The following is a 106,007-nucleotide window of genomic DNA, read 5'->3' as shown; positions in this document are numbered from 1 at the left end:
AGTCATCTAGCTTTATGTCCTGTCAATTTGAAACTTATTAGAACTATAAATGCTTTTGGCAGGAAACTCAAATAATAACCTTTTAGAACAATATGTGAAAAAGACAAACAATCAACAAAACTCTATTGATAATTTGAACAATCTAATTAGTTTGTTTAGAAACTTGACATAGAAGTTCATCTGTACAAACGCCATTGTTTCCTTTGTCTTTTATATTAGTGCATTCATTCTGATTCTAAATTGAAATCGTAAGAATTAGACACATATAGATATATGATTAATTCATCATGTATAATTTGAAAGAGGAAAATGAAACAGTTGGTAAACAAAAATTAAGACTATCATTCTTTCCCCCTCTGTTAGCCAAAATTAATTTTCATTTATCCTCCTGGTAGTTTAAATAAGTCTAAATTTAACACACAGTTTCAACGAAGTTGTTCATTAAATACAGGATGGGAAAACAATAATTCATTTCATCGTACTTTGAACGATTAGAATCTTTAAAAGCTCTCATTAAGGTCCAATCAATTAAACTTCCCGCTAAAATTGGTCCAAAACTGACCCAAAAATAATCCATTCCCACACAGACAAAATTGAAATTCCCCAAACACAATGCACAATTTCACAATCCACAACACAAAAATTTCAATCAACACTCATCCGTCAACAATCAAACATTGAATCCCCGACCATCCATACTAATCGCAGTCACACAATCAAATTCAAAACTCAATGAACCTGATTCACAAGCTGTTGAGGTTGAAGGAGAGGGTCAGTAAGGGAGGGAGCTCGAGAACTCGAACTCTGCGGCAAGGCGTTCCGATTCTTTTTACCGAAGGTCGACTGCCGGAGCGAAGTAGAGCGATCAAATGACACAGGAAAATCGTGTGGATGTATATGGAAAAACGTCGTTGCTGCCTCCGAAAGCATGCTCTGAAGTCAGCGAGTCTCCGGTCTTCTCTCTCCATGAAGAGCGCATTTGAGACAATCAGTTGCTGGAAATGGAAAGGGGGGGTCTGGGAAGGTGTTAGCCGGGTTGTGGGTTTTGCATGGAAGGATGAAAGAAGTCGCATTGGAAGGGTTTCACGTGGGTTGTGGGTGAGTGGAAGTCTTAGAATGAAGAGAAAAAGAAAATTTGGGGGGGGGGGGGGATTGCTGGTGGGGATTGGTTTTATTTTTTATTTTTTAAAAAAAGTAAAACCGACATTAAAGATCCGTTTTTTTTAAAAAAAAACCGACATTATACATCCAGCTTTACTTTTTCCAACTGACAATAAAGCCCAAAATTCTTGTAGTGTGATCTATAATTCAAATTATATAAGAGAGATATATTTGAATAAGATTCAAATATTAAATTTATATGAATTGGATTCATAAAGAGATGTCATATAAATATGTTAATTAACTCCATATTAAATATGATTTAATATAATTATTTAATTGATTAAGAAATAAAGGAGATTGGAGGTTAGCATAAATATATGATATTTATGACAAATAATTAAATGTATATTAAATGGGATTTAATATATGGTTATTTAATTAATGTGCACATTAATTAAATAAGAGTTATTCAATTAATTAACACTAAGGATATAAAGGGAAATTCTTGGAAAAGTAGTCAATTCTCCATATAAATATATCCTTATAGCCCAATTTGGGCAATTTTTTTTTTTTTGGTGGCATCCTTCTTCATTGGAGGAGTTCGAGATCGTTGATAATGGTGGAAGAGGAAAGCTAGAGGAACCAACTGAGGTTTGATTTCTTCTCTTCTTCCTTTTTTTTAGCATGCTCATAGTTTTATTTGAATGTTTATCCTACAAATGCATATTTTATTTTATTGTTTATGTGTCCCATAAAAATGAATGTCTAAATGCGAGACGTTCACATGCTTCCACGGGAATTTGATTCCTTCATAACCAAAATACATACTATGTAGTAATTAAATAACTAGCCTGATGACATACCATCAAACATGGAAGAGTATGAAAGTGAATCTGTCGATTCACGAAATTATAGCATGCAAATGAAGTTGTCGACTCACGCATGTCTAATGGCCTGAAAACGCACCATCAAAACATGAAATTAGGCTTATCGGTCCCCTGGAATACAATATGTATCGAGGTGAGATGGTAGATCACCCTTACTGATATAATTATGCATCACATACATAAATTTCATAAGTGATCCTATAACGCGATTCGTAACACATCATAGCAATTCAATCATACTCATAATACTCATAACTTTCATGCCAAAAGAAGTATCCATCTATTCCAAGTCATGCTTATAGAGTCCATTAAATAACTAGATAATTCTAAACTGGGGCACTTGGCATAAAGACACTGATAATAGTACCACTTACTTTAAGGCTTAAGCTCAAATAACAAGCAAAATAATCCCCTTCTTGACTTAGGAATCTTGGATCAAGGTCCCTAATGCAAAACACAACATTCAATTTCAACTTTTGATGCCAATTCCAAAACAAACAAAATTCATTCCAACGATCTCCAAATAACTTACCAAAATCTTACTAAATAAGTGCTGGACAGCTTGCTAGAATGCCTCAAAACTTCAACTTCAGTCTCCTAGATTAAAACTAAATCTATATGGATTCCAACGTATATGATTACCAAACCCAACTTAACATTAATCTTCCAAACTTTAAATTGCAATTATCTCCCAACAACTTAAATCCATTCAAAATTATAAATCCTAACAAGTATCGTTGGAAAATAAATTCTAAGATCTAATTTACCCCCAAAATTCAAATATTCTCAATCATAAATCTAAAATTAAAATCAAACAAACTCAAAATAATTCAATAATCTAAATTTTGGACTGGAAAAAAAATTCAAAATTAAAGGACTTAAGATCCAATAGTTTAAGAAAATTAATTTGAATTTAACTAGAATTCGGGATATTACAAGTCTTATACAAACTCTTTGTATGTAATACCCTACTCACATGTCTCCACATGAATGATCGGGATCATATCATTTGTAGCAATTGTAACAACTACAAAATAGGTCGTATTCGTAGTGTCACCAAGATAAGATACCTAGTCTTATCCATCTACACAAATTGTTTAGGTTGTCACTTAGACATAATCCACCTGTATGTCTCTACATACGTGTTTAAGTTACAATTGATACCCTTGGATCTTAATTTATTTGTTTTTGTGGGTCAATGCAATTAAATGCCGAATACAACACATATTATTTTATTAGATAAATAAATTATTTGTACAAATACAATTACAAACTACAAGACCACAAGATTTAGGATATCAACCCCAACATACAACTCTATGACCATGATATCATTAATCCTTCTGAGCATAGTTCATGAGATGTGTGCATCTTGGAAACAATGTTTGATGTTGTGGGAGAATCGAACTTTTCGTATTGTGGTTGATGGTTCAAATTTCATGCAAATTGAGTCTAATAGGTCATTGAATTTTCAACTTTGCGTAAAATTAGGTCCATGATTTGGTGACACTTTTTAAAATTAGCAGATATATTATAACTACAAACAAAGCTGAAATTTAAGGTATAATTAGGTATATAATTCATCTTCATATCTATTAAAAGTTGGAAAATATATTAACATTTTTAGGGAAGTATGTGATGCAAAATTGAAAGTTTAAAAAAATATTAGATAATTTGTGAATATCATATACTAGATAGACATGAACTTAAAACATCGTAAACAAAAACTTGTCATCTAGACTCTGTTTGATAACCATTTTTTCTTTTTGGAGATTTTCAAAAGTAGAAAAATTAGAGAAACTATTTACATAGAATAGCAAAGTTTAATCATTTCAGACTTCTATCAGTTCCTATCACTGATTGATACAAATAAACTTCTATCAACCTCTATCAATGATAGACTTCTATCAGTTTCTATCACTGATAGATACTGATAGAAGTCTATTTGTGTTTATTGTTATTTTTTTTTACTATTTCTGTAAATAATTTGATATTTTTTCGATTTGTGAAATTTTTCTTTTTTTTGTTTTTGTTTTTAGTTTTTGAAAGTTTGGTAAAAAGTAGTTATTAAAGCAATAATTTAGAGGCGAAATGAATATTTATAGGCTTAATTTTTAAAAATTAAAAAATATAAAATAAATGATTATCAAACAAACTTTAAAATCATAATTTGTCTGAGATACATTATATATGTTGTCTATGGAGTGACAGAGGAGCTTGGGAAGTTATTCAACGGTAACACCAGTGTTTGTTAATCTTTTTTTTCAAAAATACTTTTCTTCTAATGTTGGTTAATTAACAAATGTACATAGAAAAATCCATTCAATCAAACATAATTCTATCGATTTCTTTGTTTTATCATCTATCTTTTAGAAATATTTTAAAAAATAAAGTCATGTTTTAAAAACTAGAAAAATGTAGATCCGTTTGATACTCATTTCGTTTTTTCGTTTTTGGTTTTTTGAAAATTAAGTCCATTTACTATTTATTTCTTACAACGATTTGCATATTTCTTAAGCACAATAGTTGGAATTCTTAACCAAATTCCAAAAACTAAAACAAATTTTTAAAAACTACTTTTTTTAATTTTAAAAAATTGGCTTGGTTTTTTAAACCATTGGTAGAAAGTAGATAACAAAAGGTGAAACTAGTAGAAGTAGTGTCTATAAGCTTTAATTTTTAAGAATTAAAAATTAAAAAACAAAATGGCTACCAAGTGGGGAATAGTTTAAAAATTACTTTTGTTTTTATAATTTAGTTAAGAAATCGAATATTTAGTTAGGAAAGATGAAAACCATGATAACATGTTATCCTAAGCAAAATTTTAAAAAATAATAAACAAAAATCATAAAACCAAATAGTTATTAAACAAGATTTAAGTCAATGAAATAAATTTAGTAATATTTTTTTTATATAAAAACTAAAATGAGTATAACTCAATTGGCATAAAACTATTAATTCGAAGTAAGAAATTCAATTCCTCCAAAAAGGAAAATCTAACGGATAATAAAAATATCTTTAAAAAAATCAACTAATAATAGAAGACTAAGACCAAATTTAAGATTTATTAAAAGTATAAAAACTACCCTAATACATTTAAAAATTTATAGATTGAAATTGAAAAAATGCTAAAGCATAGGATTAAAAGGTATATATATATGTATATTTGTTTAGGGACCGAATGTAATTTAAACTATTTTTTATAATACAAAAGTTCAACTTAATTTCACAATCGTAAGATTGCATGCGACAAAAAGTAAGAAAAGAAAAAAAAATAATGGAAAATTATTTTGTGAAAAAAAAAAAAACATCATCAATGTTAAGAAAACAAAATTCGCACACAACCGACAGGACATGACAGAAGGGTTTTAAAGCAAAACCCTAATATTGAAAGGGGAACAATTGCAAAATATGTAAAATTCCAATTCCATCTCCATTTTTTGTTGCCCGAACCCGGCTGGGCTGGCAATCAGTCATCCTACGCGCGCTTTTTACAGCCCACACTTCGAAGCAAGCGAGCAAGCGAGTAAAGGCTGCGGCAGTCACATAGCCAACCAAAGTGAACTCCGAAACGGCGGAACAAACTCGAAGGCTTTGCTCGGCGCTCGACGATGGCGAATATCGTTGATCAGGATCAACAATGGCTTATCAATTGCTTGTCCGCCACTCTCGACCCCAACCAAGAGGTTCGCTCATTTGCAGAAGCCTCGCTAAATCAGGCATCTCTTCAACCAGGTTCTTGCTTTTGAGTATAATACTCAACTCACTGTTCCTCCTATTGATTCTCTTTTGCTTTTTTCTCCATTGTCGTGTATCTTCCTATATCGAATCGTTTTCCCATATCATCCGAACAGTAGACGAATCACATTTCCACCTCGTTGGCGTAGGTCTATAATTATGTTAGGCAGGATATGTGTATGATATCATATATACGTCTCTAGAACAGTTTAAGGTTTTTTTGGTTCATTTTTATCTTCACCATCTGATCAACTTATTCTACTACTTGGACTTGGTTGTGATTCTTTGCTCATCTTGAAGGTTTTGGGGTTGCATTATCCAAAGTTACTGCCAACAGGGAGCTTCCTGTAGGATTGCGCCAGATATCCTTTGTTGTCATTGCTATTAAGATTCTTCGTTTTTCTGTGTTATTTGCTTCTGGTTTCCTTCTGTGCTCGAAGTTGCTGTTTTAAACACTGCCCTTTGCTCATCTTTAATGTTTTTGGGTTGCATTATTCCACGATTTTTGAGTTGGACTTTAACGCATGTACCTAGCTGCAGTCCTTCTAAAGCAGTTCATCAAGAAACACTGGCAAGAGGGTGATGAATCATTTGAACATCCTGCGGTTTCTAATGACGAGAAGGTATCTGTTTTACACCGTGGCTGCAATTTATAGTTTTCCCACGTCTTCATTTCTTTTTTGTCTGGCCTCATCCAACGCCACTACTTGGATACATCCTTTCAATAATTAAATTCTACATTTCTAATTCAATGTTTTTCTTTTCAGGCAGTCATTCGCAAGCTTCTATTATTAACATTGGATGATTCACATAGAAAAATTTGTACAGCAATTAGTATGGCTGTGGCTTCAATTGCAATATATGATTGGCCGGAGGAATGGCCCGAGCTATTGCCTTACCTCTTAGATTTGATGAATAATCGAATTAATATGAATGGTGGTATGATGTTATGTTTCTGATACTTAATTTCCACTGTAACCTCGTTTTTCCATTTCTTTTGGATTTATATTGATTTATTTTTTCTATCGATTTGATTGAGCGCTCTGAGCAATTTTTATTTTTTGAGATGACAAATTATAAATAATTCATCATCTTGCTCAACACAAATGGTCCAATAGTCAAAGATTATTCTTTGGATTTATATTAGATCATTTGGCAGACCTCAGATCTGTAGTCTTCATTGGATTTATATTGGGGAATTTGGCTTTGGATTGATATTGAATCATTTGGCAGATCTTTGGATATTTATTGGGTCTTTGTTACATGTAGTCTTCATTGAATAAATTTTTGCGTCATATTAAATTTTGTAGTGCATGGTGGTCTAAGGTGCTTGGCTCTACTCTCTGGGGAATTGGACTGTGAAATGATTCCAAGACTAGTACCTGCTCTGTTCCCACACTTGCTTTCAATTGTTTCATCCCCAGAGGTATAAGTGCATTTTCTGAAAAATGAAAATTGCTTTTTTGTGATTACCTTTCACTACTGAGAAAGTTCAACCGTCTCTTAATAGTTTTTTATTTGAATATGGGTTTATGCCTTTTCATATGCCTTAGTCTTTGTGTTAAGCATGAAATTGTGTTTGGATTGATAGAAATTTTTGACAAATTCTTAATGGCATTAAAATAATGATGCTTTGAAATGTAATTGTACGAACGTTCAGGGGGAAATAAAAGCACTGAACTTTTCCTATAATTGCATGAACATGATTGCTTTTATATTTTGTTTCTTTGAAGATGTTGCGCCATTTGGAACTATGCTTTTTTTATTTGGATTTTCTTCTAATCCTTAGCTACAAGGCATCATATCATTGAAAATGTGAATTTGATTTCTTTAACCCTTTTGATTATTGCGATTTTATATTTTATTTCTTAGAAGATGTCGCGCCATTTGGAACTATGATTTTTTTATTTGGATTTTCTTCTAATCCTTAGCTACAAGGCATCATATCATTGAAAATGTGAATTTGATTTCTTCAACCCTTTTGATTATTGCATACTTCATTACTCCTTGGACATTATTTTTAAAATGTTGAGTACTGCAACTTAAAGTTATCTTTTAATGTGAAATTTATTGAAATAGGGCAATCATTTCATATGATGCTCTTACCCGAATATGGACTTCTTGTGCAGATGTATGACAAGTATTTGCGGACGAAGGCCCTGTCAGTTGTTTACTCTTGTATATCCATGTTAGGGGCGATGAGTGGTGTGTATAAGGTACCTTTTGGAAACTTGACTGGTAGAATTGTTTATCAAGATTGTTTGCGAGTGAGCTCATTTCTTTTTATACCCTACTAGGAAGAAACCAGTGCATTGGTAATACCCATGCTAAAACCATGGATGGAACAGTTCTCTATTATATTAGGTCATCCTGTACAATCTGAAGATCCTGATGACTGGAGCATTAGAATGGAGGTTATTTCTTGCCTTTGTTTGTTATATGTCTGCTCTTGGTCAATTGGTGTACAATTAAGTTGTGATTCTTGCAATTGTTTTTTGATTATTAGGTCTTAAAGTGCATGAACCAGTTCTTTCAGAATTTTCCTAGTTTTGCAGAAAATGATGTTACAAGTACGACAGCGTCCTTTTCTACTTCCAGGTCAAATGACTTTTTCAGTTTTCTTGACAGACCTGTTTTTCTAACATATCCTTTACATGGTTGTAGTTATTTTGCAATCAGTGTGGCAGACGTTTGTGTCATCACTCCAAGTATATGTACGATCATCCATTGAAGGTGTAGAAGATCCATATGAAGGAAGCTATGATTCAGATGGGGCTGACAAAAGTCTCGATTCTTTTGTCATCCAGGTTAATTACTAATGATACTTGTAAATTGAATTTGTGCGAGAAACAGTAGATACTTTCAGCTACAACTACAAGAGTGCTTTTGAAGTTCTGTTTTCCTCCCTCGTTTTTTTTTTCACATTTTTAATTTAATAATGGGGCTTAGTGACTTATATGGTAATTGCTATTGAGGGAGAGTGGTGCTTTTTAAATGAAACACTTTTCACTATAAGTACTTTTGGAGAAGGCTCTCTAAAGCACCTCAAATGCTTTTTAAGGCCATTTAGAGTTTTCATTATTACTTTTGACTTTGTAATCGAATAGCATAGAAAATTTAAAAATTACTTTAAATTGGCTTAAAATGCATTTAACCATTCTGAACGCCATGCCAAACTCACTCGTAAGCTTGAAAACAAATTTTTGGTTGGGGAATCAATTGGTTAAGAGTATTGAATTGTACCATTCTTCTCACTGTCAAGAGATTGTTTTTCATGAGGGGTGGTTTTTCATTTTAAAGTCTAAACTCATCTGTGTGATGCCTATAAAAATGTGCATGTGTGATTACTCTATGAAAAATTTCAAACCTGGTTTGGTTTGCAATCTATACCACAACCCCCCCCCCCCCCCCCCCCCCCCCAAAAAAAAAAAAAAAGGAAATAAATAAAAAGAAATCTCTAGAAAGAATACACAAAAAATGCTCTTGACAGTGAAGAATCCAAAATTCTTTTAGTTCCCCCCCCCTTTTTTCCCCTTCATTCGTCTTCACATGTATGTTTACGTTCTCTTGGTGCAAATCTATTTATCTTATAACCAAAAGGTTTTTTTTCATGTCTCTTGGATTTTCAGTTGTTCGAATTTCTTTTAACAATAGTTGGAAGTTCAAAACTGGTGAAGGTGCGCCAAATTATTTAATGCATCTAATTGCTTTACATGGAAACCTTCTTTGTCTTCACTTGGTCTAGTTTTGCAGGTTGTGAAGAACAATCTAGGGGAGTTGGTATATTACACAATTGCTTTCCTACAAATTACGGAGCAACAGGTTTTCTTCTACTTTTGCATTGTATTTCTCGGGCAGATAGGGACTGAGTTGAAATTAAATATTGGTATAGATCAATAGTACATCAATGTATTTCTAATTTTGAAATATTGTTATTCTTTTACATTTTGTAATGTATTCTATATGTTGAAAAAACTAATTCCAGATGTATATAAAAATTATATTCTGGGTCATACTTGTTAAAAATTTGAAGTGCTTATCCTAAGTTTGTTGCATATAAATTCTCGATCATAATTTTTTTGGGGTTCTCATTGTTTCACTTTTAACTTGCAAAGCTTGCGACCAAAAGGTCTATGGTTCAAATCTCTCTACCCCTCTTGTACTTAAAAAAAAAAAAAAAGGAAAAAAACTTGGAAAGCTGAACTAAAACATTCTATATATGTGCTTTTGTGGTTTGGGCCCTTTTCTTGTTTGGTTGTTTCCATTTCTTTCGTTTTTTTTTCCTTGATGAAAAATTTCAGTCCTCAATATATGCATGATTTATGCTTAGCATTGAATTTTTATTCTGATGTTTGAAGTCGACAAGATCCAAAATGAGGTACCAAGTGTTTTTTCTGGGGTAAAATGGAATCCTAGTATTAAGGTATATGCTCCTTTTCAAATCTGATTATAAAAGAAAACAGATAATATAACAGGTACTTCTTGTACAACCGTGTCCTTGAGTTTTAAGGATGAGAACAACTTCTTCAACACTGTAGGCCCCTTATTAGGAACTCTCTTTTATTTTCAAGTTATGTGTTTTCCTAGATATAAATATTCTATATACATGCATCTTTTAGTATGGCCTTGTAGACATCCAACTCTGCATGAATTCAGCCTGAACCTTTTCTCATAGAAGTTATTTTTTGTGACTCAGTCTAAACAATACGTGAGGATTTTCATGTTGTTATTATTAAGATTATTATTATTTGATCAGTTCAACAAGTTGTGGGTGTTGGAGATATTTAAACCTCTGAACTATTGGCTAATAGTGTATGCCTATATCAGTTGACCTATGCTTAGGTTGGCATTTTTCATGTTGTTCTTGCTCAACACTTTTAATTTAAAGCTATCTTCATCTAATTACTTTTTACTAGATTCATATGTGGTCAATGGATTCCAATCAATTTGTTGCAGACGAGGATGATGGCATCTTTAGCTGTCGTGTTTCAGGTATGCTTATATTTTTCTTATTGTTCTTGATTTATTGTTAAGTGACTTGATTGAATTTTCCAGCACAAAAAATTTGAATTTTTTATAGTGCAAAAGGAAAGGATTTGAATTTCATATAATTTAAGAATGTTCAAATTATAAGTTGGATCTGATCTAATATATTGCAAATGTATCAATCAAAGTGTTGACTTCATCTTGATGAGAATAGCCCTAATGTTGAAAGCCACATTGGATTTCCGTCCCTTCTAAGGATTAAATTTTGAATGGATTAATACCTTTCTTGCCTAAATAAAACAAATATTTAATAAGAATTGGTAGTTGGAACAATTAACATAATGTAAGAGGGTAAGCCTATAAACCAAGTTACCCTCTCAAATATCCCCACGTATTATATGTCCCTTTACAAAATGCCTGTCACGATAGCAATCAACATTGAGAAATATTACCGGAATTTTCTCTGGAAAGGTGGCACTACACAACAGGGGTCGCATTTTGTTAGATGGGACAAACCAACCAAGCCTCAAGCATAGGGTGGCATTGGGTTACAGAATCTGGTGGATAAAAATAGCGCTCTTCTTGCCAAGTGGATTTGGCAATATTACCAAGAGGATGGCATTTTTTGGAGACAGGTCATCGAAAACGCCAAACATAGGGTGACTCCTTATCCATCTTGGCCTAACATTAACCATCCGGGACACATTAAAGGGCCTGGGCATACTATATTTTTGCACATGAACCCCATTAAAGATAGAGTATCTATCAAAGTTGGCAATGGGATTAATACATCTTTTTGGTGTGATAATTGGCTCAAGAATCCATTCCTCTAGGATGCATACCCACGACTTTACTCTCTATCCAAACAAAAAAATTCCTCCATACGTGATCTACTTTACATGAGACACGGGTGGACCTTATGTTTTATGAAGAATCTCGAGGACGATGAGTCTGATGACTGGATTGACCTTATGGATTGCCTTAATGGTTTCTAGATCTCCACATCAAAGGACACATGGGTGTGGCAACTTGACACCAATGGTGCCTTCTCCACAAAATGCCCCTCCACAGACTTAGGATCAAATTTGCTCACTACTGCCCACCCTTTCCATGGTTTGATTTGGGATGACTTTTACCCCAAAAAGGTCAAATTTTTCCTTTAGGAAATTAGCCTTAACGCCATCAATACATGTGACAAAATCCAAAGAAAATTTCCACATAAGGCACTCTCTCCACATTGTTGCATCATTTGCAAATCAGATTATGAGTCATCTAGCTACCTTCTTATCAACTGTCAATACGCCGACAGATTTTGGATGGAGATATTATCCTCTTTTGACTGGCATACCGCTCTCCCCAATGACATAATCAATCTCCTCTTATATGCTCTCGATGGCCATCCATTCATTAAAGAGAAAAGAATCACATGGATGCACTTGGTTCGTGCCTTTTTATGGATTACATGGAAGGAGAGGAACAACCGCATATTCAACGACAAGGGAAGCTCTTTTGATAGTTTTTTTTTAAAATCAATGTATATCATGCTATGACTGGGTGCAAATGCACATCTTTCTACATATCATACAATCTATCTTCACTATTAACCAATTGGAGGAATCTTTTGTAGCTCCGTTTGGTTTGGCTTCAGCCTTTTTTGTAAATCTAATACATCAATGAAATTTATTTCTTGACCAAAAAAAAAAAAAATGGAAAAGAAGAGGGCAAAGTGAAACTAATCTAGTGTGGCCTATACTTCAGTTTGGACTTTCTTGTGGGTTACTCTGACTTAAATTTTTGGGAGATCTCTCACTTTTTGTACTTGCTTTGTAGGATCAAATGTCCAACCCTAAATTAGAAAATTCAATTATTTAGTAGGATTATGTTTCCTATTTGTATTTTTTTTTCTTTCATAAGTTCTCATATATTCTAAAAACAACATATGCATTTCTTCCAGGTGCACTGTTACTCGAAGAAATTGTTGGTAATTGTGGTCTAGATGGAATCAATGCCATCATCGATGCTGCCAAAAATCGCTTCAGTGAGTCACAAAGAGAAAAAGCTTCTGGTTCTTCAGTTTGGTGGAGAGTGAGTAATTTTTTTAAAAGTAATTTATATGTGTGTGTATAAATACATGCCACTGATATCGTCCACATGCAAGCGAAGTGTTGAAAGGTTTTATGAAAATACGATTTGGTTTTCATCATTTTCCCTATCAGCGATGTTAGGTATCCCTGTAATGAATTTTTGGTCTCAATAAGTTTCAGAGCTAGAAAAGTGATTTGTTGCTGAATTTGGTTTATTCCTTATTTTTCATGACTCTAATTGGATTTGGGTTTCTTTCTAAATTGTTGAGTTTTGGTTTGTTCCTTCTGTAATTGGTTCTTTTTTGTCTCTCTTAAGAGCGCCGGTTACTATACATACTCCTAAAGGGAGAATTTTGATGGTAGCTTATATGTTATATGCAACCTTGTTTGTAACTCATAACTTTAATGAAAAGCTGTGATTCATTTACACCAAAAAAAATCAGATTTAGATATTTTGCCAGTTATCAGCATGGCCTTTGTTTAAGTGAACTCTACTTCATACCAGTCTGCACTTTTTTCTTCTGAATGCTAAATTTACCAGTAGTAGGAATATGACATTTTCATGCATCTTAACGACTTCGACTCAGCAATGCTTTTGTTACTCTTTAGAATCTCCTTTATGTATTGTGCTCCAAATGCCTGTTCAAGTGTTTGGCATTTTCCAACAATGAACATACGTTTTTGTCCTTTTTATACAGGCATATTCATTTTCTCTATCCATTATGCTTTCTCATGGAATGAATAATCTTGCTCCTTATAATAAAAGAGTATTTATTGTTTCCTTATACTTTTGCTTGATTTATGGACAGATGAGGGAGGCTATTCTATTTGCTTTAGCATCTTTGGCAGAACAGTTAATTGAAGTAGAGGTTAGAACAATCATAAACGATTTTATTGTGCAGTTCCTGCGTTAGTCATTTTATATAAATACTTTTTAAATTTTATTTTAATTCATGAAATATATATGTGTGTGTATATATATTTGATAAGGAACACTCATATATATTTCATCAAAAGGTGGAAGAACAACTAAGGGCAAGGGGTTGAGAAGACCCCTCCCCAAGGAACTAATGAAGGAGAGCCTTCCAATTGTTAGATATCATCAAAAGACTATAATTACAAAAAAGATTGGTATAGTTAGTACACCGCCAAGAGGCCGTATGTTGAACAAGAGCCCAAAAGGAACCAAAAGAAGCATACTTATCTTAAAAAATGCGACTATTTCTTTCATTCCATAAACACATCAAGAGAGACCGTGTTGCATATCTCCAAAGAAATTTCCCTTTTCCACCAAAGGCGTGGCTATCCAAGCCTTCAAGCAACCAATTCTCAATTTTGTAGGGGAGGCAACCCACCAAACCAAAAGTACTGATCAAAAGGGACCAGCCCTTAGTTTCAAACTCACAATGAAGGAAAAGATGGTCCAAGCTCTCCTCACTTTTCAAACAAAGGCAGAAGATGGAGGGGGACAAGTAGATTTTTGAGCTTTTTCTGGAGTTTGTCATGAGTATTTAGGCTTCTATAAACGAGAGACCGAAGGAAGAATTTAACTTTTTTGGAAATTTTAAGCTTCCAAATGAGCTTCACCAAAGGTAAGGTGAAGGAGGGGGACCTCTTAACAATGTTGAGAAAAGTGGCTTTGCTTGTGATATTCCCAGAGGCATCAATCTTCCACCTAATAGAATCATGACAATCCTGAAGAGCCCAAGAATTAAGAGTTTGAAGAATAGCGATCATTTCGCCAACCTCCCTATAAAAAAAATGTCTTCTAAGGTCCAAATCCCAAGCTTGTCTAGTGTCACACCAGCAGTCTGCAATCACAGCATCTTTTTCTAAAGAAATAGAGAAGATGTCAGGAAACTTTTGAGCAAGAGGCTGGGGATCACACCACTTTTCCAACCAAAATCTTATCATTTTACCATCACCCACCACAAACTCAGCAAAGTTAAAAAAACTGCTCTTTATGATTTAAAATGTCAGCCCATAATCGACCACCTATCTAGGAATTAATTTCCTACGAGTTTCTTGGACACCCAAATGTTATAGGGTCAGGCGGGTTGTCCCGTGATATTCATATAAAATGTCTGGCCTATAATCTTGAATTTCTGCCCTTCTTAGGCGGTTTTGAAGTCCAACCAAACTCCACGATGCCATAAATAGCGCCTATTATACGTCTCCAAAGAGCGTTTTTCTCGTGACAAAACCTCCACAACCATTTCATGAGGAGGGCAGTATTCTTTTGGCAGAGGGAGCCAATCCCAAGGCCCCCGTAGATGGTAGGAAGAGAGACCCAATTCCATTTTTACAAGATGGGAAGCTGATTTGGAAGATCCACCACCCCAAACAAAGTCTAATAATCTTCTCCAAATGGTTGATGGTGCTGACAGGGGCTTGCAAATGGGAAAAGAAATAGCACAGGAGGTTATTGAGGACGGACTGAGCCAAGGTCAACCTGCCTCCTTTAGAGAGGGATATACCCCTCCATTTGTCCACCTTCAATTTGAACTTCTCCTCAATAGAGTTCCAAACTTCCTTAGCGTTATGTCTTCCACCAATGGGAAAACCCAAGTACATAAACGGGAAAGTCTCTGTTTTGCACCCAAAAGTAACAGCAAGAAGATTCATATCCTCACTATCCACATTAATGCCAATGAGAGCGGTTTTAGAAGTATTAAGAGATACCCCAAACCCAGGAGAAAAAGATTGACAACAGTCCACCAAGCCACTAATTCATGAAAATATTTTGTTCTTGGAGTTTTGTATTCTGTGTGGAACTGTGATAGGATTTGACTAGTAAGCGTCCAATTGAATTCACATTACGAGGGGGGATGATACGTGGTTTTTGCGATTAGTTTTAGTTTGCATGTAGGATATCGTAGGTACAAAAAGGGTGGGATGGGAATTTACTTGGTTGTTGTGTCAATTGACTTATCTAAATACTTGTTAAATTTTAAACATTATAATTTTACAGCCTTCTGGAGTGACAAGAGTTGGTCTGGAAAGTTTTCTCGAGGAAGTAATGACTGAAGACATGTCTATAGGTAATTTTGCTTGCCTACATCATTTTCAATTGCTAAATTTTTGCAAACAAGTTATTGCATCAACTTTTTATTTTTGTTTTTTTTTTTTTTTTGTAGGTCCTCATGAATGTCCCCTCCTTTATGCTCGTATATTCACGTCAGTTGCCAAGTTCTCCTCTATGGTACCATATGCAGCTTTCTTACGTTTGAATCATATTCGTTTTTGCTCCTCCTCCCCACTTGCCTCACAATAGCATTTCTATATTGGCAGATTAGGCGTGACCTAATTCATCAGTTCCTTCATGAAGCTGTGAAGGCTCTTGGCACGGATGTGTAAGTGTGTCTAGATTTGTTGTATTTTTTAACTGGTCAATTGTGAAATAATCTCTATTGTATCAATATCCTTTTGGCAGGCCACCTCCTGTGAAAGTTGGTGCCTGCAGGGCACTTTCTGAGCTCCTACCTGAAGAAAACAAAGAAGTCATTGGGTCTGAAATGATGTTTTTGTTTTCATCACTTGGAAATCTTCTCAATGGGGTACTTGGTTATGGAAATCAAGGAGACTAATTTTTTTTTTTTTTTTTTTTAAATACAGTATATCAATTAATGGATTTTCAGAAAATCAGTAATTTTTTCCATCAATGTAATAGATTAATTTTCTCAAAAAATATCCATTGAATGTTATCATTTTGCTTTGGTAGGCATCAGAGGAAACTTTGCACCTGGTACTTGACACCCTGCAAGCTGCAGTTAAGGCTGGTAAGTTTAATTGAAAGAGCTTAAAGCCTGGCTAAGCTGATTCATGAATTTTATCAACATTTATGGAATTTTTGTATCTTGTCGATTATCTGTTTTTGGGTTTTCATCAATTATTCCTGTAGGTGGTGAATTGTCCGCTTCAATAGAGCCCATTCTTTCTCCTGTGATTCTTAAAATGTGGGAATCACATGTCTCTGATCCTTTTATCAGCATTGATTTAATTGAGGTTCTTGAGGTAATGGCAAAATATTTTTTTTATCGATGTTGTTGCTTCTGGTTTAAATGGAGTTTTGATCTTGTGTCAGTTTCTTCTTTTTCGATTTCAAGTGCAATCATTTAGAAAGAAATTATAGAAACGAGTGTCCAGTACTGAATATGAAGGTTTTATATATATATATATATATATATATATATATATATAATTTTTTATTTTTAATTTTTTAAAGTGGAAACAATTTTATTTTTTTTAAAAGGAAACAAGTCTCTTTATTCATTAAGAAAATGAAGTGAGACTAATGCTCAAATTACAAGGAAATCAAAAGGATCAGCAGGTGCACCCGGGCATCTCAACTAGGTCGACACCCCCTTAGCACCCATCATCACATCCGAACGCTAGAAAATCCTCTAAATTAAAGCAATACAAAGGGATACAATTCTAAAAGCGAGAAAGAAAAAACGGGCTGGAAAATTAAGGGAGATAAAGAAAAAACACAGCCTTGAGAACTAAAATTTCTATGAAGCTTGAACTTCAGAATGCCAAAGAAAGAAATGAATGCCAATTTAGACTAATTTCCTGACTAGAGTATGTTGCAAAGGAGCTTGAGAGGGAGCACCAAAGAGAGGCTTTCAACTTGGCTGCTTCATATCTTGAGAACCATGGAGTTTCCTTGTCTTGGAAGACTCTTTGATTCTTCTCAAACCACAATTCAGCTAACACAGCCTTTACGACATTGACCCATAGAATTTGATGAGTTTTCTTGAGAACCGGACCTATCAACAGCTGTTGTACATTTAGTCTAAAATCTGCTCCGAAGGCCCAACTTAAGTTAAAGACATTGAAGAGCGAAAACTAGCAGCTTTGTGCATAAAGGCAGTCGAAAAAAAGGTGCTGGAGGTCTTCCCAATCCTTTTTACACAAAGCACATCTATTGGGAGAGATGTAGTGGGAGACAAGCTTCTTTTGCAGCACGCTTGAGCAGTTTAGGGCTCCAAAAACCATTATCCAAAGGACTATATTTATTCTCCTCAAACTTTTGAATTTCCAAAGAGCTCGACTTAGGAGGGGATCAATTCAAGGGGCTTTGCAAAGATACTTGGTTAAGGATTTAACCGAGAAAAATCCATTGGATTCCAAAGACCAAACCTTTAAGTCAGGGCGATCTTGCACCTTTAGGTGAGAGATGAGACTTAACAAATCTTGAAATTCAGTAATCTCTTCATCTTTCAAAAGTCTTCTAAAAGAAATGCTCCAAGAGTTGGTGCTGTGATCCCAATGCTCCGACACATAACCGTTTGGTTGAGTGGACAATCTGAATAAGCTAGAGAATCTGGACATTATGGGGGGATTGCCTAGCCAAGCATCTAACCAGAAAGCAATTTTAAGTCCATTGCCTAATACAAAAACCGACAGATTTTCCACTTTCAACCAAGCCTTTGACATGCTGACCCAGGGGGCTTCTAAGCCTACTCCCTGCCTTACCGGATGTGTGACTCCCAAATCTGTTACTGCCATGAATACTTGTGACCACTCTGTACCAAAGGGAGGAGCCTTCATGCTGGAATCTCCAGCCCCATTTTGCTAAAAGAGCCAGATTTTTCTCTTTCAAGTCTCCCAAACCAAGGCCTCCTTCTTCTTGAGATTTAGTCTCATGTTCCCATTTGGCTAAATGATTTAGTTTCCCCCCTTTGTGGCCTTCTCAAAAGAAATTCCTCAAAATTTTTTCTAGGATGGATAACACTTTTTTTGGTATCAAGAAGGAAGACATATAGTAAGTGGGGAGGTTTGAAAGAACTAACTTACAAAGAGTTGCTCTTCCTCCTCTTGAAATGTTGTATCTTCTCCATTTGTCAAGAGTGCCATGAAGTTTATCAATAACTGGCTGTCAGAAAACTGTCTTTTTTGGATAACCCCCCAATCGAAGACCGAGATAGACTAGGGGAAGTTGTTCAGCTTTACAATTGAACTTGGCTGCCATCTTATTCAGCATGTCTAAGTCTATTTACACCACATAGAGATGATTTCTCCCAATTAATTTTCTGACCAGAGCACCATTCAAAAAGATCAAGGGTGGCCCGAAGAGAATCTAGCATGGCATCATCATATTTGCAAAAGATAAGAGTATCATCAGCAAATTGCAGAATTGAAACATGGACTTTGTCCTTTCCTATCAAGAAGCCTTCAAAACTTCCTTTCTCATGTAACCGGTTGATTAAGGCATTTAACACTTCTTCCACAAGGATGAAAAGGAAAGGAGAAAGGGGGTCTCCTTGCCTAATTCTTCTAGTTGCAACTACCCTCCCACGAGGCCTTCCATTGATGAAAATGGAGAACTTTGGATTGGTGATGCAACCCATTATCTAGGAGATCCATTTTGAGTTGAAATTCTTACCATATAGTACCTTTTCTAGGAAGGACCAGTCCACTCTATCAAAGGCTTTCTCCAAATCAAGCTTTAGAATCCAACTTTTCTTCTCTTTCGAACTATAATCCTCAACTGCTTCATTTGCTATTAGGATGGGGTCTAGGATCTGTCTTCCCTCAATAAAGGTACTTTGAGTAGGGGCTACTATGCTTGGCATATTCTTTTTTGTCTTTCAGCTAAAACTTTTGCAATTATTTTATACAAGAGGGTTGTGAGGCTGATTGGTCTGAAATCTTTGACTTTCACAGCATCGGACTTTTTTGGAATTAGGCAAATAAAGTTCTCTTTAATACAAGAATTGAGTTTACTATTGCTATAGAAATCATCAAACAATTTTGTAAGGTTATCTTTCAGATGAGACCAAAATTGGATGAAGAATTCTGGTGTGAAGCCATCCGATCCTGGTGCCTTGTTTCTTCCCAACCCTTTCACTGCCAGCTTGATTTCTAGTGCAGAAAATCTTACCACAAGCTGCTCATTTTGGCTTCTTGAGACTCTAGACCAGTCAAGGTTAAAGGGAATGGCCCGAGGACCATCACTTTTTGAGTACAATGAGGAGTAGAAGCCCAAAATGAGGTCTTCAATGTCTCGGGTGGATCTGGTTGGAAGATCTTGGTCATTGAGCAATTCTGCAATAAGATTTTTCCTTTTTCTAGCCGAAAGGAATCTATGGAAGAAAGAGGTATTCTCGTCTCTTTCTTTTAACCACTTTAACTTACATTTTTGAATGAGACTTCTTTCTTCTTGTTGATATAAGGCCAGTAGGTCTGCTTTCAAGGAAAAGGATGCCTTTTCAACCTTGTTTTGTGAAAAAACCTCATCTGTCAGTGAACCTTTTCTTTGAATTTCATTTAGTAAGCTTTCCTCCTTTGACTTCATCTCTTTCCCATATCCATGAAACCATTTCTTAAGAGCTGATTTAGTTTTTCTCAAGTTTATGGAGAGAGCAAAGCCTGCCCAATGATGCTTTTCCCCCTTCCTTAGAGTTTTTTCAATCAATTTGCAGCACTCCTTATTGCTCAACCAACTGTTACAAAAACGAAACGGTGAGGGCCCCCACTCAAATGCTCCTGCTTCTAAGGTAAGAGGAAAGTGATCTGACATGGTTCTAGCTTGTCTTGCAACCCTTGAATTATCAAAAACATCTTCCCAAGTGCTTGTAACAAGAAAACGGTCTAGGAGAGATTTGGAAACAACATCTCCTTCTCTAGACCATGTGAATTGACCATTTGAGAGTGGAATTTCCAGCAGATTGTTTAACCTGATGAACTTGTTGAAGTTATTCATATCCCTCGTTGCTCTTCCTATTGGGTATCTCTCATGTCTTCTTCGAATGCTGTTGAAATCCCCACCAATACACCAGGGATCATCAAATTTCTCAGTCAGGGAGGATAATTCAGCCCACAGTCTTCCCCTTTCTCGGTAATCACAAGGGCCATAGACATTTGTAATCCAGCAAAGCTTTTTGTTTATTGTTTGACACTTGATTGAAAGAGAGAATTCATCTTTAGAGATGCTGGAAACTAGAATTTTGCTTTCATCCCACATTGTGAGTAATCCACCCGATTTTCCTTTAGCTTCAACCAAGGCCCACCCTACCTCTTTTGAGCTCCAAAGGCATTTGATAAAGGAGCCCTAAAAACTGTCTTTTTTTGTTTCTTGAACAAGGCTGATAATCGGATTGACTTTTTTCAGAAATCTTTGCAGAAGCAGTCTTTTTGAAGAATCCTCTAAGCCTCTGTGTTCCAAGTAACTATCTTCAGTCAGGACCACTGAGGATTCTTAAATTCTTCCCCCTTTGATCAGGCCAAGACGAAGTCACACTCTATTATGATGGAGTGTAAGGACTGTGGAACATCTGACATTTTTAGAGGGGGGATGAGGAGGTTGTTTTCACTAACCTGTGTAGGATCGTCTGGAAGAAGGAAAAGCTGACTCAGGGAGTAATCAAGGTCCACTTGGCAATCTTCTAGGTCCTTGTTGTCCTCAACATCTTTAAGGTCCGGCTCCTCATTGCTCACACTAGCCAACAAATCATCTTTCGAGTCTTGTGAGATTGGAGAAGGAGATATAAACTTGTTACAGCTGGGATCTTGACCTTCTGGGGAGGATTTCTCACTTCGGATGCAGTGTAAAAAAGGTAGGAGCATAGAACTCTCCCTACCTAGGCCTGAGGTTTGAGGATTTGCTTTGAGGTTAGCACAACTTACTTCAAGAAGATCCGGGTTGGAGATGGTTGACCATGGATTTTGAAAGGTCATGTGTTTTCTGATAAAATGTCTGGGAAAAGGCCGAAGCCCATACGACTTTCTTTTTGCTGTAGTGAAGGACTTGAATGACTTGTTCCTTTTTAAATTTTGGAGCCGTTTGTGGGAGATTGGATTAGTAACCGAGGCCTCCCCCTTCTTCGTGAGATTAACTTGGACACCAAACTTCCTGGTCTTGATCAGACTCTCTCTCTTCCTGGTCTCTTTTCCATCAACAAAAACTCCTGGACTTTTGGAGAATTTAATTTTGCAGTTGGAGGGGAGGAAATTTAAATTTGGACTTAATGGTTCACATGAAATGCCCTCATCTCTCATAACTTCATTCAGGCGAATTAAATCAATGGGATTTGTAAAGTCGGACACAAATAATTCACCTCTGACCTTGTTTGGAGGGTTGGATGAAAAAATATCACCAAAATTCAAATAGATGGAGCCCTTTCTTTCATCTGAGACTTCTATTGTTGCTGGGACAAAACCGCAAAGATTCTCCTTGACTTTGATTTTGGTTTCTAAGACATTGATCAAATTTAGTGTATCCATTGCTATGCTCTTTAAACCACCAAAGTATTTCCCGATTGGAGGTTTGCTTGCACTAGTAGACAAGGGGTAAGTTCTTAATTGAAATCCAGCCACCATATCCTTTGGCGTACAATGGCCTGCCATGGATGGATTTGTTCCATCTTTCGAACTTCAGGTGGAAGGAGCCAAACTTCTGCCATTTGCCTGGGTTTTCAATCAGCTCATCCAAAGAGTCTCGTTCCATTGCCACCAGAGCATTTTCTGCAAATAAAGGATTGATAATAACATTAGATTGGAAGTGGACTTTGAGTATTTTACTAATATCGAGCCAATTGTCAAACTCAGAGGCGTGAGACCATAAGTTGTTAAAGTCAGGTTGGAGCACATCGGAATGCTTGATAACCCATTGGTGATGCCTACTCTGTTTTCTGACCAACGAAACAAGGGATCTCGGGTTCCTTGAGGATCTTTGTGGCTGTTTGAAAGGGGGGTTATCTGAATGAGAGATGTTCAAGGGTGACCTGCCAACTTTTGAAGGGGGGAGGGTGGTCTCAGAAGGAAGAATATAGGACGAGGAATCCTTGAGGCAGCCGCTGACCATATTGTTGAACTCTTGCCAGCCAGAAGTACCATCACCAAAAGGGATGTGGATGTTTTTCCTTCCACCCGTTGAGGGCCAGACCGCACATTCCACAAACCAACCTCTGTTGTCTCGGAATTTTGATAGGCGGATGATACTCTTATCTACTCTTTCCTTAAAAGGAAAAATTCAAATGATGGACCATACAACAATCTCTTCAGGCTACCATCTAACCATTGCACGATTGACGTTGAGAAAAGAACTTTTTGCCCTTTTTCCATATCTTCTATGAAAAAACCGTTGCTCACTCTCCACATACATAAGAAATGAACACCAATTTTGCAACTCTTCACCTCCATGAGTTCTGAGGCTGACCGTTATCTGAATGGCACTGAAGAAATGTGGGTGAGGGGAGGCAAATCCGACTGGTTGGAAGTTTCAGCTGGGGAGGAAGGTCAGAATCGGTGAGAAGGAGGATGCGAGGGGGGAAAGAAGAAACAATTTTATTGATGGATGAAATAAAGGAGTAAAAACTCTGAACTCTTAGGGCTAATGGTGCATTACAAAAGAGCTCTCCAATTGGAGACTGTTGAATGAAAAGTTGGTGAGGTTTACACCAAAAGAAAGTTATATTATGAAAGATTAGTTTCAGCTTAATTATAATTCGAAGCAGATTAAAAGCAAATCAAAAGTGTTTCTATCTTTCTACATTTTAAGATCCTGTTAGATATAACATATATATACACACACATATACATACATAATATTTTGTTTGGGGGGGGGGGGGGGTAAGGCATACTGGGTCATCCTATATCTTATGGTCAGGTATTCAGGGCATACTGCAACTTGTAGAGAATTATGAAATTTTTTGAACTTCAATTTTCCATGGTTGTGTTTTATGTAAATATACCCACATTTTAAACCATGTTTCAACTTTCTACATGTTTGCTGACTACTTTCTTACCCTGCCATAAATTTCCTACAGGCAATAAAAAATTCTCCTGGTTGTATCCGCCCGTTAGCTTCACGAATTTTGCCATATTTAGTGCCTATACTAAACAAAGTATGGTTCTCCACTGTTTTCTGAGAACATTTTTTTAAAGAAAAGGAGAACTCCCTTGTAGGGAATTGGATTTTGGTTGACTGTTAATGCTTACTGGTGGTTTTCTTATTGCCTCTTGACTATCAGCCCCAACATCAGCCAGATGGGTTAGTCCCTGGATCATTAGATCTGTTGACAATGCTTTTGAAGGCAAGATAAACTTCTTGCTTTTTGTTCGTTCTTTCCACTTTCCAGCCTTACGTATTTGTAAGACTCAAACCAATTTCTCTAACTATAGTTTGTAATGGCATACCCAGAATGCTCCAATAGATGTTGTGAAAGCAGCGTATGATGCTTGTTTTGATGGTGTTGTCAGGATAATCCTTCAAACTGATGATCATAGTGAATTGCAGGTTTTCTACTTACAACTCTTTTTCTATTAAGATTTTGCCCTATTTACATCACAAATAAATTATTATCATTACTGGTTATCAGAATGCTACGGAATCTCTAGCAGCTTTTGTAGCAGGGGGGAAGCAAGAAATTCTTACTTGGGGTTCTGGATTTACTATGAAAAATTTGCTTGCTGCAGCTTCGAGGTGATCAACTAGTTTTCATTTTGCTTCTTTTTCAAATATGTCATACTAGTACATTCGTGAGGATTATTCAAGGAGTTAGGGTGTGGATCGTTTTCTTATAAGAAACAATTTCATTGATGTATGAAATTACAAAAGGTAAGAGGGAAGAAGCCCCAGGCCATGGAGTTACAAAAGACAATCTCCAATTGGTAAGAAGTGAAACAAAACTATAAGAATGGAATAAGTTAGACAATTTATACCAAGAGATAGCAATGAAGATGATGTGGTCTAAAAAAATGGTCGAAATGTTGAGCTTTTTCGTTGAAGATCCGGCTATTTCGTTCATTCCACACCGACCAGAGGAGGGCTCTGATGAGCTGCAACCAGAGGAGGCTCTTTCTACCTTTGAAAGGATGGCACTAGTCCTGATCCCTAATAGTAGGGTGAGAGTCATGAGATAAGAAACAGTGATATATGCAAGTTCTCCTAGTTCCGATCCATAGTACGGTTGAAAAAAGAATACAATGTCGCTCCTTAAGGGTGATCTTAAGATCCCAAGTACTAGAAACAACATGAAACACAAAGATAAAAATGCATTTCAATATCAAGAGAAATGGTAATATTGAATATCCTTTGAGGTCCCGTTGTATTGATTTCATATGTTAACCTTGTTTGTGCAATGTCCTCAACTCCCACAATAACAATAGTACATGACCCATGGCCAAAATTGATGCTCTGATGCCAATCGTTAGCTACTCAAACACAAGAAAACACAAAGATAACACAAAGATTGAAATATATTGCAATATCAAGAGAAATTACAATATTTAATAGTCTTTCGAGAGGGTTATCTATTTTTCAAGTCCCACGATGGACAATCCACCAAATAATCCCCCTCCGGAAACTCCCAACTCCCTCGGTTTATAACTAAGCCACCTCTAACTCGTTACGATATGTTCCTACTACTACCATATTAATATTACCAATATATCCCTACTAGTACTACTCTCACAGGTGATACACTATTTCATTTCCCTTTTTTTTGCTCCTATATTGAAGTACCTATGGAATGTCTTATTTCTGTATTTTTTATTTATTTATTTTTTCTTTACTAGTAGAATCTTTTCGTGCAATCGCTTGCCAGCAAATAAAATAATATATAATCTGTCTGTGGAAAAACTTTGTGATTTCAACAAAACTGAAAGGAACGAAAGGAAATTTGTATGGCCTCATTGTTCTGTTTTATTTTATTTCATTTCATTTATATTTGAAGATAAATGTAAACTTGTCATTGATGAGGAATTACGTACAAAAGACTCCCTCTTTTAAGTCATCTGGCTTTATCTCAAGTAATTGGATCTTACCTCACGTTCTTAATGTAAACCTTGTGCATTATTGTCATAAAATAGTTCTATTAACACCTCTTAAACCATACGTCCATCTTCCATCTTCAAGAGAAGGTAGAAATTGAATATGTTTAGCCTCGTTGGCCCCATTTTAAGTTGTTTTTCATTGAAAGTATGCTTGCTGGAACTATAAGGATAAACTTCTGATGGATGCATCCAAGTCCAATTGCAGGCTTTTAGACCCTAAGATGGAAAGTTCTGGATCATTCTTCGTTGGAAGTCTTATCCTGCAATTGATATTGCATCTTCCATCACAAATGGCCCAACATCTTCCTGACCTGGTTGCTGCACTAGTTAGGCGAATGCAATCTGTTCAAATATCTGGAGTGCGAAGCTCGTTGATTCTTATTTTTGCTCGACTGGTAATTTTTCCTTGAGATTCAAAGAAAGTTTAGTCAGTTTTCTTTTCCCTTTATACTTTTCTGATAATTAGTTGGTCGATATGTGATGTTCTCACATTTTCTAAATATTATCAATAGCCTTAAACGAACTTTATGATTTTAATCATCTTTGGGAATTTTAATGTTTTGAAGCAAGTTTTTATTCCTGTTAAAATTTACCCGGCATTCAATCTAAGAGCATTCTAATAAATTGAAAAATATTGCAACTGTAAACAGCCAGTGGTATGAATGCATCATTTTATTTCAAAGTTCTCTTTTTGGTTTTATATTGATGTAGCTTATATGTTTTGCTGATCAGTTAATCACATATTTTTCAATTTAAAAATTCAGGTTCACATGAGTGCCCCTAATATTCAACAGCTTATCGATTTGCTAGTTTCAATACCTGCTGAAGGCAATGATAATTCATTTGTTTATTTGATGTCGGAATGGACAAAGTTGCAAGGTTTGCCTTTCTGCTTCTGCTCTTAAAATAGTAGGAAATTTGTCTGAAATTGCAAGTTTCTGTCCATTCATTTATGACGAGCCTGTTATTCTTGTATTATCCTAACTTTTTATTTTCTGCATATCGAAGCTGACATGTCCATTTAATATTGCTTGCCATTCTTCAACTTTCCGTAGTTTTTGGTACCTAACTTCTTGTCTGCATGGTCTTAATCAACCATATTGCATAAAATCTGTCACCTGAGTTGTACAAAATGAGATTTGATCCACTAATGCGTAATACTTCTAGCTGAATCAAATGTCAGATATATAGATACTTTTTTGTTTAGAAATCATTTATCTAATTTATTTTTTATTCTTTTCTAGATGATTGCGTAAAATATTATCCCACCTAGTACATGTGTATTACTTAAAATATATCAGAATTTGGATACCTACGGAACAGATAATTTGTTTCTTATCCACGCCAAATGGTTGCAGTTGAGATTCAGGGTGCTTATCAAATAAAAGTTACTACTACTGCATTGGCCCTGTTGCTGTCAACACAAAGCCCTCACTTAGCACAAATTAGTGTTCAAGGACAAATTACTAAGGTTTGGTTGTGCATTTGTTGTTAGGCTGTTGAATCGTTATTTTGACTTAAATAAATAATTTACTCTCTTCCACATGAAGCTTTCTGCAGGGATAATTACTCGATCAAAAGGAAAATTAGCTCCGGATCAGTGGACAGTAATTCCACTTCCAGCGAAGGTAATTGGATACCTGAAATCATATTAAATTCTGATATTGATTATTGGGTGGTTGTTGCATGTCAGAAGTGGTGATACTGGTATGATGCTTGCGAACATATTTTCTGGTTTACTATTAATCTAGAACTGATTTCTCTTGATAAAAACAACGAAGGCTTCATTAACATGAAAGAGCACAAGAGGTCATACGAGTATACATTGTGACAGGTCATGGTTCCCCAAAATACTTGGATCCCAAAATTTGGCTTCACATGGTCCCTAATAAAATACCCCTTGTCACTGTGGGGATTCAAATTTGTGCATGGCCACTGCTCCTGGCATAGATGGTCGGGATATCAATCTGTGTGAGAACATTTTTCTAGTGATTTGAAGTCATCTCAAGTTTACCACTCCCAACCACTTAAAGAAATAGGGAGGGGCAGCCCCACTTCCATTTGACTATACTCTCTAATACAACATCTATTAGGTAGGTTCCCATCTCAAAATCAATTACCAATGAATGAAGCGATCCGTGTATCTTATAGATTGTGAGGTCTCTTGATTTTTCAATAGGGGATCCTTAACATATCCCTCAAGATTCACCACTTTTTTTTGGACCGAGTACCCGTCTAGCAATGTGAGATCTTCAACACTAGCAATCATGACAAATTAATCAAGGAAAAGTTATAGTTTGGGATGTTGGAAGCAATTGATTTAGGGTCGATCTGCCCTCCTTTTGAAAATTGGGGTGGGGGGTGGGGAATGGATTAGATGAACCTGAACAGAATGCCTTCCTCAACTTCCTTCCCCTCATCGTATAGCAGCGTTATAACAGGTTGGGCACACTCCCGTTAGAAGATTTTTAGATATTGCCAGATTCCAAACATTTTGATCTGTGTTTCCTCCTTTCGTCAAATATTATTTGGATGGAAGTATGTTATCCTTTCAGGCTCAGCAAAAATTAAGAGCTTATTTTATATTTTCCTTCAATTTTGATGATTGCAGATATTATCATTGTTGGCTGATGCACTAATTGAACTCCAAGAACAAGTTTCGGTTGATGATCAGGTACAAATCTTAGCATTCTTCCTCTGTTCAAATTATCACGGTGAACTTTGACAATTGGAAATTCATTTGCAGGATAGCGAATGGGAGGATGCTGAGGCAGATGACATTTCAAATGATGAAAACCTGCTTCATTCGGTCAATGCTACATCTGTAGGTAGACATACCCATGAATATCTTCAGGTGATGGCAAAAGTATACGATGGGGTATGTTCAAAACATAATGAGTTTCATCTTTTCAGAATTTTTTTATTGTGTACTTCTAGTTTGGTTTGGTTACTATTATTATCATTTCAATTGATTTTAATATTATGAGTTTATTTATCATGCTCTTATATATGTTCAGGAAGGTGATGAGTATGAAGATGACCTACTTACTGTTTCTGATCCTCTTAATCAGGTATCAAATCCATAGTCTATATGTCAACGTAATGTAGTAAAAGATTATGATTATCTTTTCTGCAGCTTCAGTTCTTTTTCCTCAAACTTCTGCAGATTAATTTGGCAAAATATCTGGTGGACTTCTTTATGAACTTGTATCAGAATGACAGACAGAACTTTGATAATCTCTTCAAGGTTTTCTTTAGATAAGTCAAGCAGTTTGGAGCTTTTTACAGTAGTTGTTCTGCTTTGGATTTTTAATTGAACACAATATTTTGCCCTTGCTACTGCAGAGTCTGTCCCAATCTCAACAGAATGCTATTCGGGTGGTACTAAGTCGCTGAGTATATTACCACCACTGCTGAATTTTTCGGGTGGTTAATTGCTATCCAATGCTAACTGCGAGAATCAGTTTTTCATTTCCTCTTGATGGTACACCCCCCCTCCGGGGGTTCTTTTATTGTTTATGGTCGTGGTTGCAGAGGGAGGAGAGGGGGAGGACTTCCGTGTGAATGACAGACTCATCAGTTTGGTTATTTTTGTAAGTCTCCTTCATGTAAGTTAAGCAGTCAAAAGCATCCACTGAAAAGAACTAGTTTTACTGCTTTCGTTTGTTTTACTGACGTTATTGAAAAGTTATTTTTTTACCCCACTATTGTAGCGTCTGTTCCAACCTTGTAAAAAGGCTGTTGTGGTAGTCACCGTGGAGGAGTTTGTGATCATTCAGGTGTGTCGTTGGCTTCTAATTGGTGCTCAAATTCCAGCTGTCGGTTTTTCAGTTTCCCTCCTTGCTGGTATCCCCTCGCCCCAATTCCTAAGGGGCAAAATAGCAAAAAAAAAAAGAAAAAAAAAATCATCGAGTGTTGTGTATTAGGTTTTTTCTGGAGTATTTGATCATTATTTTTTAGATGTTTTATTGATGTTACTTGTTTTAGTTTCATAGGTTTGCCTTGAAAGTTATTTGTATTATTATTAGTGCATAGTTAGCTCATGCTTTCTAGATGAAGATATACGTAACTACTACAAACTCGCTATATGTAAAAAAGAGGGGGAAAAAAAAAAAAAGGTTCCGCTGCTGATTGAATATTTGAGGATATTTGTGTTCATTATGACTTGGTTATTGACAAGGGTTGCTCGAACTCAGTTGGATTTCTTACTAGCAAGTGAATGAGATAAACAGGGGATAGTCTTTGAGTCAAATCTAAGGAAATCGATCCAAGCTGGAGATAAGGTAGTTGCATGGGCTTTATCTTGTATTAGGCACAAACAAGAACATTAAGCATGAAAGCTAGAAGCTTTGACGCTTCTAGGAAGCTTGTATAAGGGAGTACGATTGAAGCGGATTAAGCCTTAAGGATCAGCCAATTATGAAGACTTCTTCAGCAATATTTACTCTTAGAATCTAGATTAAATTAAAAGTATAATTCTAAATTTTTGGGTTTGTTTATTTGGTCATAAAGTGTAATTTTTAAACTTTTAGATTTGTGTCTATTTCATCTTAGAAAGTATAAAAATAGGTCTTTATTTCTTCAATTTTGTGTTGAAGAGGTCCATACAATTTCAATGTGTCTAGTAGATTCTTTAACCATATTTGATGTTTTTTAAAATTCGAATGGTCTCGACTCAATATTGAAAGTTTAAGGTTCTATGTAATAGAATTTAGTTTTATATTTAATTGATTAATTAATTTTTAAAAAATTTGAAATATGCAAAATCGAAGGTTTGAGGATCTATCATACATTTTAAAAGTTTAGACCTATCAAACATTTTTTAAAGTTAAAATACCTTTTAAAACAAACTTGTAATTTAATTTAGAATCTAAATTGGTAATCAATATATATTAAAACTTAGTGGATAAAGTCATTGCTTGATAGTCTCTTGTTTCTATCTCATCATCTAAAATAGATTTTTTAGACTAACATTAACAAGAGAAATTACAACATAACCTTGATGGGAGAATCTTACCTGAAAAAACTCTTTCCAAAATGAAGAAAGACTATGAGAGGATGGCAAAGTCGCAAAAATATAAGTAGCTTTGTTCGTCGGTCAAGGACATGACAAAATGTCTAGGCATTAACATACTTGCCTATAAAAATAATATCTTTTACAAAAACTATAATGTGAGATAAGGAGGAATTCACCCCATTAATGAGATTGATAAACTTTCAGCAAATTAGAATTGGATCACCTTATTCTTGATTGATCGTTATCAGACCCTCGAAGATGACCTCAGCTAAAGTTGTTTTTAATTTGTGTAAACTTGTTTGCAGGGGCACCCACGTGTAGGTAAGAGAGGTGAGAAATCGAGAGTGCTGTGGAACTGGTAGGAAAGGTGAGAGATCGAGAGCTTGTTTTCCATAGGGCTACAAGGAGGTTTTACCCTTTGTTAATTTGATAAAGGTTGGGAACAATTCTAGTGTGCTTGTATGGTTGAGGCTTATCAGAGATGCATGCGGTGAGTTCTTTATTCTTATCCAGCCGTTTACCCACTTGAGTGAAGTGGTTTACCTAGGACACTGTACATTTGATCTTGAGTGCGAGGGCAGACTAGGCAAGTTATTCTCTTTTAGGCTGCCTGTAGTTTGTGTGAGAAAAATATACAGTGATGTTGGTTTGTATCTGCATTCACTCAAAAAGACTGCCATTAACGCAGAGATAAAAGAAATGCATTGTCCTACCAATGATCTTTAGATTTGGAATTGTTTTGTCCTACCGATCTTTCTTTATGCTTTGTTGGCGTGTGGATCTTGCATGCTACGGTCGGTTTTTCCTGGTTTAGTCTCGTTTTTCGAACCGACTTGCATGAAGAATTCTCGTATTGATATGGTGTCAAGTCTACCACACTTTGATTTTTAAATACGAGTGTATAGTTCAACTAAGCATACAAAAGTAAGGCATGAGCTCTTTTTTGGAAATCATGTACTCTCCCCTTTGGGATCGTGAGACTATTTATAATGCCATCTTTTTTACAGTCGTCTGTGGTTATATGTACCTCTAACAATGTTAGAATGGTTTACGGTGCTTGAGGTTGCAAGGCGCCTAATTGATTGTAGCACATTTATTTCCCGATTGATATATATTCGTTGGCTCGACTGGTTGGCCTAGAACTCTAGTCTCTGATTTTTCCCTTTTGAGACACATGTTTTCCCATGATGCCTCCCAATTTTCCTTGAGCTTCGACCTTATGGGTTTTGGACCTTGCCCAGAACAACCCTCAACATACTTGGTTCACAAAACAATATACACCGTGGGTTTTCTTCCACACCAATCTTTTTACTTTTGATGATATTCTATTCTTTGTTTTTTTTAGCAGATTAATATTTGAACATCGATTTCCAGATAGCTTTCCGAGTTATGATTGGTCGGAATGTAAGATTTCTGATTCAGAATCTGTAGTTCATGTTATTTGGTTGGAACTTTTATCATTCAATTGAGTTTATACATCTGTCCATTATGACACCAAACTCTTCTGACCATTCACCTGTATTCCGATTGTGTCAGGAATGCAGGCACAACCACTGTGGTTGCGTTCTCTTTTCTTTTTTCAGGGTACAATGATCCTACAAGTTTTGAGTGTAGAACAGGAAGTCCTTAACTTGCTGATACTTCACGTTGGTTTATTAATATCTTTAATCTAATAAGGCTGCTGCTTGTTGACAGAACATGGGCGGGTAATTTGTTAGATCTAGATCACATTCTCTTTTCACCTGTGGGCATCTTCACCTAATCCTAACCTGTGATCAGGGAAGGGCAGATCATTGATGTATTTCCAATTTTCAACTATTATTAAATTAATTTCTTGTGTACCCTTCTCTGAAAGGTTCATAAAGAAACAAATTTATAAAACAACGAACTATGCTGCCCATGAAGGTCCTTTATGGAATAATATTGAGGCTTCGTTACTGTCGGCTTCACACTCCGGATTTCATCAGTATGATTTCAGAAGTCGCTCATAAATTGTGCAGTGAGATCTTCATATAAGTTCTACATTTAGCAACAAATCTTCATGATAGGACAATGCGAATGATGAGCTGTTTCCTATTTATGTGCCCCATAATGGGTTGTAGCACAAGAAAATGCTTGTGGGCTGCACTGTAGAAACATCTATTACCCCTGCCCTGTTATTTGCTTGGTAGAGGGGTTAGGAAGGGAGAAATGTGATTAAATTGCAAATTTGGTTCCTATGGTTTGGAGAAAGTTAGAATTCAGTCCCATGATTTGATAAAATCTTCATATATAATCACTAGTAGGGACTATTTATAAAAATTTTATCAAACCATAGGGATTATTCATGAGGTTCTACCAACAAACCATCATAACTAAATTCTAACTTTTAAAATCGTAGAAACTAAATTTTAACTTTCTCCAAATCATAAGGGTCAAATTTACAATTTAATTGAGAAATATTCGATGCACCAATTTTTTTTTACCTCACTCCAACCACTTAGAAAAAGCTCAAAAATATTTTTCCTTAAAAAAGAAGAGTTTGTCATGTGATAACTCGCACTTGGACAATTGAATCAGAATGCGATGCAAAAAGGTTGGTAGAGACCATGATGCATCCAAATATTTTTCACGGGAATGAATCTCTTCTTGATTTATTCCAGGATATTTAATGACGAGATGTGTGTCAAGTGCGAGCCCGTGTCCTCTCGTTTTAGTACTATTTTTGCAGTCCCCACTGACACTCAGTGAAATGGCCTGGGCATCAAGCACCTTTTATATTCGTTTATAGACATTGGTATAATGTAATGGAATAGAAGATTGGGGATAAAGAAAAAAGAGGAAGGCAGAATAGCATGTTGGTTGCTACCAAAATGCCATATGATGATAGATTTGAAACAGAGCAATCTTGGACCTTCAACAACTATAGGTGGTAGGCGTGGGAGTGCTTCACGTGTTATGTTAAAACAAAAACCCAGGCATTGACCTTGGCCCACCATTCTCACTAACTTTACAATCAAATTTTGGGATAGAAAGATTCTTCCTTTATCTTATGAATTGATTGGGCAATTTGTTTATGCTTACACACTTGTGATATATCTATATTAAGTTACCAGATTCTCTCTTCATCTAGTCAATTTTATACTCTCACTTTCTAATTATACATCATACCGTTGAAGTTTATTCTATTTTGTTGCTCGAATTTCATTCGCATATATTATTGTTGTAGACCCCTTATGAATTTGACCTTCGACTTGCTTCTCGTCGTATTGTCTTGCTTTTCGAGTTGAACTACGTAAGAGAATCTCACATCAATGTAGTGTCGAACCTACCACACTGTTGCCTAAGCTAGTATAGAGAGTGTATAAAAGAAATATTCCTTATCGATTTTTTCAAGTTCATCTAAGCACACTAGAAGTAAGATTAGAGCTCCTCTATGAAGATTATTCATTCTTCTCTTTTGGAATCACGAATGAGGCTATTTATAATGCACTTATTATGATAGTCGTTTGAAGTTACGTGTAACTCTTGCAATGCCAAGGTTGATTTTGACACCCGAGATTGTAGGGTGTCGGACCGATTGCAGCTCGGTTATTTCTAAATTGGTTTATACTTACTAGCTTGACTAGTTGGCCCAAACCCCAATGTTACAAATTTTTCCTTTTAGGAAGCACGTTCCCCTATGCCTCATCTTGGTACCTTTTGGACTTGGGTCCACTCGTAGACTTTGGACCTTGCTTTAGGCAACTCTCAACTTTCTTCATAGTATTATCCTTTTTCAAATATTTTACTTAGCCATCATATTTTCAAATGCTTTTATATCTAGTTTATAAACTTGGGGTATCCATCTATCTATCTATATATATTTTTTTTAATTAGACTTGTTCAGGGAAAAAAATAATACATTATCCAACTCAAATGCTGGATTAGGTATGTGACTTGATATTTAAGCTAATGTCAGATATGATCATCATTAATTACAAAATGGAGATTGAATATGGAAATGCCAATTTCATTTATATTTTGCTTAGTAGATTGATCAGTATCTTAAAACAAGTAAAACAAGTTAATCGTCATAATCAAGTCATACTATCTACTCTTTGTGTAGGGTATATACTCAGCATTTGTCCTGATATTTAGCAAAATTTATCCATTCCTTAGTCTACAAAATTTTAAACCTTGCCTTTACTTGTGGTTAAACGCTCTTTTTATTAAAGTGCCAATTAAAATGAAAAAAAAAAATCGTTCTCACTTTAGCCTTTCACTTTAATTTCTTTATTTCATATCATTGTAAAAGCATGCCGGTCTTCTTTGGAGCTAAAGATCTTGTATTATATAAATTTATCTGCTACATTATTAGTACAATACATATAAAAATATAGAGATTTGAACGTCTGATTTGAAGAGAGAGATTACATGTTAATTATCATCCGATATCAACAAACATGTTGCAGCAGTTATTATTTTATTTAATTTAAAAGCCAATATAACCTTTAGAATTTGTTGGTTTTTTCTGAAATGAAACCTGAAGGGAGTAGCGGGTTGGTTTGACCATGGCGATGCCATAATGTTGCATAATTACTGATTATAATATTATTTTCAAAAAAGAAATTACTGGTTATAATATTGATTTAAAAATGAATTGACGTTACAAGAAAGTAAAGGTTGTGGCTAAAATTACTCAATAAAAACCTTAGTTTTGCCGAATCATAATGATATTGGTATTGTGGGAATGAGTCAATCAAATTTTTGTTCTTGTATTCAAACATTGGACAAAATTTTCATACATTTAATCTTTTGTGTTGCTATCAAATTGCTTTGAAATTTTGGGAGCCCACAAGCCGTGTCTTGAGAAAACTTTTCTTCCTATAGGGAATTCCAGAATCAAACTTGGCTGCACTTTCGAGGAATTCAATCTCTGTTTCGATCCTCAGAAAGAAAGAAAAAGAAAAGTAAGATAGAGATTGAGGTTGTTGATGAAAACGTTTATCCGTCTTCAGTTTCCATCTTCTTTTTCATGGCTATTTTGATGGTGTCGGTTCCTGCATTTGCTCCTTCAATCTTCCGGAATCCATTGATCATACTGAGTACTTGAATCTTCCCCCACATAGTCTGATAATCGAGCTTAGGTTTCAACTTACTCATTTGGATCTCTCTTTAAGCTTATGAACTACTTTGATTTTCTTTTGTAGGTCTGGTGGTGAACTTGATTGTTTCCATTTTGTTACTTCAAGGGCCGTGATTATCTGATTTTGGGTATAATATCTGGATTGTGCTTGAATCGGAGCTGGAGAATACTGTCTGATTTGGATGAGTTGTATGGTTTTGCTATGAGGAGTTGAAACAGAGTACGGGATGATTCTGGCGATTGGATTGTGATTGTGAAAGTTTGTTTGATAAAATATCATCGGAATTGAATTTGGGAAGATTTGATTGATCATGGGGTTGTCTGAAATATGAATATCGCGCCAAGTTTGCAGATTGTATTGGGTTTCATCGAAAGCTGAAGTTTCCGTGTGAGTTGATCAACTGGAATTTTTTGCTATCTTTAAGCTTAAGCTTGGGTTTTCCCAAAAATGGCGGCCGTATCACCGGCGCCTAATTCATCTCCGTCGCCGGCTTCTCCCTCCACTCCATTTCTGCCGCCTCCTGTCGCATCTAATTCCCCACCCAGTAGTCCGTCACCGTCGCCGCCGCAACAATCGCCTCCTTCGAATCCGTCTGACTCCGCTACTCCTACTTCATCTCCTCCGCCGCCGTCTCGTCAACCATCTGCTACTTCACCTCCACCTGCATCTGAATCTCCGCCGCCATCAACACCTGCATTGTCTCCTCCGCCGGCAACTCCACCACCAACTCCATCCAATGCTCCACCCCCATCAACACCGGACCCTCCACCACCCCCATCAGCAACCCCACCAACACCATCTAATCCCTCACCAAATTCATCTCCACCTCCTGCAGCAGAGCCTCCTCAATCCCCTCCTCCACCACAATCATCAAAACCACCTGAAAACTCCCCTCCGCCACCACCACCACCATCACAAGCAAACCCGCCGGCTAATCCATCGCCGCCGCCACAACCCACAAACCCACCTGAGAATTCACCTCCTATGCCACCTTCAGCACCTCCAGAAACCTCACCTCCTTCCCCAGCATCAATACCTCCTAGAAATTCACCTCCACCCCCAAGGCTTACTCCTCCTCCCGGTGAGCCCTCACCCTCAAGTCCTCCTCCTATGTCATCGCCGCCCCCATCTCCTGCACCACCTCCGCCGTCACGTCTTTCTCCTCCATTACGGTCTAAACCCCCAACATTGCCGTCAGGAAATCGCACGGACAATGATTCTGGTCCCAGTGATGGAGGAGCAAACTCGAATTCCAACAGCAATGGAGGGATCAGTAGTGGGGGTGTGATCGCCATTGGAGTAGTGGCAGGAATTCTAGTGCTTTCCATAATTGGGTTTGTTGTATGGTACATCAGGAAGCCAAGGAAAAATGATTCTGGGCGTGGAGGTTACATTATGCCATCCTCTCTCGGCTCCTCTCCTAAGTCGGGTACTGCCATGTAAATATTGTTTCATTATCATACCCATTTATGGTCTACCTTCCTGCCCAACAATTTATTGCATTAATTTGCAAGGACATGACCTATTTTGTGTTAGGACCACAGACCTCTACATTTATGATTAGCTTCCCGCCTGATAATTTATTGGGATTTCAATTTGGTCCATGTGTTTCTAAAGAATATAACCAACGTCATGGTATATTTTGTTAGGATGATCAGCCTCTCCAAGGTTCCACCGTGGTATAAAATTGTTCACTTTTAAGTCTAAATCCACGTTTTACTTTTTGATTCTACTAAGAAGGTTTTGTACCAGTAGAGTTATTGTTCTTATATACTAAAAATTGTCTTCACCTCTAACTTATGTAGGATTATATTCACGTTTCGAACATTTTTAGTGCAGTTGCAGATGAGTTATTTTTGTTTCATTCTTTGTAGGCTGTGACTTGAATACTTTTAACTAGAATACTTGTTGCGTAGGTATCCTCTTATTATGATTTGGAGTTGGAGCATATAATAACTTAATAGTTTTGGATGTGCCCTTTGGGGGAGCTTCAATATTTATTCTAATGTTTCAGTAGTAAAGACCATATTAATTGAGTCGTTGTGGAAGTACTGAAATTCAAGAACTTATGTAACTTTTTCGTAGAAACATCCCTGATGAAGGTCCATTCCACAGTTCATCAAGACATACATGGCAGTGGCAGTGGCAGTGGCAATGGCAGTGGTGGAATATACACTCCAAAAGAGGTCGGTGGGTTGGGCAGTTCGAGGCCATTGTTTACATATGAAGAACTCTTCAAAGCAACAAATGCATTTTCAACTCAGAACCTTTTAGGAGAAGGAGGATTTGGTTCTGTTTATAAAGGATATCTACCAGATGGAAGAGTGGTTGCAGTGAAGGAGCTAAAGATTGGTGGTGGCCAGGGTGAGCTAGAATTCAAAGCTGAAGTTGAGATTATTGGTCGCGTACACCACCGCCATTTGGTTTCTCTTGTGGGCTACTGTATTTCAGAGCATCAAAGGTTGCTGGTCTATGATTATGTCTCTAACAATTCCCTTTACTACCATCTTCATCTCAAAGGTATTATCGATTTACTTCTCGACATGTCATCATAGTAAGGCCAACATTAATTTTTCGCTCTTTTTTCCACACTAGGGGATGGTGAGCTCGTTCTGGAATGGGCAAGGCGCATCAAGATCGCAGCTGGTGCAGCCCGGGGAATTGCTTATCTTCATGAAGACTGTAAGTTCCTGTGCCCTTTCCTGTAGAATCAGCTGATTGATGTCAACCTTAAGACTGACGATTTCATTATGTCAGGCCATCCTCGAATTATCCACCGTGATATCAAATCTTCAAACATTCTTCTAGACGAAAATTTTGAAGCTCGGGTATGCACAAATTTTTACAATCTATTCTAAAATGCTTAGCTTAAATGTGTATGTTTCATGCGTTGATTGGTTATCATGCAGGTTTCAGACTTTGGGCTCGCTAAATTAGCTCTCGACGAACAAACTCATATAACAACCCGTGTTGTGGGAACTTTTGGGTAGGCAGTTTATGATTGTTGATTGGTACCAAAGCCTCCTAGAATTCTTGTCTTTGGAATATGTACTTAATAATTATCTCATCTTGCTTCTTTTTCTCGTAGATATGTTGCCCCTGAATATGCATCGAGTGGAAAGTTAACTGAGAGATCAGATGTATTTTCTTTTGGAGTTGTACTTCTTGAGCTGATTACTGGTCGGAAGGCTGTGGATGCATCCCAACCAATGGGGAACGAGAGCCTTGTTGAATGGGTAATCTATCCATGCTTCTTTTCTAGGTTTTCACTGATATGGATATGATATGATGATGCCACCGACCTTTTCATGATTTTGTTATTTCACTGATCACTTGTTCGAATTTCCTAAAAACCTTAACTGTAGCTGCTTCTGTAATGCACTTGGAAGAGCACAAGTATCATATGAAGCATGAATGTCCTCAATATAGTTCTGAAGTGTGAGAAAAATAAAATGTTTCTTATTTTAGCATTAGCAACTCGAATTTCATTTGAAAAAAAAATGATCCACATATAATATATCTGAAAAATGGAAGAAAATGTTACGAAATGAAAAGTACAACTAACACACACTAAACATGGTCAAATATTCTTGAATGATATATCTAGTTCCCCTGCATCAAGTTGTCGTCCTAAACGACAGCTAAAACATTTACCAATGCCAGAAATGGTGAATTTTCAAAGTCCCGAATCAACCTTTCCTGACAATGTTTCATCTTTTAGGCTCGGCCATTACTAAACCATGCACTTGACAACCAAGATTTCGAAAAATTGGTGGACCCAAAGCTTGAAAGGAACTATGTTGAGAGTGAAATGTTGAAGATGATAGGAATAGCTGCTGCTTGCGTGCGGCATGCGTCTGCCAAGAGACCGCAGATGGGACAGGTTGTGTTTCTGTTACTGATTCGTAATATGAATATGAAAACCTGAAACTCACCGTTGTTACATCTTTTGCAGTATTGTAACAGAATTGTTCTTCTCATGTTCTCATTCTCAGGTTGTTAGAGCTTTTGATAGTTTAGCCACTGCAGATTTAAGTAATGGAATGAGATTCGGGGAGAGTCAAGCTTTCGACTCCGGTCAACAATCTGCCGAAATCAGATTTTTCCGAATGCTGGCATTCGGTAACCAAGATTACAGTTCAGACTTTTATAGTCAAGGTAGCTCAAAGGCCTGATTGAATAGGAGATTTTGTAGATGTAATAGAGAGGAGAAATATCACTTGTCCAGGAAGGCTTTTTTCTATGCTGACTGGAACGCAGGTTGATTACAAGAGCACCTTCGTGTAAATGTAAGTATAGATGAACAATCCCCCAATTCATGCTCAATAGATTCAATCATCTTTCATACATAAAATCATATTACTGCAGATAAATTTTGTGCCGTTAGTCTAACCAATATAGTTTTTTGGGTTTGGGAATTCTTTTATTAAGTTTTGACATTTACGTTGATAGCAGCTATGAAATTTTGCAATTTTGTGGAGCACAAATTGGTAACAACTTGTTTAAACTTCATATATGAAGATTAAGATTTCTTAGTGGGGAAACTTCATTGGTGTTGGGAGGAGGAAAAAGAAAACACTCAACCTTTTCTATTTACAAATGGTGAAATCTCAGAGGTTGGTTGAAGCCTAACTTAGGCCTAACACAAACTTAAGGTTAATGGAGTGGTCAAGATAATAGATTAGATATAAATAATTCTTTTAGAAGTTGAGACCATTCTGAGTGGCACATCAGTGTTAAATTATAAATTACTCGACCTACACACCTTATTGTTCTAATACCAAAAAGAAAAGTCCGGTAAACCAACCCAAATCTAAAGTGCACTTAATATTTTAAACTCTGTTGTAATATATGGACGACGATTTGAAGCTTATGACATATAAAAATCATTTAAAAATTGTCATCATTTAAAAATTGTCTTTGTACATACATAATTTGTTTGTTTAAAAAGAAATACACAATTTGTTTACCCAAGCATTTATAACCAACCAAAGTCGATAATTTGATCTTCACTCGATGCAATTGTTGGACTTATAAAGTGGTAGGGATCATCCAAGACAAGGCCTAGGTCTATGAGTGGGCTTACGCTCAAGAGCACCTTAAGAGTTTGCAGGTCTCGAAATAGGAAACCGAGCTCATTCCATTTTACTAAAAGAGAAATAATTTAGATGAGCTCATTGGCCAGAACCTTGCAATTTTAAGATATACACCTATAATATAGGTGTCCTAAGCTAATGTTAGACAATGGACTCTAAATAGTCTCATTCCACCACTTTAAAGGGTGAGCAATATTATGTGAGCTAGATGAACTAAACGCTTCGTGTACTAACTTATGCATCAAAATGTATTCGACTCGGCACCACACCGGTGCGAGTTCTCTTACAAGTCAACTTGGATGAAGTCCTCGAACTAGAGAAGCTCTGCCAGGGAACAAGTGGCTTGAACAAGGTCTACACGACAAGTTTTCTTTAGACAAACATGGCATATACCCCAATTACAACACTAACTCTCCGTTAGTAATCGGGATGGTAAAAAAACACAAAAATTCTCCATCCATAAAAAGAGCCCTTAAGAGATTGTACTAAAAAAACTCTAACTCTTCATTAGGGTGTGTTTGACCCAAGGAGTTTGGAAGTAGGAGTTTTGAACTCCACTCCTTGTTTGGCTCAAGTGGAGTTGACAAAAATCCCCATGAGGGCGAGTACCCGATCAGGCGGGGTATCCCCAATTTTACCGGGGATGGGATCAAACTGGGGGATACAAAATGGGTCCCCAAACCAGGAACGGGCGGGAATAGAGAGGGTATCCTTACCCTGTCCCAGACCCGACCCTGCCCTGAATATTTTTGTTATTATATATATATACTGCTTTAATTAATTTTTTTTACCTTTTCTTTTTTTAAATTTCATTTCCTAATATAATTAACGTTTAACTTTTGATTAAATTAAAAGTAAAGAAATACTAAAATATTTTTTGCTATTAATTTAAATAAATAAAACAATAATAATACTAACCTGTTACCTAAAATATCTATAATTTCAATATAAATATAAAAGTTTAATTTATTTTAAATAAAAAAATAATTAAAAATAAAAATTAAAAGATGCAGAATTTTTTCCCGCGAACGAGGGACTTGAATCCCGGTAGAAGCATGTGGTCGTGTTCTTAGATTTCTTAAACAATTAAAAATCAAATAGACAAGAAAAGGTTAAGCACCATATATTTGTCGATCTACAATTACAGCAAAATCTCTTCTTCAAACTGGTAGTCTCCTTCTTGAATTCTTCTAATTCCACGAGATTAGAATTTTCTCGAGAATATGAAAGAAAAATTTTCTCAAACTCGGAACTCTTATAAGAAAGTTAGGAGAAGAGGGAGAGTTTTAGAGTAATCATAGAAACTATTTTTGTAGTGAGTATAGTGTGCAGTGTATTTTACGAGGGCTCTCGAGGGCCCTATTTATAGAACTTTATGGTTAGTCCTAATATTTGGATCATAAATTTTAAATTAAATATTTAATAATATTTAATATTAATAAATATTTACCCAAATAATATCTCATATTAAATGGTTTAACATATTTAAAAATTTATTCTCTGCAAAATTATATTTAATTTGAATCTCATTCACATTAATTAATTAATTAATTGAATCATATTCAAATAATTTAACTCTCTCATCATCTATTTAATTTGAATTTTATTCAAATTAAATAATTTATTTAATTATATGGATCTCGTCTAAATAATTAATTAATTATTTGAATCATATTCAAATAAAATAATTCTCCATATTATAAAGTTATAATTTGGATCTCATTCAAATAAACTTTATAATAAACCATGTAGTTAACTATATTTAATATAATTAATATTTTCTCTAAAAAAAAATGATCACTCCAAATTTTCTTTCAGTCATAATGGATCCCTCAGAATTAATTAATTAAACTCTTTAATTAAATTAATTTGAATTCATTAACTGCAGGGTAAACCACTATAGACCCATAGTTGAACTCTTATGCACTATAGGACAAGCTGTGTCAATGGATATAATCAACATAAGCAATTCGATCATTCACGAGTTGTTCATAATTACAGTTTGGTCAAAACGTCCATTATACCTCGGTAGTTACATCTTTTTCTTAAGTCCCACCGATTCCTCTAATCAACAATTTGTCTATAGTTCAACGATAATCTAAATCCCTTTAGGGCCAATGAGAGGGCGGAATCCTTTTGTTCAAGATCCGAAATCATCACTTAAAGGAACTAATCATTTACTTATCCTATATGGGAAGGAGTGAATTTCATCTTGTGATGTTATGTTCCAGCTCCTCGTTTAGTCAAGTCCCCAAAATAGTAGGCTTATTGAGTCAGCAACTCGGTCCATTCTCACCCATGTAAATCAAAGGATCGACTTCACAGACAGGAGTTCATAAATCACTCGGGATTAAGATCAAATCGCACATGATCATCCTATAAAATATTAATCTCATCAATTAACAAACTTATAGAGAGAGATTAAATATTTCGTAGTTTGATCTTATACAAACTCTCTATATAGGATACCTCACTCACATGTCTCTGCATGAATGGTTTGGATCAAACCATTTGTAACTATTACAAGATGGGTCGTATCCATAGTGTCACCAAGATAAGACACCCAACCTTATCCATATACTATAGACCTTTAGGTTATTTCTTGAACATGATCACCTGTATACATGTTCAAAACATCATGTATTAACCTTGGATTTTTTCGGTTAATGGATAAATTAATATTGCATAATTAATAATTAAATTAATAAACTAATATATTACGAGGTTTCATGACATAAATCCCAACAATCTCCCATTTGTACTAAAGCCGGTGAGACATGTATCCTAGGGCATATTCTATACCCAATATGTTCTCCTACTTGCCCTAGTGACTCTCAAACATTTTAGCCTAGAGAGTCCTTTTATATAAATCAAACATATGTCATCCAAAGTCATCTTGGTCACTACAATGATACTTTCTCTCAATCTGTCTTACTCTAGGCATTGGTGTTTACTAACATCCTTAGTCTTAGTCTTTGCACCATTATTATCTCATAAAAGTGTGAAAACTAACTCATAACTGGAATACTTTCAGATCTTTAAGGATATTTTATGGCTACACAAAGTTTTGCTTTACAAACAAAAACAAATGTCTTGAGTATCAATCTCCACCACATAGGATAAAATTAATCTCATCATAAATTTCTCTAAATCTCTGTAAGATCTAGTGTATCTTGTGAAAGATCATATCTTAACATTATACCCAAAATTTCTCATTATCCATAGATATTTTGAGAATTTTTTTCTTTTAATTTTGTTCTCAATGATCACCCACCACTGATATAATCGATATAACTAATCAATTAGATGTTAAGTCTCATTAATGCATTAATTGTCTCCTTCCAAGGGAAGATAATCAATCATCTATCATCAACAATTGAAATATTTTAGGATATTCTTCATTAGGCTTAACTTCATGCTAGAATGATACATTATCATCCTTTTTGAAGTTCTACATCTAATATTTGACAAACAATTTGTAAATGTAAGATACTTGAGACTCACTTAACATTGATTAGGTAGTCAAATTCTATGTTATATTACATCATTTCAATGAGTAATTTGTCATCAACATAGAACATGAGAAATATCCACTTGTCAATTAGTGACTCTCTTGTCTGTGCTAGATTATTAATATTTGTTCAGAGTCATAGGTTATGATAACTCTTATCAAACCTTATATTCAAAAATATAATTACCTAATTCATTTCACAAATGAACATATACAATTATACAAACTTTTTGCATTTGATCTTTGAAAGTTGAGCTCCTTTATTTGTCAATGTAGATGTATTCCTTAAATTATTTTCATAAAAGAATCTAAATATTCATGTTACATATGTCATATACAACAATGAATAATGTATAAAGACTCCACTATGGTAATGAGTTAGAAAATTGACCCACGGTCTAATTTCTCTTAATAAGTTTTACCATCTGCCATGAGTCTTAATTTGAAGTTCTACATCTTCTTATCTGCACATGGATGTCTCTTTTGTAGATTTATTCATATCCTATGGGTTTTATCCCAAATCCAGACTTGAGAAGTAGTCCATAGATTTTTTCTCGAGTTCATGATTATGTCTGAACAATCCTTGTCAACATCCTTCAACACAACTTTGAGGATAATAAACATTTGAATTTGTAAACTAACATGACAACTTTGACTTCCATTAAGTCATTATAAAGGTTGAATTAGCTCATAACTCTCTCACTACGATGGAGGCTTATCCTATTTGATTAGGATTCATTTGACATTCAAATGTGATTAAATTGTTGATGACATTTATTAACTATTTAATGGATTTACTTAGAATAAAAAATCAACACTATCCAATCTTAATAAAGGTTTGTAGTCTTTTATTCAACATTCCTTATAAAATTAATATTTGTCATGCAAATACATTGTTTTATTTAGGATGTAAAAGGCCATTCTCTTTAAGGAAAACCTACTCTTAGGCGCATCTTTGAACACGTCTATTCCTTTTGGGTTTGTTTCAACATATGCATCTTAACACACCCAAATTATGAAATGTTGTAAACTAGTTTATTACACTTCTATAATCTAGTTTATTACACTTCTATAATTCAAAATTATCTCCAAGACAGTTTTGAAGGGAATAATGTTCATAGTGCATCTCTTTTGCACATCCTGACCAGAGTATGCCAATGATGTGTAACTTATTAATGATGTGACCATGTCTAACAAAGTACTCATCATTAACATGACCAAGTCCAATAAGGACAACTTTCTTGTTTTGAAGCATAATTTTATTTAAATTGTATCTAATACTTAAGTTGAGATATAATCTCATTTCCTATCAATTAGACAAGAGATTTGTGTACTTTTATGATCTGGTCATAATATGTCATGATAGACTTACCTAACTGATTTGAACTTTAGTCTAACTTATTTGAACTCTTCAATAAAAAAAAAAAAAAAAAGACTTAAGCTGCATTAGATAAAGACGCTTATATACTAAATATACATCAAGCAAATAGATGACATATTTACGATTTTTTTCTGGCTTTCACATTCACCAGACCACCTGGATCAAAATGTATAAGTCAAACGTGTTCTTTGGACTTTTGCCTTATCTAATAAAACTCAATGACTATCTTGCATGAAAGGCAGGATTTTTAAACAAGTAAGGATTTTTAAACAGGTAAAGTAATTTAACTATAACTCTTAGAGAATTACCTGTACTAATCATTGTATTGAAATTTATGATAATCAATTTTAATTGCCGAAGACAAGTGGGCAGCTGACCCTCTTCGTTCGTTCTTGGAAGAATAAGGCCATAATCCTTCTGTTAAATAGGATTTCCTATCTTTTAGGAAAAAATAATGTCTTTCAATTCTGGATTCAATGATCCGATCCTTACCCCAACTTCCCAAAACGATGAATGGATGGAGACGGAGATTACAAATCTCCATGGGGACGGGGATCGGGAGTGCATCTTTAGCTTTTCTCCGCCCTGTTGCCAACCCTAGGTCCAAGGAGTTGGTAGATCCCATAACTAAAAAACATCAATTTTATATATTATTAACTCCTTACATTGTGAGCCCTAGGACTTCACAACTCCCTAGATTTTGTAATTTCTTACTTCTCATTATTTCACTCCTATACCTCAAACACCCCCCAAGAGATGATTCTTAAGGTGCAATCGAGTGGGCATCGTTGTTCTCTCTCTAGGAGAGAAACAAAAGTGCATATCATTTGCAGAGGTTGCAACAAAAAGAATTTCACCAACAAAAATACCCAATTCAATAATATCATACTTTTTAAAATTAAGCAAATTGATAAGGTCCAGAGCGTCAGATTGTACAATAAGCAGCAAACTCCGACCATCCCAGACACAATGAACTTTGCTTAAACCTTCTAAAATCGTTTACAAGAATAGGAATGAACTTTTTTTTTCATAAAATTGCAACCACCAAAGTTCAGGTTACCCAAAGAATCTCAGATGAGGCAACCCAACCCCTCACCTTTGTAGACAACAAAGCATCGGTATTCAGCTTCCACCATCCACTTTTCGACAGAGACCACAATCTGGGAGAGACTTCCAAGAGAGAAAAGGAGATAAGATTACAACTATTGAAATTATTTAGTTGCTTGTCGATTAAGATAATCTAGAAGACTTTTGTTAAATTGAATCTCATTTTGAAAATTTCAGATAAACCAATAATGATAATAACTTTTTTCAGCTCCTATCTAAATTTAATCTCAGATAATCCCAATAATCGATAGAAGACCATCTTTCTCTGCCCAACACATATGAGAAAAGGTTTGGAGAGAGATAGAAGCACATATTTTGCTGGAGAAATTACATTCCCACGTGTAGATTCATGGATTGATTGGACAAATGTCTAATTTTAAAAGACATTTTTGAAAAATGTCTAAACTTACATTTCACTTCAAAAATATCTAAAGGCATAAAATCTGTATTTTATTTAATTTGAAACAAGACAATTATACTCCTCCTAAAAATCAATAACATTAAGGGTGTGTTTGGTATGTGATAAAAGTAGAGAGTTGAGTTGAGTTGAGTTGAGTTGGTAATTATTATCTAGAGAGTTAAATTATTGGGGAGTTAAATTGTCTGTGTTTGTTTGCAAAGTTGAGTTGAGTTGGTAATTATTGTATGTGTTTGTTGTGGAGAGTTGAGTTGGAGGATCTGATGTAGTTTTTTTGTGAATGAGATTAGTTCTATTTTTTTCTGTTTGTTTTTTTATTTCATTATTTTATTTTTTAGTTTTATGCTTTGCTATTGTAGATTAATTTTCAAATATACACGTATTTTCTCAAATCATTTATGACATAAACTGTACAATCTCAATTTTTTTTTCTCAATTTGTAGAATATAATATACTATTTTTAATATATACTTTTCAAAAACTGTAATAATTCTAATTCTCTTCAATCGATAAAACATACCAACAAAATATATTTCATATTGCTCCTCAATTAATTGGTATATTGTATATTATATGTATATATATATATATATATATATATATATATATATATATTGAAGGTAATTATCCCAATTACTAATTGGTATATTATATATATTGAATCTTGCTGACTTAACTTTATTATTTCACATATCATACAATTTATTTTTATATAATATGGATAGTATATTTGGGGATGCAAACGGAAAAGATGAGGGAAGAGAGAAAGAAATGAAAATATATTGATTTTTAGGGTTAGTTTTGAGGGGGAAAAGGGAGTTTTGAATGGGTAAAAAATGGGTTTTAATAACCCATAGGTTTGACAAAAAAAAATAATAATAATATGGATCCAAATGGCAAAGATGAGGGAAGAGAGAAAGAAATGAAGATATATTGATTTTTAGGGTTAGTTTTGAGGGGATAAAATAGGGAGGTTTGAGTGGGTAAAAAATGTTTTAATAACCATAGGTTTTCTTTATGGGCTTAACAAACATGGTAATAAATACCCACCCAACCCAATAACTCATACCCATTTATCAAACAGCACCTAAAAGTATTTAAATATAAAATCTAATAAAACGAAATAAAATCAAATCTATTTAAATGAAAAAAAAAATAAAATAAAACATCTAGAAACAAAACCAAATAACAAAAGAAAATATCAGAAACACGAAAGAAAAATCGAAATTGATTTCCAAAAATAAGAAATTTAACCAAATGACCATGAGCACATATACAATATTTGCATGTTACTTTAATAGTGACAGTGTAAAATGTAATATTGAGTTACTTACTCAAGTTTCTCTTATACTAAGTATTTCTAAAAGCAAACTCGTCGTTGAAGCCCCACAATTTTTCTATAGATAATGAATTTGTTAGATTCAACAATTGTGTCCCCGTTTTTAACGATGTAAACAATGAAATTATAGGCTCAATAATTGTGTCTCCATTATTACTATGTAAAGGATAGTGTATTTGAGACATTGTCAAACTCAATGACTACACAAAAATCATTTGACAAATCCCTAAAAATAATCAAGACACTAAAAAGTAACTTTGTATCCTTTAGTTGTAATAAGGTTGGAATTATTTCGTTTCATCTATTACTATACATAACCAAACAATCAATGATTTTGTTAAGACACAACTTTCTATCAATACTCTCAAGAGTTTGAAACTAGAATCAAGTGAAATGTAGAAAGAAAATGAATTGAAGTCATGATATATCGATTATTCCTATAAAAAAAAAACATACTAACATGCCAAAAAAAACCATTGAAACAAATCATGCTACAACACCACAAAACCCATGAAAACTCCACTAAGGTAGACAACCAACCAACAATGAAGAGTGATACAAAATCTGAAAAAGGGCAACGGCAACTACATAAAGAACACCTCAAACCTACGACATCTGTTGTAATAAATAAGAGGGTAAAGTATAGTGTACTTTTTTAAAGTAATAACAAAAATGGGGTATATAAGAAAGAAATTAAAAAGTAAGGTGGAGGAAAAAAGTATTGATAAAAATAGGCAAAATCGTGTATCCGGTACACGATTTTTATGACGGGGTCCACGAGTTCCATATTTTTATTATTTTTTATTGCTTTTTGATTTAAGTGGATACAAAGGGGAACAAATCTATGTGAAAAAAATAGATTTAGCCTTAAAAAAATCTACGGTAAAATACATCTATATGAAAAAAATAGATTTAGCCTTCATTAGGCCATTAAAATTTTGAATTTTACAGTAAAAAATTCTCCAAAAATACAAAAAAAAAAAACATTAAAAAATAAAATAAAGATAGAAGTTGGGGAAAATGTGAAAAAAATAACTAGAAATTTGATTCAATTTTTATTTTATCGTAGGCCTTTAAGAATTTGAATTTCAAAGATTCTCCAATAATGCAAAAAAAACATTCAAAAGATAAAGTTTCATAACCCTATTTTTGTCCATAGTTTCAAACCAGTCTTATTTTTGTCAATAAATATTAAAATAACATTATTTTTTTAAAAAAAAATCTAAATAAGATAATTTTATATTAAATATTAAATAATTAAAAAGATAAAGTTTCAAATTTTCAAAACCCTTAAACAAAAATATAAACAAAATCCAATAAAATCTTTAAAAAAAATAAAATAAAATAAAATAAAAACTTTTTAAAAATGTCCACAAACTTAGGCATTGTAGTTAGTTTGAGGGCAAAAATAGAAACTAAACTCAATGGATTGCCCAACAGCTAACTATAAACATTTTTTTTTTAAGTAAAAGATTAAATTAGACATCTATTAAAATCACCTCTTCATTTTAGACATTCTACAATTTCTTTAGATTCATTTGACTATTTTTAGTTGGGCCGGTACATCGTACAACCCAAGTCCAAACAGTATGGACTTTTAGGCCCATTTGAATTTTTTTCCAATCATCAGCCCGGCCCATAAATAATGTCCGAATTTATATCAATAAAATACAAATATCAAATCCAAGTGGACCGAAAATGGAAATTCCCAAGTCAATAATCCGTAGCATTGAATAATAATAATAATAATAATAATATAAATATTAAAAAGGCGTATAGCATTTAGAGCTGTGTTCATCCATTTTGGATCGAATTTCCAAAGAACGCGGTTTGTTAATTGAAGTTTGAAACAGTTTTTGCCTTTCAACTCTGCGAACAAACCAAAGAAAGCCTCACATCCCTAACTGACCAATCTCCCAATTTTCCAAATCCCTTAATCTCGATCAAACTCCTCCCTCCGGATCTTGTCGATTCGTCTGAAACAAACCAAATCCATGGCTTCCCTTCAATCCGACCAGCAGGTCAAGCAGCTGCACGACATTTTCAGGCGTTTCGACATGAACTCCGACGGCAGCCTCACCCAGCTCGAGCTCGGCGCTCTCCTCCGCTCCCTCGGCATCAAACCCTCCGGCGATCAACTCCATTCTCTCCTCTCAAACATGGATTCCAACGGCAACGGTTCCATCGAATTCGATGAACTCGTCAATGCCATTCTCCCCGATATGAACGACGATATTCTCGTCAATCAAGAACAGTTGTTGGACGTCTTCAGATCCTTCGATCGCGATGGCAATGGCTATATCACCGCTGCGGAGCTCGCTGGTTCCATGGCCAAGATGGGACATCCTCTGACCTACCACGAACTTTCCGAGATGATGCGGCAGGCCGATACCGACGGCGACGGCGTAATTAGCTTCAATGAATTCACCACCGTGATGGCCAAATCCGCCGCGGATTTCCTCGGCCTTACATTTGCGTAGATCGAGTTCTTTCATTCCCCTTTCTTTCTTTAGATGTACATAGTAAGATATAATAACCATTCCGATCCAGCTTCTGCTTCTGATTCTGATTCTAGTCGGTGTTCATCTTCGGTAATCAATTTCTTCATATGCTTTTTGGTGCACCACCAAATTCAAACAGAGAAAGAGAGAATCAATCAAAACTTCACAACTATGCTTGTTGTTTCAACTCTGTATTTTAAATTCCAACTTGCTTCCTCAACTTGTATCTCCACCTCTTATCTTATTAACATAATATTTGTATTATCTTTTAACTTCTCTCCCTTCTTAGAATTTAATTTGGCTAATTTTATGCAACGTTTCTTTTTCTGTTTCGGTTCAACTACAAAAATTGGGTTGAAAAGGTTAGAATTTAATGTTTTCTATGGTTTGATAAATAGGAAGTAAGCTCTAACCAAATTTTTAAATCAAGTTATTATTAATATAATGCATATAACATAACTATTAATGTTGAAATATTTTTTATTGATCGAGTCAAATAGTCAAGTGAATAAAATATATGTGAAAATCTATCTACTTTATATTACTCACCATGTAAGCATTATTAGAGGAGAGGTAACGATGAAAAGTTTTAGGTTTTGCTTTGGTGCTTCGGAGAGATTGAAATAGAGATATCTTTTAAAAATGTTGTAGTTTCGATGGTATTGCTTTTGGAATCAGTCTAGACTTCTTTTAGAGAGTTTTTTTCTTGATTGGACAATAATGAAAGTTTAATCCCGCTCGGTTGAATCTAATCGTCTAGAGACTATTCAATTTCTAAATTGATCAATGAATGTCACACTGTTGTCAAGTTCATCATGGATGAGGTTTTTCAGTTAGTTTCATCCATAGAGATGCAATGTTTTTATTACATCATTTAATCACAAAATGTTGTTGTAGATGGCTTAGCTCATTTGGGCAATGACTAAAACTTTTTGTTCATTGATTGATAGGTTTCTTAAAGATTTCTTTATTGGGTTTGCCGGATGGATGACCCAAATGTGGCGTAGAAATGAAATTTGCCTCGCTTTTCAAAAATGAGGTTGTTTTTAATCCTTTGTTGACGTCAAATTTGAGTAAAATTACCAACTTGAAACCACATGGATTGGCCTCTTGCTCACTCCCTTTCCTCTCTCACAAATCAATCTCCTCTCTCCCTCTTTCTCACGATCTTGCTCTCTAGCACTCAATCTCGCTCTCTTGCCCTTGATCTTGCTCTACAACACAATTGAAGAGATAGAGAAGAAGCAAACTAGAGCTGCTCGTGTGGACTCGTTAGAATTGGTTGTGTAGTCCTACCGAAGTTGGTCATGCGCCAAAGAAGTTGAAGCTGGCCACGCCAAAGAAGAAAAGTACCAGATGAGAAGGAGGAGGAAGAAGAAGCAGAAAGAAGAAGAAAAAAAGTAAAAATGGGAATAAGTAAGAGGCCAAAATTCTTAAGTTTTAAAAAGAAGTGGACAAAATCATTTTAGACATTGAAATTAGCTGTTTTAATCGATTATTTTTTACTATCTCATCTTGTTTATGCAAGATGAAAATTATTCTTTTATCTCCAGTTAACTTTTATTGGCTAACTTTTAGCCTTTTCAATAGGGCGGCTATCCGCATGTGTCTCAAAGTAACGTCCATTTTTTGGTAATGGGTACACTACTCAAGATAAAAGTTTGGAATTCGACCAATCCTATATTTCTCAATAAATAAATAAAAAGCATTATTTGGTTGGTAATTAGCTACTTTATTATAAAAAGTTTTTTTTTTTATGGAAGAGTATTTTGCTAGCTGTTCCTTTGTCCCGAAATGTAATGATCCATACATGATTAAGATACCATTCAACAACTTTTCTTTTTCTCATTTTTAGACTAGAGACTTATAATTCTTCTGTCTTAATTACACCCATTCAACTTCCAACACATTTCCATTCCCAAAATACCCTCATTTCTTGTCTATCGTACATGGTTTTGTTTGGACATATGAAGATTCAACTTCCATCAAATGTTGAAATTTCAAGGTTGGCCTAAGAGACGGGACAAAGACAAATGATATGATAGATGTCACTTAGAAAGCTATTATTCAATTTGAATAAGAATTACAAAGTGTTGTAGAAAAGAGAAAAGGGACAATACTATAAATACTCACACTAGCTCTAAATTAGTTCTTTGCAACAATTATACTGTGAAGCTCAAAAAGTTACATCGATTATCGTATAAATGTCGAGTCGTATATTACAAATAAAAAGAAAGAGAGTGGAGTGGATTGACAAAGGGAGGCTCTGCTATAATGTTCTTTTTTTTGTTACTAAACTAATGTTACCTAATCCTACAATGAATTCCCTCACTTTTGTAATAATGTACATAAGAAGTTGGAAGAGTATAAAACAAAGGTTCTACCCACAACTATCTTTCTGCTGATGCTTCTTCTGTATTTTCTTGCCACAGGCTATATGTATGCTTCATATCAGATTTGTCCAAGAGCAAGAAAACAGCATCATATTCAATATGTATTGTGGGTGGTTTTATCTGTTAGACATGTAGAAGAAATCTTCATCTTTTGAAGACAAACACACTGAACATAGATACCGATGTTGTGCTTGTCAAGTAGCACTCGGGTTTCTCTCTTTTTTTTGGCTCCTTTTGGCTGCTAACCGTGCTGTGGAACCCACGCTCGTAGATCGGAAAGTGGAAGTATTCCGCAAAATATCACAGTACTCTTGGTTGTCTAGTTGCCCTTCATTCCTAATCCATAAAATTATTTGATGATACATGGGAAGGAACCTCATCTGTATAGCTGAGTAGGAGAAGTAAGGAATGAGTGTTGTGATCACCACAAATAGAAGCACAAGCCAGTAGGAAGGGCCAGGGGCAAGGACTTCGATGAAGATCTTGTAAGCATTAGTTGAAAAGGTGGGGGTCATGGACCCATAGATCAGGAGAAAAATGTACCAGATCGAAATTGAACCCCAGATGAAAAGATGCTGTATCAAGGTGAAGTAACTAACAGCGAGTGCCATTTGCAAATTCACAACCCAAACAACACAAGAGTACATTGTTGCACCCAGAATATCTCGCCCTGCAGTTTTCCCGTCGGAGTTGAACGCCTGATGCTCGAGTGCTCGAGTGCATAGGAAGTAAATGATCACAGCACTGCACAATCCATTAAACATCCAACTGAGTATTCGAAGCCAGCTGAAAAGAACATTCTGCACCCCTTGTTGGTATAAGAGAGGAAACTGCCACATCAAACAAAGAAATGAAGCCTAAAATTTGGCCAATTGTACTCAGATTTATATGCATCAGGGCCTGCTGGTCTTAATGCAAAATATAGATAAGTCATTTTTCTTTGGTGTTTTCGATTCTGTTCTCTCTCTAAGTATCCTAGAACTCTTGCAATATTTTTAAGCAAACTTGAGGCTTTAATTTTCTTACACAACAAGAAGACTGAATATATGTCCATGGTCCTCAAGATGTTTCACGGTTGAAGCAATCAAATGGATTTATGTTTGAAAAGAATGAAAAGATTTACATAATTTCTAATCTTCACTGGGTTTTGATCTCATCAGTTACTTAACGGTAGGCTAGCATTCACGAGAAAATGGCACAAGCAGCCATAACTAGAATGGCCTGGCCATATTTCATCAAAGGGTCCTCCATTACTTCAGTAGAAGAAGTCGGGCAGCAATCAGTACTATATATGTCAATCACGAATCAAGGGTCAAGTGTCAAAATATACGCCATTTATTTACATTCTAAACATACAAAGTTTGAATTTTAGCCATGCACACAAACCTTTCAAATACCCGGAAATATAAGCACAATAACTGTAGCATACCTGGAGGCAGAGTCTTGCAGATACATCCTGATCAAAAACTCCCAAAGCTACCACTGGAAGCGACGAGAAGAAAACATTGTAAAGTGATAAAAACCAATCATTATATACAGGTTGCCCAGAGAATGATGTGAATGCTTCGTATAGGAATATGGTAAAACCAAAAGTAATATTCTTATAGAAAAAGTAGCAAATCTGCAAATAGAGAGGTAAACACATCAATCACAAAGAGTGAGAATTGTGAAAAACGATGTTTACTAAATCCAGATATTTAAACTGCATTACCATTGATGATATCCTTCTGTAGCACCAATGTCCATGCACAAGAAGCAGGTGCTCTAAATATTTAAACTGTGCTATTGCAACATCACTAGACATAACGGCCTGGGTTGAAATAAAAAAGAACTCGGTGAGATATTAGAAAAATAATATTGGTCTTGAGTTATCAAAACACAAGTATTGTCTGCATTCTTCAGCACCTGCATTCCTTCCGCACCACTAATTCCGACTCCAATGTCCGCTTCTTGAAGCATCCCTACATCATTGGCACCGTCGCCAATAGCTAAAGTTGTTTTCCGTGTTCCAGATTTAACTAACCTTGTTACCTGCCACCATGAATCAAGGTCAATATCCTTTTTAGATGGGACTTTAAACTTTTAAGCAAGAAATAAAGACTAAAAAGTATGAAAACCAACCAGTGCCTTCTGTTTTGGAGATGAACGGCAGCAAATAACAGAAGCACAATGTGTCGCTAACTCAAGAAACAATGCCTTCATACTGTCCTCTAAAGCATAAGAAAGTGATTTTCCATCAATAATTAATGCAAATGCTTCAGATAACCCACTTGGTGAAGTGACCTGAGCTCTCCCTCGAGTAATTTGATCAAGGACACACTGCATCGATCCCTACAAGATTGCAGAAAGATTCCACCACAAGGAAGGATGAGAGTCAGATCCTTAAAGAAAAAGTGACAATGGCATTGCAACATACAGAAGAAGAAGAAGAACCTTCTCTTTCAAAAAAATTTAATTCTCAGTGATAAAAAAGCTTCAACCATGCTAAGTAAAATGTCCATGGAAAGTCAGTTAGCTCCTTGCTTGATAAATAGTGAATGTTTTATAATGTTTGTTTCATCTCCACAACAACGTAGAGAAAGTTTGAGTTTAGCAAACCCTCTGAATCTCAAACAGAGAAATTCTCGTTGCAAAAAAGCAAAAAATGATATCAACCAGGAAGAGAGAAAAACAAGAAATAACACAAGCGCTTGTTGATTTTGCCATTTTATTCATATATCCTTCACGTTTCTAAAAAATCCTTTCGTTGATGTAAATATTGGCTTCATAGGCGCAAAGCCTACTCGACAACTGGGATGTAAGACAATTATAGGATATATATCAATTCTGAAAATCTGAAGCATCGGGGAAATATTCAAACAATGTATATACAAAAGCAATACATTTCAGATTGCCCACGCAGGCATGTACACATAAACAAGAATGGTTTTGTGGAATCTATGGTTTAGTTAATGAGGAATGAATATAGATTCACCTTGATGATAGAATCCTTATCCCCTGTCTTTTCTAGGGTCTGAATTTCTGACGTCTCCAGAGTAATAACAATCTGCTTCATATCTTGTCTTAGTAAGCTACAGGCAAAACTGTAATATTTTTCTCTCGAGTTAGTAACTAGTATGAATCCAGATATGATATAATTGGGCCTCAAATGGACATTTCAATTCAGGAAAACAAGTATCCATACCCAATATTAATGGCAGTCTCCATTTTGTCCCCTGTCAAAACCCAAATCTTAATTCCCGCCTGAGCAAGCCTGTCAATGCACTCAGGAACCTAACAGGAAAAATAGGAAGAAACATTAATTCCAAGTCCTTTAGTTACAGTGATTCACCATTATCAAACGTTGACACTTCTCAACCCACCCCATTTTGAAGCTTGTCCTCAACAGCAGTGGCACCAAGAAGAATTAGATTCCTCTCAATTTTGTCGGTCATTTTCTCAATCAATGATTCTCGATCTGCACTAACTGAACTTTTGGCTTTGGTGAACTCGTCATCAAATTCTCTGAAATCTTTCTCTTCAAGCTCGCGATAGGCAAGTATCAAAGTCCTCAATCCTGCATCAGCATACTCATTGACATGTTCCTTGGTCTGCTCTTCAAACTCCCTTCCATTCTTTCCAAGCCTTTCAAACATGATACTGCAAGAGGAATGGAATTATGGTGATTCTAGAGACAAGAATTCAATAAAGCACGACCCTTCATTTAAACCACAGACCTGTCTGCACCCTTACAGAATAACAATATTTTATCCTCCTCATTTCTTACTATGACAGACATCCTCTTTCTTGAGCTATTAAATTCCAAAACATGCAGCAGTTTATATGCCCTGCAAAAAGAAAACATTGATGACAATGGTGGCATTTGACAATCAACAAAACGATACATCTTAGGTACACTGTGCAAAGCATGTCCCAAATATCAACTAAGGGTACCATCTACAATGTGCGTATATGAGTGGGAGGGTGGGAGTGGTTGAAAAAATATATATCAGGAACATTGCACCATCTATCACCACTTAATTTCTTCAACTTACAGGAAAAACTAGAATCTATGCCTTAAATTTATCTCATGTTTTTAATATATGAAGCTCGAGTATGCTAACAATCAAAACTGATGGCAGAAATAGCAAACACTCACCTATCAACTTTCTTGCCTAATGAAGGATCAAACTCATGCAGTGATATGCTTGTCTGTGATCTTTTGTAGAACTCAAAACCAATTTCTCTGGCTGCAATCACAAATGCTGCTTCATCTGGGGATTCAGCCTCATAAGAAACCTCTCCAGTGTCCTCATTGATTTCAGGTATTGCTGTATGACAAGTTGCAAGAAGACGGAAAAACATTTGAATGACATTTGCATGAGGCTCATTAACCCAATTCCCATTCATAATCCTATCATCCTTAAAATTAAAGCCCTTGATATGTGAAGTTTTATCATTGGCATTCTCATGGTGATTCCCCCCATTTACAGCTTCATGCAGAGGTGAATCCTTTTGTCTACCTATAGCCCTTTCTACCTCTGTGAAACCCTGCCCATAAGCCCTCCCCGCTATAGAACACTTAATGAACTCCATTGAATTACAGGTCAGAGTTCCAGTCTTGTCAGAGAGTATTGTATCGACTTGACCAAGTTCTTCATTCAAATTTGAGGTGCGAGCACGAGCAGGTTTATCAGCTTCTTCATAATACATATTAATATCTTGATTGATGAATATGCTCTGAAGAACTTTGACAATTTCTATTGATACATACAGTGAGATTGGAATGAAATAGTTATATAACATCAGTGCTGTAAGAAAATGGAAAATTGCAGCTATTGGAGCCCTTTTTGGATCAAAGAAAATTTTGGCCTTGTCAGGCCTGAGATACCATCTCTTCATTCTCCCATTTTCCAAATCATCGTCAGTCACAAAGCCAAAAAATATAGATCCTACAAGAGCAAGCAAAAATAGAAGACAGAACAAAATATATATGATTTTATCCATTTTTCTCTCAACTTTGCTTCTCTTTGAAGGTGGATCAGTAGAATTTTGAATAACCTTTGTGTCACGACCAGTAAAGACAACCACCCCATATATATAATCTGTATTCCGGAGTTTAGAGTCTCGAAGGAGTAGTTGTTGAGGCGATAGAGGATATTGTTGCTCTTCCAACTCCATACTACCAACAAAACTGTATAAATTTGCATTTGGATCCTCGCATTTTATGATAGCCTTAAAGGTGTTGAACATGGAATCCTCGTGCATGTGTGAAGTCACCTCCAATGCTTGTTTTAGTTTCAAATTTGTCTCACCATCAAGGTTCATTGTCTCAACATAGCAGATTGCATCCTCATAACTGGATGAAAGCAAGACAATATCTGCTGGAAAGAATTCATCCTTCTCCACTCTCACAATATCACCCACCCTCAGATTCTTCCACTCTGTATAAGCAAAAACTCCATCACGTTGATGCACTTTAACCTTTCTATTGTTAACCTCAATATCCTGAAAAGGTCCACTTGCAAAATTAGAGACCAACATGAGATGAGTCTTGAAAATTAATATAAGCAATATAAACCTTTTCTATCGTTTTTACAAAACCATTTCAATGATTTCATTGATCTTTCAAATCCTTAGAATCTTTTAGGCCAAATTGATAACACTACACAGAACATGAATCCCAACAAAAACTTAGCATTTATACTGTTTTCTTGTTTAACCCGAACCCCTACGAAGTGCTAAGAATATCATTAGATTAGTTAATATCCTCCACATCCCTAACGTAGTTCGCTATAGCCACCCAAGGAAAGAAGTCATCATCCATCAATAATGAAACTATGTCTGCCACAAAGATGTATCTAGTAAAGAAAAATGATATTTCCAACATTTCAAATTGAGTTGCAGAAACTTCAACATGATAAATCATTTCAATATATTAGGATTAACATAGAGAAGTGAAGGATTTGAGAGGCCATAAAAGGATCAAGTTCAACTCATCGAGTCAAAAAACTAAACAACAAAAGAGAGAAATACCTGTTTTTTCCGCCTCAAATCCTCGATCCCTTCTTTGATCATTGTGGCTGATATGACAAGAATAAGAGGAATAATCGCGCTGACGGCCGTGTAAGGAGCAAGAGGAGTAAAAGCAAGGATCCCACTGACTAAGAAATAGAAATTAGCCACCCTCCTGAATTGCTCAAACAATGACTTGGGCAAGAAAGTAGCTAGAGTATACTTGGTAGTACTAATGTAATTGTCTATGTAGTTACGAATTTCTGCCTCAAAACATTCTGGTTCGTTACAGAAAACAACTCGAGAAAACCCCGGACCCCCAAGTTGTGAATGATCATCCTTTAACGAAGCTTTCCCACATGCAAACGAGTAGATCTTGCTAAAATGCAGCTTTCTCCTTCGGCCACCGCTCATTTTTTCTATCCCACCGATTGAAAGTTCCCACAAACACCAATTTACACGGTACAACTAAAAGAAACTTAAACAACCCACAAATGAAGAAATCGTCGTGTTCCCCACAAACATCCACTCCCCCAATCCAGACGCGAAAAAAAGTAAAGAAACCCAATATCAAAACTAAAACAGACCCATGTTAACAACTTTGAACATTATCAATCCACATAAATAAATTATATGAATCTTTGAAAGTTGTTGTGCAAAGTAGAACCTAACCCCAGTTGAAAGAAAGAGAACATGAGAAGAAAGAATCAGAAAAAAGAAAACCCATGGAAAACATGTAAAGATGGGTTTATATTGTAATCTCCGTCCTCATCGTAGAAACCCAGAAACAGAAACCTTCAAGTTTTTCAAGAAATGCCAGATACCGCCAAAGCGTTTCGGCGGAAAGCCATCAAATAGTTGGAGAAGCAAAACAGAGAGATACGAGTAAAAATTCCCATATATTTAACTCTTCCTCGAGACCTTGAAGTTTTATACGAAGATTTGGACTCGATCTCTCGCATTTTTTCTCTCCACTTATCAAGAAACCGCGCTTTAATTATTTCAACCACCAAATTTTCTTCTCTTCTGGCATGATTGTTTCGAATTCGGCAAGTTTCCTAGAAAATACAAAAGACAGGGAATGTCATTACCCATTTGGCAGAAAAGAAAACGTTAGTGAGTGTTTGATATTTAAATGCTATATATTAACTTTGCAAGAAGAAGAAGAAGAAGAAACTCTGAAGCTCACCACCAATGGCGACTGTTTTTCTGCTCTGAAAGCGTCTTCTCTTCTGCATCGCTTTGCCTTTCTCCACGGAATAATATAGAACAAACAGACAAAACAATTAACAACCTTTTTTTCCTTCTAAAAAAACCATTAATTTGTAATTTGTTTCAATTTTTCCTTTGTAATACGTTCAATTTGTTTCTAATAACTTGATTAATAGTTTAATTATAGAACTTTTCCCTCCCCTTGAAGCAAATTGAAGGGGAAATTTTTACAGCAAACACCACAAAAGGGACCTTAGAGAATCTGAAATGGATTAAAATTGTAAAGTGTAATTAAAGAGTTTTAGTGATTGGTTTTTTATATTTTTTTGGTTTGGATTAATTAACTAAAACTACGGCGAGGAGACAGGGAAGATGCGAAACGTGTCGAGTGTGGTCAAAGTCAAACCAATCTCACCCATTCTTTTAATCGATGTGTTTAATCACAATATATTTATTTTTACAGCTACTACTCTTTATCAACTATCAAACTCCCATGTTCATCACTTTAATTCCCATTAATCCTATGAAATTTAAGTTGATGGGTATGTTTTGACTTTTTTTCCCCTTTCTCAATGAATAAAGTAGGGAATAAATATTCTATTTCCTCAATATATTTGAAAATGTCACACTTCTCTACTCTTCATATTTATTTTACATTTTTACCTATAAATCAAATGTAAATTGAATTTAGAATTCAAGGGTAAAAATTTAACATTTTTTTAAACATAGAGATTCAATAGAACTCGAAACTCGAGAGTAAAAGACTAAAATTTTGAGTGTAAGGATCATTTTTTTCTTTTTTAAAATAACATGACAAAAGAAAATTAAACAATAATAGGAAGAAACAACAAGATCTTTATCAGACTCACAAGACCAAGAAGCTAACTAGGAAAATTACTTATACATAAAAGAGGGGTAAATACCCTTCATTGCCCGATGAGTTAAGTCACATCAGTCACCATGTTTTGAGGTCTATGAATGTGATGAAAAAAAAAGAAAAAAAATTAATCACCACTGAGAAAACCAACCACATCACCCATTGAGACCATCTCGACCAAGATTAATTGATATCTTTCCCCTAAAGCAACCAAATTACATGGACTAACAAATTCAACTATGATAGGAGTGTTGAGAAGCTAACTAATGGATACCTAAAACCCTCCTCAAATGCCCACAATTCTAGTATAAAAAAATATTATAAAAGCGACAATCACAAACTTACATCCATTACAAACAATATTGAATCTTGGTCTATATTTCTATTGAATGTAGAAAGATAGTTTGATTCAACTATTACAAAATATTAATTTTTATTTTGTTCTTAAGTTTCAAAATGTTACATTTTATTTTTGAGTTTTGAGTTTTGTTTTTATTTGATAAGTAGATAAAAGTAAATTCAAAAATTAATAGTAAAAATGTAACATTTTAAAAATTAAAGTATAAGACTCGAAAATAAAAGTGACCCATAATTTTTTATTTCAAGGGCCGTTGGAGGAACGAAAACATTACACGATTGCATGTTTGCACGTGGGAATATTCAAAGAGTGAAAGTAATTAAATGGCAGAATTTAAAAAGGGGGATGGGAGGAATATAAGCAGAAGCAATGGACAAGTTGTGGCCTTGTGTGTAGGCTATGATTTGTATAAAATCTTGTCCCAACATGCAAGTTAGTGACTTTTCTCGTCTTAAATGTTTCCATAAACTCAATTCTTTTGCATTTGTCACTTTGTTTTAAATAATTGTGTGTTGGTGGGCCTATTTGCGATTCATCTCACTACATAGTCGTTCGATAAGTTACATTTAATAATGTATAATTTTCTTGTGTGTTTGAAACGTAAGTTCGAAAAAAAATGATTCAATGAAAAATAAAATTACTTATGATATCATCAAAATCTTGATTCAAAAAATTTTTGATAATATATTTATAAATCATAAAGATAATTGTGTTGTAATTTTTATTTAAGTCTTTAGTTGAATCAGAACTATTAATAAGTTAATCACTTGTTTTTTAATATGTTTGATGTTGTAAATTTTGTATAGTTATGGTTTTACAATATACAACCTCTTGAATTTTAGTATATCCACTATTTGGATCACAATTGTTAAAATTTTGACAAAGAAATATTAATCCATTTGATTAAATAAATTGTTGTTTTTAAATATAAAAAAAAAGTGTCAACTTATTTACAAATATAGAAAAATATTATTGTTTATCACTTATCTACGGTGTAATATTTTACTATATTTAAAAATATTTCTAACGTTTTTGTCATTTATAATAATTACCTTGAAATAAATTTTAAAAAAATATAAAACATATAATTTAAATGGTTTCAAACTAACCAAACAGAGGCTTAACTTTTCAAAAGAAAAATTATGTTTGTTTTGATACTTTTACTTTAAAAGAAGTTTATATTGAAACTTTAAGATGTAGAATTATTTAAAATTTTCAAGTTAAATTGAAAATGAAAACAAAGAAAAACTTCTTTTTGTTGCTATTTTCTAATTTTAAAGAGTAAAAACAAACCCATGGTTTGTAAAGCTCCACTTTTTCAAATGAGAAAATGCTATGAAAGTGTAAAGTAGTTTTCAATATTTATTTATTTATGTATAAATTTAAAAATGTTTTTGAAAAGTACAAAACTAAACATAGAAACATTTAGACAGCACTTAAAAAGCTTAACCTTCCAATTACATTATAAGGATATAAAAGAGTATTATGAAAGTTAAAATCAAAATCTAGGAAACTATTTAGTAAGATTTGGAAATATAAATTTAAAAATAAGAGGTTTTATTTTCTGGATCTTTGGTAGCACATATTAGTAGATAATATATTTATAAACAATTAAAATACTATTAATTACCTTTTTATAATATTTTTTATATCATAAAATTTTGAAAGAGCTTATTAGATGAAGTATTATATTTTTTTATAATATTAGTAGATAATATATTTTTTATATTTACATTTTACTTATTATATAATTTATACCATATTATACATATACATATATTAACAAAAATGGAAAGAGCTTATTAGATGAAATATTATACTTATCAAAGTTTTAATTTTAAATATTTCTTGTGTAATTTCTAACTTTTAAATTTTGGACTTACATTAGGGATAAATTGAAATTATAAAAATTTTGTTTTTAAAATTTATATTGTATATGTATCTTATAGCTGAGAAAGATATCTTCAAGATTAAAAAATCTGGTTCCTTTATTCTAATTTTAGTAATTTAATTAATTTTTAAGTTCAACAATTACGATGGTAGAAATTGAATGATCAATCGATGGTAATTTGTGTATTTATTAGCTGAAATATATATAATTGACTTTATCCTATTACTTATGTGTATCTATCTATTCATTCGTTGACAAAACAATGTTGTTCCATTGGAGTAAAAGCAACTTTCACAAAAGAGAGAATGTATTGGACAGCTATACCCTTTTCCCCCTCTAAACTTTTACTATTATTTTTAAGGCAACAATTTTCAATATTCTCAAAATTTAACCGGAGAAAAATATTAATTATTATTCTAAATATCATAAAAATAGATGTCTAATGTTTGATGTCTTAAAAGCTATATGCCATTTTTGTGTTGTCCATATATGCCTTGTAATAATTCATGTTTGGTGTCCATGTCAGTCCACATCCTACTTGTCAAACAGTGGTATTTGGTGGATCATAAAATTATGCACATTGGTGAGAATAAAAAAAAAATTCATATATTTCCTATTTCCATAAAATCATATTTTCTATTTCTATTATTCCTATTTCCATAAAATTATAATTTTAATTATTTATAATTCAGTTATTTATAAGTTTGGTTATATTTTATTATTTTATTATTATTATATTTATTTACTTATTATTATTATTATTATATTTATATATGTATTATATTTTCTCCATATCCGTTGTGCTCCATTATACTCCTTAATTTCACAACATTTTATTGGCACAAACTCCTGTTGATTCCATCACTGAAGGTAGGTCTTAAAGGTAGATTGATTTTTTTTCTTCTTTATTATAATTAATAAATTAAATGTTATTTTGCATATTTAATACATATTAAATTTCTAATATAAATACAATAATTTGTGATAGTGTGTCATGACAAACCTATAAAATTAGAATTCGCAACCCTCGACATTAATGACAATAATTATTTGTCATGGGTGCTTGATGTCGAAATTCACCTGAATGCTATGAACTTGGGAGAAACAATTAAAGAAAGAGATATGGTATTCAGTCAGAACAAAGCAAAAACTATGATTTTCCTTCATCATCATCTCCACGAGGGATTAAAAATAGAATATCTTACAATAAAAGATCCTCGTATCTTGTGAAAAAATTTAAAAGAAAAGTATGATCATCAAAAGACAGTTGTTCTTTCTAAAGTTCGTTATGAGTGAATACATTTGAAGTTACAAGATTTTAAATCAATAAGTGATTATAATTCCGCATTATTTAAAATCAGTTCAAAATTGTTGTTATGCGGAGAAAAAATTACTTATGCTGATATATTAAAGAAAACATTTTATACATTTCATGTCTCATATATGCTCCTGCAGTAGCAATATCGAGAGAAATTTTAAACAATATTATGAACTAATTTCATGTATTCCCATGACCGAACAAAATAACGAGTTATTGATGAAGAACTACGAATCTCGACCAACTGGAACAACAACATTCCCTAAAGTGAATGTTGTGAATGTTAATAATCGTGGTCGAGGTCGTGGTTGAGGTCATGACCATGGTAGAGAAATAAATTATTATTATTTTCGTTGTGATCGTTCTAATCATTTAAATTTCAAAAGAACCACACAAAATGATGCTCACAAAGGAAAAGCTACACAAGATAAGAGTCCAAAGAGTGTTGAAAATAAATGCTTCTAATACGGAATGATTGGGCATTGGTCACGTACCTGTCGTATGTCATACTTAGACCTCTATCAAGCTTCCCTGAAGAAAAAATAGAAAAATGTAGAAGCAAATTTTGCATACTAAGATAATGACATATTTGACTCATCCCACATGACAAATTTGGATGTGGTGGACTTCTTTGAATCTCTTGAAAAGAAGATTAGCACAGTTGGTGGAACATCAAGTATTTCTTTTGACTTTAAGAATATCTAAACTTAATGGTCTTGTTTTCTTTTATCTATCTTCATGTTCTTTTAGTAACTTTTGTATACTTTAAGTGTTGTTTTTCTTATTGTAATTATTTTCTTTTTATGAATAAACATTGATCATTTTCATATATTGCGTGTTTAAAAAATGAGCAAAGAAAATCTATGTCTGGCAAACAGTGCAACTACATAAACAGTACTTACAAATAAAAAATACTTTTCCAAATTGATAATGCTGGAAGCAAAAGTAAATACAATATCATTTTCTGCAAACTTGATCGAAGGTTTTGAAAAAGCAAATATTATTTTGCTTAGAGGAATAAAATTTACAATTGATAATGCATTGTTCTCTAGTCAATCAAAGATAAATCTTCTAAGTTTTAAAGATATACGTTGTAGTGGTTATCACATTAAGACTAATAGTACGAATAATGTGGAATATTTATATATTATCTCTACTGTCTCAAATGAAAAACGCATATTAGAAAAATTACCTACTTTATCTTCTGGATTGTATTATGCTTATATACGAGTAATTGAGACATATGCAACAATGAACCTGAAGTTCATGAATCCAAACATATTTACAATTTGACATGACCGATTGGATCATCCATAATCTATAATGATGAGGATAATTATTAAGAATTCAAAAAGATGCCCATTGAAGAACCAAAAAATTCTTCAATCTAATGAATTATCATGTGATGCTTGCACTCAAGGTAAATTAATAATTAGACCATCACTAGCTAAAGTGGAAACTGAATCACCTGCATTTTTAGAACAAATTCATGGTAATATATGTGGACCTATTAACCTACCAAGTGGACCATTTAGATATTTTATGGTATTAATAGATGCATCCAGTAAATGGTCACACGTGTGCTTATTATCAAGTCGAAATCTTACATTTGCTAGATTACTTGCTCGAATAATTAAGTTAAGAGCATAATTTTCTGATTATACAATTAAGACTATTCATCTTGATAATGCTGGTGAATTTGCATCCTAAGCTTTTGATAATTATTGTATGTCAATTGGGATACATGTTAAACATCATGTAGCTCATGTTTCATACACAAAATGATTTAGCATAATCATTTATAAAATGTTTGCAATTAATTGCAAGATCATTACTTATGAGAGCTAAGCTTCTTTCATCTATATAGGGACATGCTATTTTGCATGCAGCGTCACTTGTACACATTAGGCCAATAGCTTATCATAAGTACTTGTCATTACAATTAGCTTATGGTCATGAGCCAAATATTTCCAATATGAGAATTTTTTGGTGTGCAATATATGTTTCAATTGCTCCACCACAATGCATTAAGATGAGTCCTTAAAGGAGGTTATAAATATATGTTGGATATGATTCCCTATCAATTATTAAAGGTCTTGAACCCCCGACGAGTGATGTATTTACTGCACGATTTGTTGACTGTCATTTTAATGAGACGAATTTTCCAAGGGGGGAATTAAGAAATTGGAAAAATAAATTACATAAAATGCATCGTTATTGTCTCGTTTAGATACCCGTACAGATTGATGTGAACTTTAATTTTATAGACTAATTCATTTACAAAATATAGCAAATCAATTACCAGATGCATTTATGGATGCAAAGAAAGTAACTAAATCACATATACCAGCTGCAGATGTTCCATAAAAAATTGATATCCCAACACAACAAATTGTCAATAATAAATCTGGAACACGCCATAAGTGTGGTAGACCAGTGGGATCCAAAGATAAAAATCCTCGAAAACGAAAAATAATTAATAGCGAAAAAGACTTGGTTGGTGATGTAAATACCCATGAAGAAATCCTCAACATGACTAATGAGGAAGGTGAAATACCTAAAGATAATAATGAGATTTCAATAAATTATGTCATGATAGTAAAAAGATGGAATCAGATTAATGTAATTACTGATAACATTTTTGCGTATAATGTCGTTCTTGATATTATATCTGAAAATGAAGATCTCAAACCAAGCTTTGTTGAAGAATGTCGACATAGAAAAGATTGGTTTCAGTGGAAAAAAGCAATCAAGGCAGAATTAAACTCACTTTCGAAACGACAGGTTTTTGGACAAGTAGTCCGAACACCAGAAGGTATCAAACCTGTGGAATACAAATGGATATTTGTGAGAAAAAGAAATGAAAATAATGAGGCTACAAGATATAAAGCCAGACTAGTTGTACAAGGTTTTTCACAAAAACCTGGTATTGATTATAAGAATACATATTCTCCAGTGGTGGATGCAATTACACTAAGATATTCAATGACTTGACTGTGTATGAAAGTCTGGATATGCATCTTATGAATGTAATCACAACATATTTATATAGATCTCTTGATAATATATTTATATGAGAATCCCAAAAGGATTTAAGGTACCTGAAACATATACATCAAAATCTCGGGAATAGTATTCAATAAAATTACAGAGATCACTATATGGATTGAAACAATCAAAAGGGATGTGATACAATCGTTTGAGTGGATATTTATTGAAAAAATGATATCAAAATAATCCAATATGTCCGTATGTTTTTATAAAGAAACCACAATCAGGATTTGCTATTATAACTGTATATGTTGATTACTTGAATATAATTGGAAAGAAATTAAGCATATACTCCATTATCTCTGAGGAACAATCAATATGGGTTTGTTTTATTCAAATAAATCAAACTTTGATCTAGTTGGTTATGCAGATTCTGAATATTTATCTGATCCACACAAAACTAGATCTCAAACAGGTTATCTGTTTACATGTGGAGGAATTGTTATATTATGATGATCAGTAAAACAAACCATAACGACCACTTCCTTAAATCATGCTGAAATTTTTGCAATTCACGAGGCTAGTCGAGAATGTGTATGGCTAAGGTCGATGACTCAGCACATTCATAAAACATGTCTTCTAATAAAAATTTTCCAACAATATTATATGAAGATAACACAGCTTGCATAGCCCAAATCAAAGAATGATATATTAAAGGAGATAGAACGAAGCATATTACCGAAGTTTTTCTACACTCATGATCTTGAAGAAAATGATGACATCACTGTACAAAAAATTTGTTCGAAGGCTAACATGGCAGACTTATTTATAAAGGTATTACCAACCGCAACTTTTGAAAAATTGGTACACAACATTGGATGATAAAATGAGTGCAACGTTACTGAAGAATTACAACAGATTTTTATTCGTCTTCTATGCATTTTTCCTTCTCTACTTCAGGTTCCACTATTCAGTGGTTAACTGTGTATTCTCTCTTTCATGGTTGTTATTATAGACCATTAACATTATCCATTGTGGCTTTTTTATGTTAATAAATAATGATGTACGACGAGTGATGCGGGTCGTGAAGGCCGATCGTCTTACTCAATTTCTTCTGTCGTTTATGCTCTCTACCAATTGTGCAGTAACTTTCTTCTATCGTCTAAGTCCTATTATGTACACTTCAACCCAATCGTCTACTTTCTATCGTGTACTTTCTGTTGCTACACGATCAACCCAAACGTGCAGTCTCCTACCCATCGTCTACACGCTTTTGTCTATCATGTAGACGTTTATCCTATCGTTCACCTTTTTCCCTATGATCGTCTAGATATTTGACCACGATCGTCTAGTCTTTTCCTCCACGATCATCTAGCCTTTCTCTCAATGATCGTTTAGCCTTCACCTTTCAACAATCGTTTAGTCTTTGACAACGATCGTTTAGCTATCCTTTTTTCTTCCTCCTTACATGGTATCAGAGCTTTAAAGCATTCTGCCCCTTTCTCATGGCGTCAAGCTCAGGAAAATCCAAAGAAAACTCTACCCTCCCAGTAACATCAAACCCAGACATACATTCAGCCACCATGTCTATATCATCTCTGTCGTTACCTCACCCGCTACTCAGTGCGCCCCTCCCCTTGCTCGAAATCCATTCTACCCTTTGCAATATGGCCCTCCACCACCACCCCTTCACCCCCACCATGCAGGTGTCCCTATCCACCATACATTTTAAAATTCGATACCGATTCATCTCTTCTCCAATCTTCCTTTCCCATAATCCCCAATCGCAAACTTACCTCCCTCACCGTCAAGCTAAATGATTCAAACTACTTCCTCTGGAAGAATCAACTTCTCAACCTTATCATGGGCTTGAAAGCTTCATCGATGGCACCTATCCTCAGCCACCAAAGTACTTTGACCTCAGCAAACTCAACTCAATCCCCATTTCTCTTATTGGCAGAAGTGCAATCGAACAATCATGAACTGGTTTTATTCCTCTCTTAATTAAGACGAGATGGGAGAAATCATTGGTTATTAATCCGCACTGGAAATATGGGAAGCACTCTAAACGGTCTATGAATCCTCCTCCACAGCCCGAATAATGGGTTTGCGTTCTCAACTTCAGAAGATACAAAAGGATGGCATCAACGTTTCTCAATACCTAGCCAAGATAAAAGACATTGCCGACAAGTTTGCTGTCATCAAAAAACTGTTGTCTTACCATGACCACCTTGCATACATCCTCGAAGGAATTGGCACTGAATACAATCTGTTCGTGACCTTCATTTAGAACAGAACTGATCGTCCATTTATCGCCAATGTCCGCAGCCTCCTAATCGCATATGACTACCGACTCGAATCCCAGTCTGCTATGGACCAACTCCAACAGATACAAGCCAATGTCGCCCAACTCTCACTACAACCTCGACGTCCTCACTGGCCGCAACCTATCAGGTCATCTTTCCGACCTTCTCAAGCTCTTCCAGGTATTCTTCTTCTTTCCTTTCATCTACCTCAAACACTTTAATTCATCTTCACTTTGTTCTTCACACACCTTCAATATCTAGAAATCTAATTAGCATCGGTCATTTCTATTATGATAATAATGCTTCTGTCGAATTTTTCCATGACTTCTTTGTTGTGAAGGACCTTCAAACTAAGAGTCCACTTCTTCGGGGCACACTTGATCATGGCCTATACAAGCTCTCTGTCAATCCATCGGATACACGATCTGTCCATTCCTCATCTCATCCAACTGTCTTCATCTCACCACTCACGGATTTATCTCTATGGCATCGTCGCCTAGGACATCCCTCCCCTCCAATAGTTCACTCTGTGTTGTCCAAATGCAAACTGAAGTACAAAAATAAGTCAACTGTTTCAGTTTGTGAGCACTGTCAAATGGCCAAGAGCCATTGTTTACCTTTTCAAGTGTTTAATTCTCGTCCACCCTCTTGTTTTGATTTAGTGTATGCTGATGTATGGGGTCCTTCCCCGATAAATTCAATCAATGGAGATAGATATTTCTTACTATTCATCGATGCATTCTCTCGTTTCACTTGGATATATACTATGAAAACTAAATCTGAAGTTTTACCCTGTTTTCTTAAGTTCCAAGCTATGATTTCGAATCAATTTTCCATCACTATTAAATCAATCCAAACTGATGGAGAATGGGAGCTCAAAACTCTCTCTCCTATACTAGACAAACTTGGCATAATCCATCGTCTGTCTTGTTCTTACACACCACAACAAGATGGCACTGTCGAACGAAAGAATAGGCATGTCGTTGAAGTTGGTATACCTATGCTTGCTCACTCCTCTGTCCCACATAGTTTCTGGCCTTGCACTTTCTATATTTCCGTCTATCTTATCAATCGTTTACCTACACCTCTTCTTAACAATAAGTCACCCTATGAAACTCTCTATTTTAAACTCCTTGATTACCAACTCCTAAAATTCTTTGGTTGCACCTGTTTCCCTTTTCTTCGATCGTTCAATGATAATAAGCTTCAATATAGATCATCCGTGCGTGTTCTTAGGCTATTCCTCCTTGCATAAAGGATATCTTTGCCTTCATCGCACAACCGGTAGAATTTATGTCTCTAGGCATATCATCTTCAATGAAACAACTTTCCTTTTCCTTGATAACCATTCATCAATCAATTCTCTCTCACTCTCTTCCTCTCCAACTCTTTCCTTTCCTATTCCAGTCGGCCCTTATGCCTTCCATCAGGTCCCTGCCAATTCCGATAGCAACAATGTTCATCACCATCATTCCCCTCACCTACCTCTTTCTATACCAATCCTCTCCCCTCATCCCATGCCTACATCTACACCTCTCAACCAACCCCCTCCCCACCCTTCCCACTCACCTGAACCATCAACCGAACCACCAGCCCCCACTGTTTCCTCTCCATAACCACCACTTATCTCTACTATCCCGCCTCTCCCTGCTTCCCCACACCCCATCCGCACTATCTCAAAAGCAACACCATCTCTATCCCTCACAACCAATAACCACCCCATGATTACACGGTCCAAGATGGGAATTTTCAAACCAAAGGCGTGGCTGTCCGAGGTTATTGACTTGGATAAAACAGAACCACGGTTTTACAAGGAAGCTATCCTTCATCCAAGCTGGAAACAAGCGATGCTTAAGGAATATGAAGCACTCATCAGAAATAATACATGGTCTCTCACAGCTCTGCCCCAGGATCGCAAAGTTATTGGCAGAAAATGGGTGTTCAGACTCAAACAAACTCCATCTGGCGAGATTGCTCGTTAGGTTGCTCAAGGCTTCAACCCAAACTATGCATTGATTATTTTGAGACCTTCAGTCCAGTAGTGAAGCCCACCACCATTCGACTTGTACTGTCTATTGCTTTGTCTCAAGATTGGATCATTCGACAACTTGACGTACATAATACTTTCCTCAATGATGATCTATCTGAAGAAGTATACATCAAACAACTACCTGGTTTCATCAGTGATAAACACCATGATCATGTATTACTGCTACATAAGGAACTGTATGGCCTCAAGCAAAGCCCTCACGCATGGTTCTCCAAGCTCAACACCTACCTAACACAATGAGGTTTCTCTAATGCAAAGTCTGATACATCCATGTTCATTTTCCACAACTCACATACTTTAATTATTTTCCTTATCTATGTTGATGATATCATTGTCACTGGAAATAACTCTGCCACTATTCAGCACTTCATAACTTGCTTGAATACTCAGTTTGCACTTAAAAATATCGGTGATCTATCTTTTTTCCTTGGCATTCAGGTGCTTCACTCTTTAGACCATCTACATTTTTCTCAGTCCAAGTCCATTCATAGTTTTCTTAAATGTGCTCACCTCATTGACTGCAAGCCAATTCACTCTCCGATGGCTATTGGCGCTTCTTTATCCCTCACCGATGTACAATCGCTAGACAACCCCTCTGGATACAGAATCCTAGTTGGTGCTCTTCAATACTGTACACTGACCAGACCAGACATCAGCTTCAGTGTCAATAAGCTCTGTCAATTCATCCACGCCCCGACCATTTCACATCTTCAAGCAGCAAAACGGCTCCTTTGGTACCTCAAAGGCACGACTCATCATGGTATACTTCTAACAAAGTCCCCTGTTTTAGCTTTGACTTGCTACACAGATGCCGATTGGGCCAGCTGCCTGGATGACAGGCAAAGCACGAGTGGATTCTGTGTCTTCCTTGGTTTAAGCCTCATTTCATGGAGCTCCTCTAAGCAAAAGGTCGTCTCTTGATCCAGTGACGAATCAAAATATTGTGGCTTGTCTAATGCTGCTGCCGAGATTTTATGGATCCAATTTGTTCTCACTGAACTTGGTGTCAAAAACATCTCTACCCCTCTCTTTCTTTGTGACAATCTCAGGGCCACCTACATGGTCGCCAATCCTGTACTTCACAACCGGATAAAACATCTTGAGATTGACCTTCACTTTCTCAGAGAAAAGGTTACCTCCAAACAACTTTTAGTTCACTTCCTTCCCTCTGAGGATCAGCTAGCTGATCATGACAAAAGCCTTACCGAGTCCTCGCTACCTCAGTTTGAATACCAAGCTCACAGTCACGGCAGCTCCTCGTTCACTTGCGGGGGGATGATAAAATAAGTGCAACGTTACTGAGAATTACAACAGATTTTTATTCGTCTTCTATGCGTTTTTCCTTCGCTGCTTCAGGTTCTACTATTCAGTGGTTAATTGTATATTTTCTCTTTCATGGTTGTTATTATAGACCATTAACATCATGCCATGTGGCTTTTTTTATGTTAATAAATAATGTTGTACGACGAGCGATGCGGGTCGTAAAGGCTGATCGTCTTACTCAATTTCTTCTGTCGTTTATGCTCTCTACCAATCGTGTAGTAACTTTCTTCTATCGTCTAAGTCATATCATGTACTCTCCTTTGTATACACTTCAACCCAATCGTCTACTTTCTACCGTGTACTTTATGTTGCTTACACGATCAACTCAATCGTACAGTCTCCTACCCATCGTCTACACGTTTTCCTCTATCGTGTAGACACTTGTCCTATTGTTTACCTTTTTCCCTACGATCGTCTAGATATTTGACCACGATCGTCTAGCCTTTCTCTCAACGATCGTCTAGCCTTTCTCCCAACGATCGTCTAGCCTTTCTCCCAACGATTGTTTAATCTTTGACAACGATCGTTTAGCTACCATTTTTCCTCTTCCTTACATTGGAATGCAGCGACTCAGAGATCTTAAGTGACGTTTTCATGGGGGGAGTAAATATATTGTCCTTTTAGGAGTATGTATTATATGAAATATGTACTTATTTTCCTTCACTAGGGTTTTTTTCCCCTTGAGTTTTTTTCCTAGTAAGGTTTTAACGAGGCATATATATATATATATATATATATGGGCATTTAATAGGGAGTATTATAAATATCATAAAAATAGATCCTCAATGCTTAGTGTCCTAAGAGCCATATGTCATTTTTCATGTTGTCCATGTGCCTTGTAATAATTCATGCTTAGTGTCCATGTTACCACAATATTCGTTCTTTTGGGGTTAATGCTCTCAATGGTGAATCGATCATTCGATAGTTCACATCCTACTTGCACATTGGTGAGAAATCCACTTGAAAATTCCATTAATTTTCATATTATCCAAATTTATAATTTTAGTTATTTTATATTATACTATATTTATTCATTTATTATTATTATTATATAAATATACTATTATATTATATTTTCTCCATATCTGTATTTCTGTCGTGCTCCTCAATTTCACAACAATTATTAATTTTTTTAAAAAATTGTTTTTTTTAACTTAAGAGCTTATTAAAACGAGTGCTTAAAAAAGTTAGTACTAATAAAGATTTTTTATTACTTGAAAAGAGTCATCCTATCTAGATATTTAGTTATATCAAGTCATATTTGGTTTTTCAAAATTAAATTTATTTCATCTCAATCTTTTTTTACGTATTTTTCATTTAAAAGTTGAATTCTTAACAAAATTCTAAAGACAAAAACAAGTTTTTAAAAATTTCTTTTTGTTAGTTTTCAAAACTATGCTTGGTTTTTCAAAACATTGTTATTAAATATCTAACCAAATAAGAAATTTACGGTTGGAAAAAGTGTATGTATGGTTAATTTTAAAAAAACTAAAAAAAAAAAATCAAATGATTACCAAATGAGGTCTTACGCATCAATTTTAATCCAAATGATTATAAAATTTTAGTAAGTTTTAAAATAATAAAAAAAACATATATCACAAATAATTCAAACATTTAAATAAAGTTGGAAAACCAACCAAATTCCTAAGTATATTGGAAATCTAAAAATTAAATCATTATTAAAAAGGTCTTAACCTATTATATTAATTCTCAAATTAGGATAAAAAAGAGTAACGTTCCATTGCAAAATAGTGGACTGAAAAATTCATAGTTCAAATCTTCTCCCTCCAACTGAAATTAAAAAAAAAAAAAAAAAAAAAAAAAAAAAAAAAGTTATAAATAACTTTTTTTAAAAAAAAAAAAAACAGTAATTGCTTTCACGCAATTATATATATATATATAATTTCTTTAAAATATATTTACGATATCTTACCCTTTTTCAGAAAGCGAAAGAGAAACACAAACTGGTGCTTATCTTATAACGTTAATTTAAAAAGCACAAAATGGAAACAAGTGAGACCTAACTTTCAAGTATTTTTTTTTTATATAAATTATACAATTCCTTACAATAACAATAACACTGTTAGAACTTGTCGCACAAGATTGTCACAGACAAAAACGGAAATAGAAAGAACAGAAAACAAAATGATGACGGTGTCATCTCAAGAGCTAGTGGAAGAAAATAATAATAATAAAATAGAATGGTCAATTTTTATTTAATTCTATTTATTTAATTATTGTTTTTTTTTAAAAGTCGTGTAAGAAGAATTAAGAAAAGAACCAAACCTAAAAAAACAGGTGAGAAGAAAAAGGTGAAATGAAGAGGGACATTTTTATTTGTATTTTTCCGCGAATAGAAATAATGTGTGAAATTAAAAAATAAATAAATGAGTGATTGGTTGGAAGGTCAACATGCTATAGTAGTGGTTTGGATAAATGGTATTCATTGACAAGTACTTTTCTACCACGTTTGGGAGATCATTATTCAGGTGACTGTTTATTATTATTCTGTCTTCCACTATTTAAGTAACCCAAAGTACACCTTCTAAATTAACTTTTTCCCATTTTTATATGTTTTCTTTTAAACTTTTTTTTTATTCAATGTCATGTCTTAACCCAATTTAACTGATTAAGATATATATATATATATATGTGTGATAAGAAGTTTAATAATCTCTCACCTCTACATGTTATATTAATGGATTTACACACTCTTGAATAGAAACGATAATGTAAAGAAAAAAGAATGAGGAAATTACCTCTTTAGTAAGTAAGTCAAAAAGAAAATATAAAATATTTAAGTCTTGTTTGATAAACATTTTGTTGTTTTTTTAAAAAAAATTAAGTTTATTTTCTCACTTTTTTCGAAATGAATTGAATTCTTAGACAAATGCCAAATGATAAAAACAAGTTTTTTTTTATAAAAAATAAATAAATAAAAGTTTTCAAATGTTTGGCTTGATTTTTGAAATTATTGGTAAATAGTACATAACAAAATATTGGTAATATGACCAAAATCCCATATTAGTTGAATAAGGAGATAATCGTGAGTTTATAAGGGAGGACACAATCTCCATTAGTATTAGACTTTTTGAGGTGAAACAAAAAATAAAGCTACGAAGGTATATGTCTACTAAGATAGTTGGATCTTTATCTTTATCACGAAAGAAAGAATTTTAGTTGTGAAAATATATTTATAAATTTAATTTTTAAAAATTAAAAACAAAAATTAAATGGTTATGAAGAAGATGTTAATATCATTTAGTCTAGTTAATTATTTCTTCTAATTTACTATTTTTTTCATCATTGAAAGATTATAGCGATAAAAACTTGTATATGATTTTGCCTCTCTCGAATAAATGGGCCATTTTTAAATGTAGAAAAAATAAAACAAAATATAGCAAAATTTTAAAACTATCAATGATAGATGCTAATAGACTTCTATCAGTGTCAATCAATGATATTGATAGATACTGATAGAAGTCTATCAGTGTCTATCATTGATAGTTTTAAATTTTTACTATATCTTATAAATATTTTCAACAGTTTTACCATTTGAAATAATTTTTCTAATATAGAAAAAATAACGTCATGTTGATAGAAATTTAATACCGACTTAATAGTTAGATGAGAGATATTGGATTTTAAATTAAGAAACTCGTATATATATTTTAATTTTATGGAAAAATATTTTTTGGTTCTTGAGTCTAGAATATAGTTTTCAGTTGGCTTTTAGGTTTTAAAGTATAACACATTTAACCCTTAATTTTTTAATTTATTTTCACTTTAGTCTCTAAATTTAAATATATTACAATTTTAACTTTGAAAATTGAGTTTTGTTTCTATTTGGTTCATAAGTCTCAAATTTTACATTTTTAACTTCGAATTTTCACTAAATACTAACTTTTTGTCTTTAGTGTTAAAATCTATTAATTAATTTAAAATCATTAAAAGAATTATAATTAACGAACTTTCCGTATTTTTCATCACTATTAAAAATGTAAATTTTAAAATCTACTTCATAATTATTTTAAATTAAATAATAGACATTATTTCTAATTACTAAAAGTGAATATTTAATAAAAATCGAGGTTAAAAATGTAAATCTTGAAATTTATAGACTAGATTGAAATAAAACTCAAATTTCAAAACTAAAATTATAACATTTTGAGATCTAAAATCTAAGTTGAAACCAACTTCAAAATTAAAAACTAAACGTGTAAAATTTTGAAATTAATAGACCAGATGAACACTAAACCTAAAAAAGATAATTTCCCGTAGATTTCAAAAGTTAGATAAGAGATATTGGTTTTTAAAGAAAAGCAAAAATAGACAAGACACGACTCTTTATGCGATATTTAAAAAATATATATAAATGAAAAGTTCATTGACATGCAAAAAATTCTATCATGACACATTTTTTTCTCCAAAGAGGAAAATAAATTAAAAGGGAAAAAAAAAGGAAACAAATTAAGAATAAGAATGAGAATAGATCAAATAGAAGATGCCAAACCATCCATTCAAACGGCGTAGTGCGCACTACCCACTACTTCATTCCTTCCTTCTATCACTATTTTAAATAATAATAATAATAACAAATGTCCATGGATTTAGATCTTTCTTTACTTTTAGTACTCTTTTTTTGTTTTTTTTTTTTTTTTTTTTTTTTCCTTTAAAACTTCTCGTTTTAGAGATTTTGGTCGTACTTTATACTGTCTATTTCTTTGAAGTCCTTTTAGTTTAAAGTTTTGTAGATGTCAGAATATAAGATGTTCGAGAATAATTGTGTTTGATTGTACATGAAAAATGCTATCAAAATTTTATGAACAAAATTTATATTTGTATTTAGTTTTTGAAATTAAATATGGCAATCTTATATAATTATAACCAATCAATTAACTAAAAATAAATATGATTCAATAAATTGATAAAAGTCAATTAATTAAGCTTCTTAATTAATTAAAATTAATCAATTAATATATTAAATGAACATCATATTGAATATAATCTAATACTTAATCCTTTTTATAATTAATTAAGTTATACATTAGTTATTTTAGTTTTAATTAAATAATATAAAAAATATTTTAATAAACAATATAATATATAAAAAGTGGAAAATGAGATAAGAATATGATATGTTAATAAAGAATACTAAAAAGTTTTAGAGTTGTTTTTAAATATATGAAAATGAATAAAAATATTTATAACTAATAGCAAAATATCACAGTCTATTTGCGATAGACTATTATATGTGTTTATCTCAGTATCTTAGATAGACACAGATAGTAGTCCATTGCGATTTATTGCAGATAGACCGTGATATTTTGTTATTATTTGTAAATATTTTTAGTAGTTTTGTCATTTAAAATAACTTCCCAAAGTTTTATATGTTTATAATGCAAGTTCAATTTAAAATTAATCTCAATAAATAATTGCTTGATTATATTAAAAAAAAAATCAATTATTATTATTAAAAATAATTTTTTGTACTAATTAAATTTAACTGATCCTAGTTTATTAATTAAATATATTTAAGATAGTGCTACCTAATTAATTAATTGTTTGGGTAAGAAAATAATTGCATTCATTTAATAAATTTTGATTGTAAAAAATAAGTTAGGCAAATATTTTAATAGGTTATCATTGATTTATTAAAAAATATTTATATTAATTTTGTTAAATTAATTAATTAATTAAATAATAGGCGTGTTTCAAATATAAAAAAATGAACCAAGATGTTTACAACTAATAGCAAAATATCATAGTTTATCTTTGATAGTCTATCGCTGCCTATCACGGTGATATTTTGGTATTAGTTATAAAAATTTTCAGTAATTTTGTCATTTAAAATAATTTTTCTAAATGATAACTATATTCAAAATGAAATTATATTTAAAAAATGAAAAACAAATGGAAGAGGGAAAAGAGAAAGAATGAATAAAAAATCATTGTTTGTGGGAAATAGAGATGTTTGGGAATAACTTATTCGCAATCAAAGTGTTGAAACCAAACAAACATAAAGTTTGTATGCCTCAATTCTCGTGCAGAAAATTTTCCAACTAAATGACCTATTAACCACTATCAAGAAAATTTTTGTTAAAATAATATTTTGGTTTTTATATTTTAGAGTTTATTCAATTTTAGTTTTTATTATTGTAAATATCTAATATTAATCCATATAATTTCAATAAATTTTGAATTTAATCTCTACTATGATTTTTTTCGAAATTTTTTTATTATCTATTAGAATTTTAATTATACATTTTAAAAATCATATATCATATTCTGTTGCATGAAATTATTATTATCATTGTACAAGATTCGATAAAAATTATAAAATATTAATCTCTTTTCGAAAGGTTAATTATTAATTTTTATCCATATCATTTCTTTCGTAAATTGATTACACAAATAAACAAAATGAAATCGAAAACTTTGTATTGTAGTTTTCAAAGACTTTTGCTTTAGCAGGAATGTTTTTTGTTTTAGCTTAAATGTCAAAATGGGAATTAGATATATTATAATTCTTAAGATACCATTTTTCATTTTTTTTAACCAATTAAATTGCATTACTATATTGTCAACCTAACTTTTAACTAAAATAATAACGATCAATATTTTAGAACTTCTTTTTTTTTTAAAAAAAAAAAAAAAAAAACTATACAATTCTATTTTAATATTAGTGTTTTTTTTTTTTGTACTTTGACAATTTATTTAATATTAAATAATAAAAATTGTATTACATCAAGCAAAAAATATTAAAAAAAATTAGTAGAAAGGACACATAGGCTAATTTTATTTGTGTATCTTATCTGATATACACATTTTATTTTCTAATTAATAATTCAATATTTAACCAATTAAATAGAAATTTAATTTTTATAAAAGGTTAGATATAATAAAAGAATGGTGAATATGTTTTTTTTTTTTAATTAAAAACTTATTAGTGGTAAAAAAAATATAGAGAAAAAATGTAAAACAATTAAAAATAAGGCTGTGCTCACATTTATGGATAAGAGAAAAATGGTAATGAAGTAGAGTAATTAAGGAAAAGTTTGTGTGCTAGAGAGAGTAAGGAATGGTAATGAGTAAACACCATGAACTATAGGGATTTTTTGTCAATTTTGGGATTAACTGAGATTGAACTAAATCAATAATTTTACAAAGAATGGATTCAAATCAATGTCCAGCAAATAACAAAACCAATTAATTGATTTTTATTTGGTTTGGTTTATTGTCGATTTGATTATTGGTTTTTAGTATTTTTCTCTTTTTCTTCCAAATTTTTATTTTTATTTTTATTTCTTCTTTTGTTTTGAATGGATTATTTTTGCTTATGTTAAATTAGAATTGGGTCTATTTCTTTTTCTTATAGATTGAAATTTGACATTTTTATTTTTTTATTTAGCACTTTTTTAAATAAAAAATATACAAGCGCCATAATAATTGTTTTTTTAATACTAAAATATACCTAATGTTATAGTTTATTTTTAAGGGTATATATATACCCTCGATTAGTTTTGGTTTGATTGGTTTTTCAAATAAAAATTCGATCCAAATCAGTACTTTTTTATTTCTCCAAATACAAACCAATATGTCTACTTTTATACTAAAAACCAAACCAAAATATTGGATTGGTTTGGTTTTTCAATTTTTTGGTTTTTTGTTGCACCCATAATGAACTATAATAAAATTGCATTCTCACTCCATTTTTAAGTAAATATTATCTTACTTCTTGTATTTTAAAAAAATAAAACAGTGGTTCGTTTATTTCAAATGAATGAGATTCAATTAATGATAGAGAAGTCTTTCATTTTCTTTGATGGTATTAGTTAATAGAGCAATACTTTGATGCATTGCATGTCAAATCCATCTTTTTGCAACATAACAAACAGAAATATACATATGAGTAATTGCAATTATAGTAATCAAACCTAAATTATTAACAAATATAACATAATGCAAAAGAATTTACACATATAAAAATATATAAATCCAACTACTAGAGTCTACAGCGATAGACCATATTACTAGTAGAAATTTATCCATGGTAAATTTTGTTATATTTACCCTTCTTTTAAAATATTGCTATAGATAATTGATGGATTCCAAAAAGATACATATAAACCAATGACTAAAATACACCTAAAATATTTTTCAGACTAACATGCAATTGGTGGAATTTACCAGCAATTTGATAATCCCCTAACTCATAAAAAAGTGATATCTCATTTCTCTCTAAAATCTTCATCAATTTGATTCTTATTCCTTATTTGTGACCAATAACCTTTTTATCAGTCTCTTTACACCACTTTTACCATTTTCTTTCTCATCTAATGAAACTTAACCTGGTTAGTAAGTGTTTTACAACTTTTGCTGCCTCACTGCCTGTTGTATTAGAGACATATAAAAATAAGATTAGCCTAGGTTGATATATAACATATCATATTAATTTAATTCCTTTATTACATGTAATTTTTTAATATAAAGTTGAAATTTCCTATTCAATTTTAATTTTTATTAGTAGCCAATTATTTAAATTTTCAAACTAAATGATTTTTTATTAGATCACATAACAAATGAAATTAGTTTATATATTTTTAATACAAAGTTATTTTTTTTTTTTTTTTTTTTTTTTTTTTTTTTTTTTTTTAGTTTATGTAGTTTAAAGTTATAATTTAGTTAGTGATTAATTATTTGTTGATACCAAATAAATTAGTCAAATAGAATTTCATTCAAATTAATTATATTATGTGCTATATATATTCCCCTCGTGGATAGTTCGAATCAGTTAAATTAAACAATATATCGATTCAAATTCATATACCTCTTATTAAACAAGTTAATTTTATTCAAATTTCAACTAATTTTGATTTTTCTTAGATATATATATATATATATTTTTTTTTTGATTTTTTTTTTTTTTATAATTGGAGTAGGTCTAGAAAATAGATACATTCCGAGATGCAACCAAATTTTACTTTATTATATAGGTTGCTTCCATGAATATAAAAAATAGAAAAAATAGGTAGTTATTTCAAATTTATTAAACCAATAACAACAATCAACTTGCATTTAGGTTATTTTTATAATCAAGTGATTACGTTCACCAAAACTTCACATATGTAGTAAAAATAATTGTTTGCATTAAGTCTCTATTTTTATCAACCTATATATATTAGGATTATATTTCATAAGTATGCGTGTTTAATATATATATATATATATATATATCATTCTTTCTTGAAAAAAATACACATAAATTATTATTGAACAATTTATAAAATAATAATAATAATAGGACACCAAAACTGATTTAATTGAATCAAATGGTCCCACGATCATTGGAGTTCCGATTTTTCTTCACATCGACAAAATGGTCCAAATTAAAGAAGTAAGAAAATAGTGCGGTGGGGGCAACATTTTTCTCAACAATAAAGTTGCTTTTCCTAATAATTCTATTTCCCCCCTACCAATAATACATTGGAGTTTTATCTCACATTTTCCTCATATATATATTACAACTATGTTATTTTAAATTTACAAATATTATAATATAGTCTTTCAACTTTGAAGCAATATCCTAATTTAGTTTATAATTTTTCATAAAAGGAAAGTCCTTTTAAATCTTTCTTATAGAATCAAATCCATTTAGAATCTCAATATCTCTCTTATTTATCGGTGTTGATTTGGTTGGATTAGATTGAAATCCTTTTCAAATTCAATTCAATTGTTTGAGTTATAAATTTATTCAACTCAAATAACCATTGTTAAATAATGAATCCAACTCAACCAAACCATTAAATATATGAATTAGATTGGATTGGGTTGAGTTGATTTAGGTTACTCGGATCCTTTATTTAAAATTTGAGTTTAAAAATAAGTAAAATGCTAGTAAAAACTTTATTTAATTATTCTCATATATTGAGTTAATTTTGAATTGAGATTAATAATTCAATCTCAATTTATATTATGAATTTTTTTCCAAAGTGCTAAAAATTATTTTTTTAGGACGTGTTAAAAGAATAAATTACCTAAAAAATTATGAAATTGAATAAAATTTAAAATAAATATATATGTGTACATATAGTTGTATTATAAGTACTTTTTAAAAAATAAGTTCGGATTGGTTCGAGTTCGGTAGAGATAATTTTAGGTGGACTCATGAATCAACTCAACTCAACCTATTAAATTTTGATTTATTTGAACCAAACTCAATTCGAATAAATTTATAATCCAACTCAAACCTTACGAAATAGGTTGGTTGATCAAGTTTTTCGTGTAATCAAAATTTTTTAATAACCCTAATTGAAGTAACTTAATCTGGTCAGAGAACAAATTTTTTATTAAGTGATTTACTAAAAAATTAAATGAGGATCATAATCAAGGTACTTTTTTACACGTAAAACTAAAAAAAAAAAAATAAAAAATAAAAAAAGGGACACTTTTAAAGTTTAAACCATATATTTAAAATGGTCCAAAAGTGTTAACATCAAACTAACATAATTATGAAAGTTAAAAGACAAAAAATAATTCAAACTATATATAGAATGATTTAAACCATATATTACATTAGATAGGTGTCCCTGTCCCATTTGGAGTAGAAACAAAAAATTAAAAATGAGAAATTTGTAACGTGGGTGACCATCTGATGACGTGGAAGGCGATGATTGGGCCACGTATGGAAGTTGGTGAACTGTTATTGATGTCTGGCAACCAATTCCGGGGATGATGGGTCGGGTTCGACATTAATAAGATGGAAATAAAAATTATAAAAATTAAAAATAAATAAATAAATAAATAATTCAGATGGATCTTGTGGCGCTAATGCCTTGGATGTGATAGGGGTATGATTGTAATAAATGAATTTTCTGTGTTAGTTACCAAAAAAAAAAAAAAAAAAAAAATCCCAACTCGAAAATGTCGGTTGAATAATTATTCGTTTTTCCTATTTCCCTTTCCTTCATTTTTTTTAATCTTTTTAAAAAACTCTGTTTATGGTACACACTGTACAGCCTTTTGCTTTTATTTATTTATTTATTTTCCTTTCAAAATTTTTATTTTGGGTGATAGTTCGCTGAAATTCTGAGGTTTTTTTTTTGTTTACTATCCAAAGGAAATAATTTAGAGGATTAGGTATATTTATATCTATTCTATTCATTATATATATATATAATTATTATTTCTTTTTGAATTTATTGTTATTCTCATAAATGAACTATGCAAAATAGTCAAAATACATTTAATGTATAAAATTATTTATTTATTACCCTATGAAATTAGATCGTATAATTTTGAAGAGGAGAGGAATATCATAATCGTTAATACCTAATCAATTTGTTATGTCTTATATTATTATCAACTTTGAAGTTGAGAGTTTGATTTTCTACTAAATAATGGAGGAATATCATTATTGTTAATACCTAATCAATTTGTTATGTCTTACATTATTATCAATTTTGAGGTTAAGAGTTTGATTTTCTACTCTCGTAATGAAAAAAAAAAATCATATTATCAATCTAATTTAACCTAGCATTGCAACTTCTAACTAAAAATGTTAGGGGTTAAAGTCACCTTCTCTTAAAGAATAAGTAGTTTTGTTTAAATACAAACAAATCATGTTAATTTTATTTATTATTGTATCACGTTCAGTAAAATTAAAATGAATTACATAAAAGACTGTTTTCAAATAGAGTAAATGAACTAAATTATTTATAAATATAGCAAAATATCACTATCTATTTGTGATAAACCATGATAGATATCTATAAGTATTTGATAGATGTATATCGTAGTCTATTGTCCACTGATAGATGTCTATCGCGATCTATCATTGATAGATAGTGACATTTTCCTATACTTACAAAAAAATTTAGTAGTTTAACCATCTAAAACAATTACCCTTACATAAAATTAGAGGCAAAGTTTTAATCTGGTTTTAAAAATGAAAAATTAGTATTGATATTATTTTTTGAGGACAAACTAACAAATATTTCAAAACAGTCTATAAAATAAAATGTAAAATGTTTTCAATCTTAGTCGAGGTTGGAATTCTCAGTTGAATTTCGACAAAATTGTAGAAAAACAATTGTTTCTTGTTCAACATGAGAAACATTAGGAAAGTAATGAGCTCTAAGTACAATAGAAGAAGCACGTTATATTTATTTGATTCTTTTACGTATTAATTTTTAGTATTTTTCTAAAAAAAGAAAGAGAAAACAAAACAAAAAAAAAAAAAAATACTTTTATCTTACTAATCATTATATAGTACTAATGGGTGGGAAAAAAAAGGTTTGTCTTAAGACCCGTTTGGATTGATTTGAGAAAAAAATGTTTTTCAAAAATTTATTTTTACTTAAACACTTTTGATAAAAAAGGATTAAAATTTGAAAAGCTATTTTGAATTGTTGTTAAACACTCAAAATTCTTCCAAAACGACTTATTTATTAAATTAAACACTTGAAAATGTATTCCAAACAAAGACAATTCTCCTTCTAAATTTAGGAAAAATATCAACTTCTACCCTTAATCTTAAGGATTGTATTAATTTAGACCCTAAATTAATAATTGTATGAATTTAAAATCTAAACTTTAGTAAGTATATCAATTACACCTTCAATTAAGTTTCATTTGAAAAAAAATTCATGAGAAGCTTATAATCATATCAATTAAACCCATAAACTTTCATAAACGGATGGATTTACTATCTTATTCATAATTTCCTTTGAGAGTCATTTATGTATCTACTTCTAATCATCCATTTTGTAAAACTGGTATTTGAAAAAACACACATATTTGAAAATCAATACATGGATAATTTTCAAAAGTAATCATTATGAAATACTTAAATTGATTGACTTATGAAAATTTAGGAGTTTAAATCGGCACGAATTATAAGTTTTACATGATATTGGTCAAATGAAATTTAGAAGAAGATGTAAATTGATAAAAATTCAGAGCTTAAATTGATATGATTACTAGTTTAAGATTTTAATTGATATAACCTCTAAACATTTAGAGAATAAATTGATATTTTTCTTTAATTTTATCCGTTGGCATATTTTTGCCAGACAAAAATGAACTTCATTTGGGGATTTTTTTTTTTAATCTTTATTTATTTATTATTATTATTATTTTTTAATTGATCCTCGCATCTTGATAAATTTTTTTTATGTCTATCAGAGCATAGGTTGGTGGACAAAGACACCAATTTTTATCTAAAACCCCAATGATAATTCTTACAATTTTGAATTAAAATAAATAAATAAATAAAAACACAACAAAAATTCACATTTTCAGTTTTAATTGTTCGAATTTAGAGGAATTAAGATCTAAACTCAAAAGAAGAGAGCAGTTGCCATTTTTAATTTAGATTAAATTATAATTTAATCTATAAACTTTCAAAATATCTAATAAATTAGAAATAAATTAAAATTTTTTAAAAGTTAAGTTGAAATATTATTTTGGTCTATGGAGTTTGAATAATAATGTTCTAATTTAATTCTTAAACTTTTAAAATTATCCATTTTAGTCTCCAAACTTTGAATATTGTTTTATTTTAGTCTCTAAACTATTAAAAAGGTTTGTTTTAGTCCCTTAACTTTTTTAAAAAAATGCTTATTTTAGTCCCTACATATTACGATTTTGTTAACTCTTTAACAAAATGGTGAATTGACTTATATTTTTTGATAACTAGTCTACCAAATAAGCTAATTAAATTAAAAAAAATCTAAAGTTTCAATTTTGAATAAGGTGACAAATCAGGAAAATTTAAAAGACATTTTTAGTTCAAAATTTTGGTCTTTTGATGTGGTGGTTGTTGGTATTTTACTTCACCTTCATCGTGCTTAATACATCTAGAGCCTAGTCATAAAAAATACAAGCTTCTTCACATTTCTATTAAATAGTTAACATAATTTTATAGTAGGGATTAAAATAAACAATTTTTAAAGTTTAGGGATTAAACAAACGTTTTTAAAAATTTAAGAACCAAAATAGAACCAGACTAAAAATCTAGAGACTAAAATAGGATTTAAACCTAAAAACTAATTAAACTATTAGATGTAAATTCGAGTTTTATGTCTTATAAATCTTAAACTTTTAGTTTTGTGTTTAATAGGCTTATAATTTTTTTTTAAAAAAATAAAAATTTAAAAATTAAATTTATAATTTAAGAAGTTGAGAGATTAAATAGAAACAAATCTCAAACTAGTTAAGAAATAAAATTTAGGTTGGATTTGAATAAAAAATTGAAGTGAAATTTAGTTATAAATATAATGTGATTGGTGAGTGGTGGGTGATAGGTAAACTAACAAAGAGCATTGGCAATGGGCAAGAAATTAAGGAGTCAAGAGGGAGATATGATAAACTCATAAATGTTTAGTGGATAAATGTGACTTTCATATTTGAAATGAGTGCTTGGAAGTTGACAACACCCCAAATTGGTGGCACTTGCTTATCATCCCCTCCAATTTATATCCTCCTCCATCTCTTCAATTCAAAGCATCCACTTCCAAATTATTGTTAGAATCAAATCACCAACCTATGAGCTCAACTTGTTCAAATGTTTTGGCAAGAAATTTTTATTGTTTTTTTTTTTTCCTCTAATCCAAGATTAAAATATCAAAGTCGATATTGATATTGAAATTTCAATTTTACAAATATATCGATAAAATAACGATATTATCAGATATTTATGTCAATCACGACATTTAACTAACAAAAAAAAGGATAATACTGTTACAATTAAAGACGCTAAGAATCAAACGATAGATAATTCATTTCATAAACCACTTTTTCGTAGTGACAACTCAACTAACTATGATTAGTTAAGATAAAGAACTAATCAAAGAATCAAATTTCTACCTCATGAAGACATCATAGTAATTTAATTTTACTCGATACAAAGAATCCTAATTAATCTAATGACGGAAAGACAACTTAAAAGGTGGTGGGTGCAATATTTGTATATTAGGTTGCACTAGAGACAGTGATGAAAGATGGGATTATATAATATATAACATATGACAACTATATTTATAAAATTACATAAAATTAATATGATCGAAGATGTGTTTTTTGGGTATGGAAACAAGAGAGTACATATGGGTACCACATTTTCTTTCCTTCCTCACAACTGTACTACAACTTCTTCAATCAAACCACCCACAAGATTCCCTAATCCTAAACAATATTTATTTTTTTAAGATTGTTCACTGTCCTCTTTGTCTCCACTACATATAATCTATTTATATAATCTAAATAGTTTCTTACAATAATATATATATATATATATATATATATATATATATATATATATATATTTACGTATAATTATGAATTTTGATCCTACAATATTTGATGATAGAAAACTTTTAGACTTCTCATTTTTACTTAAATTGGTGGTTTCTATGATCTAAATTCTTTGAGATATACTTATATAATTTAGGAAAAATTACCTTTTTAGCCTTTAAATTTTGAAGAATATGTGTATTTAGTTCATGCACCTTTTTAGTCCCCAAATTTATAAAAATACATTAATTTGGTTCATAAATTTTTAAAATATACCTTTTTAGTCATTGAATTTTTAAAAATAGGTTAAATAATTATATGACATTTTAAATTAGAAGAATAATTTTTAAAAATTACGTCCTCCCCAAAACTATTTTTTTCTAATTTTAAAAAGCATATAATTATTTTTAAGAAATCAAACAAAAAAATCTTCGAGGAATTAGTTTTTAAACCTATTTTTAAAAACTCAAGACTAAAAAGATACATTTTGAAAATTCGTGGATCAAATGAACCTATTTTTATAAACTTGAGAACTAAAAAGATATATTTTTAAAACTCAAAAACCAAATATACATATTCTTCAAAATATAGGGACTAGATAAAAAACTCTTTATCTTTCAATTTGAAAATTTAATTAAAGAGAAAAAAATAGGGGATTTGAGTAATTTTCTCTATAATTTATACACATTTAGACACTATGGCAGCACTTCAGTGGTCCTATGTATTATATATCTCGATCATAGAAACTTCTAAAAAAAAAAAATAGTACTGAAAGTGGAAGACCATTTAGAGGTTGATATTAAAGAAAGTCCATCTCAATTTTAGGTGATGTGTTTTAATGTCTCATTAATCATGATAAAGACTAATCACTATGAAGACGTCTTTTATGACTATATTAAGTAGTAATTATTAGTTGATAAAATAACCCATAAATGATGAGATTTAATTACTCCACTTGAAATGAATTATATTTTTAATCAAAATATCTTAGGAGATTAAAGTAAAACCGCCACTAATAAATCAGATTTAAATGTCCAACTAAGAAATAACGATTATTTATGTCCCACTATAACGAGTTTTTCACTGCTATTAATCATAAAACCAAAAATTCCACCTCAAGGCCTGTGAAACAAGCGGGCCGTGCTAATCTAGCCCATTTTTAAAGGTCATGGGCTGGGCCGTACTATTTATCTCATTTCTATGTAGAGATGTCTAGGGCCGTAGGCCTGGATGGCTTCTCTCCGCTCCCATTTCAGTCCTATTTAGAGCTGTTTAGGGATCCAAGTTGAGATGAGATGAGATGAGTTAACCCAACTCACCGTTTGACCCACTAACATTTTAACTATCCACATGTGATATCCCACATCCCCAAGTGCATGGTTTCTGCCTACCGATATCGCAACTCCTCTTCCCACAATACACGGTTTTCACTCTGCCTGACATTTTGGTTCTCTTGTTTCTCTCTCATCAAACATTTAGCAGAATCATTAGTTCTTCCATGAAGAAGGGTTTCTTTTCTCCAATCGTTACTCACATCTTGCCATTTCACTCCCCTTGCCGCTTCAACCAGGCACCCATGAAAGATCCTTGCCGATTTCTTTATTTTTCTTGTGTTTTTTATATTTCCATCATTCATGGTTATTCTTTATTTGGGTTTGTGGGTTAGATGCATGATTAGTATGTGTTAAAGGTGTTGAAAAATCATGGTAGGGGCCATGGTGTCCGATTTGGAGTTTAGTGGGGGGAGGTCATTCTCTTATTCTCAGATATGTTGAATCCCATATCTGTTAATTTTCAGATATGTTGATTCTTTCGTTCTTTTTTTTTTCTCACCCTCTGAAATCGCTTCAATTCCCCTTTTCACCCTCATCACTTCAATGAAAACCTGAAACCAGTCTCTTGCCGATTCGATGGTCCTCTGTTCACCCATGACCCGTTCTATGTTTGGTTTGTGGGGGTCGATGCATGTTGCTTCTCGAATGTTAAACAATGAAGTCTTGGTAGGGGACTGGTTTTAGTCATTGGAGCTCAGTGGGGGAGAATACCATCTAGGTTTGTTTTCTAAACCCCAGTCGACCGATGATGAGTACCCATCCATGAATTTTTGTTCAAAAATTTCGATAATGAGTACCTATCTATGAATTTTTGTTCAAAAAATTTTCTTACCTTATAACGATTGAGTACTTCATGCGTTATTTCTCATATTAAAGCCTTTGTTTATTATGATTTCTTATGAAATTTCTTCACTGTTTTCATATTCGGTCTATTTTTCTTTATTTCTTCTCATTCATTTAGTTTCATATTCTTTTCTGTTTGAATCATTGTTATATTTTGGCTCGATTGACATGTGTTTCTAGATAAGATATTTATTTTAAACTTCAGTGTTCTTCATTATTTACATTTTAAATTCTTCGTTTCTTATGATTTCTTATGAAATTTGTTCATTATTTTTCATGTTTGATTTGTTTATTCTGATTCCTTTTTATTTGTTCTATATCATGCTTTATTCTATTTGAATCTATGTTGTGTTTGGGCTCGATTGAATATGTTTCTGGATAAGATACGTATCCCACCTTCAAAGTTCTTCATTGTTTACATTTTCAATCCTTTATTCATTATGATTTCTAATAAAATTTCTACATCCTTTTTCATTTTCTTTTTATTCATTTCGATTCATTCTCATTTGTTCGGTATGATTCTCTGTTCTCTTTGATCCCTATTGGTATGTGTTGATTGCACATTTACTCCATGTAAATAATTTGTTCGATGTAGTTAATTTTTAGTGCTTATGTTTGCTAAATGAACTCCACTTGCTTGTATTTTTACACTTGATTAATGACTCAACTGAAGAAAATCGAATCCAAGATTTCCATGAGTAGCGGAAAATAGATCATTCCAAATTACAATCATGTATGAACATCACAACATTACAATTACAGTTGTACACAAAACATACAGTTATGCAACCAATACAAAAATTACAACATGAAAACTACAAATGTACAAGGAGAAATCTTTACGAACATTTGTAGACTTGTCTCCACGCTCCTTGCTTACGAACACTCGAACACAGCAACCTCAAACGCTCAAACAATATGACCAACACCGCGAACTGGAACTCCGCGATCGCCTTGGTCACTAACACCCTAGCAACACGAATGACCTCCATAGAACCTCGACGGTGTCGAGTTGAGTATGACACCACCAAGAAGGTTACCTTGGTATTCTCAGTGTGAGAATCCAGATGGTGGGCTTTGTGTGGACTTGGATTGAGGCAGGAGGAATGAACAATCGTGTACACGATTGGGCAAGTGGGAGATGGCTGAGACCTATCGTATAGGTCAATGCCCAATCGTCTAGCAAAAGCTAAGCGATCGTTTAGCAAAAGCTAAGCGATCGTTTAGCAAAAGCTAAGCGATCGTTTAGCTCATCGTTTAGTACCGTGTCTGTCGCTTACAAAACACTACACGATTGTTTACTAAAATAAGTTATCATTTACTAAATCTGAATTTACTTGACAAGCTCTCGTGAGATGTTTTTCCAAGAGAAAAACTCATAATCACTTTTGTGGAAAAAAAAAATTCAAAAACTTACTAAAATTAGGAAAACAATTTTCCTTTTATCTCACGGTTAACATGAACCACCAATAACCTCCCACTCAATTGGTTATTAGAGAAAAAGATTTAATTATCCAATAATTAATATTATTATAAATATAAACGATAACCAACTTATCATACTATATTTATAACCTATAGTTTTAATATTTCAACTCATGAAACATATAAACCATAGTTATTTTTCTATTCCATGGTACTTAATGTAAATCTCATTTACATCAATCCTCAACTAGATGTATCTCATACATCATACCGATTATATCATATATAATCAAAATACCTCTTGTCAATTTGAACATTTCAAATCAATACCAAGAACTAATCCTCAATTGAATCCATTGATCTACCAAGGGGACCTTATGGACTTGTAGCTCGAAACTCCAATGGTACGTGAATAACTGACTAAACTCTTTAGTCACGAGATCCACCATCCATTAACTGCCAGACAATCCACTAGATCGACAGATGAACTCTCCTTACTACAGATATATTATGTGTCCATCTTAACCAATCAGAAGATTAGTGGCACCTGAATCAAGGATCCAGGTAGAACCATCATTCTCTACCAAACACGTCTCCAAGACCAATAAATCATATTTACTGTCTTGTTTCCTCTTTTGGAGAGTAGTGGGATCGAGGTCGTTTGCCACGAAATTCGTTTCACATGATTCTTTCCACTGTAAGTATTCAATCAATTTAAAAGCTTTAGACGGAAATACTAGCGAGCTGCTGAACAGAAAAACACATTGACCTATGTTAGGTTTTAAGCAAATACCCGTTGTAAACCAAAACAACATCCAATAAGGTTTTAGCAAAACTAATATGAATCCCGTGTGACATTTAGTTTTGCAATGACGCTTCAAAGGTTTAGGACAAAAGCCGTCGAAGGGAGGTCAGTTATCCCTAATCTGAATTGAGAAGTTCTTAACCAGTCATTAATACCAGAACAACTCTTGCTTCTATAACGACTAGCCACCATTGATTTGGCCAAGATATCATTAACTTACTTAACAATCTCCAGTAAGTGTGACTCGCCATTTTAGGTCCTAGAGATCCGTCCCAAAAGGTCAATTCAAAGGAAAAAATTTGATTGGGGCAAAACCTAAAGTGACCCTATCTATTTTTGGAGCTCACCTTGATCTTGACCAACTGCACAAAACTCATCCGAAGGGGGACGCTCAAAGGCGACACAAGGGAGTACAGAATGATCTCACGACGTGAACCAATGACAGAGACCATAGGACGTGTTGACACACACCCTTCACCCACTTACTATAAATACTTTCTCTGTTCACCTTGATATTGACTCATGTAAACACCATCCGAAGGGGGATGCTCCCAGGGCACCACGAGGCCAAGCATGAATCTCACAGTGTGAACATTTAGGGAGAAACGTGAGTGGAATCATAGACATATCAAATACATCTCATTCTCCCATTGAGTATTTTATAACCTGGGGTTTAGTTTACTTAGAAAAAACACGGCTAAGGATTTTAACTAAATGACTTTTAGGTTTTTCCAAGAGGAACTTTTACTTTGGATAGTGAAACAACTTTTGATCATCATCCATTAAACTCTTTAACGGAGTCTTTGACCAAAACGTCGCATGCTTGTTGAAAATTGATCTAATTCACCTTTCCAGATAGGTTCCCAGGTAGAGGTGTTACGTTTCCGTCAACTTAAGAACCCCAACCTAGCCAGAACCCGCCTTAGATAAAAGGTCTCTTATAGATAGATTTACAACAAATTTAATCTTTTATTTTAACCAATTTAATCCTATTAAACCGATTTTAAAAGATTAATCTAGGTTGCTAAATTTTTAGAACCACTTGAACTTAGGTCTATCTCAATCCAATTTTAAAACCCTTTTAAAATACTTGAGTTTACCCTAAGTCCACATGCAACTCTAAATTATTGATTTTAGGTCTATTTTCCTTTATAACAATTATAAACGGAAACCAACCACAATGCAAAGCTAACACATGCAAGGCATTCATAACGCTTATAAACAGCCTAGGTGTCATGTTGAATGTATTCTTCATTCATTACTACTTCTTTTATATAACACTTATACAAAACAACAATGAAACAAGCAAAACATACTTCCATTCACCCTTAGACTATAACATTTATAATAAAATGATGATGTATGACAATACTCACTGCATGCAAAATGTAACTCTTATATTTCATGATGCATGCGTATGCTTTCAAGTAATTTCTTCATGCTTAATTATAACAATTATAATACATGATGCATGAATAATTGCACAACCTAAGGTGAGTTTTAAACTATATGTCAAACACTTTGGCATATAAGCACCATACATCACATGTATAATAAAACAATGTTAATGAACCAGATAAAATTGCCTTTAAAACACAAAATTAAAGCTAACTATTACAAAGACAAGGAGTCTCTGGTTCAAACAGGCGAACCGGGTCTTGAACCGCTCGGGCAAAGCATCGCGTCTCCAACCATCATGTACGAAACTCCCCGCGGTTGTCTACACGATAAAACAAACGCTTTGCTCTATCGTTTACCAACGCTCCTAGAGCTAAATGATCGTTTAGCAAATACGACACGATCGTTTAGAAAAATATAAATGATCATTTAGCTGTTACTACACGATTGTGTACCTTTTACTAAGCGATGAAGCCTGAGGTACACGATCGCTTAGCACGCTCCGCAACGCCCGCCTTCCACGATCGTCTAAATGACTGCGATGCCACGAAGCACCATTGTCTAAATGAACATGGAGAAATCTCTATGAACATTTGTAGACTCGTCTCCACGCTCCTTGCTCATGAACGCTCGAACATAACAACCTCAAACGCTCGAACAACACGACCGCTCCGCAGCACGAACACCGCACATTAGAACTCTACAATCGTCTTGGTCACGAACACCCTAGCAACACAAACGGCCTCCACAGAACCTTGACGATGACAAGTCGAGTATAACACCACCAAAAAGGTTACCTTGGTATTCTCGGTGTGAGAATCCAGAGGGTGGGCTCTGTGTGGACTTGGATTTAGGCAGAAGAAGCAGGAATGAACAATTATGTACAAGATTGGGCAAGTGGGAGATGGCTGAGACATATCGTATAGGTCGATGCCCAATCGTTTAACAAAAGCTAAACGATCGTTTAGCTCATCGCTTTGTACCGTGTCTGTTGCTTACAAAACACTACACGATCGTTTACTAAAAAAGTTGTCATTTAGTAAATCTGTATTTACTTGACAAGCTCCTGTGAGATGTTTTTCCGAGAGAAAAACTCAAAATCACTTTTGCGAAAAAAAAAACTTTTCAACACTTACTAAAATTAGAAAAATAATTTTCCTTTTATCTCACGGTTACCATGAACCACCAATAACCTCCCACTCAATTGGTTATTAGAGAAAAAGATTTAATTATCCAATAATTAATATTATTATAAATACAAATGATAACCAACTTATCATACTATATTTATAACCTATAGTTTTAATATTCATCTCATGAAACATATAAACCATAGTTCTTTTTCTATTCCATGGTACTTAATGTAAATCTCATTTACATCAATCATTCACTAGATGTATTTCATACATCATACCGATTATATTATATATAATCAAAATACCTTATGAACCTATAGCTTGAAGCTCCAAAGGTACGTGAATAACTGACTAAATTCTTTAATCACGGGATCCAACATCCGTTAACTGTCAGGCACTCCACTAAAGACCAACAGCTGAACTATCCTTACCACAGATATATTATGTGTCCATCTTAACTAATCAAAAGGGTGACAACCCTTCACAGATCGCTCGTAAGTACAACTGGACCAATAACTATTATGCCCTTGTAGTTACATCTAACTTCTTAAGTACCACTGATCCCTCTAATGAACATAAGTCATAGTCCTACTATGACTGAGTCCTCTCTTCCAAAGAGAATATGTGGCCACTATGTTCAAGCCCTGAAATCAGCCCTTATGGGAGCAATTTCTCTACTTATCCCTGCTTTGGGAAAGGAGTGAATTTCATCTTGTGAATTGAGTTCCCAGCTCCCAGGTCAGACAAGTCCCCAAAAAGGTAGGCATGTTGAGTTGGCAATCTGGCCACTCTCACCCATACTAATCAAAGGACCGCCCTCAAAGGTAGAAGTTCCCAAAACATTCAGGATTGAGGTCGTGTCACCTATGGTCGTTTAGGTGAGATGTAAGTCTCTAGTATCAACGGCGTTATATACAGAGTCTAGTTATCTTGTGGTCCAGGTCTTATACTAACTCTTTGTATAGGACACCCCCGCTCGCACGTTTCCACATGAATGGACAGGATCTACTATCTATAGTAGTTTAACACTTGCAAACCTTTACAAAGCGGGTCGTATCCGTAGTGTCACAAGGATCAGGTATCCCACCTTAATCCTTATACTACAGACCTATTTAGGTTATCACTTAAGGCATGATCCACTTGTATATCTCATATATATGCTTAAGTTTACATAAGATAACCAATGATCTTTGTTTATTGGATATGAGTAAATGCTAGAATTAAATAACATTTATTTTATTCATCAAACAATGTGTATCTTTACAAAACAATGAGACTCCGGGAGAATTAGGACATTAATCCCAACATCAACCACTTCATTAATGGGAGTCAGTTCATTTATTCATGAACAAAAAATAAATCATGAGGTTGGTTCCTTTTTCACCATTGTTCTGATTATTTTAACTATTGATGTAATGTTGAACTACTTTTGCTTCACTTATTCTACCAAGGTCTATTACTCTCCATTATTACGGTGGGTGAACAACCACCCCCTTTCACTTCTCTCCCTCTATAAAACCACTTCCGTCTAGCTTAAATCACTCGAGAAACCTCCGTTGTTGTATGTTTTTTCTCAAGCAGGTGAGTTATTTCCATCAACTTACTTCTTTCTACTTTCTTGTTCTCTCTATCATTTATTAGTGTTTCATATATTAATGTGATAGTTGATTTTCTAGGGTTCTATTTGCAAACTTGTTCTATTGATACTTTAGTATTTTAAAAGTAATTCTATGAGTTGTTTTCTTTTGTATATTTGTTTGATGAACTTGTATATGCATTTGTACTGTATTTCCTATATCATGGTGTCAACTATTCAATGTTTTTTTTTTTTGTAATCCTGAATTACATGTCATAGATGTCTGAGGCCGGCAATATTTATACATATTCTGCTTGAGTTTAAATGTGGTCCATCACATCTATTCTCCTACAAATCACTTGTATCCCACATTTTGTACACTTGATGAATCTCTATAATCTACTACCCTCCTTGTTAGTCTGGTGAGTTATTCTTTACTGTCATTGTTGTTGGATTATATAAATCTGGTGAGTTATTCTTTACTATCATTGTTGTTGGATTATATACATTTTCTTCGTATTCACTTCTGTTTATCTATGTATTCATGGTTTCTTTGATGGGCACTAGCGACGACACCATTTCAGTGCTAGAGTCGATCCGGTGGTTTGTTCATCCTCAAACTACAATCCCTGAGTAAAATAGGCATGTATACGTTTATCCAAAATGTATTCCTAAATGATTAGTCTTACATACCGTGAGTTTCTAACTAAATACTTTCTTTGTTGTTTTGCAGCCCAAACTAATAACACTGCCATTAGTTTGAGGTTCGTGTGTTACGTATGTTTTTCCTAATTTTAAATGTTGTTTATTTGGGTTTGACTTGTAGTGGAAGTATACTAATCTTTGTGGTCTTTACTTGTAATTTGTGGTTTTTTCATACATTGCCCATTGAACATGGACATTTGACAATTGACTCATAAATTATATTTTTTTTGTGCATTTGATAATGATGACGTATGAATATTTATAAGTGATACATCTCATAACAATTTTGTATTAATCATTATGGTTACCATCTTTTTCATTTAAACAATTATAAATGAAGCATCTAATTATGAAAGAATAGAGAGTACTTTGAACAATAATACGATTAAAAAACTTCTTAATATAGTACAATTGATACACCTTATTCAATTTAAGGTATAGTTTAATGAATGAAATTTTTTGCTGAAAAATTGATTTATCTTATTCAATTTAGTATTAAAAAGTGGAAAAAGGTTTTAGAAAGAAAGTTGGTACGTCCATCCCTAGCTTAGAATTAAATTTCGTATTTTTAAATGTTGGTATTTCATTGACTATTTATGATTAATCTTAAATTTTGACTATTTTTTTTTTAAACAACAATAATAAAGAATTATTTAAAAGACGTTTGAAAGAAATGGATATAATCAAAATAATCTTAAGTACTAATTCTAATATAAGTCATGTATTTCAATTGAGGCTCAATCCTTGATAAAACTATTTTTTCCTTTTGTATCCTAGGGTTTTAGGTTTCTATCCCAAAATAAGGAAAATTAGGAAGTCTTTACTATCCTTTCAATCATCACCATATCCCAACAACAACTATTTCTAACATTGGCCCTATTACTAAATGATCATCGTAGAATAGAGAAACAACCCTCCTACATTAAACATTGAATTAGACAGTTAAACTTCTTTTGGCCTATTTATGAGAATGACATCTGCTGTCACGAGAGCACGTGAATGGATAAACGGACTTTCATCATCCTCTATAACATGCTTAGGACAACCGATCGTCTAGCACTTACTCAATGCATTGACGTCCAAGAGATGGTGGCAATTTTCCTCCACATTTTGGCGCACGACGTTAAGAACCGAGTAGTTTGTCGACAGTTCGCACGGTCTGGTGAAATTGTTTCGAGGAATTTTAGGTTCGTTCTGACCATTGTACTACAACTTCATGAGTTACTGCTGAAAAAATTGGAGCCTATCACGAGCGATTGTACTAACAGTAGGTGGAAATTGTTTGAGGTATTACAATAATTTTAATTCCACTCCTAGTTAAATATTAGGTTCTAGATTTTTAGGAAACTAGGAAATGTTTATCTCTTTGTCAATGTATGATCCCATACAGAACTGTCTGGGTGTATTGGATGACACATACATCAAGGTCAATGTAGGTGCAGCTGATTGTCCTCGCTATCGTACCCGAAAAGGTGAGATAGACACGAATGTGCTTGTTGTCTGATCTCCAACTAGTGAGTTCATATTTGTGTTACCAGGGTGGGAAGGGTCAGCCAGTTGATTCTAGAGTGCTTAGGGATGCAATTTCTCGACCATACGGGTTGAAGGTTCCCAAAGGTATAGACTTTTGTGATTCCATTGTTTGGATTCAAGAGCGAATAATTTGCCAACTAATTTTTTGTATACCATGCCTAGGTTATTATTACCTATATGATGCTGGATATCCCAATGCAGAGGGATTCTTGGCACCATATAGGGGAGAACGGTACCATCTTTTAGAATGACGTGATGCTGGAAATGCATCGACTAATCCACAGGAATTTTTCAACATGAAACATTTATCCACTAGAAACAGCATAGAAAGAACATTTGGCGTACTCAAAGGTCGTTGGGCGATATTACATAGGAAGTCCAACTACCCACTTATGATCCAATGTAAAACATGATGGCATGTTGCTTGCTGCACAACCTGATAGCGAGGGAGATAGGCAAAACTACAATTTCCGGAACAATGTATGATGAAGATTCTACATCTAACGAGCTCGGTGATGAAAATATACAATTTATTGAAACATCTGATGAATGGACCAATTTCAATGATGAGTTAGCGACGCAAATGTTCGATGAATGGGAACAAGCATCATGAGCACAAAGTTTCTTGTTCAATTAGCTTCACTATCAATAAATTTCACCTAATTTAAGATTATGTTATCATTCGGTTCAAACAATCTACTGTATTGAATTATTTTAATTTATGTTGTGTTAATTGGTTCATGTGAATGATGAAACATGTTCTACGTTATTCGTACTCAAACTTTGTTTATCTAACTATGCCCAATTTATTTTATTAAGTTATATGTATGTATGTAGCTAAATGGCAGGATGTGAGAAAATGAAAAAACACATTTGAACAAAGGTTGAAGATGCACGATTAGTGGAGTCACTATTGCACTTTGCACTTGGTAGAAACAGGTTGACAAGCTGATAACGGAACATTCAAGCTTGACTATCTACAACAGCTACAATGTCTACTTACCAAAAAAATTCCTAGTTGTTTCAACGGGCTGTCGACAATAGAGTGCGAGGTTAGATTTTTAAAGCGACAATATTGTGTAATCGTTGAGATGCTGAGTAATGCATACAATGGGTTTAGTTGGAACAACGAGTTCAAATGTTTGGAAGTAGAGAAAGAGGTTTTCGATGTATGAGTTCAGGTAAGAGAACACATTATAGTATTATTATTTTACAATGGCGAACTTTTTCTAATATAATATTATGTTCTAATATAATATACATTCCTGCTTGTAGTTGCAAGGATTAAAGTCCCGCGCAGTGGAAAAAATCAGATCTGACTCTAATTTAATATCAAACAAAATAGCATTGAAAAATAAACCTAGGCTAAATATACATTTTCAACAAAATAAAGAAAGAGGAAATCATACCTTGTTGAAAAATCTCTGTTGGATATCAACGTCACTCCCAAAAAATTCTTTACCGATATCCTCTATTGGGTTTTCTGAGGCAGGATAATGAGATCCCTGCTTCTTTGTTTGAGAGAAAAAAAAATTCAGATTCAGAGAGAAATCTGTAATGATGAGAGGTTTTTTTTCCCGTTAAAACCATACTGTCAGCGTGAGAGGTAGAGAGAGAGGGAGAAAATCAGGGAGAAGACTCCCCCTCCCCATAAAAAACGTAGTTACCTATTTATTTATTTATATTCATTATTATAATTATTAATTAAAATAAAAAATCTAATTTTAATTTATTTAAATTAATTAAAAATTAATAAATATATTTAATTTAACTAAATAAATTAAATCAATTTAATTTATTAAAAATAATAAATTAAATAATTATTAATTAATCAAATTAATGAATATTAATTAAATATCTCCCATATTTAATTAAATGTGTATTAGAATCATATTCTAATACATCCCTTTCACATAACCTATAGTTTCAATTCAATTAATTTAATCATATCATATTTTATTAAATATAATTATATTAAAATAATTAATACTCCAATTAATTAATCATTAAATTAAATATCACATATTTAATTTAACCTTATAATTGAATCACATTCAATTATCTCTCTCATATAATCTATAGTTTTAATGTGCATCTTATGCACATTATTTTTAACCTATAGTTTTAATATGAAATTAATTCATATTACATTTAATATTTGAAATCCTTCAAATATATAATTCTCCTAGAAATTAATTTTTAAATCAAATTAAAAAATAAATTTATATCATAAAGTTTAATTAAATTATAAACTTTATATTATAATGTATCAACATACATTATATTATTTTTCCTTAGTTAATTTGAACAATTCAAATTACTTTAATTTCCTCAATACATTTTTTAAGCTACCAGTGGGACCTAATGGACATACAGATCAGAAGCTCCAACGATATGAGGTTAATTGGCTAAACTCATTAACCGAGTTAATCAATATTCGTTAACTGTGGGTACACTCCACTATAGACTCACTGTAGATATGTTATTGTGTCCACAAATATAGATCAATAACAGCAAGTTAGTACCAACTAGGTCAAATTACTGTTTAACCCCTAGGTTACTTTTACATTCTTAAGTACCAATGTTCCTCTAACAAACAACCTGTTTGTGGTCCAACCAACAAACAGAGTACCCTCTCAGAAAAATGAGAGGGCAGGGCCCTATGTTCAAGACTCGGAAACACCATTTAAGGGAACACTTATCTACTTTCCTAATGCAGGAAATGAGTGAATTCCATCTTATGAAATTACGTTTTCAGCTATCCATTTGGTTTTGTCCCTAAAATGGTAGGCCTATTGAGTCGGCGAGCCAGCCATCCTCACCCATACAAATCAAAAGACAATCCCTTGTGAACAGGAGTTCATAACTCACTTGAGACTACGTTGCCTAGGTCATCCTAGTGAAACAGAAACCTTACTAGTCAATAGTGTTACAGCTAGGGTTTACTATTTCGCGGTCCGGTCTCATGCAAACTCATTGCATAGGATACCCCTACTCACATGTCTCCTACTTGTTTATGTTGAATCATTGTATTTGTATCAAATATAAAGTAGACTATATCCATAATGTTACATGATAAGGTACCCAACCTTATCCCTATACTATAGACCTTTTAGGTTGTATCTTGAATAGTGATCCCCATATGTCTCAACATACAGCTCAAGACTCATACAACAACCCTAAATGTTAGTTTATTAGATTAGAGTTATTTAGGCATGATTAACATAATATAAACAATAACGCTTTATTGAAAAACATAAATAATAATTTAGTAATGAACAGTCAAAAGTTAAATTTACCATCTATGAGTTTTAGGGCATAAAATCCAACAATAATCTCATCCCAACGCGAAGCGTTTGAGACACAAACCATTCCCCCACTATGATGAGCTTTAAATTGTATTTGCGAAAGATAGGGCCGTTAATGAAGGCAGTGAAACCTAGTATGATCAAGCATTTGCAACATATGAACATTTGGAGGATATTCAGTTGGGATCAAAGGTTTATGAGTAACAAAGAAGTATACCTGACATGAACATGCCGACCGTTGATGGGATGGATGAGGTTTTCTCAGATACACCCATCAGTAGGCGTACTAGATCAAGTAACGATACGAGAGGAATAAAACGCAAGAGGACTCCCTTCCAATATGAAATGTTTGACATTGTACGCACAACAACAGATGTGCATGAAAGTAAAATGGAGAAACTTGTGAAGGAAATCAGATATGAGGATTTCCATGAGCAGCAGAATGATCGTTCCAAATTTCTTTCGTTTATGAACATTAACAATTACAATCAAGAAATAGAAACCTACAGGCTATGCACAAAACCGAAATTACAGCATGCTTTACTATATATTCAAGGGAAAGATTACACATACCTTTGAAGACTCATCTTCAATCTCCCTTGATCATGAACTCTTGAATAGTTAGCAAGACTACAAACCTGAACGCTCGAACACTACGACCGCACGAACACAGCACGATCACAGCAGCCACGAACACAACGAACTCTAAGACCACGAGTAAAGCAAACGACTTCTAAAAATCTCGAACAATGTCGAGTTGATTACGACACCACCATAATGGCTACCTTGGTATTCTCGATGTGAGAATCTAGAAGTGTGGGCTCTATGTGAACTTGGTTAGAGGACGAGACCGGAGGAACAAGTGTAAACGATTGAGCAAGTAGGAGATGACAATGTCTATCGTATAGACGATGCCCAATCGTTTAGAAGAAGTTCCGCGGTCGTTTAGCTAATCGGCCAGCCGAGTGATCTATCGTATAGAAACACTCCATGATTGTCTAGTCTCTCTTCAGCTATCGTTTAGTAAATCTCATTTACTTGACAGCCACCATGAGTAACTTTTCGGGAATAGAAACTCTAAAAAACTTACTAAATTTAGGAAAACATTTTTCCCTTTATCTCACGATTACCATGAAACAATCAATAACTTCCCATTCAATTAGTTATTAGAGAACAAGAGATAATTATCCAATAATTAATATTATTATAAATATATATGATAACCAACTTACCATATTATATTTATAACCTATAGTTTTAATATTTCATCTCATGAAACATATAAACTATAGCGCTTATTCTATTCTATGGTCCTTAATGTAAATCTTATTTACATTAATCTTCCACTTAATGTATTTCATACATCATACCGATCATATCATATATAATCGAATTACCTCTTGTCAATTTGAACATTTCAAATCAACACCAAGAACTGATTCTCAACTTGAATCCATTGAGCTACCAAAAGGGTTTTATGGATCTGTAGCTCGAAGCTCCAACGGTACGTGAATAACTGACTAAACTCTTTAGTCACGGGATCCACCATCCATTAACTGCCAGACACTCCACTAAAGACCGACAGTTGAACTCTCCTTACTATAGATATATTATGTGTCCATATCAACCAATCAATAGCACCATAATCCTTCACAAATCGTTCGTAAGTACAGCTGGGCTGATAACCGTTATGCCCCTGTAGTAACATCTAACTCCTTAAGTACCACTGATCCCTCTAATAAACATAAGTCATAGTCCTATTATGATTGAGTCATCTCTTCTAAAGAGAAGCTGTGACCACTATGTTCAAGACCCGGAATTAGCTCTTAAGGGAGCAATCTATCTACTTACACCCTGCTTCGGGGAATGAGTGAATTCCATCTTGTGTAACTGAGTTCCCAGCTCCCAAATTAGACAAGTCCCCAAAAAGGTAGGCATGCTGAGTTAGCAATCTGGCCACTCTCATCCATACTAATCAAAGGACCACCATCGAATGGAGGAGTTCCCAAAACACTCAGGATTAAGGTCATGTCACCTATGGTCGTTTAGGTGAGATACAAGTCTCTAGTATCAACGGCGTTATATACAGAAACTAGTCATCTCGTGGTCTGGTTTTATACAAAGTCTTTGTCTTTGTATAGGACACCCCCGCTCACATGTCTCCACATGAATGGTTAGAATCTACCATCTGTAGTAGTTTATAACACTTGCAAACCTCTACAAAGCGGGCCGTATCCGTATGTCACCAGGATCAGGTATCCCTCCTTAATTCTTATACTACAAACCTATTTCGGTTATCACTTAAGGCATGATCCACTTGTATATATCATATATATGCTTAAGTTTAAATACAATAACTATGAAGCTTTTTTTTATTGGATATAAGTAAATTCCAGATAAAATAACTCTTATTTTATTTATAACAATGTGTATATATTACAAACTGCGAGACTCCGAGAGAATTAGGACACTAGTCCCAACAATTTTCCACTTGTCCTAATGCCTCGAGAGACTAATGTACAATACAAGATAAATAAATGTACAATATACAATAAACTAAGGCATACCCCAATATCATCTCTCACTTGTCCTAGACAAGATGTCGCATGTCCCGTAGATCCAGACTCTCCAGGTGACCCTCGAACATTTTATCCGTGAGAGCCTTTGCAAAGGGATCAACAATGCTGTGCTCCGACACGATCTTCGTGACTATCACATCACCGTGATGCACAATCTCCCTGATCAAGTGGTATTTCCGTTCGATATGATTGCCTTGACGATGACTCCGAGGTTCCTTCGAATTTGCCACAGTCCTGCTGTTATCACAATAAAGAGTGATCGACAAATCCATATTTGGAACTTATCACAATAAAGAGTGAT

At 33.3% G+C, this 106,007-nt stretch overlaps 4 protein-coding genes and 1 pseudogene across 16 annotated transcripts; 4 read left to right on the top strand and 1 right to left on the bottom strand.

Moving 5' to 3' along the window:
• The first annotated feature begins 5,340 nt into the window (after positions 1-5,340).
• LOC120081395 (ARM repeat superfamily protein) lies at positions 5,341-29,717 on the top strand. Of its 6 annotated transcripts, none has more exons than XR_005482805.2 (34): positions 5,341-5,726; positions 6,030-6,091; positions 6,260-6,352; positions 6,497-6,668; positions 7,040-7,155; positions 7,859-7,945; positions 8,027-8,143; positions 8,236-8,299; positions 8,394-8,536; positions 9,359-9,406; positions 9,483-9,551; positions 10,646-10,721; positions 12,670-12,800; positions 13,609-13,668; positions 15,771-15,840; positions 15,937-16,001; positions 16,091-16,152; positions 16,233-16,356; positions 16,521-16,578; positions 16,701-16,813; positions 23,572-23,649; positions 23,776-23,838; positions 23,946-24,041; positions 24,124-24,227; positions 25,785-25,974; positions 26,344-26,458; positions 26,938-27,050; positions 27,140-27,207; positions 28,191-28,253; positions 28,326-28,457; positions 28,597-28,650; positions 28,746-28,826; positions 28,925-29,172; positions 29,293-29,717. XR_005482805.2 is itself a non-coding variant. In XM_039036229.2 (33 exons), the coding sequence occupies exons 1-33, from the start codon at positions 5,603-5,605 to the stop codon at positions 28,973-28,975; spliced, it is 3,072 nt and encodes a 1,023-aa protein (XP_038892157.1). In that variant the 5' UTR covers positions 5,341-5,602; the 3' UTR covers positions 28,976-29,717. The 6 variants fall into 6 exon arrangements, 1 of the variants encoding a protein (XP_038892157.1); XR_016530468.1 differs by having other exon boundaries at positions 28,925-29,187; XR_005482804.2 differs by having other exon boundaries at positions 27,130-27,207.
• A 5,453-nt stretch (positions 29,718-35,170) lies between these two features.
• On the top strand, positions 35,171-40,058 carry PERK9 (Protein kinase superfamily protein). Of its 5 annotated transcripts, none has more exons than XM_090315962.1 (9): positions 35,171-35,662; positions 35,768-37,133; positions 37,820-38,224; positions 38,300-38,386; positions 38,462-38,532; positions 38,614-38,690; positions 38,793-38,940; positions 39,426-39,587; positions 39,700-40,058. In XM_090315962.1, exons 2-9 carry the CDS (start codon positions 36,152-36,154, stop codon positions 39,877-39,879), a joined length of 2,112 nt encoding a protein of 703 aa, XP_090172088.1. In that variant the 5' UTR covers positions 35,171-35,662; positions 35,768-36,151; the 3' UTR covers positions 39,880-40,058. The 5 variants fall into 5 exon arrangements, with proteins under 5 accessions (XP_090172088.1, XP_090172086.1, XP_090172089.1 ...); XM_090315960.1 differs by having other exon boundaries at positions 37,790-38,224; XM_090315964.1 differs by having other exon boundaries at positions 35,290-35,527.
• A 10,198-nt stretch (positions 40,059-50,256) lies between these two features.
• LOC120080936 (putative calcium-binding protein CML16 pseudogene) lies at positions 50,257-51,329 on the top strand (annotated as a pseudogene). The gene has a single exon (XR_016530465.1). The product of XR_016530465.1 is annotated as a putative calcium-binding protein CML16 pseudogene (transcript).
• Positions 51,330-53,192: 1,863 nt separating this feature from the next.
• On the bottom strand, positions 53,193-61,131 carry LOC120081882 (ATPase E1-E2 type family protein / haloacid dehalogenase-like hydrolase family protein). 3 transcript variants are annotated; one of them, XM_039037056.2, is made up of 12 exons: positions 60,634-61,131; positions 59,466-60,502; positions 57,589-58,937; positions 57,167-57,277; positions 56,813-57,089; positions 56,635-56,723; positions 56,425-56,533; positions 55,572-55,781; positions 55,356-55,481; positions 55,162-55,260; positions 54,880-55,071; positions 53,193-54,194 (listed from the first exon to the last, which is right to left on the bottom strand). In XM_039037056.2, exons 2-12 carry the CDS (start codon positions 59,856-59,858, stop codon positions 54,045-54,047), a joined length of 3,105 nt encoding a protein of 1,034 aa, XP_038892984.1. In that variant the 5' UTR covers positions 59,859-60,502; positions 60,634-61,131; the 3' UTR covers positions 53,193-54,044. The 3 variants fall into 3 exon arrangements, with proteins under 3 accessions (XP_038892984.1, XP_038892983.1, XP_038892985.1); XM_039037055.2 differs by having other exon boundaries at positions 53,193-54,280; positions 60,634-61,096; XM_039037057.2 differs by having other exon boundaries at positions 53,193-54,280; positions 57,589-58,950; positions 60,634-60,830.
• A 38,241-nt stretch (positions 61,132-99,372) lies between these two features.
• Positions 99,373-100,432, top strand: LOC120081095 (uncharacterized). Its single transcript, XM_090315278.1, has 5 exons — positions 99,373-99,573; positions 99,677-99,775; positions 99,825-99,893; positions 99,982-100,051; positions 100,263-100,432. The coding sequence occupies exons 1-5, from the start codon at positions 99,373-99,375 to the stop codon at positions 100,430-100,432; spliced, it is 609 nt and encodes a 202-aa protein (XP_090171404.1).
• Positions 100,433-106,007: the final 5,575 nt, after the last annotated feature.

Source organism: Benincasa hispida, chromosome 7 (assembly GCF_027475165.1).
Source record: "Benincasa hispida cultivar pf3 chromosome 7, pf3_genome.v1.1, whole genome shotgun sequence".
NCBI lineage: Eukaryota > Viridiplantae > Streptophyta > Magnoliopsida > Cucurbitales > Cucurbitaceae > Benincasa > Benincasa hispida.
This window is presented reverse-complemented; position numbering and strand designations above follow the sequence as displayed.

What these genes read in the sequence shown, in the direction of transcription:
- LOC120081882 (XM_039037055.2), bottom strand. Translation starts at nt 59,858, where the DNA reads ATGAGCGGTGGCCGAAGGAGAAAGCTGCATTTTAGCAAGATCTACTCG. An exon ending in TTAGGCAAGAAAGTTGATAG is followed by an intron (nt 57,278 to 57,588) that starts GTGAGTGTTTGC and finishes TTCTTTTTGCAG; the next exon opens with GGCATATAAACTGCTGCATG. An exon ending in AGGACAAGCTTCAAAATGGG is followed by an intron (nt 56,724 to 56,812) that starts GTGGGTTGAGAA and finishes TTTTCCTGTTAG; the next exon opens with GTTCCTGAGTGCATTGACAG.
- LOC120081095 (XM_090315278.1), top strand. Translation starts at nt 99,373, where the DNA reads ATGGTGGCAATTTTCCTCCACATTTTGGCGCACGACGTTAAGAACCGA. An exon ending in AAGGTGAGATAGACACGAAT is followed by an intron (nt 99,776 to 99,824) that starts GTGCTTGTTGTC and finishes TTGTGTTACCAG; the next exon opens with GGTGGGAAGGGTCAGCCAGT. An exon ending in GCACCATATAGGGGAGAACG is followed by an intron (nt 100,052 to 100,262) that starts GTACCATCTTTT and finishes ACAACCTGATAG; the next exon opens with CGAGGGAGATAGGCAAAACT.
- PERK9 (XM_090315960.1), top strand. Translation starts at nt 36,152, where the DNA reads ATGGCGGCCGTATCACCGGCGCCTAATTCATCTCCGTCGCCGGCTTCT. An exon ending in CTACCATCTTCATCTCAAAG is followed by an intron (nt 38,225 to 38,299) that starts GTATTATCGATT and finishes TTTCCACACTAG; the next exon opens with GGGATGGTGAGCTCGTTCTG. An exon ending in AGAGACCGCAGATGGGACAG is followed by an intron (nt 39,588 to 39,699) that starts GTTGTGTTTCTG and finishes TCTCATTCTCAG; the next exon opens with GTTGTTAGAGCTTTTGATAG.
- LOC120081395 (XM_039036229.2), top strand. Translation starts at nt 5,603, where the DNA reads ATGGCGAATATCGTTGATCAGGATCAACAATGGCTTATCAATTGCTTG. An exon ending in TCAGGCATCTCTTCAACCAG is followed by an intron (nt 5,727 to 6,029) that starts GTTCTTGCTTTT and finishes CTCATCTTGAAG; the next exon opens with GTTTTGGGGTTGCATTATCC. An exon ending in TTCCTGTAGGATTGCGCCAG is followed by an intron (nt 6,092 to 6,259) that starts ATATCCTTTGTT and finishes TAACGCATGTAC; the next exon opens with CTAGCTGCAGTCCTTCTAAA.